We start from the raw sequence: 144,179 nt of genomic DNA, 5'->3' as shown, positions 1-144,179 counted from the left end.
CCTTCCAAGGGTAAAACTTTCTTAATTTTGAAACCTGATCAAGCTTTCTGTCATACTTGTGGAAGACTAGTTTCTGCTGTAACATAGTTACATTAGCCTGATGTTACATGTATAGTACTGAGTATGAAACACTGAAAGAAGTTTACAGAGGATCCCAAATTCTAACATCACAATTTTGAACATTCAAGCTCTTCCTGCAATGACCTGCAGTAGAAACACTGTATATCAACTCCAAGATGCATCAAAACAACCCCCCAGATCTCCATAGGCAGCTTTTTTCAAACCAATGAAATTTACCTTCTAAAATGCAAAATGCAAGAGATATATGAAACACCGTCACCTGCAAATTCCTCTCCAAGCCACATGCCATCCAGAAATGAAACTATACTGTCCCTCCTTCATTTTTACTGGGTCACAATCCTGGAAGTTTCTCCCTCACAGCACTCTGTGTGTGTATAACTTGAGACTGAGGATGATTTCATTCCACTTCAAATTGTGGGTCTCAAAGCGACTAAATCACACAAACCACAGTGGTTCAAGAAGGAAGGAACCACCAAGAACCACCACCTTCTTAAGGACAACTTGGGATGGACAATCAATGCTGCCCCAGCCAGTGATGCCCACATGCTACAAATGAATGTAAGTAAATAAAGTTAGTATGCTGTTTGAACAGTTGCGGGTTGCTCTTGGTTAATCTAGCCAATAGCTATTATCTAATATCTATGAACTAAACAATAAAATTCCCAACAGAATATTATCCAAGTCAAAAATAAGAGTCAAAATATTTTATTTTTAATTATTTATATCCTTCAACTGTTTGATAATATTATTCGTATAATATTATCATTTCATCATTTTTGTGAAAACAATTTTTTGAAAAACCTGCACTCAGGTGCCTGAAATTCTTTGGATCTAAATGGCCAAAAATAGCTCTGTAATAGCTGAAGAAAATTTGTTCAAGGAAGACTTAATGCCATGTGAATTGAAGAATCTCCAGAACATTACAGCAGTAAAAGTGGCTGTTTGGCCTGTTGTGACTGTTTGAAAAAGTTAATTTCACATCCCAACATTTCCCCTTAATCTTGTTCATTGATATTTTTAAAATTGTAAACAATTAAGCTACATTAATGAGCTTTTAATAAAAGTAAGTGATACAATTAATCCAGTTTTGTTTCTGTTTTCATATTACTGGCTTTATGGCAACCACAATTAAGTTTATACTGTTTTCAACTGAATTAGTAATTTCCTATGACTCACTCCTGCACCTGGTGTTGCAGAGACTCCTCAATTATGTGCCAAATTAAAATTACTTAACAGATTTATAATTAACAACTATTGCTTGTTATAATATAGCTCAAGTTTTGCAATTCTGCTATCTAAGCCCCTAATTGAGGTGGTATTTCATTGCGAACCATTGTCCTGCTAATTATAAGGATTTATTAAAGTACTCAATGTATTCTCTATACGTTTGAGTTTTCTTTGCTTCACTCATAATACATATCTTCACAGATAAAGGGTTGGACCTTATATGTCCAACTAAGTCCACCTCCACACAAAATAGCACAGGTGTCCAGCTTCCCAACTAGCTCTGAATTGACTCCTGATAGATGGTACAGAAATCAACATCCCACCAATCATAAGGTTATTTTGGCACATGCAAGCAGTCGGAGTGAGCAGCTTGATTTTTAGAAATACTTTTAATATGATGTGAAGGAAGGGGATGGTTACTACCTTTGGACAGAGATGCTCTTCACACATCACGGACACACTCCAGTGATGCTATGCCTCCCTTCCTTTCAATCTACCTATTCTCCAAAACCTACAGTTACCCTCCACACCCCGACCTAAGTTGGTCAAACCTGCCCTGCCAAGTAACTCCAAAGGAGCAGGTTGCATAGCTACTTTCCTTGTGGGTGTGCCTGAAGTACCTAGCTGCTTGTCAGCTCCAGAAGATGCGATTTCCTTCCTGCCAAAGGGCTGATGCCCTGGTTAAAGTTGCCCACAGTATGTAACTGCTGCCAGGCAAACTTTGTCTCATTACAGAAAAAAACTTTTTTATTTGGGGGTGAACAAGCAGACAGTCTTGTCATTTTTACCCCAAAGAGTCTGTCGAAATAAATACTGTCGACACATTGCTCAGATAAAACAGTAATAACTTGGATATTTGGTATACTATGGTGCAGACTAGATAGATTAGCTTGCCTTTTATTGTCCATTGATTTTCCGTGTTAATGAGTTTGTACTTCATCACCATTAATGTAATACGTAAGTCATTCAGTTTTCCTTTGCATGATTAATATTTTTATATTGCGTTACATTTCATTTGCCAGTGTTCTTCCCATCGATATATTTTTACAGAATCATAGAATCCCTACAGTGTGGAAACAGGCCATTTGGCCCAACAAGTCCACATTGATCCTCCAAAGAGTAACCCACCCAGACCCATTTCCCCTACCCTATTACTCTACATTTACCCTTGACTAATGCACCTAACCCACACATCCCTGAACACCATGGGCAACTTAGCACCGGCAATTCACCTAACCTGCACATCTTTGGATTGTGGGTGAAAACTAGAGCACCCGGAGGAAGTCCACGCAGTCACAGGGAAAATGTGTAAACTCCACACAGACAGTTGCCCAAGACTGGAATCGAACCTGGGTCCCTGGTGTTGTGAGGCAGAAATGCTAACTACTGAGGCACCGTGCCACCCATTTTGTCTAACTCATTCTATAATTTTTCTGCAGCATCTTCAGATTCCATTTCCTTTTACTGTTGGCATCATCTCCAAATTGACTCCAAGCCATTCATTCTTACCTCTCCTGAGTCTTTCTCAACACTCTGCAGACAATACCACCTACAATAGAGATTTCTTTATCATGAGTCCCTGCAATCAATCAACAACTTTTTACTTAATTGTCACTTAGCTAGTGATTTTCCTTGGGATATCCTTACATAGATATCTTGTTATTAGGATTTAAAGTAACCGGAGATTTTGCTATTTTGCAAACAACCTGAATTGCAAGCCTGCCTGCTCTGAATTATAAATAATTTCTTATCATTTATAATTATGTCAAGCTGAAAGTAAGACCTTATATTATTGTACCTGCTCTGGAAAATTTATGTAGTGAACTGCACAAACATGAAAATAAATGTAAAACTTTTTTTTAAAAAAAAGAAATTATGTACAAAACCCTGTCAGGGGTGTAGGTGTGTCAAGGAAGGTGATGGAGTATCATCATTGAAAACATACAGCCTGACATTGAGAGCTGTGTTTTAAACATATTGTCCAAATTGTCAACAAAAGTGAAATATAGCATTTTTTAATATATAGACTAAAAGCAGGAATCTTTTTTTTATTGAAAGCAGTTTCCATTGAACTTAAGGCTGCTCTTCAAGCACTTTGGCGTAAGTGAGCTTCAAACTCTCTGATGCTTTATTTTATTCTGCAAATTAATCACTATAAATCCTGATAGCAATGGAAAAAAGTACACATGTCAGCTTTACTATGTATACACAAAACATCAGCCATGATCTGTGTCATTAATAAAATTTAGATTTTGTTCCTACTGCAGCTTTGTAGGGAAACTGCTGTCAAAGTATACCCTGAGGATAAAATTAGAAATATAAAAACATTCTTAAAGCATTGATCAGTAGAGTTGAGTGATTCAGTCACAGTAATAGTGATATAACTGACTAGAATGAGAGTTAGAGTCCATTTCATAGACATTAATTTACAATAAGAAACTCAAACTGATTTAGAGGCTGATGCCATGTCAAATTGCTAGAGTTATACAAGATGCTGACTAACTAGAGGTAAGAAAACTGAACAATTCTTAACGTACCCTCACAACTATCGCACAAAGCAATTTTCACAATACTACAGCATGCCAAATGGCATAGCAACACAGGACATAGGAGAACTAGTCATTTCAAATCAGCTCCATCATTCAATAAAACAATGGCTGATCTGGTCATAATTTCAGCTTTACTTTTCTGCCTGCACCCATAACACTTGATTCTTTTGTCAACCAAAACTCTATTTGACTCATCCTTGAATTAATTCACAGACCCAGCCTCTATTACTATCTGGGGAGAGAATTCCACACTCCAGTCTCTGTCTGGGACAGGAAAAACCCTCCTTATCTCTGTCTTAAAAGAATCTCCTATTCTTAAACAATGTTCCTCAGTTTTAGACTCCCCTCCCAACAGATGAAACAACGTCCCAGATCCACCCATTATTCTTAAATAAAAACAAAAACAAAGTATAGCGGATGCTGGAGATCTGAAATAAAAACTGAAAGTACTGGAGGAACTGAGCATATGTGCCAGCATCTGTGGATACAGAAACAGAGTTATAATTTTTGAGTCCATAATGACTCTTTTTTGGAAGTGAAAGGGATTAGAAAATGGTGATTTTCAAGCTCTCACCCACCCTCTTCAGTTGGGTAGAAGATACAAAAAATTTGAAAACACTTATCCACAGTTCAAGAGCAGTTTTTTTCCATCAGACTTTTGAATGGACCTCTCATATTCTAAAGTTGACCTTTCTCTGCACCTTCTTTATTTATAACACTATGTTCTGCGTTGTGTCCTAGTACTCTATTGTGCTTATGTAGTTACAAGTTGTCTGGCTAGCACGGAAAACAATGTTTTTCACTGTATATTGGTATACGTGACAATAATAAAGCAAATTAAATCTTCCTACTAAGTGCATAACCTCGCACTTTCCCACATTGCATCCCATCTGCCACTTATTTCCCACTCTTATAGCCTGGCAAAGTCCTTCAGCAGCTTTCCTCAACACTACCTGTCCCTCCACTTACCTTTGTGTCATCTGCAAACGTAGCAACAATGCCCTCAGTTCCTTCATCCAAATCATTAATGCATAATGTGAATAGTTACGTTCCCAGCATAGATTCATGGGGAGCTTCACTAGATTCCAGCTGAAAAGGACCCCTTTATCTGCCTTCTGCCAATTAGCCAATCTTCTATCCATGCCAGTACTTGTCCTCCTTCGACTGACTGAACTGGTCCTCACCCTGAATAACTTCTCTTTTCAATCCTCCCACTTCCTCCAAACTAAAGGAGTTGCCATGGGCACCCGCATGGGCCCCAGCTATGCCTGCCTCTTCGTAGGATATGTGGAACAGTCCATCTTCCGCAACTACACTGGCACCACCCCCCACCTTTTCCTCCGCTACATCGATGACTGTATCGGCGCTGCCTCGTGCTCCCACGAGGAGGTTGAACAGTTCATCAACTTTACTAACACCTTCCATCCCGACCTGAAATTCACCTGGACTGTCTCAGACTCCTCCCTCCCCTTCCTAGACCTTTCCATTTCTATCTCGGGCGACCGACTCAACACAGACATCTATTATAAACCGACTGACTCCCACAGCTACCTGGACTACTCCTCCTCCCACCCTGCCCCCTGTAAAAACGCCATCCCATATTCCCAATTCCTTCGTCTCCGCCGCATCTGCTCCCAGGAGGACCAATTCCAACACCGCACAACCCAGATGGCCTCCTTCTTCAAGGACCGCAGATTCCCCCCAGACGTGATCGACGATGCCCTCCACCGCATCTCCTCCACTTCCCGCTCCTCCGCCCTTGAGCCCCGCTCCTCCAACCGCCACCAAGACAGAACCCCACTGGTTCTCACCTACCACCCCACCAACCTGCGCATACAACGTATTATCCGCCGCCATTTCCGCCACCTCCAAACGGACCCCACCACCAAGGATATATTTCCCTCCCCTCCCCTATCAGCGTTCCGCAAGGACCACTCCCTTCGTGACTCCCTTGTCAGATCCACCCCCCCCACCAACCCAACCGCCACCCCCGGCACCTTCCCCTGCAACCGCAGGAAATGTAAAACTTGCGCCCACACCTCCACACTCACTTCCCTCCAAGGCCCCAAGGGATCCTTCCATATCCGCCACAAGTTCACCTGTACCTCCACACACATCATCTATTGCATCCGCTGCACCCGATGTGGCCTCCTCTATATTGGTGAGACAGGCCGCTTACTTGCGGAATGCTTCAGAGAACACCTCTGGGCCGCCCGAACCAACCAACCCAATCACCCCGTGGCTCAACACTTTAACTCCCCCTCCCACTCCACCGAGGACATGCAGGTCCTTGGACTCCTCCACCGGCAGAACACAACTACACGACGGCTGGAGGAGGAGCGCCTCATCTTCCGCCTGGGAACCCTCCAACCACAAGGTATGAATTCAGATTTCTCCAGCTTCCTCATTTCCCCTCCCCCCACCTTGTCTCAGTCGGTTCCCTCAACTCAGCACCGCCCTCCTAACCTGCAATCCTCTTCCTGACCTCTCCGCCCCCACCCCACTCCGGCCTATCACCCTCACCTTGACCTCCTTCCACCTATCCCACCTCCATCGCCCCTCCCCCTAGTCCCTCCTCCCTACCTTTTATCTCAGCCGGCTTGGCTCTCTCTCTCTTATTCCTGATGAAGGGCTTATGCTCGAAACGTCGAATTCTCTATTCCTGAGATGCTGCCTAACCTGCTGTGCTTTGACCAGCAACACATTTGCAGCAGTACTTGTCCCTAACAGCATGGGCTCTTGTCTTATTAAGCAGACTTTTGTGCAGTACTTTGTCAAAGGCCTTCTGGAAATCCAAATAAATCATGTCCACTGGCTCTCTTTTGTCTAATTCTCATTACTTCCTCAAAGAATTCTAACAGATTTGTCAGGCATGGCCTTCCCTTGATGAAACCATACTGACTCAGCTCTATTTGACCATACACTTATGGGCACTCTGCAATCTCATCCATAATAATGGACTTGCAAATCTTTCTAGCCACCAAGGTCAGGCTGATCGGCCTATAGTTTGTTGTCTCCTGCCAACCTCCCTTCAGTGTCTGGAATTAATTATTCACAAAATCTGGAACTGATCATTCAAAAGACTTGTTAGGAACTATTGGAGTAACTATTAAGGGTCTTCAAAGGTTTTAATTTGATTATATTGTGAATACAATGGTAGAAAGTGATTTAGTTCAGCTGTCTGCCTCCGTGGCATTATAATAACGATAAAGTCAGACTACTCGAGTTGAGCTGAGTTGAGTTTATTGTCACGTGTATCAAGGACAGTGGAAAGCTTTGTCTTGTGAGCAATACAAGCAGATCACAAAGTAGCATAGATAGTAAATAATAGGTAAACAGCGGCAAAAGCAAAAACACAGGTACAGGCGAATGTTAAGAGTTTGTGGGTCCATTCAGTATTCTAACAACAGTTGGGTAGAAACCATTTCGAAACCAGCTGGTGTGTGTGTTCAGGCTTCTGTACCTTCTCCCCAAAGGTAGAGGTTGTAGAAAAACATTGCCAGGGTGGGATGGATCTTTGAGAATGCTAGCAGCCTTTCCTTGACAGCGGGCCTGGTAGATGGATTCTATAGATGGGAGGTTGGCCTTTGTGATTGTCCAGGCAGAGCTCACCACTCTCTGTAACCATCTCCAATCTTGAATGATACAGTTGCCATACCAGGTAGTGATGCATCCAGACAGAATGCTCTCAATAGTGCAACTATAAAGGTTGGCAAGGGTATTCGCCGTCATGCCAAATTTCCACAGCTGCCTGAGGAAGAAGAGATGTTGTTGGGCCTTTGTAACCAGTGCTTCCACATGAAGGGTCCAAGAAAGCTTGTTGTGGATGACCACTCCCAGGAGCTTGACACTCTCCACTCATTCCCCCACTGTGCTGTTAAAGTAGAGCCAATGATAGGTGCATTATTTCGTAAAGAGACAAGCAACTTTGATATATCTTGTGTGAGAATGGTTCCTTGGATTTTATGCTTGGTTAGGATAGCTTAGTTAAAAGCTCATCACTTCAGAATGTTCCAAACAACCTTATAGTCAATGAAGTACTTTTGAAGAGTTGTCACAGTTGTAACTTAGAAGACATGGCAGTCAATTTGCTCACAGTAAGGACTCGCAAACAGTGGTGAGACAGTTGCCTTTATTTTGTTAATGAGTATAGAATAAATATTGTCCAGAATGCCATAGCAAATTCTCCCCTTTGACAGGATAACAAAGAGACCCACTTTAAAAATGTTTAGGAACAAGCAAAGAATTTTGGCCCAAAATTTCATCTTGGTTCAAATAGAATTCGCTATTATTAGAAATGCAGTTAGATGACTGGTGTTGATGGTGTGAAGCCATTATTATGAGTGCCACTTTCTGCTCCCATGAGTGGCATGGGCAATGCTGAGAAAGGGAAAAAAAGATTCTCAATGTTAAGAAAAAAGTCAGATCTTCCTCTTAAGATTTAAACTGACAATTCTGGACCTTATTAATGACTTGCAACTATCTTATTTCCATACATTTCCATCTCATTACTCATCCAAATCACCACATCTCCATGCAGCTCACAATTCACTTCTACTTCCATGAGAAATTAAGACAGGGTCAATTCCTAACTATTAAGTCAGAGCAGTTATGGTGGTAGCAGCTCAATGCTAGCTTCTCTGAGCCATCAGACAATTCAACCTTCACCTCCATTTTCCTACAAGCTCAATAGACACTGATTTCATTCATGGAAGTGGCCAAAACTAGCAACCTCACCATCATCAAACTAGCAGCCTCAACATCATCAAACCAGCAGCCTTACCATCATCATGACTGCTTTTGAATCAATTCATTTGTCACTTCAGGACTTCATCTTGGACTTTATCTAATGTGCATGTTTATACCAGATCGCTTTGCCTACAAGAACACATATGCTCTCATGCATCTGCACAGAATGCACCTGATGGTTCTCAGCTTAGTTTCTTGGTGCTAACTCACTTAACATCTCACTGACAAACAATGTTTTTTTAGCACAGAAGGAGAAGCAGGTAGCTTGTCACAGTTTCAAGTATTAGACATTCTAGGAATTGGACATGTCTCTGTCTGGTATCAATCTATATCAATGTCACACTTACAGCATGTGCCAGCAGTTAAGCAGTAAACATGGGAGTCGGTTTAGCTCAGTTGGCTAAATGTTGGTTTGTGAATCAGAATGATGCCAACATCATGAGTTCAATTCCCACATCAGCTGAGGTTACTATGAAAGACTCTCCTTCTCAACCTCTCCTCTTGCCTGAAGTGTGGTGGACCTCAGGTTAAATCATCACTGATTGTCTCTTTCTAATGAGAATGCAGCCCTATGGTTTGGTAAGATAGTGGAAACTTGACCTTGCAGTAAACACACTTCACATCCTTCAACCAGCTTTGGGGAGCTTGGTGCATAGTGGTAGTGTCACTGGACTAGTAATCCTGAACCCCAAGCTAATGTTCTGTGGACATTGGTTCAAATCTCACTATGGCAGATGGTGAGGGTAATAGACATCAATAAAAATCCAGAATTTTTTTAAAAAGTCCAATAATTATCAATTCTCATTTAGAAAAACACTTGGTTCACTAATGCTTTTTAGAGAAGGAAACCTGCTGTCCTTACCCAGTCTGGCCTACATGTTGCTCCAGACTCTCAGTAATGTGGCTGACTCTTAACTGCCCTCCAAGTAGTTTTCGGATGAAGGGAAGCATGCCAAATACCTCCTTTACAACATTATCTCCTTGCAACTTTCCTTTCAAGGAACTTGCACCCCCTACATCTCTTTTTTCGGCAACAAGCCCAAGGGCCTGAATATTAACTGTATAAGTCCTGCCCTGGTTTGCCTTACCAAATGCAATACCTCACATTTATCTAAATTAAACTCCATCTGCCACTCAGATAATTGCATTTACATTTGTGGAACCCAGACAATCATTAACCTCTCAGTACCACTGTGCATTGCATTTCACCGAGGACACAGTTCTCTCTTGGATCAATTTTCTAGTAAAAAGTGAGGTCTGCAGATGCTGGAGATCAGAGCTGAAAATGTGTTGCTGGTTAAAGCACAGCAGGTCAGGCAGCATCCAAGGAACAGGAAATTCGACGTTTCGGGCCAGAGCCCTTCATCAGGAATGAGGAAAGTGTGTCCAGCAGGCTAAGATAAAAAGTAGGGAGGAGGAACTTGGGGGAGGAGCGATGGAGATGTGATAGGTGGAAGGAGGTCAAGGTGAGGGTGATAGGCCGGAGTGGGGTGGGGGCGGAGAGGTCAGGAAGAAAATTGCAGGTCAATTTTCTGTCAACTTTAATGACTTTCCTTTGAAATGTATTGTATAATTATTCTACAATATAATACTCTTCAAATAAAGAAAAAATAAAGTTATCTTGCCTCCCACTCATTCCTAATGTTTTCATTTTTAACTTGGGTCTCTGGATAATCCTTTGACACTATGGATTATCCAGCCCCTTAATGCATTGGAAATTTCAGTTGGCTTACCTCAAAATTCTTTTTCCCAATGAGTAAACAAATTATTTATTTAAATTCTTCTTCCAATTTAAGTTCCTGAAATCTGGATTCATTTTTGTTCTTGGCTTTCTCAAGCCCAAGGTATTCCTTAGAAGCCAAACTGCTGCTTTCTCTGTGAAATTCTTGTTAATATAATGTTGCACTCATTGTCAAAGTCTACCCTCAGGACACAACCAGCAATACCTGAGACTATAATTAGCCCTGAAGAAAATCTCTTAATTTGCAAAGAATGTTTGCACCAACTTGTAATAAAGGTGAGATTTAATTTAATCTCAGGCTTTCTCATTGTTCTGTGGTTGTGAAATCATGAGATTCACAGACAGTAAGTGATGTAAACTTATCATTAGAAAAAGATACTCATAATCCTATGTTAGGTTAGGAATGTGTGATCTCGTTTGATGCAAAGAATCATCATTGATAAGCATAGGCCTACATTTTCTTCCAACAACATACCGTAAGCAACAGGATAGTTGAAGACGTTACAAGTAAACAGAGCAAAAAGGATATTTTCTTCATTTTTGACAAGCAAACAGCAGAGCCATGATGCAGCTCAGTTGAGACCTCAGGATTAGCCTGGGGCACCCAGTGATAACGATCTGTTCGAACCAACAATAGAGAAAAATCCATATTTCTGTGAAGATTGGAGCACCGAGAAGGATAAAGAAAGGAGAAGCTAATGCTTCAAAATGTGGGGTTTAAGAAGTGTCTGAAGGTAAGCTGGTAGGAGAAAAGCACTAATAAAGAGGTACCGATTGAGACTGGAAGAACAGGAGAACTCTTAACAGAAGAAGTTGAATGAAGTTCGTCAGACACGATATCCATGCTGCAGGGTTAGAGCATAATCATCACAGAAGGGATTAATAGAAAAGGAGCAAGAGGCTGACAGCAAAGGAAGCATCTGAACAACATAAAAAATTTGCTTAAACAGAAGTCCATAATCAAGATCATCCAAGGTTACCTTCTGGCAAATTTGGAAGACTGTGATCACCTACAGCCCTGTCATGGCACTTAGACAACAACAACCTCTGATTAGCCTCTTCAGTTTATCCAAAGAGCTGTTGGAATGTTCTTGCATAAGTACATTACGTGCTCACTGATACATTTCACAATTGCACACTTCTGACATCTCTCATTTTGAAATTGTTGATTCTCTTTTCTTTATCCTTCCCAATGCTCCATACTTCACAATAATGTGGATATTTTTCTGTTGTGGGTCCTAGAAGTCCTTATCAGTGGGCTAATTCTGAAGCCTCAATCTAATGAGGTGCATCTGATGCCCCACTGTTTGTTTGTTAAAAGTACTGCTTCATGTGTACACTGGTATATTGTACAGATACTATACTCATGGATAATGCAACACTGCTTCATTTATCCAGTTGCATGATGCTTTCCTCAAAGTCAGCATACTTTTAGCAAAGTTAAAAATCACACAACACCAGGTTATAGTCCAACAGGTTTAATTGGAAGCACTAACTTTCGGGGCGCCGCTGTTTCATCAGGTGGCTGATGCCCGATGAAGGAGAGGTGGTCCGAAAGCCTGTGCTTCCAAATAAACCTGTTGGACTATAACCTGGTGTTGTGTGATTTTTAACTATGTCCAACACTGGCACCTCCAAGTCATAACTTCAGCAAGTAATGACCCAACTCCACTCTCTAATCCTGTCCCCAGACCCAGATTATAAGCAATTTCATGCCAGCAATAGAGGGAAAATTGGAAGTTTGTTGCTGAGATGACATCAATAGATTCTATTTTTATTCTCACATCATGTCCTGTACAGACCAAGCTGCATAGATTTGCTGTGTTGACACATGCTATGTGACCCTTTTAATTGCCTGAATTTTGAACGTCTCAGTCAATATTCTTCACTGAATTGTCTTATTTAATATCTTTCCTTCAATCAATATCAGAAAAACAGATATGTAGGCATTACCATGCTGATAGTCGAGGGACTTTGCTGTATACACATTTATTACTGCATTTCCTACATCACAACAGTGTCTACACTTGAGGGTAATACTTTGTTGACTGTGAAATGCCTTCAAATATCTTCAGATTGCGAGAAGTGCTAAGGAAATGTAATTCTTGAGTTTTAATCGAACACTTCCCATTTCAGTCTGTTCACATTAAAAATGTTCCTGATATTGGTTAAATGCTCACTCAATCTGCAGTATAGATAACAGATTAAAAGATATTGTTCCATCTACCTAATGCAGAGCACCACAGGTTCGTAACCTGCACAAGCAATCATGAATGCTATGTGCCCTCAGGATGGTTTTGTTCTTCCTTTGCTAAACAACATCACCTGATTACGTGACTTCAAGACAAAAATATGTTTTACAATCATGTTGCTCACACTTTCCCCACCCCTTTTTCTTATGTCATCCAGAAAAATTAAAGAGGATTGCTGTGGTTTCAAGGAGCTTTGTGAGAAGTCTCAGTCACGATCTGTCCGTACAAAAAAGAAAAAAAATTCCAAAAGGATGTCATCATTTCCTCTGTAGGTCTCAATGCCAATCATGCTGTTTAGCATCAGTCCTGGGTCAATGGTAGCAGTCTCATCTCTGAATCAGAAAGCTGTAGTTTCAAATCCATTTGAGGAACTTGAGCATATATCATAGGTTGAAAGATTATTAGAGATGCTGTTTTCAGGTGAGATGTTTAATGCCTGCCTTTTGAGATGAATTCAAATATCCCATGGCAACAATTCCAAGCAAACAGAACTGCAACCCAAGATCTCATCCAAAGGCTATTTCAGGGAGACTAAACATTATCCATGTACTAAATCTATCTCCAGGCAATTCTTATGAAAGAAAATGTAATATATAAGTAAATCCACTACACCCTGCAAGTTTTTTTTTATGTTGCAGTCCTCTACTATGACTTTTTAATATTTTGTGGAGTTGTAAAATGGTGTAAAGCACTGTAATATTAAATTATATATACATGATAAAAATGTAAGTCATAATTCTCAAAAAATGTCAAGAAATACTCACAGGTAATAGGAGACTCTATTTTGTTTCTCAGAAATATCTCAAGGCAGAATCAAATTCTTTTCTCATAATTTGTATAATCATGTTTATAGGTCTATTTTAACTTATGTATTATCTCCAGCTAATAGGTTCTTAAGGATGTTAGGAATATGCAATTTATTCCTCTGAGTCTGGTTTGTCATTCAATTCAATTATCAATGGTAGAGCCCTGAGGAGTGGTGTCAAACAGAGAGATGGAGTGCAGGTACATTGGTCCTTGAAAATGGCATCACAGGTAAACAGGGTGATGAAAAAGACATTTGGCAAACTTGCCTTCATAGGTGCAGAGCATTGAGTCCAGAAGATGGTACATCATCTTCTGGCTGTACAAGACATTGGTCTGGCCACATTTGGGGTACTCCAGATCTGACTGGGAAGCTGTCTGATTCCCACCTATTGATTGAGACTGCACTGACAATGTTGGTGTAGAGCAGTCAGATCCAATTGCAGATTCCCTCCCCAAAGCCCATTCTGGAGAGAACATCTCTCATGTATGTGTGCGATATCCTGTCAAAGGCTTTCTCCTGGTCCAGGCTGATGAGGCAGGTGTCCACCATCCCTGTCCTGTATGTAGGTGATCGTATCCCTGAGGAATGCAAGATTCTCCATGATCTTCCTGTCCGGTACAGCACAGGTTTGGTCAGGGTGAATCACCGACCCCAGAGCAGGCCTGACCTAGTTGGCGATGACCTTTGACAGGATTTTGTAATCTACATTTAACAGTGAGATTGGTCACCAATTTCTAATTTTGCTCCCTCTCCCTTTTCTCCTTGTAGTTGAGGGTGATGATGCCTTTCCTCATGGATTCGCTCGTAGTACCTACCAGAAGCACACTGACGTAGACCTCCAGCAGGTCCTGGCCAATGAAGTCCCAAAGAGCAGAATAGAGCTCGACCGGTAAGCCGTCACTTCCGGGAGTTTTATTCTTTTTGAAGGACCCTATAAATTCCTCTGGCTGCTCTTTTCATTTTCGAGGGCCATGGTCAGCTCATCCAGAGATAGCGGCTGGTTCCAGCCTCTCCCGTGTTCTGCCGTCCAAGATCTCCGTGATAGAGGACAGGAACAATTGGGAGGTCGCGCTGTGAGTTGGATTTGAGTCATACAGACTGGCATAGAAGGATTTGCTGATCCTCATGATGTCAGCCTGAGATGGCATTATCAAGCCATCTTCTTCCTTCACGCCAAGGCCCCAAGGGACCCTTCCATATCTGCCAAGGCCCCAAGGGATCCTTCCATATCCGCCACAAATTCACCTGCACCTCCACACACATCATTTACTGCATCCGCTGCACCCGATGTGGCCTCCTCTATATTGGGGAGACAGGCCATCTACTTGCGGAATGTTTCAGAGAACACCTCTGCGACACCTGGACCAACCAACCCAACCACCCCCTGGCTCAACACTAATTCCCCCTCCCACTCCACCAAGGACATGCAGGTCCTTGGACTCCTCCATCGCCAGACTATAGCAACACGATGGCTGGAGGAAGAGCACCTCATCTTCCGCCTAGGAACCCTCAAACCACAAGGGATGAACTCCGATTTCTCCAGTTTCCTCATTTCCCCGCCCCCCCCACCTTGTCTCAGTCCTAACACTTGAACTCAGCACCACCTTCCTAACCTGCAATTGTCTTCCTGACCTCTCCGCTCCCCCACACCCACTCCAGCCTATCACCCTCACCTTAACCTCCTTCCACCTATCGCATTTCCAACACCCCTCCCCTAAGTGCCTCCTCCCTACCTTTTATCTAAGCCTGCTTGGCACACTTTCCTCATTCCTGAAGAAGGGCACATGCCTGAAACGTCGATTCTCCTGCTCCTTGGATGCTGCCTGACCTGTTGCGCTTTTCCAGCAACACATTTTCAGCTCTGATCTCCAGCATCTGCAGTCCTCACTTTCTCCTATTTTCTTCCTTCAGGCTGCTGAGTACAGAGCTCTCTTTGTTTACCTTCTGGAAGAGGAAACATGAGCACGACTCATTCTGCTCTACAGAGCAGACCTTGGACCAAAAGATTATCTTGGAGCCCTCCAAGGCAAACAGCAAGGCTTGCTGGCCCTTCACCTCCTGGAGGTCCTCCTTAGTGGAGGAAAATAGAACTAAAACACTACAGTGCTTAGGCATTAAGAACTGATGCAAATCCTCACACTAACAACCAATCCCTGTTGTTACACTTTTACTCAGCGGGTTAATTGCTTAGGTCCTCCTTTTGGTAGTGGTGACTGTGCTGATGCAAATCTTCACCATGACAGCCAATCCGTGTTGTCACAGTTTGTAAATCATGGTTAAAAATCACAAAACATCAGGTTATAGTTCAACAGGTTTAATTGGAAGCACACGAGCTTTCGGAGCGATGCTTCTTCATCAGGTGGTAGTGGAGGGCTCAATCCTAACACAGAATTTATAGCAAAAATTTGCAGTGTGATGTAACTGAAATTATACATTGAAAGATTGATTGTCTGTTAAACCTTTTATCTGTTAGAATACAGTGATAGTTTCACTTCTTTCATGTGTAAATCACAAAATCTTTTTTTTAAAAGTTGCATTCTCGGGTTAGCTGGTAACAACGATGATAGCCAGTTGGACGATAACCTGGTGTTGTGGGATTTTTAACTTTGTACACCCCAGTCCAACACCGGCATCTCCAAATTATAAAATCACGATCAGTATAAATAAGATCTTTTCTGCAGGATAGGAGAGTTAAAAACTCGGGCACTGGTTTAAGGCAAGAGAGCAAAGATATAACGGGTCCTGAGGGGCAACTTTTTCACACAGAAGGTGGTGAATATATGGAACGAGCAGCCAGAGGAATTTATAGAGTCAAGTACAATTACAGCATTTAAAAGACATTTGGACAGACACATGGATAGGAAAGGCTTAGAGGGATATGGGCCTAAAGTAGGAAAATGGGACTAGTTCAGTTTGGAAAGCCAGGTCGGCACGGATGAATTGGGCTGAAGGGTCTGTTTCCATGCTGTATAACTCTATGACTATTTAACAACAACATGCATTTGCATAGAAATTGTGCACATTAAAATTTCAAAGAGTGTTGTGCTGGAAAAGCACAGCCAGTTAGGCAGCATCTCAGGAGCAGGACATTTGACATTTCGAGCATAAGATCTTCAGCAAGAATGAGGGCAGTAGACCAACGGGCTGAGAGATAAATGGGTAGTGTGGGAAGATAGCAGGGAATGCAATAGGTAGATGAAGGGGGGAGGGGTTGATGAAGGTGATAGGTTGGAGAGGAGGGTGGAGTGGATAGGTAGGAAGGAAAATGAACAGGTAGGACAGCCAAGAGGCCGGTACTGAGTTGGAAGTTTGGATCCAGGATAAGGTGGGGGGAGGGGAAATGGGGAAACTGGTGAAATCTATGTCGATCCCGTGTGGTTAGAGGGTCCCAAGGTGGAAGATGAGGCATTCTTCCTCCAGGTGTCGGGCGGCTGGAGTTTGGCAGTGGAGGCGGCCCAGGACTTGCATGACCTTGGTGGAGTGGGTGGGGCAGTTAAAATGTTCGGCCACAGACCTGTCCATCATGACTCTCTTGAACTATCCAACCTATCCATCTTCCTTCCCACCTATCCGCTCCACCCTCATGTAGGTATAAGAGGCATTTGAGGCCTCGTGAATGGCTGTGCTCCTCACTGGCTAGATTGAGAATGCTCTCCTTATAGCAAGCGTGAAGCGTGATGTCTGCCAATATTGTCTCTTTGCAAAATAAATGGACCAAAGGTGGTTATTAGACTCTTAATTCCAGATTTTTATTGAATTCAAATTCCATCATCTGCCATAACAAATTATTTGTCATTTAACCTTATTGAATTTCAGGGCAATAATTTAAATGCTCTACACCTCTAACTCATGACCAGTTTGTACATCAGACTTTGTGGATTGTGCATGTTCTGTGGATGAATTATCATTTCTCATGGTATCAAGTAGTCTGGCCAGATTAGGATCAGTTTTTCTTTTCACTTTGTTCTTTGACTAACTAGTAATTACTGTTATTTCTCTGGAGACATAGAGTAGATAGTGTCAGAATAAAAATAAACACAACTTCCTTCTTCCTCAATTGCAATGGAAGAGTTCGTCTGGCAAGGAAATAGTGTGGAAGACAAGAGATTGCAAGTCCATCAATGTATGGAATACAACTTAACTGATCATTGCACCTGTCAACCACCTTCTCAAAACCAAGTGGGGCGGCACAGTGGCTGAGGTAGAACTGCTGCCTCACAGCACCAGAGACCCCGGTTCAATTCCAACCTTGAGTGACTGTGTGGAGTTTACACATTCTCCCCGTGTCTGCATGGGTTTCCTCTAGGTGCTCCAGTTTCCTCCCACAATCACATAGATGTGCAGGTCAGGTGAATTGGCCATGCTAAATTGCCCATAGTGTTAGGTGTGTTAGGCAGGAGTAATTATATGGTGTGGCAAGGGTCTGGGCGGGTTTGTCTTCAGAGGGTCAGTGTGGGCTTGAGCTGAAGGGCATGATTTCATACTTTAGAGAATCTAAATCTAATCCAAGTCAAGGTTAACATTGAACCCCACATTACAGGAACTAATATCTCTTTTCCTAAATTAAATCTTTGGGTAGTCACTTGGAAATTAATTCGCAATTTTTTTATAATGGAGCCCCTGTTACTGGCAGAGGGCAAGAGTTTCATAACAAACTGCATTGGACTAGATCAGTGATTCTTTTTTTAATAAAGAACCCCTTCATAGTCACAAACACCCCATCATAAATAAGTAACATCCTAGATGAACTTGCATTTTTGCAACCTTACCTTGAGTTAAACCTTGTAGTACTATCAATAATACATAGTACTCTAAATTATTTTGGAATTTGTATTTTAAAATAGTAGCATATGAGGTTAGTTACTTTTTGTAAAGGCTTTGGAGATGGAGTAAACATTGAGGGCCATTAGTTTGTCTTTGGTTCAGCAGAGTCAATAATGATTTTAGTTTAGAAAACTTTAAAATTAAAGGTTTGGGGCAGTTTGGAGGAGACCTGACTGAGTCAGGATCAAATATAGTTCCTCTTCTTAGAAAGGTTAAAGCAGTTCAGGGAAGGCACAATAACCTCATTTAAAAGTTTATTTTCTGCAACTTCCAAACTTTGAATGTTTGGTTAGAAATCTGCAGATTGTTTAAAAGCTGAGAAAGTCTAAGCTCTCAGTTTTGAGAATATTAATGAAATACATTCTAGAAGGTAATTTCTCTGTGTTGAGAACTAGACTGAAGTTTTGTTTCATTGGATGTTTCATTTTTTTTTCCTAACTGTTCTATATCTTGATAACTTGGTATTTCATTTTGTTTTCACCTTTCAGGTAATAAACTTGTGTTCCGTTGTCAAAGATACTCTGCAGTATTGTGTGACTATTCTTCAGTGAAGGTCATCACATTAACTAAAATCAATTATTTTGCCAGATTAAAATTTGCAATCTGATTTGTTCAATAGTAATATCAGCTCGAAACATAGCTATACTTAAATAGGTTATTTGGGGATTGTTATTATATACTGCAAAAGAATTCAATCTCTTCCTTTCATTCTCAATAAGATTCTCTGCTGTTGCATTAAGTTCTTGGCCACGTCCATATTTATAGTTCAGCCTTGTTCTTTAAACAAATCTTGGTGTTGCAAGAAAAAGGGTTTTGATTATCAACAATTGAGAGATATCAGATTTTATTTTTACAAAAGGTAATAGAAGACAATTTCTGTCAGTTAAATTTTGTCAAACATAGAAGTGTCAAACTTCTTCAGGGACTGAATAGAGATAATTATATCTTAAGGTGACAAAGTAAATAAGCAATACTGAGTTGATTGTCATTTGTATATTTCACCTCACCATCCTTTGAGTCCAATTGAGAAAAAAATCTGACAGATGCTTAATTCAATTTATAATGTACACCAAAGTGAAAATGATCCCCAATGCACTGTATGAAGTAATGAGGAATCTAAGATTCCAAAATCAATTTTTTTTAACCTTCCTCTTTGTTCCTGAAAGATGTTGACACCTTCCTAGAATAGATTATCTCTTGGCTCTTTCATTAGATCAAAGATACCTAAAGGTGAGAGTTTATAGAGATATTGCGTAAGATGAATTCACTTCGACCAATGTTCAGAATGTTTGGGCTCATGTCGATTAGATTAGATTTCCTACAGTATGGAAACAGGCCCTTCAGCCCAACAAGTCCACACCAACTCTCCAGACCCATTTCCCTCTCACTAATGCACCTAACACTATGGGCAATTTAGCATGGCCAATTCACCTGACCTGCACATTTTTGGACTGTGGGAGGAAACCCATGCAGACATGGGGAGAATGTGCAAACTCCACACAGACAGTCGTCCAAGGCTGGAATTGAACCTGGGTCCCTGGTGCTGTGAGGCAGCAGTGCTAACCACCGAGCCACCGTGCCACCCAGTTGGTTGGTGAAGTGGAAGTTGGGCAGGATTCCTGCTTCTGCATGTTATCCAACATCCTTATTGGAAGTGACTATGTGAGGAGCCCAAGTAAAGACAGAACAGAGTTTGGTACAGTCTGTGAAATTCAAAACACATGTATGAAGGGTAAAGGCTCCATCAAATAATGGAATTTCATGGTATAAGAAAGTTATTTTGCCCTACTATACTTGCAGTGCCTCACTAAAACCTTTGATCACTGGTTTTAACTTAATTTTTTGGTCATTATTTATTCACATTATTTATTCACTTCCTTTTGAAAAGCTAGATAGATTCTGCTTCCACTACTAATTCAAAAATTGGGAATTTCATAACATAACAATAAAAACTACTCACCTTTCTGTCAATTTAGGAAATGATTTTAAATTCATGCAGAAACGAAATCAATTCATTGACCGGAGAACATTTTTATGAGTTGATTTATCAAAATCTATCGTAATTTTGAGCAGCTCGATTAGATCTACACTCACCTGGTTTAGACTGATGAATGAAGCCCAGCAACAATGGAGTCCTATCACAGCAATGAGTCAGAACTGCATCTCAGGTCAGAAAAGGAGAACATTTACAAGGCAATGATCACAGAACTGTGTGCAGGAAAGTGAAGTCAAAAGCTTGGATTTTGCTGCACTGCCCCACAAGCCCATAGGAAAATGTGCCAGTCTCTCAGGGAGATTAAAAACACATTTTGATTTTGAGTCTCTGGGTGTTAAAACAGTTAAAACATAAAGTATTTAGTTACAAATGATGAAAATAGAGTTTGTATTGAATACTCATAGACTTTTCAAATGTGTGGAAATAATATAGTTTCAGCTTGAAAGGCAGGACATGACCCTGCCCTAAACGACATGATCCTTTAGCTGACAATGTCACAGCCAGAATAAAAATACATTTCAGTTGAGCCAGACAGGATTGACGAACCTGGAAATAATTTAGAGTGTACAAAATGCAACTCCGTTTTTCATTTTACTACTAATATGAAAAATTTAAAAACAAGATACAAGTGTCCTCTTGCTCTGAGATGTCATTGCATTTCTCTTTAATGTTTGACCTTTGCAGACCAACACACACTGTATTAAACAGGAAATGTGCAAATGCTTAAGCACAAAAACTGGGGCAAAACTTTAAGGTAATGCTGAGGAAGTACTATGTTATACTGTTACTGTTAGATGGGATATTAAACTGAGACATCATCTGCCCTTTCAGGTAGACATAAAATATTACACTATCTGCCCGAAGAGCAGAGGAAGGCATCCTGGTCAACATTTATCCCTTAATTAGCATCATTAAAACATTGGTCATTGTCACATTGCTGTGCAACCTTGCTGTATGCAAAAAAGACCACTATTGATCCCACAATATAACAGTGACAATACTCCCCAAATATTTTTGATTGCAGAACATTTTTGGATATCCTAAGATCCTTAAAGGTACTATGTAAATGTAATTTTTTTATTAGTTTTGTACTGAAAGAAACCTCTGCTTTATTGCAATTTCCTGCATATATGAGCATTAACATGAGTTTGAATGCATACCTCTAACTAAAGGTTTTGTCTGACTCAGGATCATTTCTTGGACTAGTTTGTCCCTTATGTCTCTTTCCCAAGTTTAAATACCTTGCAGTGGAGTTTATTTGGGTCAGTCAAGGGTAACCCTTTTTTAGTTTGAAATGTATTCAAACAAAGTCTGCCTCTTTTGTTTGCAGTGGTAAAAGCGGTTCTGATCCAAGTACTACCAGAAGCCTAGCTTGCAGGAATTTCTCATCAGCAGGACATGCTTTTGTAACTGAAATGTCAGCCAATTCAGTGTTTTTCCTAAAACTAATTATTACCACAGTTTTAACCAATAACCTGTCAACTCAAAAGCGAAATGTCACATTAATGAGCACAGATATACAGGTTTGTTTCATTAAAAAAAAAAGGCCCTTAATAAAAGGCGTGCTGATTGGCACACCCGCAGAAACGCTCTCTGTCTGACGGGCAGTCACCGAGCCGTAGCCAACAGCCCATGAAGGCGTCGTCCATCCCTATGTCTGACATTGCAAGGGCATTTTCAGTGAAAGACCATGCCTGTCCAAATTGTTCTCTGCGGGCAGATTTGTTAAATCGCGGAAATGGAGCAGTCAGTTTCGATTTGCTCAGCGGTATGAGGGTTGTTCGCCTCATACGTGCCATCCCGCATGACTGCGCTTCTGCTGGTGAAAACAGTCGCCTGCCTGCGTGGAGCCAAGCAACGTTTTATTTTTGCAAGCGCCATGAAGATAAAGTGAAAGACGAAAAGCAATACAGGCGAGAATTACCCTGCTAATAAACAACGTGAAATAAGTCTTCAGGAGCTGTTCATAGATATCCTCCTATTTCCAGTAAACGTGGACTAAAAGAACATAAAATTCAAATGCACTATTCAGAAATTGATGTAAATAATTTTTCTTGTGAAGAAACTGCCTGGATTTATTTTCCTGACAAAAAGTAAATCAGTAAAATAATTCATAAAATACATCCAATTTGAGTAAGGATGTGAAATGGACATTTTTGGATAATTTTATCAACATAACCACGAATATTTTACAAAATCACAAGTAAATATTGCTTTTGTGGAAAATGAAGTGAAATTGTAAAAATAGAAAGGATTTCTTTGAAGTGGCCTAAATACTTTTAGGAATATGGTTTCAATTTTTTAATAATTTCTAAGTCAGGTTAGTGAGTGAATAATTCTCTCCGGTTTTCTTTGATAGAACAAGTCAAGTTTCTAACAAGTTTCAATCTTCCATACTATTGAAATAGGCAGAACAAAAGTATCATTGCATCAGTTCTTAAAGTAGGTCACACTTTTCCGCAAGTGTGAAGTTGTGGCGTGAGAGGAATGGTGGAGGAGGCACAAAAGCATCCAACAGTAAGTATCTCAAGAATCATATTGAACCATTGTCATCATAATTTAAAGTAAACTTTGACAGGCTTAAATGTGAGTCTGCCCTTTGATGCTCATTTCTCGTAATAAAGAAGGAGCGAGTGAGGGACGAGACATTACAAAGTGGATCACAAGGTCAACTAAAGTACTGATAGCTTGGCTATTCCTTTGGAGATCAAGCAGGCGTAGCAAGCTATTGAGGGAGAAAACAAGTGATAGAAAGTCTAACAAGAAGGCAGGCTTTTGGGGAGCACAGCTGATGTGCTCTAATAAGATCTAATCATTGTGTGACAACAATGTTTCTTTTTTAATCCTAACAGATTCTGTCATTAAAAGTTACTGAGGCTTAGCCTTTCGATTTTGCTCTATCATTCATCCTTGACATAGGCTTGAGCACATTTTATTTTCTGTCCATAAACAGCTCCTGTTCTTTTCCTTTTGCTTAAACCAACTAATTATGGCAGACAGTGTTTTGTTTTCTCTCAGTTTGAATGCAATCCCATTACATGGGATATTCTTGTCACAATAGTTCTTCACTTCTGGACCCTCTTCTACCAGTCACTAGCAATAGCTCAGAATCTATCTTGGCACCAAACGATGATAATTTGCTTAAAAACAAATTGGCAATTGTCATAGTGAATATCAAGCTATGCAAATCACCATTTAGTTTCCCTGCTTATGTTGAATAAACAGGTCTGTCTGGGGATACTGGTGTCTCACTATCAGTTATTCTTGTGTTAAAACTTGATTATATTTCCTTAAAGTTTTTGTATTAAATCTTTCTTTGCAGTTCCAGCATGTCTGCATGATAACAGAAAAGTAAGATTCACCTCACTGTTGACTGGTTAATTTGAAGGGAAATGCTTAAGGATCTTGTATGGTGCACAGTATCAAGCCACCAATGGATTTCTGAAAGTTACAAGAATCTCTCAAGCCCGCATTCCAAAAGAGTCCTTTGTAGTTATCCAGACATACAAATTAGGAACAGAAGTAGCTTATTCAGCCCTTCCAGCCTGTTTTGTCATTAATAAGATTAGAGCAGCCCTGATTTTGTTCCAAATTCCACATTCCCATCTATCCCCATTGAGCTTTGTTTCTTCCTACTAACAAGGATCTATCTTCCTTCATCTTACAAAAACTCAGTGATCTCGCTTCCACCACCTTTTCAAGCAGACTTCCAATGCTGTGCAATCCTCAAAGAGAAAAAAAAATCCTCGTCTCTATTCTAAAAGGGCAACTCCTAACTTTTAAACAGTTTCTGCCAGTTTTGGACTCAACCACAAAAATTAAAATCCTTTCCATATTAAAATTATTTCCTTCTCAAAATCATTCAGGATCTTATAAAATTCAATTAAATTACAATCTAGTGAAAATTCCAGTGAAAGTAAGTCCAAGTTTATCCTATATTTCCTCATAAAAGTACTCACTCATTCTGGGTAGTAATCTCGTAAACCTCCTCTGTTCTGTCTCCAATACATTTATCCTTAAGCATTCTTCCTTAAGTAAGGGAGATAAAAACAGCACACATTATTGAAATCTCACTAATGCCATGTAAATCCAATGCTTATTTGTAAGAATAGCATTCCCATAGCCTTCCTAATCGCTTGCTGTATCTACATATTAGCTTTTTGTGACTCTTGCACTAGAACATCGAGAACCCTCTACACCTCAAAATTCTGCAATCGTCTTTTTTTAAAGTAATATCCTACTTTTTAATTCCTCCTGCCAAAGTGAACAATTTCACATCTTCCCACAACTCGCTTTGAACATTCCCGAATTTGTTTCTGAGGAACAATTGATTAAGATGCTGATATTCTTTGCGTTAGTACTTTACTTTAGATATAACTATAAATAACCCCTTCCTGCAAAAAAGGTATTTAAACTAATTCTTAACATAAATAGATATTTTCAAGAGTGGGAATTATTGGGAGTTTTCAATGCTCTCAGTTCACCAGCTGTTAGAAACATTGAAGGATTGCCAAGCAACAAAGACTAAGGTTCACTAGTTCATGGATAATCTATTCACTGCTGGTAATTTATGAAGAACAGTAATGGAGAATTTTAAAGTAACTTACACCATAGCTTAACAGGACTTAACCAAGTATCAGATGTAACTTGAAAACAAAAAGTTGCTGGAGATCACAATGGGTCAGGCAGCATCCAGCATCTGATGAAGAGTCATCTCAACTCAAAACGTGAGCTTGCTTTCTCTCCATGGATGTTGCCTGACCTGCTGTGATCTCCAGCATTTTTTAATTTTCAGTTCAGATTCCAGCATTTGCAGTCATTTGCTCCTATCGGCAATAACCTGCTCACTGGTGCTCAGTTTGGGTTCCACGAGGCCACTCAGCTCCTGACTTCATTACAGCCTTCATTTAAACATGGACAAAAAAGCTGAATTCCAGAGGTGAGAGGAGAGTGACTGCCCTTGACATCAAGGCCACATTTGACTGAGTGCAGCGTTTAACAGCTCTAGCAAAACAGGAATCAATGGGAATCAAAAGAGAAAACATTTCACTGGTTGGAGTCATACCTAGCACAAAGCAAGCCAATTGCGGTTGCTGGACAGCAATTACCACTGTGCAAGGACATCATATAGAAATTCCTCAAGATAGTGTCCTAGGCCCAATTATCTTTCCTTCATCAATGACCTTCTGTCCATCAGAAGATCAAACATATGGATGTTTATTGATGACTGCACAATGTTCAACATTATTCATGACTTCTCAGATACTGAAGAAGGCCATGTTCAAATGCATGAAGACCTGGACAGTATCCAAGTTTTGTTTGAGCTGGCAAGTGGCAAATAACATTTGCACCACAGAGGTCATCCCATGAATGAACATACTAGATTCATACACTGCACCACTGTTAGGGCTGTGAGGGATCTGTGATAACTGTTGGCCCAATCTGCAATACTCAAATGCTATGAAAGAATAAATTTTAAAATCCTTGTTGTTACATACTGCTTTTATTAAGGGTGGACAAGACTAGCTTTACCAGGATCTGCAATGTCCAAATTCGTAAATCTGGCATCAAACTTGTGTGACATCAAGGCAGTATCAATTCAGTGTATTCAGGCACTCCCAGGGTGTGCCCATATTTCTGGAGAAAACCATGGAGATAGTACATTTAGCAGACAATGACACAATGTGTCCCAGAATAAGTCATGAGAAATAGCTCTACACAGCTGAATGTCACTGCCTTTAGCTTTTTGTTCTGTCCCTGTTCTCCCCACCCCATTTTACCCTGTCGCCATATTTGTTTAAGCAGCTTTTATCTCTAACATCCTCTAGATCTGACAAAAGGTCATCGATCTGAAGCAATCTTTCTGTTTTCTTTCTCCATTCATCCTGTCTGACCTGCTGAGTATTTCCAGTATTTATTGTTTTTATTTCACTTCAAAAGCATGCCTGGATTGTCTGCGGTTCAACTTTCATCAGATTCATACACTCCCCCTTCTCCAATTCACAAGAATGTCTGTGAACGTGACCAGCTGACATAGGCTGAAGTTGAAATGTATTTCAGATTTTGACGGAAGGGGAAAAACAACTTGTCTCTATACAGCACCTTTAACAGAGTATAACATCTCAAGGCACATCATGGAATAGTTAGCCAAAAACAAAGGCATTTAGCCTCATAAGGAAATATTGGGTCGAATTTTCAGGTTGGCTGAGGCTTGGAACAGAGGTGAACCCAGCCCAAGAACTTCAGCACCAGTTTGCAGGCCAATTGCCCACTCCACTCCCATTGCTGGCAAGCTTAGAGAGGGCGTACAATTAGGTTCACGAAAAGTCCCATTGAAGGCAGTTTAAAAAAAGGCAAAATAGAAAGCATGGACTCAATAGCAGGCCTGGTGGTGTACATTCAATGGCAGATCAGGAGCACCTCAAGGAGGTCCACTGTCTGCCAGTGGAGCAAAAGGCCACTCTGGAGAAGAACTGCACACTGTGGTAGTCTAGCTCTTCTTTTCTATTTTTCAGTTGAATTGTTTAACAGGTTGATGATAGGGCACTCTAAAGTGCCTCTCAGTAACTTATCCTGCTGCTGTTCTATTAAACTAAGCCTCTAATTGGCCCTAGAAGCCCACCAGCCTTTTAGAGCCTGCCTGCCACCCTGAGTTAAATAGGGGAGTTGTTGCTGTGCCATTTATATGGACATCCCAGAGAAAATCTTACAGAATGATTGCTTTCCTCAAGAGTATTTTTGAGACCTACGGATGGTCTCAGCTATTGTTTCTTGCTTCCAAAGTAGGAATTCAGCATTTCAGAGTTGATGAACAAAGCTTGGTCAAACATGCAAGTTTGAGCTACATCTCCACTGAGAGGGTGGTAAATCTTTGGAATGCTGTACCCCTGAGGGCTCTGAAAGCTCAATCATTGAGCATGTTCGAGACTGAAATTGATAGATGTCTGGATACTAGTGGCATCAATGGAATGATACAGGAAAATGGCATTGAGGGCGTTGATCAGCCATGACCTTTTGGAATGGTGGAGCAGACTCAGCAGGCTGCATGGCCCATTCCTGTTACTGATTCCGACAGCCTTATGTTAATGATTAAAAGAAGTTGAAATCTGCAATTGCATTCTGCAGTTCCTGATCTGTGGGGGAGAATTTGGCATTGTGGCAATGTCACTGGAGTAATATCTTGCACCCCAGGCAAAAATCCTGCTGTTCAAAATCTCATCATAGCAGCTGGAAAAATTAAATCTATTTAATAAATTTGCAACATAATTTCAGTATTGGTATTGGAGACCATGTCAATTGTTATTGATTATTGTAGAAACCCATATCCTTTAGGAAAGAAAATCTATTACCCTCTCCAGATTTTGCTTATGTGTGATCGAAAACCCACAGTAATGGTGTTGACTCCTAACTGCCCTCTGAAATGGTCTAGCAAGTCATTCTGTTGAAGACAATTATGTATTTGCAATAAATGCTGGCCTTGCCAATAACACAGATATATCCTGTAAAAAAACAAAGAAAAAAGCTTGACGATGATAGACAACACAATGAAAACTTGAAGTGAGCTTGAGATAAATTCTACTATTTTAAACTAGGAACAGAAAACACATATGTCATAATATAATATTTATAGCTTGCAAACTTGGAATCAGGAAGCAATCATTTTGCATAACCTTCAATATATTTTTGATCAAAAGGTGTGGAGAGCTAGATGTTTGACATTCTTCGAAGCATTCTCTGATTATTGCATCACTGATAATTTTACTCACATTGATCTGGCAGATGAGATTGATATAAAAGGGAATCATCCAATAAACTAAGGTAGAGGCAATGCTCTAGATAACTCTAAAATCATCATAGTCTTACCAGACGACAGGACAGCTCTCTTACTGGAGAGAGACAATGGGTCACTATGTCTCAGGCAGGAGGAGAGGATGAGAAGGAGAGTTCTTTCTGATAAACTCAGATGGTATAGGAATTGAATGCATGCCGTTGGCGTCACTCTTCATTGCACACCAACCATCCAGCCAACTGAGCTGGCCTAATTGTATTTAGCGCTCGACTATTAAGCGAACAACCTAGGTTACATTCCAGAGACAAGGGTTTGAATCACAACACAGCAGATTTGAATTCAATATTTTTTTTTAAATTATGGAATTGAAGAGTCTAATGATGTTGATTGTCAGGAAAACCCAAGGAGAAAGTGAGGTCTGCAGATGCTGAAGTATCAGAGCTGAAAATGTGTTGCTGGAAAAGCGCAGCAGGTCAGGCAGCATCCAAGGAAATTCGACATTTTGGGCACAAGCTCTTCACAGAGATGTCCAGCATGGAAACAGACCCTTCCTGATGAAGGGCTTATGCCCGAAACAACGAATTTCCTGTTCCTTGGATGCTGCCTGACCTGCTGCGCTTTTCCAGCAACACATTTTCAGCTCTGTCAGGAAAACCCATCTTGTTCACTAATGTCCTGTTTGGGAAGGAAATCTCCTATCCTTACCTGGTCTGGCTCCATAATCACAGTAATTGGGTTGACTCTGAACTGCCATCAGGGAAATTAGAGATGGACAATAAATGTTGGCCTAGCCGGCAATGCCTATATCTGTGAAAACATGAAATACAATATCATAAAATGGCATGGGACAGAAGGAAACCATTCAGTTCATTGTACCTCTGCTGGCTTTTTCGTCTTTAATTAAAGCCCCACAATTTTTTTTCCCTTCAAGTATTCATCCAGCTTTCTTTAAAAGTTATCACTGAATCTGCTTTCACCATTCTTTCAAGTGGCACTTTCCAAATCACAATCACACAATAGCTCACTACCAACACTATGTTTTCCACATGTCATTTCTTGTTATAGAGTCACATAGATGTACAGCATGGAAACAGACCCTTCCTGAAGAAGGGCTTATGCCCAAAACGTCGAATTTCCTGTTCCTTGGATGCTGCCTGACCTGCTGCGCTTTTCCAGCAACACATTTTCAGCTCTGATCTCCAGCATCTGCAGTCCTCACTTTCTCCTTCCTATTCATATACCCATCCAAATGCCTGCAATTGGAACAGCCTCCACCACTTCCTCTGGCAGCTCATTCCATACATGTATCATCCTCTGCATGAAAACGTTGCCCCTTAGGTCTCTTTTATATCTTTCCCACCTCATCCTAAACCTATGCCCTCTAGTTCTGGAATCCCCCACCTCAAGGAAAAGACTTGGTCTACTTATCCTATCCATACCCCTCATGATTTTAAAAACGTCTATAAAGGTTACCCCTCAGCCTCTGACGCTCCAGGGAAAACAGCCCTAGCCTATTCAACCTCTCCCAAAAGTTCAAATCCTCCAACCCTGGCAACACCCTTGTAAATCTTTTCTGAACCCTTGCAGGTTTCACAACATCTTTCCGACAGGAAGGATAGCAGAATTGCAAACAACATTCCAACATTGACCTAACCAATGTCCTGTACAGTGCAACATGATTTCCGAACTCCTGTACTCAATACTCTGACCAATAAAGGAAAGCATACCAAACGTCTTCTTCACTATCCTGTCTCCCTGCGACTCCATTTTCAAGGAGCTATGAACCTGTTCTCCAAAGTCTGTTCAACGGCATTTTCGAGGACCATACTATTAAGTGTATAAGTCCGGCTGAGATTTGCTTTCCTAAAATGCAGCACCTCGCCTTTATTTAAATTAAACTCATTTGCCACTTCTCAGCCCATTGGCCCATCTGAGGTAACCTTCTTCGCTGTCCACTTCACCTCCAATTTTGGTGTCATTTGCAAACTTACTAACTATACCTCATGCTCACATCCAAATCATTTATATAAATGATGAAAAGCAGTGGACCCAGCATCGATCCTTGTGGTACTCCAATGGTCACAGGCCTCCAGTCTGAAAAACGACCCTGCACCATCACCTTCTGTCTTCTACCTTTAAACCAGTTCTGTATCCAAATGGCTAGCTCACCCTGTATTCCATTAGATCTAACCTTGCTAACCAGTCTCCCATGGAGAATCTTGTCAAACGCCTTACTGAAGTCTGTATAGATCACATCTGCTGCTCTGCCTCATCAATTTTCTTTGTAATTTCTTCAAAAAACTTAATCAAGTTTGTGAGATATGATTTCCCATGCACAAAGCCATGTTGACTATCCCTAATCAGTCCTTGCCTTTGCAAATATATGTACATCCTGTCCCTTAGGATTCCTTCCAACAACTTGTCCACCACCGACGTCAGGCTCACTGGTCTATAGTTCCCTGGCTTGTCCTTACCACCCCTTCCTAAAGAGTGGCATCACGTTAGCCAACCTCCAGTCTTCCAACACCACATTTGTGACTATTGATGATACAAATATCTCAGCAAGAGACCCAGCAATCACTTCCTAAGCTTTCCACAGTGTTCTAGGGTACACCAAATCAGGTCCTGGTGATTTTTCCACTTTTATCCATTTCAAGACATCCAGCACTTCCTCCTCTGTAATATGGACGTTTTTCAAGATGTCACCATCTATTTCCCTATTTTCTATATCTTCCATGTCCTTCTCCACAGCAAATACTGATGCAAAATACTCGTTTAGTATCTCCCCCATCTCCTGCGGCTCCACACAAATGCAGTCTTGCTGATCTTTGAGGGGCCCTATTCTCAGCCTAGTTATCCTTTAGTCCTTAACGTATTTGTAAAACCCTTTGGATTCTCCTTAACTCTTTTTGCAAAAGCTATCTCATATCACCTTTTTTCCCTCCTGATTTCCCTCTTAAATATACTCCTACAGCCTTTATACTCTTATAAGGATTTACTCGATCGATCCTATCGATACCTGACATATGCTTCCTTCTTTTTCTTAATCAAACCATCAATTTCTTTAGTCATCCAGCATTCTCTATACCTACCAATCTTTTCCTTTCACCCTGACAGGAATATACAGTCTCTGGACCCTCGGTATCTCATTTCTGAAGGCTTCCCATTTTCCAGCCGCCCCTTTACCTGCGAACATCTGCCTTCTATCAGCTTTTGACAGTTATTGCCTAATACCAATAAAATTGGCCTTTCACCAACTTAGAACTTCAACTTTTAGATCTGGCCTATCCTTTTCCACAACTATTTTAGAATAGAATTATGGTCACTGGCCCCAAAGTGCTCCCCCACTGACACCTCAGTCACCTGTCCTGCCTTATTTCCCAAGAGCAGGTCAAGTTTTGCACCTTCTCTAGTAGGTACATCCACATACTGACTCAGAAAATTTTCTTGTACAAACTTAACAAATTCCTCTCCATCTAAACCCTTAACACTATGGCAGTCCCAGTCTCTGTTTGGAAAGTTAAAATCCCCTACCATAACTATCCTATTATTCTTACAGATAACTGATATCTCCTTATAAATTTGTTTCTCAATTTCTCTCTGACCGTTAGGGGGTCCAAAATACAATCCCAATAAAGTGATTATCCCTTCCTTATTTTTCAGTTCCACCCAAATAACTTCCCTGGATGTATTTCTGGGAATATTCTCCCTCAGTATAGCTGTAATGGTATCCCTTATCAAAAACGCTACTCCCCATCCTCTCTCACCTCCCCGTCTGTCCTTCCTATAGTATTTTTACATTAAGCTGCCAGTCCTGCCCATCCCTGAGCCATGTTTCTGTAATCATTGCTATGATATCCCAGTCCCATGTTCCTGACAATACCTGGAGTTCATCTGTCTTCCCAGTTAGGCCCCTTGCATTGAAATAAATGCAGTTTAATTTATTAGTCCTACCTTGTTGTCTGCTTTGTCCCTGCCTACCCTGACTGTTTAACTTGCTTCTGTTCGCAACTGTACCAGTCTCAGATTAATTTTTTTCCTGTCTATCTCCCTGGGCCCCATCCCCCCATCATCCCCACCTTGCTAGCTTAAATCCTCCTGAATAGCTCTAGCAAATCTCCTTGCCAGTATATTAGTCCCCTTCCAATTTAGGTGCAATCTGTCCTTCTTGGACAGGTCACTTCTACCCCAAAAGAGATTCTAGTGATTCAAAACTGTGAACCCTTGTCCCATACACCAGCTCCTCAGCCATGCATTCATCTGCTCTATCCTCCTATTCCTGCCCTCACTAGCTCGTAGTACTGGGAGCAATCCAGATACTACTACCCTCAAGGACCTCCTTTTTAAATTCCTGCCTAACTCTCTGTAATCTCCGTACAGAATCTCAACCTTTTTCCTTCCTATGTCATCGGTTCCGATGTGTACAATGACTTCCTGCTGGCACCCCTCCCCCGTGAGAACATTCTGCACCCTCTCTGAGACATCCTTGATCCTGGCACCAGGGAAGCAACACAGCATTCTGCTTTTTCACTGATGGCCACAGAAAATTCTGTCTGTACCTTGGACTAGAGAGTCCCCAACACAATCGATCTCTAGGAACCCGATGTACCCCTCATTGCATTACAGCCAGTCTCAATACCAGAAACATGGCTGTTCATGCTATGTTCCCTTGAGAATCCATCACCACCTACATTTTCAAAAACAGCATAGTTGTTTGAAATGGGGATAACCACAGAAAACTCCTGTAATACCTGCCTACCTTTCTTACTTTTCCTGGAGTTAACACATTTAAGTGACTGTAACTGCAACTTTTCCCCCTTCCTGTAACTGCCATCCATCACATCCCGTTGCTCTTGTAAATTCCTCATTGCCTCTAACTGTCTCTCCAACCGATCCATACGATCTGATAGGACTCGCAACCAACGGCATTTATTGCAGATATAATCCTCAGTAACCCGTAAACTCTCTCAAAACTCCCCCATCCAACATGAAGAGCATATCACTCTACTAAGGGCCATTTTTGCTTCTTTCAATCTACAGACCCAGAAAATAGCACAGTCTTATTCCTCTATAAAACACTGCTCCCGCTAACTTAATACTTATGGCTTATACTTTTAAGTTTAATCAAGAAAGAACTCACTCTACTCACTACTGCAAACTTACTATAACGCCACGCTTAAAATATTCAGATATCTGTTTCTGTGCTGTGACCTCTCCCAAACAGATTCCTCCAAGACTAGTTGTGAATTTCACTGTTTATTAATTTTCCCAGAAGCACTCCGATGTCCAGCAATACATGAATTCAAACAACAAAGGCAGTAACTGTGCAGGTTCACAGCTGCATCAGTCAGCGGCATGGGCTTCTTTTACAAACTGCCTCAGATTAGTGTCCTTCAGTTACCTATCCCACTGTCACTGAAAAATAATTACCCTAGCTTATTCTATCAACATTGGTCATGATGAAAGAGAGGGGTCTATGGGTAAAGAATACAATAAATGGGCTGAGGAGGAGATGGCAGAATTACAAGAATGAATCATTTTATTGTCACATATGTTTTACAGTGAGAAAAACAGTAAAATACAATGGAAAGCTTTTCCACATTTCCAGGATCAGACAACATTTTGAATATTTTTAAGAATAGGAAAGAAAAGAAGATATAGCTTAGTGAGAGTCTATCAGTCCTAAGTCAGCTCATCATCAATGGTACCTCGCCGTAGTCTACACCAGATCCAACCAACATTAAAGTCACCACTGTTCAGGGACCATGTTTTGCCATGGGGCTGCCACTGTCCTCTGCCAAAACGTTACCACCACCTGCACCAGATTGCCAGTGTCAGAATCACATCTCTCACTGCTTGGGCCCACCTCGATGTTGCTGTAGTGCCCTTCCACCACCACCTCGCCACCACCAACATCGGATGCAACCAGTGACAAAGTCGCCAATCCTCAGGCAGCATCTTTTGCCACTGGGCCAACCTCACCTCAGCTGATGTAGCAGCCGCCAATTCCAATGCCAGGTCCTGTACCAGAAAAGTAAGTAGGGGTTCACTCTCTGCCATCAAGAGATCCGCATTGACACAGTGCTGGGCCTACCCAGGTCTACACTGAGGCTTGTCACCATCCAGGACAAGAGATAAGTAAGAAGAAAAAGACAAAAAAAGAAAAATGGTATGGGCAGATGGAGGATGCAAGAGAAACATGGAAAAACTGGCAAACTGAGAAGACATTAGGAGGGCATTGGATCACCAGAGAGGTTAATAGGATTGTTTGTTGGACTGGGGAAAGCATTTCTGACACACAAGCAGTGCAGAAAAAGCACTTGTTCTTCCTGGAACCTTCGACACCTTCGACATTTTGAGAAGCCTGGGAAATTAACTGGCCAATACTGAACATAAATAGAAGGTGAGGCATGTGGCTTCATTATAAAATTTAAATAAGAATCTTCTTGCATGGCCTTGGGTTCCCCAATTACCTTCTGTTCCCCCTTCTATTAAAAGCATATAAAGCAAGTGAGGTTTGAAGTTGATTATTTTTATATTTTAAGTCATCATCAAATCCAACCACATCCTTTTTGGGATTTTAAAAATATTTATTTGACATTACCGGTAAGTCAAGGTTTCTTCTTAAGCTTTTCTTAATTTGTCCTCCAAACTTTAAAAGAATTACATACATGAACCTGCTGCTATCCTTGCTTCTGCTGTTTTCAGAATTGTACTAAAATAAATGCAAAACTGCAGATGCTGGAAATCTGAAAGAAAAACAGAAAATGCTGGAGAAATTCAGCAGGTCTGGAAGCATCTATGGATGGAGAAACAGAGTGAACTTTGGTATTCTAAGACAGGGTAGGTGATGCAGGCCTGGCTTTTTGGTAAGGGGATGTTTATGTCAATGAAAACTCATTCAGGGTGACATTAAGGATGGGTGTCACTGTGTATGTGATTGAAGAAACACTGTTTACTTTCTGCAGCAGTGTAAGCAAATAGCCCAGGAGGCACAGCACATAAAGTAATGACAGAAGCAATCCTGCAATCAATGCAATATCAGATAGTGGAGAATTTCTCTGTACTCCATAATCAAGAATCTTCCATCGAGCATCATATAGTTTGAGCTGTATCTTCTTCAAATGGCAGAAAGAACTCAACTTAGTTAATTCAGGAATAGCCGATTATTAAACAACTGGTCAAGGAACAGACAGACAGTTCGGGAATAATAGTCAAAGAAATCTTGGCTATTGAAAATCTTATCAAGAAAGAAACAAACAGGTAGAATATTTCATAGGATTTCCTAGACTTGTGACAGAACCTAAATAGAAGGCAGAATCCATTAAGATTAACTATGCTGGTAAATTGTCAATTCCATTCCTATAACAATTTCAAACAAGTCCAGCTATTGAATTCAAATCGACTGAAGTTATTCCTCATCTCAGGAAAATGCCACGAATCTTCAGATAGAATGACAACCAAACCGTCTTCCGAAAGTTCCTTCTAGGAATTCTTTTAACATTGAAATCAATACCGCAGCAATTGTTGATGGCTGTAGAAACTCCTTCAATTCGATCCATAATATGCCCTGGAGCACTGCTTAAAGTAAGACATTACATTGAATCAAAGAGAGGCTTAAGATATCCTTCAAATGAAAAGCCTTTCTGTCTACAAATGCAAACTATTCCAGTGCAAAGTTAAAAATCACACAACACCAGGTTATAGTCCAACAGGTTTAATTGGAAGCACACTAGCTTTCGGTGCACTGCTCCTTCACCAGGTAGTTGCATGCATTTTATATCATGCTTTCCTTCATACACACCTTGGAAGAAGTTGCTTCCAGTCACCATCTAAAAAGTATAACATGACAACTATAATGGGATATGATATTGAACAAAGTTCCCTTTGCCCTCAAGCAGATGCAAAAGAAGTCAGGTCATTAGTTCGCCCGTGTCCTGAACAATGTTTATCCCTGAATTCTGTGCCTAGGTATCTTTCTACCTAAGATGGCACCATAAGTGATGACTTGTTAGCTTCTCACTGTATTAATTGCGTACTTGACATTAAACTTAATGCAATTTAATTCAACCAGATAATCTGAACATTCATTTCCTCGCTGTTTTTTGAACTATGTTGCGTGTAAATTGGCTGCTGAATTTCCCACATAGTAATACTGACACACTTCAAAAGTACATTTTGGCTGGAAAATTCTCATGTATGCCCTGAGGTCATGAAAGACAGTGTACAAAATGCATGACTTACTTTCAGTTCAAAATATTTAGGTTAGCTGGGTCATAACGGATGGCACATTGCCTGTATACTGTTTGATGATTGTGTCTTTTAGTAGTCTGTACTTCAGATTGAAATACATACTGGGCAGTTCAATCAAATGATCAAAGACCGAAGAGAAACTGTGAGCAGTTGAGTTAGACGCCAGCTTGTCACCCCTGCACTGGATCAAACTATCCTAGACATTATCAGACATTAGTCATGAGATTTCCTGGCTCAGATAGTCAATAGATACCAGGGAAATTCCAGAATTAGTCTTTATTCTGAGAAACATTTGTAAAGTTTGGGAAACACCAACAAGACTAAATAAAGGCAAAATACTGCAGATGCTGGAAATCTGAAACACACACAGACTGCTGGAGAAACTGGTGCATCCTGGAGAGAGAAACAGAGAAAATATTTCCAATCCAATATGACTCTTCTTCACCCATTGGCCTTTACTTGCACTTAATCTCTTCATTGTTAAAGAGACATTGTCCACCTTAATTTCTCTGGTCCTCTAACCTTCTCCCTCTGAACTTTATTTCCCTCGGGTCCAATTCCAATATAATTATCATACTTGCTGATAAGGGTGATTCTGTTGTCACCTGGAAATGATTTCTACCTGGCAGAGGCTAAGCACAAACTCTCAGATACTTTGTCTTCGCTTCCCTAGATCATGACACCATTGTTGAACTTCAGGCTGAACTTTCAGAATTGTCATAGATCTCATCACATCTAGAGACCTCTCTTCCACAGCTTCCTACCTTAAAGTCCTCCAACAACATACAACTCACTTCTACCTCCTTTCCAAAATTCACAAACAGGACCGGCCTGGCAGATCCATCATTTCAATCCATTCCTGCTCAGCTGGACCTATTTCTTCCTATTGAGTCTATTTTCTCCCCTCTTGATCAGTCTCTTGCCAATGATTCTTCTGACACTTCACATCAATTCCATAATTTCCAGTTTATGGTCTTAGCTTCTTCCTCCTCACTGTGGATGTCCAATCACATAACATGTCCATTTTCTATCAGGATGGTCGAAAGGCTCTTCACTACTTCCTTTAAAAAAGAAGAGGCCTGGAAAGAGTCTTTGTTCACTACCCGCTCTTTCACCTAACTGAGGTTGTACTCACTTTGAACAATTTCTCCTTTAACTCATCTTATTTTTTCCAAGTCAAGTATGTGACCATGGGTACCTGCATGGGTTGCAACTATGCCTGAGTCTTTGTGAGGTATATGAAATATTCCTTGTTCCAATCTTAATCAAGCCTCCACCCATAACTCTCTCTGGTGCCTTGATGGTGTCATCAGTGCTGCTTCAGAATTGGAAAGATTCATCAGTTTTGCTCCCAATTTCCATCCTTTTGCCATCTTCACCTGGGCATTCTCTGGCTCTTCTCTTCATTTCCTTGACTTCACAGCAATTAGAATTCTGACTTTATATTGCAGTACTGGTGCAGAGCTGCTTTGTTAGAAGCCCCAGCCATTGGTGCCTCTGATTTCCTTACACTATGTGGTGGCTGTCTGCTGTGAGACAGTCCCTTTGAGATTGACTTGTGCTCACACATTTACATAACTGAAACAGATCTCATTCTTGATTACTGTTTCCATTTCTGAGGATAGGTTATCCACCAGCATGCATGACATAGACACCAACTCGACAGTTACCTTGGTGACACCTGCTCACACCATTTGACCTGGAAAGATTCCATTCCACTTTCCCAGTTTCTCCATCTCCAGGCGTCTGCTGTGTTGGGGCTACCTGCAATATGATCTCCTTTTTTCTCAACCAAAGTTTCCATCCCATTGTAGTTGACAGGGCCTTTAGCCATGTCTGCACCATCTCCCATCATTCTGCACACACCCTTACCCCTCGTTCCCAGAAAAATGATAGGGTTTCGCTTGTAAAAAATGAGGTCTGCAGGTGCTGGAGATCACAGTTGAAAATGTGTTGCTGGTTAAAGCACAGCAGGTTAGGCAGCATCCAAGGAATGATGCTGCCTAACCTGCTGTGCTTTAACCAGCAACACATTTTCAACCAGGGTTTCGCTTGTCCTCACTTTCCACCCCACCAGTCACCACATTCAAAGATCATCCTAGGCCATTTGTGCCACATCCAGCCGGTTGCCACCACCTACTGCATCTTCCCTTCTGTTCCACTATCAGCATTCCATACAGACCATTCCCTCCACAACACTCAGGAAGTTTAAAATCAGAAAATGTTGCCAAACAGGAATAAACATAAGCAGGAAGCACAGAGATAACAGAACAGTGGGAGATTATTTTGTGTTTGTACATGGTAGCAAAGTTTAAAATGGCTTTAAATTTAGGAAGGGTAGAACTTGTGATGTCAGTGTAAGACAGCGCCAGCATTTCCTGCAATTGTGCAGTGTGTGGCTGCACTGTAGTCTGGAATTTACAACCATCAGAACAGATGCCTGGAGATGGAGAAACAGAGAACAGAATGGAATCTTTGCAGGTCGAAGAGTGTGAGTAGGTGTCACCAAGGTAACTGTTAACTTGGTGACTATGTCATGGATGTTGGTGGACAGCCTATCCTCAGAAATGGAAACAGTGGTCAAGATTGAAATCTGTTCAGCTGTGTAAATTTGTGGGCAGAAGTCAATCTCAAAGGGACTGTCTCATAACAGACAGATACCACATAGTGTAACAAAATCAGAGGGAGTATTGGAGGGACCTTCTAACAAAGCAGCTCTGCACCAGTATTGCAATATAAAACAGAAATTCTGATTGCTGTATTGTATGAGAACTTATCATGTTCATCCTTAAAATCCATTGCACGTTTTAGCACAAAATATTAATTCATTTAGTGTGCTTTAAGAGGGTTACTGTTGTAATTGAAAACAAGTCTGTGCCTATCAGCTGAATATGTGGCTACGAGGATGGTGCAGGAGAGAGGTTTTCAGGTACTTGGATAATTGGGGCTCATTTTAGGGAAGGTGGGATATCTACAAACAGGATGGTCTTCACTTGAACCAGAGGGGTACTAATATCCTGGGTGAGCAATTTTCTGGTGTTATTCGGGCAGGTTTAAACTGGCTCAGCAGGGGGGTGGGAACCTGAGGTGTAGTTGCAGTGCACAGGGGAATGAGAGTGGGGAGGACAGGGACAGGATTTCAGGTTCACAGGAGTGTGCTGGCAGACAACAAGCTGGTTTGAAGTGTGTCTACTTCAACATGAGAAGTATCCGAAACAAGGTAGGTGAGCTTGCAGCATGGATAGGTAGCTGGGACTTCGATGTTGTGGCCATTTCGGAGACATGGATCGAGCCGGGTGAGGTTCCAGGTTCCAGGGTTTAGATCTTCCATTAAGAACAGGCAAGGTGGTAAAAAAAGGGGAGGTGTGGCCTTGTTAGTCAAGGATCATACAACAGTAGCTAAAAGAACTTTTGACGAGAACTCGTCTAGTGAGGTAGTGTGGGCTGAGGTTCGAAACAGGACAGGTTTAGGTCACACTGCTTGGAGTTTTTTTATAGCCCTCCACAGAGTTTCAGGGAAGTGGAAGAGAGGATTTACAAAATTATTCTGGACAGGAATGAAAGGAACAGGGTGGTCATTATGGGGGACTTTAATTTCCCCAACGTTGACTGGAAATGCTATAACTCTAGCACGTCAGATGGATCAGTCTTTGTCCAATGGGTACAGGAGGGTTTTCTGACACAGTATATCAAAGGGCTGACAAGAGGGGAGGCCACACTGAATCTGGTGCTTGGTAATGAACCAGGCCAGGTGTTTGATTTAGTTGTAGGCGAGCACTTTGGAAAGAGTGACCATCATTCAGTTACGTTTAGTTTAGTGATGGAAAGGGATAGGTACATGCCACAGGTCAAGAGTTACAGATGGGGCAAGGGCAATTATAATGCGGTTTAGCAAGAATTAGGATGCACAGAATGGGGTAGCAAAATGCAGGGGATACAGACAATGGAAATGTAGAGCTGGTTTAAGGAACAGATATTGCGTGTCCTTGATAGGTATGTTCCTGTCAGGCAGGGAGGAAGCGATAAGGTAAGGGAATCGTGGTTTACTACAGAAGTTGCATCTGTTGTTAAGCAGAAGAAGAAGGCTTATGTGATGATGAGGCAAGATGGTTCAGATGAGGCGATGGAGAGTTATAGACCAGCAAGGAAGAATTTAAAGAGAGAGTTAAGAGCAAAGAGAGAACACGAGCAGTTTAGCAAATAGAATAAAGGAGAACCCTAAAGCTTTCTACAGATATGTCAGGAATAAGAGGATGACCAGGGTAGGAATAGGGCCAGTCAAAGACAGAAGTGGGAAGTTGTGTGTGGACCCTGTGGAGATCGCGGTACGAAATATTAGACTAAAAAGGATCAAGGTGAGTTACAGACAGGTGTTATCAATTCTAGAAGGAGTGAAAGTAGACAAGTCCCCTGGGCTGGATGGGATTTATCCAAGGATTCTCTGGAAAGGTTGGGAGGAAATGGCGGAGCCTTTGGCTTTGATATTTGAGTCATCATTGTCTACAGGTTTAGTACTAGAGGACTGGAGGATTGCAAATGTTGTGCCCTTGTTCAAGAAGGGCAGCAAAGATGATCCAGGTAATTATAGACCAGTGAGCCTTACTTCTGTTGTAGGAAAGGTTTTGGAAAGGAATATAAGAGATGAGATTTATAATCATCTAGCAAGCAACAATTTGATTTCAGATAGTCAACATGGTTTCATCAAAGGCAGGTCATGTCTTGCAAACCTCATTGAGTTTTTTGAGAAGGTGATCATGCATGTGGATGAAGGTCGGGCAGTTAACATGGTATACATGGGCTTCAATAAAGCCTTTGATAATGTCCCACATGGCAGGCTGTTGGAGAAAATGCAGAGGCAAGGGATTGAAGGTAATTTAGCAGTTTGGATTAGAAACTGACTTTCTGAAAGAAAGCAGTGAGTGGTGGTTAATGGAAAATATTCAGCCTGGAGTCCGGTTGCTAGTGGTGTGGCACACTACTGTTTTGGGACCACTACTGTTTGTCGTTTTTATAAATGACTTAGATGCAGGCATAGATGGATGGATTAGTAAATTTGCAGATGACACTAAAGTCGGTGGAGTGGTGGACAGTTTAGAAGAATGTTACAGGTTGCAGGGGGACTTGGATAAACTGCAGAATTGGGCTGAGAAGTGGCAAATGGAGTTCAATGCAGCTAAATGTGAGGTGATGCACTTTGGGAAGAATAACAGGAAGGCAGAGCACTGGGTCAATGGAAAGATTCTTGGTGTGTGGATGTGCAGAAGGATCTTGGAGTCCATGTACATAGATCCCTGAAAGTTGTCACTCAGGTTGATAGTGCTGTTAAGAAGGCATACAGTGTGTTAGGTTTCATTTGTAGAGAGATTGAGTTTCGGAGCCGCAATATTATGCTGCAACTATACAAAACTTTACTCCAGCCACACTTGGAATATTGTGGACAGTTCTGGTCACCATATTTCGGGAAGGATGTGGAAGCATTGGAAAAGGTGCAGAGGAGATTTACCACGATGTTGCCTGACTGGGAGGGAAGGAGAGAGTGAGGTCTGCAGATGCTGGAGATCAGAGCTGAAAATGTGTTACTGGAAAAGCGCAGCTGGTCAGGCAACATCCAAGGAACAGGAGATTCGACGTTTCGGGCATAAGCCCTTCTTCAGGAAGCCTTTCCTGAAGAAGGGCTTATGCCTGAAACATTGAATCTCCTGTTCCTTGAATGCTGCCTGACCTGATTTGGAGGGAAGGTCTTATGAGGAAAGGCTGAGACATTTGGGTCTGTTCTCATTGCAAAGAAGAAGGCTAAGAGGGGATTTGATAGAGACATACAAGATTATCAGAGGATTAGATAGGGTAGACAGTGAAAGTCTTTTTCCTAGGATGATGAAGTCAACTTGTATGAGGGGGCACAAGTACAAATTGAGGGGTGATAGATTTAAGACAGATGTCTAAGGTAGGCTCTTTACTCAGAGAGTGGTAAGGGCGTGGAAAGCCCTACCTGCCAATGTAGTTAACTCAGTCACATTAGGGAGATTTAAACAATACTTGGATGAGCACATAGATGATGATGGGATAGGGTAGGGGGACGAGCTGAGAATAGTTCACAGGTCGGTGCAACATCGAGGGCTGAAGGGCCTGTTCTGCATTGTATTATTCTATGTTCTATCGCAGGTACAGCTTTGTTACCCTTACATGAAAAAGCCCTCAATCCCAGGGAAGAAAAGACTTAATTCAAGGGTGTAAACCTTTATTCCAGAAAAAGCACTACTAATTATCATATTTATCTTCTTTCTTAACCAAAATCCATCTTACATCTGTGATAATATTAAATTAAACAGTGAAATAATGTATTGATGTTTATGAGTATTCATCTTTCTGATTTCATTCGGGTGACATGAACTGTTGCAGCCTGTAGTGAGACAATAGGGCTGAATCTTACATTTCCTAGGGTAAATACAAGTTGAACAAAGTATTTTGGAGGGATTTATGCCACAGGTCCAAGGGAGATTTGTTGCCATATTTTACCAAACCTGTCTCAGTAACTACTCCACCCCTATAGTGTCCATCATGTCAGATTCTAACCCCATTTTATCACCGTGAGCTGTTTCCAGAACAACTTGCCAGTACCGGGATATCTTGGAATTATCCAGCATCCCTGACACTGGCAACATCTTTAAAAGATGGTTTATGCACCTGGACAAGTCCTGAAGAAGGGACCTGCATGAAACGTTGACTTTCTTGCTCCTCAGATCTGCCTGACCAGATGTGCTTTTTCCAGCACCACTCTTAATCACATCTGGACAAGCATGGTCAGTCTGGAGCTGCTCTGTATGGACACTGACATTTGGGTAGGGTCCTGGGGTTCTGCTAGATGGGTACCCTCTTTCTGCAGAACCAGTTAGCTGGATAGATGACTTGCAAAGTAGAGTAATATCAATGTCATGGTCTACTATGTTAGTTACAAATGAGCCATTTGGCAAAGAAGTCAATTATGTTGATGTCTTTTTCTGTTTCTTGCTCTCCCAGAAATTTGGACTTCTCTCACCTTTAGAAGGAGCCATTGTGTTATCCAAGGGTTAATTGCATTCTAAGTGTCATCATTTGAGATAAATGCTGCGATAACTCAGTGCTACAGACGTTAAAACAGCCCAATACAACATCTGCTGTAGCTACCATCTTGAAAGAATTTTTTCAAAACTTAGTTTCCTTTTAACTAAGATGTAGATTTTAAAGCAGAAATATCCATTTAACAGTCCTTAATAAATCTGTGATTTCAGAACTGTACAGTGTGATAAAGATTTATAAAATATTATCTTTAATTGGCAATTTGGAATATAGAGTCGAGGTAAATGGATTTCTGGCTTTCAGTTCTGTGATGGTGGCAGCTTCTTCTAAAACTAAAGGTCCAAAATTCATTTTTTAAGTAAGTTAGTTTGAGCAGCGTTTCTAAGAAAACAAACATTTCCAAGAAGTTAGGTGACTAGACAAGCAATCTTCTGAGATAACGGCTGAAATTTCTCCTAATTTGAGATTTATGACCCAGAGAGAAATAGATGGAGACGATCCACCAACAGGTCCAAGTCAGAAGAAAAGAAGCTTGGCACACTTGCCTTTATTACTCAGGCCTTTGCTTTTTGGAGTTGGGAAGTCATGTTGAGTCTGTACAGGATATTGGTGAGGCCTCTTCTGGAATAATGTATCCAGTTCTGGTCACCCAGTTATAGGAAGGATATTATTAAGCTGGAGAGGGGTCAGAAGATATTTACCAGATGTTGCTGGGTTTGAGTTATAATGAAAGGCTGGATTGCTGGGACTTATTCCACTGGAGCGTAGGAGGTTGAGAGGCAACCTTAAAGAAGTTTATAAAGTAATGAGAGGTATAGATAGAGTTAATAGTAGCTGTCTTTTCTCAAGGGTGGGGATTCCAAGAGTAGGGGACACATTTCTAAGGTAAGAGGAGAGAGATTTATAAAAGACACAAGTGGCAATTTATTTTACACAGAAGGTAGCTCACATGTGGAATAAACTTTCTGAGGAAGTGGTGGATGTGGGTATAATTACAACACTCAAAAGATATTTGGATAAGTACATGAATAGGAAGTGTTTGGAGGGATGTGGGCCAGGAGCAGGCAAGTGGGGCTAGCTTAGTTTGGGATTATGTTCAGCGTGGACAGGTTGGACTGAAGGGTCTGTTTCCATGCTGTATGACTCTATAACAATACATGTGCTGTTTAGCACCCTAAAAGTAGTCAAAGTTGCTGGAGAAAGCCTTGGAATTTCTCTTGAGATCAGCAAGCCTGTGTCTTTGGGTCTCAGAGAGACACAACACTGGAGAGAATCAAATCTGATGAATGTGGAGAAACTTGCCAAAGGAAACATCAGCAGCTGAGTAAGAAATTAATGAGTGAAGATAGGTCTGGTGTTGAATGTCTTAAAGCATATTACTGGTAAAATGGAGGTCATGTTTCTTCTTTCACTGTTGATAATAAGATGCTTCCATATTGGTCATTTTGTTGTTTCTTTTCTTTTGTGTAATAAACCTGTTTTCATTTTCAAAAGTACTTTGGCAGCCTTTTGTGAGCATATTCAGTGTTTGACATGAAATTGCAACCAAATTAAAAAATAAAACTCGGATCTATTAAGCCACATTTTGTTCTGGGAGCTTTCATGCTTCAATATCACAATGAGCTGCAATTATAACATACTGGGCGCCCATCTGGGAGAGAGAATAATTAAATTTACCAGGGATACGTGAATCTTTGAAGTAGTATGTGGAGGTACTAGTGTTATGTTCAAGACCAAACCCACTGAGAATATTCAGAAGATAGTCTAAGCCTTAACTTTTTCTTATTTTAAAGGTAAATGTAAGATGTTGCATTCCAGATGCAATTCAATTGGTCAAACTACTGGATTTAAAGTAAAACACACATTATTCATCCACTAAAGTTAAAATACAACAAAAGAAGGAAGGAATTAGAATAACTTAACTCTTTTGGGAAAACATAACCAAATAATCGACTTACTAATTAACTGTTTGAATTGAATGCATTCCTATAAACACATCCTCGGCAAAAGGCAAATTCAGAAAACAGATTGTCTCACAGACAACTCCCATAGCAGGCAGAGAACCTGAAAACAACAGAGGGAAAAATAGCTTCCACCCATTCAAGACCCCAACAGCAATTACTGAAAGCTAAACTAAAGATCCTGGTTCTGTGGGAGTTTGACCACACATATTCAGGCTGTTTCTATTGTTCCACCTTAAAAAAGGTGCCCAAGGCCTCACAAGCTACTTGTTGTAGTGGTTATGGTAAACTGCTCGGTACCTCTGCCATAAAGCCTCTCTTCAAAGAGAAACAGGACAAAATAATCACTTAAACCCATTGCATTGTTACACTAGATATAAAACAAGAGATACGTTGGCAATTATATTACAAATATTAAAATATCAAATGTTGCAAAGACTCCTGAGAGTAGAAAATACTGTAGTGAATTACTTGAAGCAAGTCCTTGACCAAATATCAGCTATTATAACATGGGGTGGACTTTATTGATATAAAATCAGCCTATTTTGAATGAAAAATGCACCAGCAACCTTTCAACAATTAAACAAGGTCATTGAAGGATTATGCAACAGTGTTAAGTCAAATCTGAGAGAAGTATTTCAAATATTTGAATTAATCGCTTGACCTATTACAAAGAGCCAATTTAGCTGAAGGTAAGTTGGCAAAGCCAAAGTACGTTATGTGGGCAACACTAAGACAAAACCAGGTTGCACATAGACAACCAAACATTTAAGCTATCTTGCAATTTCCTGCGCCTAAAGCCAACACAACATTTTGCAAAATATTGATGTTTGTGAAATTTTATCAGAGCTTTGTTTTAAAATTCAGTGTTCTGTTAGCTCCTTTATCAGTATTTTTAAGGAACGACAAAAAGTTTGAATTGACAGGAGAATGTCAGATTGCCTTTGACAACTTGAAGGTTGTACTGACCTCCACTGATTTTCACATGCTAAGCAATTTAAACCGACTACCAATGCCAGTTTCAATGAAGTTGGTGCTGTGTTGTTCAGTAAAATAAGATGGGGAATCAACAACCAGTCGCTGTTTTAGGAAGTTGAGCTTAGGCTAACAGAAGTTCCAATAGCGGAGAAAGGCACCCTAAGCCTGATGTTGACTCTACAATATTTTGATAACTACTCTGCAAAGATTGTTTTTCCACAATCATACCCTTCTCACTTTCCTGAAATGTTCCATTGAAAATGTTTCAGGTTGTTTCATTGGAAATTGATGCTACAACCAAATAGTTTGAAATCATTCATGTGGCATGAAAAAACAATATTAGAGTCTGCGAGTCAAGCAGCAATGAATTTGCCAACAAACAAACAAACACCAAACTATATTCCCATTCACTTCCACTTGTGCAAAGCCTACTATGCCTGCACATTAAGTGCTCATCCAGATATTGTGAAAGTACTTGCCTCTACCATATTCTCAGGCAGCACTTTCTATATTTAAACAATCCTCTGTTTGAAAGAATTTTTTTCTCAGATCTCTGTGTTATAGCCAATGCTTCATCAAGAACAAATATGGAGAAAAATAAATATTGTGAGCAAAATTGGTTTGTGTAAAATGTAATTGCTATGAAATTCTTGCATGCTTAATATGAAAACTTTAAAGCAGAAATAGCAATAAAAGGAAGCCTTGGTAGAAGATGAAAATACCTCTTCAAGATACCTTCCCATTTTTATTGGCAGCAAGGTATGAAAAAAGTTTATATTATTATTTGAGTACTTGTGCTCTAAAATACAGGTAAACGAGCTCATGGATTTCAGAAACACAGAATTGTTATGGTGCGAAGGAAGCCATTCAGTCCATCATGTCTGCACTGAGCAGAGAGCCAGTCCTGTGCCTTTTCCCCCAAACCTTGCATATTGCATATTTAAATAATTACCCAATGCTGTCTTGGATGCATCCAATAAACCTACTGCACCTTTAAGCATGGCATTCCAGGTCCTAACTACTCGTTGTGTGAAAATGTTTTTTGCTTCTTCTGAATTATTTTTTAAAATCTGTCTTGATCAATTTAGAGCAGGAAGAGTTTCAACCTACCTATCCTGTCCACGCCACTCATGATTTTGAAAACTTCTGTCAAATCTCTATTTAGCCTTGTCCTCACAAAGAAAAGCAGTCCAGACTTCTCCAATCTTTCTGCATCATCACTGCAACCAATGGAGTTAGGCCACAGATTAGCCATGATCTCATTGAATGATGGAACAGTCTCAATGATCTGAACAGCCTACTCCTGGTTCTGTTTTCCTATGCTCCTCAACATCAACTGCACTCTCTCAAATGCCTTCAAATCTTTCCTATAATGTAGCACCCAGAAGTGTATACAATTCTCCAGCTGAGATCTAACCAATATCTTACATAAGTTCATTATAACTTCCCTGATCTTGTAGGCAGAAGTGGGTTCTGCAGATGCTGGAGATGAGAGTCAAGATTAGAGTGATGCTGGAAAATCAACGGGAAAACCCAGCATCTGAGGAGCAGGAAAATCAATGTTTCAGGCAAAAGTCCTTCAATCATCTCATTCCTGATGAAGAGCTTTTGCCCAAACCATCAATTTTCCTGATTCTCGGATGCTGCCTGACCTGCTGTGCTTTCCCAGCACCACTCTAATCTTGACTCTTCCCTGCTTTTGTACTCTATGCCCTTATTTATGAAACCTAGATTATTGCATGTTTTATTAACAGCTCTATCAACTTGTCCTTTCACCTTTAATGACTTAAATACAGAGACACCCAGATCTTTCTGCACTTGCACACCCTATAGAATATCAGGAGAACAAGATGGTGGCACTGGCATTGTAGGGAGCATTAGGGCTCCAGAACCCAAATGCTGCACACTAGCCACGTTCTTCTCTCTCTCTCTCTCTCTCCTTTTCCTTTATCTTTTTCTTTGTCTTTTCTTTCATCTTCTGATGTAATAGGAAGCCGGAGTTGTGTTAGAGAATCAAAGTCAGCAGCAGTGGTAGTGCCCAAATCAAGGGCTCTCGGCTTTGGTAGGCCCAAAGCCTGGACTCAGGGACTCAGTGAGCCACTGGCTATGGCGAAGCATGGTGCCTGAAGCAAGGTACAGTGGGCCCATAGCGGTAGTATTTAATGCCCAGCACGTTGTCTGTGATGGAGTCTGGTGCCCGGAAGAGGGCTGAATCCTTTGTGCAGTAGAAGGTTGAGTTTAGCACGGACTGGAGGTGAGGCCTGGCGTGGTCTGCTTGAAGGACTGTAACGCTTAACTTTTTATTTCTTTTATTTTTCTAATTTATTCCTAAGACTTTGCACCTAGATACCTTACACCTAAGATGACCCGAAGGACTGCAATACAGACATTTTTATTTCTTTATTTCTGTAATTTACTCTGAAGAAACTATACCTAGGTACCTTTCTACTCGATGACACTGTAAATGGTGATTTTCTAAACTTTTCACTGCATTCAAGTGAGTACATGTGACAATTAATCTAATTAAGTCTAATTCCAATTCTAAAAGCAAGAAACCAATACTGGGGTGCTCCACTTTAAACTTTCTTCCAGTGTGAAAAATACTATCCCACAACCAATTTTGTACCCATGTTGCTACTGTCCCTTTTATTCCACAATTTATAACTTTGATCAAATCTGCTGTATGGCACTGTATCTAATGCCTTTAGAATGTCCAACAGTCTTCCTCACTTCTCCATTATCTCTTCAAAATCTCCAGGAAGTTAATTAGGTGCAATTTTCCCTTTTTACCTCTTCCTAATCTATCCACATTTTTCCAGCTTCTCATTAATTATATCCTGAATAATTTGAGCACTCCTGTGGTGAAATGGCCATGTCCCTAACCATGGACCAAGAGACCCAGGTTCAAGTCTCACCAACTCCAGAGCTGTGCAAATAACATCTCTGAACAGGTTGATTAGGTAAGTAGGTGAAAGCTGAGAAATCATGAGGAGCTGTATCTCATAACTCATATAAGAATTGAAAAGGTTCTCTTGTGGTGTAGTGATAGTGTCTTTACTGCTGGATGAAGGAGATACAGGTTCAAGTCCCACCTACTCCAAATATATATGATGACAGCTCTGATCACATTGATTAGAGGGGAAAAATTCTGAATAATTTCTTCTTGTTGCTTCCCCATCACAAAGTTAACCTGTCTGGTTTCTAATTGTTGGGACAATACTCACAACCTTTTTTGAGCAAGGGTGTAATGTTTGATGCTCTCCAATCATTTGACACTGTTAGGGCTGCCCATATTTGAAAGATAATGGCTGGCAAGGGGATAAACCCAATTAAAAGCCTGCTCCAGCATTTAAACACAAAATGGCTGACAAGTGAGTTAACAGAGTTGGAAGCCTGCTCCAGCATTTAAGTGAGACACAATGGTACCTTTGAACAGTGGTTATTCCAAGGTGAAAGGGGGCCCTGCACAAACAACGACCAGAGACAATTTGATAAGAAAATGTCCAAGGACCTTCAGTTTGAAGATTTGTAACAAACTTTGAAGAAGGTAAACTTCAGCAATAGCAAACACAGATGACTAATGGGATTATAGTTTGTAAGTGTTTAAAGGATTAAACAAGTTCATTAAACTACAATAAGTGATTGATTTGAGTCTCATTAATGAAAGGATATTGTCCCATTAGGTGAATAGCATTAATTAGGACAAGGGGTATAAATCTCATTCTAGAAGACAGCCAAATGGTACAGCCTAATTCATCAGGCAGCTGTGAAAACAGCAACTAAAGTTATTTTGCTGTTTCTTTGAAACTATTCACGATATAAGAAATAGGTTCTAGTTAGAGAGTCTTCAGATAACCATAGAGATAGATTTTAACATAATTATAGTTGAATGTATGTAACAAGATACAGAGATCGATTAAAAAGCATCAGGAGGAAAGATTCAAACATATATGAGAAAGTTAATTAATCTCAGGAAACTTTTTCTTTGTCACTAAAGGGATGCCCAGTGTATTCTGTAAGAAACAAATTGCTCACAACTCATTAGTTAAAGTGTGTTAACAGTAGGGGTAGCCATAAAACTTTACATATAACTAACTTTATAACAGAAATTAACATTATGAATCTTATAGCAGTTAGTTAGAACCAACTGTCTTTTTTAAACGTGTGTGTGTGTGTGTGTGTGTGAAAATAAAAGAGAAGTAACAGTATTTGGTAGAGTTGGCAGAGGAATACAAAGGGCAACAGAATTCAGGCAGTCCTTAGAGATAAACAAGTCTGGAACATGTACAAAGAATACAGCCAGTAACTTTGGAATGCAAATGAATACAATGCATAGAAAGATGCCAAGGCCTGGAAATTGTAATGTCTGTTAAACATCCTGAGATCATGGGAACCTAGGGCTGTCCAGAGGAGTGCCCGTCATTGATTGGGTGTTTTGTTGGATTGTATGTATAGAATAAGGGAAAGGGCACAGTAACCATGTTGGTCTGATTATTGTAACATTTATAAAAATATTGTCTCTCAATGTGAAAAGCAGAGCATCGTTGATCTCTCTTCCAAACTGAGCTAAAGATAACAAGGAAAACTGAGTCATCACATCAAGGACCGATTTGGGAGTGGGGGGGGAGAATGTGGGGAGGAGTGGGGTTGGAGAAGTGGGGGGAGGGGGGTGATGGAGTGGAGAGGGGGTGTGTGGGTGAGGGAGAGAAGGGGGTGGGAGAAGTGGGGGGAGGAGGGGAGAAGGATGGGGGAGGGGTGGATGGGGGAGGGGTGGAGGGGGGAGGGGGAGGGGTGGAGGGGGGAGGGGGAGGGGTGGAGTGGGGACGGGGAGGGAGGGAGTGGAAGTGGGGGAGGGGGAAGGGGTGGAAGGGGCGGGGGGAGAGGAGGGGATGAGGAGAGGAGGGGATGAGGAGAGGAGGGGATGAGGAGAGGGAGGGGGAGGGTGGAGGTGGGGAGAGTGGTGGGAGAGTGGTGGGAGAGTGGGTGGGGATCAAGGTGGGGGGAGTGGGTGGGGATCAAGGTGGGGGGAGTGGGTGGGGAGCAAGGTGAGGGGGAGTGAGTTGGGGAGAGAGTTGAGGGGGAGTGGGGGGAGAGAGTTGAGGGGGAGTAGGGGGAGAGAGTTGCAGGGAATGGGGAGAGTGGGGGGAATGGGGGTGAGAGGTGGGGGGAGAGTGGGGGGTGGAGTAGGGGGAGTGTGGGGGGGGAGTGTGGGGGAGGAGTGAGGGTTGGAGTGGAGGGGTGGAGAGTGGGAGGGGGAGGGTGGAGAGTGGGGTGGTGGTGAGTGGGGTGGGGTGGCGAGTGGGGGGTGGTGAGTGGGGTGGGGAGAGCGGGTGGGAGAGGGAGAGGGGAGGAAGGGGGAGTTGTGGGGGGAGTGGGAGGGGGGTGGGAGAGTGGGGGAGAGTGGGTGGGGAGCAAGGTGGGGGCGAGTGGGTGGGGAGCAAGGTGAGGGGGAGTGGGTGGGGAGTGAGTTGGGGGGAGAGAGTTGAGGGGGAGTAGGGCGGGGGGAGTAGGGGGAGAGAGTTGAGGGGGAGTAGGGGGGAGAGAGTTGAGGGGGAAGTGAAGGGGAGAGAGGTGAGGGGGAGAGAGTAGGGGGAGAGAGTTGTGGGGAATGGGGAGACGGGGAGAATGGGGGCGAGAGGTGGGGGGACAGTGGGGGGTGGAGTAGGGAGAGTGAGGTGGAGTGGAGTGGGGGGAGTGTGGGGGAGGGGAGGGGGAGGGTGGGGAGGGGAGGGGGAGGGTGGAGAGTGGGGTGGTGGTGAGTGGGATGGGGTGGAGAGTGGGGGGAGGGGAGAGAGTGAGGGGGTGGAGAGGGGGTGGAGAGTGGGGGGGAGAGGGAGGGAGAAGAGGGGGAGGGGGAGGAAGGGGGGAGTGGTGGGGGGAGTGGGTGGGGAGCAAGGTGGGGGGGAGTGGGTGGGGAGCAAGGTGAGGGGGAGTGGGTGGGGAGTGAGTTGGGGGGAGAGAGTTGAGGGGGAGTAGGGGGGAGAGAGTTGAGGGGGAGAGAGTTGAGGGGGAGTGAAGGGGAGAGAGTTGAGGGGGAGAGAGTAAGGGGGAGAGAGTTGCGGGGAATGGGGAGAGTGGGGGGAAATGGGGGTGAGAGGTGGGGGGAGAGTGGGGGTGGAGTAGAGGGAGTGAGGTGGAGTGGAGTGGAGTGGTGGGAGTGTGGGAGGAGTGAGGGTTGGAGTGGGGGGGGTGTGTGGAGAGTGGGGTGTGTGGAGAGTGGGGGGTGTGGAGAGTGGGGGTGGTGGTGAGTGGGGTGGGGTGGAGAGTGGGGGGGTTTGGAGAGTGGAGGGGGTTTGGAGAGTGGGGGGTTTGGAGAGTGAGGGAGGTGGACAGTGGGGATGGGGGGTGGACAGTGGGAAGGGAGTGGGGGGTGGACAGTGGGGAGGGAGTGGGGGTGGAGAGTTATTGGGTTGGAGTGGGGGGTGGAGAGTGCAGGGAATGGGGGGGTGGAATGTGGGGGGAAGTGGGGGGAAATGGGGGGAATGTGGAGTGGAGGGTGGTGGGGTGGGGAGTTTGGGGGTGGGAAGTGGGGGGTGAGGAGTTGGGGGGTGAGGAGTGGGGGTGTGGGGGAGGTGGGAGTGGGGGTGTGTGGGGGAGGTGGGGAGTGGGAGTGAGTGGGGGGTTGGGGAGTGGAGCTGAGTGGGGGGGTGGGGAGTGGGGGTGTGGTGAGTGGGAGGGTGATGAGTGGGGGTGAGTGAGGGGTGGAGAGTGGGGGGTGGAGACTGGGGTGGGTTTAGTGGGGGGTGGGGGTGGGGGTTGGGGAGTGGGGCTGAGTGGGGGGGTGGGGAGTGGCGGTGAGTGTGGGGTGGGGAGTGGCGGGGAGTGGGGGTTGGGGAGTGGGGGGTGGAGAGTGGGGTGAGTTGAGTGGGAGTGGGGGGTGGACAGTGGGGAGGGAGTGGGGGGTGGAGAGTGGGGTGGGGTGAGTGGGGAGTGGGGAGTGGGGGGAGAGAGAGTTGGGGGTATGGGGGAGAGTGCGAGGGGAATGAGGTGAGTTGGGGGGAGAGTGGGTGGAGTGTGGGAGAATGGGGATGGAGGGTGGGGGAGTGGAGAGTGGGGGTGTGAGTGGAGGGGCGGTGGGGGGGTGAGTGGGGGGGTGTTGGGGGTGTGGTGAGGGGGGATGAGTGGGGGGGTGTTGAGGAGAGGGATGAGTGGCGGGGGGGTGGAGAGTGGGGGGGAGAGTGGAGGATATGTGGGCCTGGGGGTTGGGGGGGAATGGGTGGGGAGAGTGGGGGGTGGAGAGTGGGGAGTGTGTGGTTGGAGAGTTGGGGGTGAGTGGGGGGTGAGTGGAGAGTTGGGGGTGAGTGGGGGGTGAGTGGAGAGTTGGGGGTGAGTGGGGGGAGTGGAGTGAGGGGAGGGGAGTGGGGGTGTGTTGGGGGGAGGAGAGTGAGGGGAGTGGGAGCGAGGGGAGTGGGGGCGGAGGGGAGGGAGAGGGAAGGGGGAGTGGGAGGAATGGAAGTGGGTGGGGGGTGGGGAGTGGGAATGGGGTGTGCGTGGGAGGGGTGGGGGTGGTTGTGGGGGCAGTGGGTGGGGGAGTGGGGGAGAGAGAGTGGGGGAGTTGGGGGGGAGAAGAGTTGGCGGGGGGGAGAGTTGGGGGGAGAGTTGTGGGGAAGAGTTGAGTGGGGAAGAGTTGAGGGGGGAGGGTTGAGAGGGGAGGGGAGTGGGGTGGAAGAGTTGGGAGGGGAGTTGGGGGAGAGAGTTGGGGGGCAGTGGGGGAGTGGAGTGGAGTGGAGTGGGTGGCTGGAGTGTGGGGGGGTGGAGAGTGGAGGGAATGGGGGGTGGAGAGTGGTGGAGAGTGGGAAGGAGGGGGGTGGAGAGTGGAGGGGGGAGTGGGGGGGGTGAGTGGGGGGGATGAGTGGAGGGGTGGAGAGAGGGTGAGTTGGGGGGAGAGTTGCGGGTTGTGGGGGGGGGAGTTGGGCGGCGTGGGCCGGAGAGTTGGGTGGAGTGGGGGAGCGGGGGGAGTGGGGGGTGGAGACTCGGGGGAGTGGGGGGGTGGAAAGTGGGGGGAATGGGTGGGTGGAGAGTGGTGTTTGGAGAGTAGGATTTGGAGAGTGGGGGGAGTGGGTGGTTGGAGAGTGGGGGGAGTGGGTGGGGGGTGGAGTGTGGTGGAGAGTGGGAAGGAGGGGGGTGCAGAGTGGAGGGGGGAGTGGAGGGGTGAGTGGGGGGGATGAGTGGAGGGGTGGAGAGATGGTGAGTTGGGGGGAGAGTTGGGGGTTGTGGGGGGGAGAGTTGGGTGGCGTGGGCCGGAGAGTTGGGCGGAGTGGGGGGTGGAGACTCGGGGGAGTGGGGGGGGTGGAAAGTGGGGGGAATGGGTGGGTGGAGAGTGGTGTTTGGAGAGTAGGATTTGGAGAGTGGGGGGAGTGGGTGGTTGGAGAGTGGGGGGAGTGGGTGGTTGGAGAGTGGGGGGAGTGGGTGGTGGAGAGTGGGGGGAGTGTGTGGTTGGAGAGTGGGGGGAGTGGGTGGGGGGTGGAGTGTGGGGGGAGTGGAGTGAGGGGAGTGGGGGTAGTGAGCGGATTGAGGGGAGGGGAGTCGGGGGTAGTGGGGGGAGGGGAGTGGTGTGAGGGGAGTAGGGGCGAGGGGAGTGGGGGCGGAGGGGGAGGGAAGGGGGAGTGGAGGGGTGGGGATGGGGTGTGCGAGGGAGGGGTGTGGGGGCAGTGCGTGGGAGAGTGGGGGTTGAATGGGGGAGGAGAGTTGAAGGGGAGTGGGGGGTTGAGTTGGAGGGAGAGTTGAGGGGGGAGAGTTGAGAGGGAGAGTGGGGGGGAAGAGTTGGGAGGGGAGTTGGGGGAGAGAGGTGGGGGGAGAGTTGGGGGGGCAGTGGGGGAGTGGAGTAGGGGTTGGATTGGGGGGGTGGAGTGTGGGAGTGTGGGGGGCTGGAGAGCTGGGAGAATGAGGAGTGGGGGAGTGGGGGGGACAGTGGGAGGGTGGAGAGTGGGGGGGAGTGGGGGGGAGTGTGTGGGGGGGAGTGGGGGGGCTGGAGAGTGGGGGTATGGAGAGGGGTGGGTGAGTGGGAGGGTGGAGAGTGAGGGTGAGTGGGCGGGAGAGTTGGGCGTTGTGGGGGGGAGATTTGGGGGTGTGGGGGCAGAGTTGTGAGGTGGGGGAGAGTTGGGGGGAGAGTTGGGGGGAGTGTTGGGGGATGGAGAGTGGGGGGGAGTGGAGTAAGGGAAGTGGAATGAGGAGAGTGGGAGGTAGTCAGTGGAGTGAGGGGAGGGGGTTCGGGGGTAGTGGAGGGGAGGGGAGTGAGCAGAGTGGGTGGTGAGGGGAGTGGGGGCGGAGGGGAGGGGGTTTGGGGGTAGTGGAGGGGAGGGGAGTGAGCAGAGTGGGGGGTGAGGGGAGTGGGGGTGGAGGGAAGTGGGGGCAGAGGGGAGGGGGAGTGGAGGGGATGAAAGTGGGTGGAGGGTGGGGAGTGGGAGGGAGGGGATGTGGTGTCCGTGAGAGGGGTGGGGTGGCAGTGGGTGGGGGAGTGGGGGGAGAGAGTGGGGAGTAAGTGGGGGGGGGGAGAGAGTGGGGGGGCGAGAGTGGGGGGGGGAAGAGTGGGGGGGTAGAGAGATGGGGGAGTGGGGGGGAGAGAGATGTGGGGAGGAGAGAGATGAGGGGGAGTGGGGAGGAGAGAGATGAGGGGGAGTGGGGGGGAGAGAGATGGGGGAGAGAGATGAGGGGGAGTGGGGGGAGAGAGATGAGGGGGAGTGGGGGGAGAGAGATGAGGGGGAGTCGGGGGGAGAGAGATGAGGGGGAGTGGGGGGAGAGAGATGAGGGGGAGTGGGGGGGAGAGAGATGAGGGGGAGTGGGGGGGAGAGAGATGAGGGGGAGTGGGGGGGAGAGAGATGAGGGGGAGTGGGGGGGAGAGAGATGAGGGGGAGTGGGGGGGAGAGAGATGAGGGGGAGTGGGGGGGAGAGAGATGAGGGGGAGTGGGGGGGAGAGAGATGAGGGGGAGTGGGGGGGAGAGAGATGAGGGGGAGTTGGGGGAGAGAGATGAGGGGGAGTTGGGGGAGAGAGATGAGGGGGAGTGGGGGGAGAGAGATGAGGGGGAGTGGGGGGAGAGAGATGAGGGGGAGTGGGGGGAGAGAGATGAGGGGGAGTGGGGGGAGAGAGATGAGGGGGAGTGGGGGGGAGAGAGATGGGGGAGTGGGGGGGAGAGAGATGAGGGGGAGGGGGAGAGAGATGAGGGGGAGTGGGGGGGAGAGAGATGGGGGAGTGGGGGGGAGAGAGATGGGGGAGTGGGGGGGAGAGAGATGAGGGGGAGGGGGAGAGAGATGAGGGGGAGGGGGGAGAGAGATGAGGGGCAGTGGGGGGGAGAGAGATGGGGGAGTGGGGGTGAGAGAGAGTTGGGAGGAGTTGGGGAGAGAGTTGGGGGGAAGAGTTGAGAGGGGGAGGGAGAGTTGTGGGGAAAGTTGGGTGGGGAGGGGAGTGGGGGAAGAGTTGGGAGAGAGTTTGGGGGCAGTGGGGGAGTGGGGGGTTGGAGTGGGGTGGTGGAGTGTGGGGTGGTGGAGAGTGGGGGGAATGAGGGGTGAAGAGTGGGGGGGACGTGGGGGGAGTGGGGGGGTGGGGAGTGGGGGAAGAGTGTGGGGTGAGTGGGGGAGAGTTGGGGGGTGTGCGGGGGGAGAGTTGGGGGGAATGGGGGGAGAGTTGTGGGGAGTGGGGAGTGTGGAGAGTGGGGGGGTGGGGGGGTGGAGGGTGTAGGGCAGGGGGAGTGGTCTTTTGCCCTCTCCCTGCATGCTCCAGTGACTGCTTGAATAAGAATAAAGGCTTCCACATGCCTGAATTCTGCCTGCTCCTGAGTCTTTGTCCCTGTTCAGGGGGGTTCACTCCTACAAACACCAATCCTCCAAACCCAAGGAGGATTGAAAGATTTTCAGTACTGTGAAGGTGACTTGTTCCCTTAATTTAAATATAGTGGTTTCAAAAGCAAATCAGACCCTGGGAACTCTGCATTAATCAACTCCCCTCTGGATCCTCTTAAGCCTGTGCCCCATCTCCAAACCATCAGGCAGCAGTCTAATTGTTTACTCTCTGTTTGTCCAGATGGAGGCAACTCCAACATTCAAAAAGCCTGATATCATTCAGAACAAAGTAGCTCACTTGATCAACAACCCATCCGTAACATAAGCATCCACTACCTCCAAAACCAGTGTATAATGACAACATTGTACATCATCTACAATATGCACTGCAGTAACTTGCCCCATGATCCCTTCAAAACAACCGTCCAAATTTATAACCTCTACCAACTAGAATAACAAGGGCAACAGATACGTAGGAATGTCACATTTATAAGTTTCCCTCAAAAGTACACATCATTTTAAATTGAAACTCTATCACCATTCCACAGTGGCACTGGGAATCACGGAACACCCTGCCTAACAGTATCATGGTTAACACTGACACTATATGGAGTACAGCCGAAGAACAAATTATAATAAAAATAAACAACACTAAGCCCTCAATCTATTACCTGAGGCTGACAATACTGGTTGCAAACTTGGTGTTGCGTTTGGCCCCAAGATATGCTTCTAACCATATAGGTTCATCCATCATCCCTGCACACATTTCATCCAAAGTCCTGTTAATCAATAAGTTAAATAAAAACTGGTAATGCTGAAGAAACTCAGCAGGTGTAACAGCATCTTTGAAGACAGAAACAGGGTTAACATTTCAAAAATGATTTGGATGTGAGCATAAGAAGTGTAGTTAATAAGTTTGCAGGTGACACCAAAATTGGAGGCGTAGTGGACAGCGAAGAAGGTTACCTCAGATTACGAGATCTTGACTAAATGGGCCAATGGTCTGAGAAATGACAGATGGAGTTTAATTTAGATAAATGTGAGGTGCTGCATTTTGGGAAAGCAAATCTTAGCAGGACTTACACATGTAATGGTAAGGTCCAAGGGAGTGTTGATGAGCAAAGAGCCCTTGGAGCGCAGGTTCCTAGCTCCTTGAAAGTGGTGTCATAGGTAGATAGGATAGTGAAGAAGGCATTTGGTATGCTTTCCTTTATTGGTCAGAGTATTGAGTACAGCAGTTGGGAGGTTATGTTGTGGCTGTACAGAACATTGGTTAGGCCACTGTTGGAATACTGCATGCAGTTCTGGTCTCCTTCCTATTGGAAAGATGTTGTGAAACTTGAAAGGGTTCAGAAAAGATTTACAAGGATTGAAGGATTTGAGCTAATAGGAGAGGTTGAACAGGCTGGGGCTGTTTTCCTTGGAGCGTCGGAGGCTGAGGGGTGACCTCATAGAGGTTTATAAACCAACAGCCACTTTCAGACAACAACTCACCAGAACGAAGGACCCGATACCCAGCATGAGCAAAACCAATGTAGTGTACAAACTCCCATGCAAGGACTGCACAAAACACTACATAGGACAAACAGGAAGACGGCTAATGACCCGCATCCATGAACACCAACTAGCCACGAAACGACATGACCAGCTATCCTTAGTAGCCACGCACGCAGATGACAAGCAACACGAATTCGACTGGAACAACACTACTATTATGGGGCAAGCCAAACAGAGAACAGCCAGGGAATTCCTAGAGGCATGGCACTCATCCACAGATTCTATCAACATACACATCGACCTGGACCCAATATACCGGCCACTGCAGCGGACAGCAAGAACTGACAACCGGAAGCGGCAGAGACAAGCCACTATAAATGCCGGAGGAAACATCACAGAAGCACTTCACAGGAGGCTTCCAAGCACTGAGGATATCACCTAGACAGGGGACAAAACGTTTGCAACACAAACTCCCAGCTCGGCGAACAGAACCACAACAGAGGTTTATAAAATCATGAGGGGCATGGATAACATAAATAGACAAAGTCTCTTCCCTGAGGTGTGGGAGTCCAGAACTAGAGAGCATAGGTTTAGGGAGAGGGGAAAGATATAAAAAAAGACCTAAGGGACAACTTTTTCAAACAGAGTGTGGTACGTTTATGGAATGAGCTGCCAGAGGAAGTGGTGGAGGCTGGTACAATTGCAACATTTAAAACGAATCTGGATGGGTATAGGAATAGGAAGGGTTTGGAGAGATATGGGCCGGGTGCTGGCAGGTGGGACTAGATTGGGTTGGGATATCTGGTTGGCATGGACAAGTAGGACCAAAAGGTCTGTTTCAGTGTTGTATATCTCTATGACTCTATGACCAGTATGTCTCAGCTTTGAAAGCAATTACTTAATTTTAAATTCCCTTCCTTGCTTCTGAATGTTTCCATGACCTCACCCCCTTTCAATCCCTATGGCCTTCCCTAATCCATAAATGGCTGATATATCTGTCCTCCTCCAATTCTGGTATCTTGCAAATTCTTGACTTTAATTTCCAACTTTGACAACTGAAAACCTAAGATCTAAAATTCATTCTCTTACCATTTCCAACTCCCTAACCCACCTTCCTCCTTTAAGACAGACAATAAAACATAACTTTTTTACCCAGCTATGTATTATCTATCATGTTATATCCTTATATCCTCCCGAGTCAAATTTTATTTGATAATATTTCTGTGATGTGCCAAGGGATATTTCACTGCACTAATGGAGGTGAATGCAACTGGTAAATCTATTTCATCTGGACAGGGGAATGAGTCTGCTTAAAGATGGTGATGGATGGGTAAATTGGAATTAAATTATGTAATTTGATGTGGCAAAACTTGAATAATCTGGAGGGCAGAGAGCAGATAAAAAAGGATATGTAGAAGTGATGTCTGTAGATGATGGAAACATTGGTAAATATCAGAAGCAATGAGTTGGTAGACATTAGAAAGATTTTGATGACAAAAGTATCTTTTTGTTGTGATTGATAATAAATGTGTTTGAAGTTCAGCTCAGAATTGAACCAAATGTGGAGAATAATGTATAGCTTCAATCAATCTGAACACGACATCAGGGAGAGGAATGGAGAGCACCAAGTTAAAGACCACAGTTTTCATCTTCTCAATGCCTAATTTCAGGAAGCTTAAGTACCTCCATAACTACTACCAGACCAGAAGGCTGATAAAATGAACCATCACTGGAGGGAAATAGTAGCAAGCTGAGTTAGGTGACCTCTGTGTATTTATGGATGTTAATGCCATGTCTGCAGACAATGCCTCTGAGGAGAACATGTAAATGAGGAGAGGTGTAGGTGTTGCAGGAGAGAAAATGGCAGGATATACTTGGGAGCGTGAAGGATACAAGTGAAAGACCTATCCTCATGGCTGCATTGGGACTTTTAGGAATTTAAGCTTTGAAAGCCACTTCCAGAGGTTGATCATGAAGAAGATGCAGTTGGAGAGAATGATGTGACTGGGCATATTGAAAGTTGCAGATAGGTTTAGGACATGGCAGTATATTGGTAATGTCATTCACCTCAAAACCCCAAGGTCCAGACTAATGCTCTGAGAACACAGATTCAAATCCCACTGTGGTGGCTGGTGGAATTTAAATGAATAATTCTGGATGTGAAAACAGCTGTCATTAATGTAGACAATGAAGTTATCATTGATTCTTATAAAAATCTATCTGGCTCCTTCGTGCCCTTTGGAGAAAGATATTTACAAGCTTTAATCTGATCTGGTCCACATGAGACTTCAGATCCACAATAATTTGGTTAACTCTTTGACTGCCCCATTATGCAATTCAAGGGCAATTAGGGATGGGTGACAAATGATGGTAATGTTGAGATCCCATGAAAGAACACAATCAAAGAGATCTCGATGGTCCCAAACATAAAGAGTGTCCTTAGTTTTGATAGACCACAAACTAGACTGAGGGAAGAAGAAATGAGAAAACTGAATGAAAAATCTAAACTTGCTCCTTGTGTTGTGTTTACTAATCCCTACAGACCCCTCAATAATTCAGCTGCTGATCACCTCCTGTATCAATTTGGTGATTTTTGTTTTCTCTCTAGGTGGTAGAATTATGGTTCTTGAATAAGATTTGATTTTATGATCGAGATACACATCTCAGTGCAGGGTGAGTGAGTGCTTCAATGTTGGAGCTTTCATTTTTTGGAGGAAACAATGAGGGGAGACCTGGAACCTATTCCAGATGGACTTGACACGAGTCAAGAAAGTAGGGGTGCTCCCCCAGTCTCCTGTCAACATTTCTCACTCAATCAAGAACACTATTAAGGGGACAAGTAGTTATATGTTATTGCATCATTTCACTGTTGTTGTGGGAGGCTGTCACATTTGCTTATATAAAAATGCCCTAGAAAGGAATAATTGTGCAAAATGCTTCAAAACATTTTGATGACCTGACCAAGTATTCTGAGTTTTAGTACAGGAATGGTATAAATTGCTGCAAATGCAGTCAAGAGGACAACTTCCTCAACACGATACATAAGTACCACAAAATAATATTAAAATACAGTTCTCACATGTGTCAGTTATAAAACAGAAGGAAAAATAAAGTCAAATTGCAGTGATTTATGAATGTTCGGCAGGAAGGAACATTGCTTTAAGCTATAGCATATCAAAACATTCTGTTCCTCAGAAGCAGGAAATGGTCTTTAATAAGCAGTTACCTGGATTACTTCATAAACTTATCCACTCTGCGTGCTGTGAAGGGCAAAGCAAACTAGTATATGTGGAAACAAAGTCCCAGCCTCAACCCAAGTGGCTAACACATTATTAAGTGATCAGCTTTGTAGCTCCCAGTTCATTACAAGAAAAGGAGATACTCAGGTTTCAGCATATTAATTTTCTGTACCGCCAGCTTATTGTGTCTCTATTCACTGTGTTGTTGTGAAACGTAAACACTATCAGGGTGATTTACATAGTGGCTTCAAACAAGGGGAGGTAAATTTATTTCTCTCAAAGATTTCTAAACTGGTTTCTGAGAGACTTCAGTCATATTACTCAGGCAATTTTATAAACTTCTTACTCTTCCTATGTGACTAACCATAGCAGGAGCAAGTCAATCAGTTGGAATTTATAAATCAGTTTAATCCCTCTAATAAAAGCAAAGTACAGCACCTGAAATAAAAACAGAGGAGGCTGGAGAAACTAACAGGTCTGACAGCAAATGTAGAATGGGAAACAGAGTCCAGTACAACCCTTCTGGGTTCTGAAATCAAGTTCAATCCCTGGTCTGTGTTGAGCTGGCTAATCTTAGGCAAGGTGGTGGGAGGGGTGGAATGATTTGTTTCAACATAGAATAACATAGCACAAACAGATATCATTCAGCCCCTGCCAAGCCTTTACTAAATTAGTGAAGGTTTCAGCTCCAAAGAACTGTCTAGTGCAGTCTGCTTAAAATTGCATGAAATCTGAATTTCCTTCAAGTCATTGCTAAGTGATTATGAAAAAAGTAGAAATCCTGCTCAGAAGTGAAAGTAATATTATTGTCTGCCACTTTAAGACTCAGGTCCGTAAAGTAAAGCACAGTGACAATGGGAATGAAATTTTAAAGGAGTAATGGTTTCTTGGGTGCCTTTCTCAGGAAGCAGAGGAGCTGGAGACCTGAAGGGTCAATGCTGGGGTCTTTTGACATTCAAGCAGCTAGTGCCATCTTTAAATCCCAGCTTTAAACCCAAATTTAAAGAATCAGAGCAAATGAAAATGGAGTGTCTCTTTGATACAATGCTTAAAAAGTGAGCCCTTATCTGCCTACAAAGGCAGATGCAAAAAAATCTGATGACACTACTTGAAGAAGAGGAGGGTATTATCAATGGTCCTAGCCAACTTTTATCCTTCAGTCAACATTTCAAAAATCTGCCACTATTACATTGTTGTGAGAATTTGCTGAGTTTTCTACATTACATAAGTAATGACACTCAGTGTTTCCCTCTAAGCTATGTCGGTACACAGCCTCCCAGTGAGGTTCTCATCTGGGGATCAGCATGCTGACACATTCACTTCCAGTTCAAAAAGCTCTTACCACACACCTCAGAAGAACACAACTGGAGAAATTAGAGGGAACTTGGATGACATGTACCTTATTGGCCGTAAAGTGCTTTGAGATGTCAGATGGTCACGAGAAGCAACATATAAATGCAATCCTTCCTCCATTTATCTTCATTTTTCTAGAACACTCAACACTGCTGAATTTCACATAACGCTTTACTGCGCCTTCATTTATTTTGCTCAGAGGATAGAAGAACATCTGATGAGGGCAAGAGCTTGTCAATCTGCACTTTCATTGCTGAACACATTTTTTGCCTGTAATAATTACAGTGATGCAATGTGATTAATCATGTATCAATGCAGTGAAGAGAAAAGAAGGTTAGGGAGAATGGACACAGAATTTCACAGCGTGTAGGATGGAGAGCTTCCAACAGTCACAAATGATATCCTGTGTGACTTTCACAGCAAGACTATCCCTCCTCATTCTTCATGTCTGCAACTTTTGACATGTGCGACCACACTATCTGCCTTGGTCACTTCTTCACTGTCAGTCAGTAAGCTGTGACTGTTCTCACCTTGATCCATCCTGATCTATCCAATCAGAGCCCAAGTATCTCTTGCCACATGGTTTCTTTCCCTCTTCCCACTCCCAGACCAGTACCTCAGAATACTTCCCAAGATCTACTCTTGCCTTTTATTTTATTCTTGTCTACATGGTGCCACTCAGCAACTTCATCCAAAAGCAAAATCATTCATTTTCAAAGATATGCTGATGACTCCCAGCTCTATCTCAGCATCACTTCTCTCAATTTCCACGTAGCTGCAAAACTATTAGACTGTGCAAGTGATATCCAATGTCACATGAGCAAAATATTCTTCATTTACACATTGGGAGAACTGAAGTTATTGTTTCCAGTTCCTGCTCCCAACCCCATTCCCTAACCTACCTACCCTCTACAAGTTCCAGATTCTCCAAAACTCAGCTATCTGTGTGCTAACTCTCACCTGGATCTTTTCATCCATCAGCTTTGTACTTAGAGTCATAAAGGTGTACAGCATGGAAACAGACCCTTCTGTCCAACCCGTCCATGCCAACCAGATATCCCAACCCAATCTCATCCCACCTGCCAGCACCCGGCCCATATCCCTCCAAATCCTTCCTATTCTTATACCCATCCAAATGCCTTTGTAGACATTTTCCAAACAAACCTGTTGAGAGATGTTATAACACACTTTTGGAGGAGGTAGGATTTTGAATCCAGGAGTCCTGGTGCAGAAATGGGGCCATCACCATGAGACCACCCTTAGCTTTGAATCTGTATAGTTATATTGGCTTCCTGTCAAACAAAGTTTTGATTTTCATAGTCTCACGTTTTATTCCTCCAAACCCGTCCAGGGTATTATGCCTCTGATTCTTCGATATTTCCTCCAACCCCACAATCCTCTGAGCTTTCACACTCTCGGCTTATTTCTCGTCTCTTGTGCATCTATAATTCTAACCATTTTACTGTTATTGAGCTGACCTTCACTGCTTGCAAGTGCACAAACTCTGGAACATTCTCCCCATGTCGGTCCACCTCGCTTTTCAGAACGCTTTTGGAATTTTGACCGAATATCTGATGTGGGTCAGTGTCATTTCACATAGTCCTATGGACTATGTAACTTTCAGGTGTCGGTGACGAGGAAGCAGATCGGGAGACTCAGCTGACCTCTACTTGACCTTCATGTAACTGAAATGATCATGTTAAGCTGAACGAGGGAGTCAGAAAGGGACGAAATGTTGTTGAATAGGCTGGAGCTGACGGCCAAGGGGAAAGTCAAAATGGAGTGAGACAGAGCCAAAGCTCACCGTATAGCAGGTGAATTACTCACTGCTCTAAACTTCCTGTTTTCCAGCTGTTTACCATGTCTGGGACAAATTATGTGGCATTATACAGTTACATAACAGGAATCTGAACCCGTGGGAGATCCATGACAGAACAGGGATCTGAAACTGTAGGAGTCTGTGAACAAAAGTCTGCAGTGTTTGACTGATGACGGACTCTGTTAACTGCCTGTAGCTGTGGGTGAGGATTTGCCTATTAACATTCGCTCAATAAGTGAAGTGCTTTCAGATGTCGTGCGGCCGTGTTATAAATCACTGTTTGATTTATTACGTCTCTCGGTAATTTATTTCTCCCTCTCGACATCGCTGTTTTCAGCATCAAAAACGGGACGGTGCTGGTCAGAGTATTTTGTGTCACTTGTTAGCACCAAGTACCACTCCCCTCTGTCTAAAACATTGAGCTTTTCACCCTGCCCTGCAGGGGGGAGTCTGTAATGCTCTGGGTTGAGGGATTATCCAGTATGTCATACTCACGAAAGGGACCCTAGCTGTCAAATAAAACAAAGAAAAAGCTATAACTGGAATAGCTTCAGGAGGACTAATGTCCTCAAAAGAATGCCTGCCTTTATGGAATTTGGTGGGAAATTTCTTCACCAGTTTGCATATCAATACTTTAAAGGAATTTTTGTCCCTTGTAAGGAGAGTTGTCTGGTAACGTCAAAGCAGTCTCCAAGTGTTGTGTGTGGTTGCTCGGGTGAATGAACAGGGTCAGAGAGATTCAATGATGCTCCTGAAAATCACGTGATCAGTCCCTCCTAATGGTCACTAACTCCAGCACCTTACCCCAAAACGTCCTCCCGGAAACAAGGAGGAGGAGGGGGGGGGGCGGTGCTGAAATACCAACCACCGGAACTTGTTAACGTGATCTGGGCTCACGCTCGAGGGTAGAATTAAACGAACATCTGGGGATAATGTGTTCCTCCCTGGCTACCAACCTGCCCAAGTAAAGAACTGCGGCTCATCTTCCACAAGCTGCTGTTGACTACCAGCGACACCCCAAGATAAATGAGCTCGACCCAGTGGGGGTTCTCAACACTTTTACAGCTTTTTATTTTAATAGCAGTGGCATTTAATTCAAGCCTCCTCTCAGTTTAAAGAGCGTCGAAAACTCCTTTCTTTGACCCCAGCATGAGTGTGTGGGTGCTGTACGGATGATGTAAATTGCATAGAGCCCTTGGGTACAATGATTCTCCTTGATTCGTTTCGTTTTTAAAGATTGAATTATTCCTGTCTGACACTCACAGCAAGGATGTGCTCTTCAGCATCTCAAACCCGCTTCATCATTCACTTTATCTCAACCCCATTTCCTTACATTAGCTTCATTTCTCCTTGTAAATGCATTTGCCAAATATAACTTTGAAGTCGGCAAATCTTTAAATTTAAAAAGAAACATTGGAAATACTCAAAAGACCTGACAGCATCTATGGAGAAAGAATGTTAATGTTTCAGATCAATGGTCTTTATCAGGACTGGATAAAAGGTAGAAACCTAATGGAGCTACATAGTCCAAATTAGGGTAAAGAATAGAGGGGAAGGTCTGTGATAGATCGATAGGCAGAAAAAAGTCTTGATCTTTCTACCATCAAAGGATTAATACAATATATTTGCGCTAGTCTGCTACGACACTTAACCACCTATTCGAGCATTGCAGATGCTGTCTTTTTTTTTATCTCCCAGTTGCCTTATTGTTACAACTCCCTTGGAAACCGTGTTGACGCTTGAGCCCCAAGTTGTCATAAAATCCCCATCGAAGTACTGACCACCCTTAATCAGCTACAATGGGCTGGCCATATTGTCCGCATGAACAACACGAGATTCCCCAAGCAGGTGCTTTCCTCCCAGTTTCAAAATGGCAGGTCAGCCCCAGGTGGAGAGAGGAAGCACTTCAACAATATCCTAAGGCCTCACTGGCAAAGTGAGGCATTCCCATAGACACCTGGGAATCACTGGCCCAAGAACCATCCAAAGTAGAGGAGGAGCACCCTAGAAGGCAGCGGGTACCTCGAGACCTGCCAGCTGGGAAAAGCAAAAGCCGGGCAAAAATAGCAAAAGTGGCATACTGCCACACCAGTGCCCTGCCTCTTCCCGTATCAGAGCCTGTGGTGGCTTCATTGGTCTGTACAGCTATCTGCAGGCTCACCCTGAGAGCACAAGAGAGTCATCTGTGAGGGACCACCAATGAATGAATGTCACAAAATTTAAAGATTTAATCAAAGTACACATAGACCCTAATGATGGACTCAGGTTAATAGGAAACACTGATCAGATTTCTATACTCAATGTGAACTATTATTTATTACAAATAAGTATATTCTAACCACCAGTTAACAGCAATAAATGATCAATTATCCATTAGTTAAAAATCCAAATGCTCTTTTAAAACCCTACTCACATATACAGATAGACAAAAATTGTTATGGTTGGAGGACAGAACTATTGGGGAATTACAGTTCATAGCACATATTTCTGTTATCTCCCCAACAACTTCTGTCCTCCGAAATTCTTCCTTCCTGATTCACAGTTCGTTTCCAAAGACATAGGGGATTTACACATTACTTGTTTCATAGTCACTTTTCCAGTAAACTGCTCACAGCTAGTGATGGGAGAGAAGAATCAATTGTTTCCAAGGTTGAGTTTCTTTGCTACAGAGAGATTACAGACACATACCATACTTCTTCCAGTCTGGAAAACTTTCTGACCCTCCAGTGCTCACATACACAAGCTGTTAAGCTGCACAGGAACCAGTCAGAAAGTTGATGACCTTTGCCTTTCACAACTGTGGGCGGCACGGTGGCACAGTGGTTAGCACTGCTGCCTCACAGCGCCTGAGACCCGGGTTCAATTCCCGACTCAGGCGACTGACTGTGTGGAGTTTGCATGTTCTCCCCGTGTCTGCGTGGGTTTCCTCCGGGTGCTCCGGTTTCCTCCCACAGTCCAAAGATGTGCAGGTCAGGTGAATTGGCCATGCTAAATTGCCCGTAGTGTTAGGTAAGGGGTAAATGTAGGGGTGTGGGTGGGTTGCGCTTCGGCTGGTCGGTGTGGACTTGTTGGGCCGAAGGGCCTGTTTCCACACTGTAAGTAATCTAATCTAATCTAAACTGGGTACAATTGCACAACCAACCAGCTATACATTACTGGCTGCATCTCACTTTGTACGCGCACCCCGGTGTCCCCAAGTCTTATCGTACTTCCTGGACTACTAATAAAGCATCAAAGTAAATATAACTCACCATCAGTCAGCTGTGAGGCTACATTGAAGAAGTTGGGACTGTTTTTCCCTGGAGAGAGGAGACCCAATTAACATTTTCAAAATCATGAGTGAACAGTGTAGAAAGAGATAAATTTATTCTGTTTGTAAAAGAAACAAGAATAAAGGGGTATAAATTTAAAGTGAGGTGAAATGATGCCTGGATGATGTGGAATAAAACTCTTTTGGTTGTTAGGGTATGGAATGCACTGCCTGGAAATGTGATGGAGGTAAGTTCAAATGAGCCATTCAAGAGAACATTGGCTGTTTTCTTTTGGACAATAATGGTGTGCAGGGATAGAGGAGGAGCAGGAAAAGACCATACCATCAAATATCGTAATGCAGCAGGCAAGAACATTATGCACTCAGTAACCCACACAAGCTCGTGGACCAGGCCAAACTGAATCTCTGGGCTCTCCACTTGCTGTCACAGTGCTCACACATTCTGAGTTAACCTTGCTTGCAGCATTCCTGTCTTGTGCTGCCTTGCTTTGAATGTTTGCACATTTCCCTCAGCCAGAGACTTCAAGCTAATATTACTTTGTGTTGCTCTGCCATTTAGCATAGATACAAGGCCAGGAAGCTTGTCATAATCATCATGAGGACTCAGTCTGTTTAAGGGGGATAACCTTCACTCAGGGATCCTGGCACAGTAAGTTAGGGGCAGCCTCTGATACCAATCCAGGACCTGCCCCAAGTGATTAGAATCAGATTCTCCCCTCAGAACGGACATAGAGATGAATGACAGGGAGCACACCACTCATTTTGATTCTGTCTTATTGTGGGCTGTTTTGTTCCTGGAATGAGTGAGAGACAGGTACTACAGAAGGTGCAAGTTGGTAGCATAGTTACTATTTCTGTTGGTGCAGGTGGTGGTGCTTTTCCAAGCAATTATGTAGGCAGTACCAAGGGCATGCAGGAGACAGTAAATGGTGCCATAGGTTGTGATAGATGAGAACAAATGTGGAAGCCACACACTTAGTTAGAGTGGTAGAGCATGAACCTTTTGAAGATGATATAGTGGCAGAGATAGTATGAAGAATCAGAGTGAAGATGGTGGCACTTACACTGGCACAGTGAAAAGGATTTGGAGATGCTGGTGTTGGACTGGGGTGTACAAAGTTACAAATCACACAACACCAGGTTATAGCCCAACAGGTTTAATTGGAAGCACACTAGCTTTCAGAGCGCTGCTCCTTCATCAGGTGGTTGTGGAGGACACAGTTGTAAGACACAGAATTTATAGCAAAAGTTTAGTGTGATGTAACTGAAATTATATATTGAAAAATACCTTGATTGTTTGTTAAGTCTCTCATCTGTTAGAATGACTATGATAGTTTCACTTCTTTCATATATAAATCACAAAACTTTTCAAAAAAAGTAATGTAAGATTCTGTTAACTCACTTTTTAGATTAGAATCAGTCTAAACATCATGGCACAGACAGGGAGCAGAGGGGGATAACACCTTCAATATCTCAACATCTTATTTGCGCTGACACCAATTGTTATCCTGAGAATGTAACTTTTAAAAAAGTTTTGATTATTAGAAGATTGAGTACAAGGATAAACAAATTATGCTGCAGCTTTATAGAACGATAGTTAGGCCACACTTGGAATATTGCATACACTTCTGGTCACCACACTACCAGAAGAATGTGGATGCTTTGGAGAGGGTACCGAAAAAGTTTACAGGATGTTGCCTGGTATGGGGGGATTTTACCGATGAAGAAAGGTTTGCTAGGCTCGGTTTGTTTTCACTGGAACGCAGGAAGTTGAAGGGTGAGGGGATAGAAGTTTATAAGATTGTGAATGGCATGGATACAGTGGAAAGTATGAGGCTTTTTTCCAAGGGGGGAGGGGTCAATTACTAGGGGACACAGGTTCAAGGTGCAAAGAGGGAAGTTTAAAAAAGATGTGCGAGGCAGGTTTTTCATACAAAGGGTGGTGAGTGCCTGGAACACATTGCCAGAGGTGGTGGTGGAAGCAGACACAATAGCAGCATTCAAGAAGCACCTGGATGAACACATGAATACGAAGGAAATAAAGGGGTATGGATCCTGTAAGTGAAGACAGTTTTAGTATGGAAGGGCAAAATGCAGCAGCACAGGCTTGGAGGGCTGTTCTTTGTTCTTTGAGAGAGTGGAATTGAAGGAAATATGAAACAGCTGCTGGGGAAATCAATGGAGTGAAAGGCCAACAAATCATCAGAAATTGCAGTGCTTGGGTCAGGGTGAGGGAATCATGTGCTGACAACTCAAAACGGGGCAAGATTGTGAATTGTGAGGAGGAGGGAAGAAGACTACAAGGTGATTGAGACTGCGAAGTGTTAACAAACAGAAAGATCTGGGGGTGCAGGTACAACATTCCTTGAAACTGGTGTCACAGGTAGACTGGGTGGTGAAGAAGGCATTTAGCATGCTTGCCTTCATTAATCAGGATGTGGAGGTGCTGGTGTTGGACTGGGGTGGACAAAGTTAAAAATCACACTATACCAGGTTGTAGTCCAAAGGTTTATTTGGATGTACAAGTTTTTGGAGTGCTGCTCCTTTGTCAGGTAGCTACTGGGGCAGGCCCCACTGGCTAGCTGATGAAGAAGCAGCGCTCCAAAAGCTATTATCCTGGACACTGGGAATTACACACACACACACACACACAATCCATGCCCCTCATGATTTTATCAACCTCCTTAAGGTCACCCCTCAGACTTCAATGCTCCAGGCCAAAAGCCTTGGCCTATTCAGTCTCTATAGCTCCAGCACTATAACCTCGGCAACATCCTTGTGGATCTTTTCTAAACCGTTTCAAATTTAACAAAGCCTTTCCTGTAGCTGGGAGACCAGAGTTGAACGCAGTATTCCAAAAGTGGCCTCACCAATGTTCTGTATAGCCACAACATGGCATCCTACCTCCTATACTCAAGGCACTGACCAATAAAGGCGAGTGTACCAAACACCTTCTTCACTATCTTGTCCACTTGCGACTCCACTTTCAAGGAATTATGAACCTGTACCCCTAGGTTTCTTTGTTCGACAACACTCCCCAGGACCCTACCATTAATTGCATTAGTCCTGCCCTGTTTTGCCTTACCAAAGTGCAACATTTATCTAAATTAAACTCCGTCTGCCATTCCTTGGCCTATCAGCCCATCTGATCAAGGTCTCATTGTCTCTGAGATGACCTTCTTCACTATTCAGTTTTAGTGTCATGTGCAAAGTTACAAACCATTCCTCTTATATTCACATCCAAATCATTTCTATAAATGACAAAAAGCAATGGACCAACCACTGAGCATTGGAAATGGCTGGTCGCAGGCCTCCAGTCTGAAAAGCAACCCTCCACCACTATCCTCTGTCTCCTACCTTCAAGCCAATTTTGTATCCAAATGGCTAGCTGTTCCTGGATTCCATGTTTAGATTAGATTACTTACAGTGTGGAAACAGGCCCTTCGGCCCAACAAGTCCACACCGACCCGCCAAAGCGCAACCCACCCATATCCCTAACCTAACACGATGGACAATTTAGCATGGTCATTTCACCTGACCCGCACATCTTTGGACTGTGGGAGGAAACCAGAGCACCCGGAGGAAACCCACGCAGACATGGGGAGAACATGCAAACTCCACACAGTCAGTCGCCTGAGGCGGGAAATGAACCCGGGTCTCTGGCGCTGTGAGGCAGCAGTGCTAACCACTGTGCCACCGTGCCGCCCTGTGATTCCATGAGATCTAACCTTGCTTACCAGTTTATCATGCAGAACATTGTCAAACGTCTTGTTGAAGCCATAAAGACAACATCCACCACTCTGCCTTCAACAATCTTCTTTGCTGCGAAAGAGAGAGAGAGAGAGAGAGCGAGGATTGAGTTCCACTGATAGAAATAGAAATGTCTCCAAATACTCAGCTGGAAAATATATCAAGGATTGTATGGCACTGTACTTGGATACAGTGCCTGCCATTGCTGAGTAGCTGGACTTGTATGGCGGCAGGGAGAAATGGGTTTGATGTTTGCAAAAGACTGATGTGGATATGGTAATTTGTGTGAAAGTTAGGTATGACTCTTGAGTGCCATAAAGCGCTGTTGGGTTATTCTATTGCACTGAGTATAGTGAGATGTCATTTGTAAAATAGGTGTGAAATATGTTGTGAGGATGCATTCATTCACCTTGATCATTAGGTGTCATTATATTTTCCTGCTGCCTCATCTACGATGCTAGATTTCATGCATTCAGATCCTGGGTGACATGTTCCCAGTTGCTCTTCAGTCTTATCTAAGGGCTTCTTTCCAACTCCCTTCTGGAGTCAATGTTGGTAACCAAAGCCTGTGATGCAGTAATACTAAAGCAGGAATTGGTCTCCCTTGTCTGTTGACACAATTTCCAGGCAAGTGTTTCTCTGTGCATATCCTTGCTTTCGCAATCGAATAGCTTTTAAGATGATCAGGCTGTCTAGATTACAAGATTGATAAACAATGCTACCAAGGCCTCTTGCTGTTCACAGAGACTACAAACAGCTTGAAAGACTGAGAATCAGGACCTGAACTGCTTGGCAGATGATGTTACTCAGAAATTGCATGGAACCTATGTCAATCTGCATAAGTGTGAGTATGTCCCAAGTTGCAATTCCTACACCCAAAATCAGCTTCAAACTACAAAACAGCTTGAAACATTGAGGCAAGGTGTTTGATCTTCAGTGTTCACATTGTTCCAAATCAGAAATGTCTTTTGGGTTTACCATTTCAACATCAAAGCTTAAAGATGATCTGAATTAGAAATGACAAACACATTTACACATAATATTCATAATTACAAAATTGGTTCAAAATCAGTAAAATGCACAGATTAGTGCAGAATGGATGAACAATGAATGGAATAAATTAAACTTTTTGAAGAGCCTTTCCAGAGTTTGAGCCACATTACTTACCCGTGAGACTGAAATGTGAAAAAAGTGAAACTGTTCCTTTCAATAATACTGGCATCCTAAGAAACAGAGGCAAAATTGAAGTCAATCAGTCAAATAATTAGTTAATTCAAAGACAAAATGAAAATCTTTGAAAATCAAACAAAACAAAAAGATTTATGAAATAAGAATAGAATGCATTTAAATTATAATATTTTAACATATCTTCATAATCTACTGGGGTCTGGAAATTCTGCATGAACATCTCTAGCTCAGTTTCAGTGTAATTCTGTCAGGATTTAGAATGCAGACACATCTGTTCTCATAGCCAGGGTTTCCTGTAGAGAGTGATGTTATCGAGCAGAACATTTGATATGTATTTTCTTTTGCAGATTGATTTTTTTGCACTTAGAACAAGCTTTCCACATAAATCTATAATTCCCAATTGATCTTCAGTGGGCTGGATTCCAAAGAACTTTACAGCAATTGAGTACTTTCTGAAATGTGGTCACTGCTGTAATGTAGGAAAATAATCAATGGCTTATCTCTATTAAGTTGTGATTTATAAGGTACCGATAAATGAATCTAACAGTAAATAGCTATAAAAGAAAAACATCCTGCATTATCCATTGTTATGGAAGTCCTGAGCTTGACTCAAACTAAAGCATTTCCCTCCTTTGAGTGAATGTTTAATGTTTATGTTGAATCTTTATGTATTTATGGGATATTGCTAGCGAGGCCAGTATTTGTTGTCCTTCCCTGGTAGCCCTTGAACCGAGTGGCTTGCTAGGCCATTTCACAGGGTAATTAATTGCTGTGGATTTAGAATACTTGTTTCAGCCAGAACAAGTAAGTATGTCAGATCTCATTCCCTAAAGGGCGTTAGATTTAGATTTTATTATCACGTACTCAAGTACAAGGACTGGAGTACAATGAAAGGTGTACAGTTTTGACACACATGGCATAAATTACCTTGGTGCAAAATCTTAGTTTTTTTCTTCCTCTACATACCTCGGTCATGGAAGCAGCAGCTGGGGACCTTTGATGGTCGGCCACGAGGTGACTGGTCGTAGTTGGCAGCATCGAGGTTTCATCAATGTCTGGAGTGGTAGCAGAGTGGGTCTCTGCAACGAGGCGGGTACTGTGGCAATGGAGTGTGGCAGCAGCAGCATAAGTTCGGACAATTGATTATAGTTTCATGGTTACCCTTGCTGAATCAAGCTTTTGATTCCACATTTTATGAACTGAATTCACATTGCACTATCAGCTGTAATGGGTTTTGAACTTGTCTTTCAGAGCATTAACCTGGGCCTTTGATTTAGTAGACCGTGATATTACCACTCAATTAGCACTGTACCATCTTGTCCACATTTTTTTCACAAGTATTGTCATGTTTACTTCTCTGAGAATTCCTTGGTACCTCAAAAGAATTATTTTATGCGTAAAATTAATTAATTTGTTTGTAAGGAACATATGCCAAATCTGAAAGTAGCATTTGTCAATAACTGATTAGTTGTGGTTTGTGCAAGGCGAGAGTTAGAATGATGAGCACAGTCATTCACAGTACAAATAAGTCGCAATTATCTTCTTTAAACATTTGTTCAGTAAAACGTCTCGTAAAGAACTCTTACAACTTTTTTAACTAACTTCAGAAATCTTATAAAATATTTGGAGTTGGAGCCAATTAAATAAAACTAAACTGAATTCACATTGACTATCATAACATTAAAATATTATTGCAAATTATTTGAAATTTAAGAAGCATTATTTAATTAAAAATGGGAAGGAGAGACCAGGTAATGACAGACCTGCCAGTTTAATATAAATTGTCAGGGAATTACTGGAATCTATCATCAGAGACAGAGAGCAGAATTATAACTTGGCTGATGAGGGCGATGTGGTGGTTGGTGTTTGTATGCATCATGAGGTAGGGGAGGGTTTTAAACAGCAGAGAATGCCTACATATTGGAAATTCACTATGGCTTCACTCACCTCTACATGGGAAAGCTGCGTTTTTAAATTGTAAAGGTCCCCAAGCAGGGACGGCAAGTCTTTAAATTAAATGTGCAAAAGGTAATTGCTAACAATTTTAATCCTACTTTCTGGCAAGACATGGTTTCCCAAAATCTCTGAAATATGCCAGAGCGATTAAGACAAAATTAACAATGCCGTAAAACTGGAATGTTGCAATATGCCTAAATACTGAAACATGATCGCTGATTCCTGACTGAAATGAAAATCTTTGTTCACGTAACATTTTCTGCTAGTGTGCTTTCACATCATTAGTGATAATATCCTACATTTTGGAGATAATTTCGGTGATCTAGTAATTCTTTTGAATTTGATCTGCATGTCATAGCTTTCTTCTGCTTCAACTTCAGTTATTTCAGCATCATCAACTCATAGCCATATTTTGTCTACGTTTATCTGGGTAGCACAAGCTAAATCAGGAAAGAGCTGCTGAACTGATAGTCCCAACAATGAACATTTTCAAAGGAAAGAATCTAAAAATGAGTTTGAAAATTTCAGTTGAGGGGATTCACTATGCAGCTCTATGGACCTATGATGAGGAACACAAGGAGCAGACACTAACACAGCAGTCAACTTCTCCTTAGGCATCTACCCCTCCACAACATTGAGGGGAAGTAGATAGAAATCCAGTTCAAAGGAGGCAATACCCATTGGGGATGGCCATAAACATCCAGTCAGCAGCAGCATTGTGTGCCATCTACAAAATGCACTGCAGAAATTCACCAAGACTCCTAAGACAGCACCTTCCAAACTCACAATCATAAAGGCAATAAATATGAGAACACCACCATCTGCAAGTTCCCCTCCAAGCCACTCACCATCCTGATTTGGAAATATGTCGTCATTCCTTCACTGCTGCTGGGTCAAAATCCTGAAGCTTATTCTTAACAGCATTGTGGATATACTTGCATTAAATGGACTGCAGAAGTTTGGGAAGGCAGTTCACTGCCACCTCCTCAAGTGATAGGTGATAAATGTTAATTTGCCAGCAAAGTCCATGAGAGACCAGGTAATGACAGACCTGCCAGTTTAATATAAATTGTCAGGGAATTACTGGAATCTATCATCAGAGACAGAGAGCAGAATTATAACTTGGCTGGTGAGGGCGATGTGGTGGTTGGTGAATTTGAAGACAAAGAATCAGCTTTCTCAACCCATCTGAGCCTCCGAAGACTCAAATGTTCACAGCAGGTTATTGCTAACATTTGCAATTTCCTGGAACACGACTTCCTTTTAAGAAGACCAGGTGGTCATATATATCAAATGAGCTTCATGATTTTCACAGTGAAATTGTTTGCCTCCAAGCCACTCACCATCCTGATTTGGAAATATGTCGTCATTCCTTCACTGCTGCTGGGTCAAAATCCTGAAGCTTATTCTTAACAGCATTGTGGATATACTTGCATTAAATGGACTGCAGAAGTTTGGGAAGGCAGTTCACTGCCACCTCCTCAAGTGATAGGTGATAAATGTTAATTTGCCAGCAAAGTCCATGAGAGACCAGGTAATGACAGACCTGCCAGTTTAATATAAATTGTCAGGGAATTACTGGAATCTATCATCAGAGACAGAGAGCAGAATTATAACTTGGCTGGTGAGGGCGATGTGGTGGTTGGTGAATTTGAAGACAAAGAATCAGCTTTCTCAACCCATCTGAGCCTCCGAAGACTCAAATGTTCACAGCAGGTTATTGCTAACATTTGCAATTTCCTGGAACACGACTTCCTTTTAAGAAGACCAGGTGGTCATATATATCAAATGAGCTTCATGATTTTCACAGTGAAATTGTTTGCCTCCTTCCAGGGATCTGCAGGTCTTCACAACTGACTGGGCAGAAGTACATCGCTTAAATGACTTATGATATGTTGGCCAATGCTCTTAATTAGGTCCACATTGCAATTGATAAGGCTGGTCATATGCAGGGGATTCTCAGATTTGCTACAATCACTGATTCCCAAATCTATGAAAAGGTTATGTTGACACAAATATGGCAAACAAAATTCCCAAAGATCGTCAGCTTATGAATCAATCGAAATAGATTCAACACAATTACAGGAGAGAAAACAATGTTTATGCTCCAGGTTTGTAATTCTTCATTGATTGCATGAGACTACTCATTTATGTTCAGCTGGCATGTGATGACTTGAAGAGTTTTGTGCATGTTTGCGCAAGTTATCCTGGAAATTGTTGTGATACCTTCATGATGCTTATTACCTCTCCCACAAATCTTTGCTCTTCCAAAGTTGTTTGGTGGTTTTTTTGAAGACAAGAGCTTTCCTCTCAGGATTTGGCTCAGTACCCTTGAAAGAGGTCGACTACTAGTGCAGAAGAATTGTGTAATCTAAACCACAAGATCGTAGGGCAAACCGTTAGGTTGCTGAAGATGCGATTTCAGTGCCTGGACATATCTGGGAACAAAGATATCCAGAATACTGGGTTTTTTTCAGTCTTTATGGGATGCAAGCATTTTGGTTCAGACAGTATTTATTGCCATCCCCAATTGCCCAGAGAACATACAAGAGTCAACTGCTGTATGGATTGTTGTGGATCTATGTGAGCCAGACCATGTAGAGGTGGCATATTATCTTTCCTAAAGGACAATAGTGAACCAGATGGATTTTTATGACAACAACAGAGATTCATGGTTGCCATTAGGATAGCTTTTTACTTCCAGGTTTTATTGAATTCAAATTTCATTATCTAACATGACAAACCATGCTAGGATTCAAATCCATGTCTCCAGAGCTTTAACTTGGGATTCCGAATTAATAGTCGAATGATATTATATGACAGCCTCCCCATTGGCTTTTATATCAAAGGAGATGGAGTATAAACATAGGTAAGTCTTGCTAAAACTATGAAACGCACTAATTAGACAACACCTAGAAAACTGAACAGTTTTGGTCCTCTTATCTAAGGAAGGATATAATGACATTGGAACATTCTACGTTGACTCTAAATTCACTTGGTTAATTCTGGGAATAGGGTGATTTTATTGAGGAGAGGTTGAGTAGGTTGGGCATGTCCTCACTGGAATTTAGAAGATTGAAAGGTGACCTCATTGAAACATAAAAGATTCTTAGAGTCTTGCTAGGCCAGAAACAAGAAATAGTTTCCTTTTCTGAGAGAGATTAGGACTACATGGTAGAATCTCAAAGAACGGATTGCCCATTTCAGACAGTTGGTTGTGAATCTGTGGAATTTCTTAGCGCAGAGGGCTGAAGAGGCTGGGTCATTACATGTATTCAATGCTGAGATAGATGGAGTTTTAAGCTATAACAGAATCAACGCTTACGAAAAAAAGGCAGGAAAATGGAGTTGAGGATTTTCAGATCAGCCACAGTTTCTTTAAAAGGAAGAACAGACTCAGTGGGCTGAGTAGCCTGCTTTTATTCCTGCATTCTATGGCTTTACATTCCAGGGCACATCATCTTTGCAGTATCCAGTGCCTTCAGTTGTTTCTTGAAATCACACAACATAAATTGAATTGACTGAAGACTAGCATCTGCATTACTCGGGACTTCACAATGAGGCTGATTTGGATTGTCTACTCAACACTTCTGGTTGAAGATGCTTTAAAATATTTCAGCTTTGGATTTTATAATTAGATCTACTCTATTTCTTCTTAATTCCAAGGAATATAAGTGCAACCATCCTAACATCTCCTCACACAGAGATCCCTCCATACCTGATATCAGCCTAGTGAGTTTTCTCTGAACTGTCTCCAATGTCAGTACATGTTTCCTTACTTATGGGGATGAAGAACTATTCGCAGTATTCCAGAAGAAATTCAGCAGATTTGGCAACATCTGTGGCAAGAAAGCAAAGTTAACATTTCAAGCCCAGTGACCTTTCTTCAGAACGCAGAAGAATCACCAGAATCAAAATATTAGTCTGCTTTCTCTCCTCAGCTGCTGCCAGACCTGCTGAGTTTCTCCAGCAATTTCTAATCTTTTTACAGACCTTAGTGTCCATAATGCTTTGTTTTAGATTATCACAGTATTCCAGGTTTGATCTAAGTAGTGTGTTGTATATTTTTCACAAGACATTCCTATTGTTACACTCAATTCCTCGGAAATAAAAGCCAATATTCAATTTGCCTTCCCTATTACCTATTGAATTTATAAGCTAACATTTTTTGATCCATGCATGAGGACTCTCAAATCTGTCTATGCTGTAGCTTTGTGCAGTCTTTCCCATTTGAAAAATATTTGGCTCTTCTTGCTTTCTTGTCAAAATGCGTGACCTCACCTTTTCCGATATTAGACTCTTAATTCCAGGCTTTTTTATCATCGAATTCCAATTCCACTGTCTCACCATAGTGAGATTCAAAGCCTGATCCCCAGAACATTACCTGAGTCACTAGGTTAATAAACTAGCACAAACACCCCTACAGACTGTCACCTCCACACTCAGATCCAGTCTCTTATAAGTTCTGACTTTAAGTAACCACAGTTTCATCATGTCCACTAGCCTCAATTACAATATTATTAAATTATTATATTGTTATATATTTGTATTTACCCATCTTCCACTAAGTCTTGACTGTGTTCAGGTGGTGTGAGGCAATTTTAATAAATTTAGATGCCTTACACTTACATTGTCTGTCACTACATAGACTCTGGAGTGGTGTTAAAGGTGTAGCTGCCACTTCTTTGTTTACACTTCATCTCAAGCTTTGTTACTATAGACTCTCTTCAATTTTGATATCATTGACAAAACTATTTGGCAGTTGTCTTTAAACTATAACAAATCTGACAAGGACTCCAGTATTTTTTTTAAATTTACTCACTGGGTATGGAAATTGCTGAGTAGATCAGCATTTATTGCCCATTCCTAATTAATCTGAGGGTAGTGAAGAGTCAGTTGCACAAGGCTCTGGGTCTCTAGACCAAACCAAGTAAGGTCAGTAGTTTCTTCCCCTGAAAAATATTAATGTACCAGATACCTTTTTTCTAACCCCAACAATAGTTTCATCACTTTTTGCAGCTTTTTTTTATTTGAATTCAAATTCCACCATCTACCACAGCAGGATTTGAACCTGGACCCCATAACATTATCTGGATCACTGAATTAATGGCAATAACACCAGGCCATTACCTCCCTATCAGGATCTGGTCTGTTAAGAATTCTGACTTTAATTTGCCATAAATGCATCATAAACACTAGCCCGTAGTGACCATTAAGAACATCACCCATGGATTAACCTGAATGCAGCACTGTTTCATCAAATCCTGTCCTTTCAAGAATTTTACAAATTCTACAGTTGAAATAGTCATCAAATGCTTTTAACATATCTTCAAATGTGGCTGATATATCATTTATCGCTTGCTGAGCAATAACACCAACTACAATATTCCGAACAGTGTATGAAAGTGTTTTTTATTAGAGGAACAAGAAATGGGAAAACCTCTCTGAAAGCCATGAATGACGGATAAAACTCCTCTAGAGCTGAAAATGGTGAGAAACCCAAAAGTGTTTCATTTTGCCTGAAGTCGTCAATTTGGAAGCTATTCTTCACCTTAAGGATTGTCTTCTCCAGGTGACCACTTTGTGTTCTATCTTGGCCCATATCTGAAATTGAATCTTTCTCGCAACACCATTTCTGATATCTTAGCTTCCTAATGTGATTGGCTATTTTACCTACTTTAAAGATTTTTAAATGATGGCACTGCTGTGTTTTGTTGCTGTACTGGAGGATGTTCCCACTGTTTGCTGCTAGAGTGGAGGTTTTCCCACCGTTCATAGTGAAAAAAAATGTGTTTTCCCAACTATTTACAGCTCATGATAGAAGCTTTCCTACACATTGCTCCTGCAATAGAGGTGTTCCTACTTCTTATTTGGTTTGTAATAGAGCTTTTCTGCTATTCACAACTATAATGGTGATTTTATTTTCCTGCCACTCAAGGCTATAAGGGAGGTTTTTCCAAATTTTGTTCCTGTAATAGAGATTTTCATGGTCATAATGAAGACTTCCCACTACTTATGGCTATAATGATGGTTTTCCCATGTTTTGTTCCTGTAATGAAGGCTTTCTCGCCATTTGCGGCTGTTATGGTGATTTTACTGAAATTTGCTGCAGTGGAGTTTTGCTGTGCGTCAGAGTTTCTCTGTGACACCTTACACTCTCCTTATATCAGAATCTTGTACTTATTTACATTACCTAATGCCTAACTGCTTCAAGACACTTGACTAGCAATTTTTCTGGCTCTCCATGACTGAAAAATTACAAGTTTTCTTTCACGACCCTCTTAGTTTCGCTTTTCTAGACCTGTCTCATATCTGTACACTATGGCATTGTGCCCAACTGAGGCTGCAATCTTTTAAAAATTACGGCCCTTTTGGTCTGAACTACTGTGTTGTTTGTGAGACTTCTGTCAAGTCTGAAATACTTTGTAACATGAAATAAAATGTGTCATTCTCATAAGTATTCTTCTGTGATGAATGTTGCAGTATGTGGGTGTACCTACGAGAGAAAGTGCAAAACCTGACCTACTCTTGGGAAATAAGGCGGGGCAGGTGACTGAGGTGTCAGTGGGGGACTCTCTGGGGCCAGCGACCATAATTCTATTAGTTTTAAAATAGTGATGGAAAAGGATAGACCAGATTTAAAAGTTGAAATTGGAGGAAAGGCTTATTTTGACAGTATTAGGCAAGAACTTTCGGCACCGTGGGGCGGCACGGTGGCACAGTGGTTAGCACTGCTGCCTCACAGCGCCTGAGACCCGGGTTCATTTCCCGACTCAGGCGACTGACTGTGTGGAGTTTGCACGTTCTCCCCGTGTCTGCGTGGGTTTCCTCTGGGTGCTCCGGTTTCCTCCCACAGTCCAAAGATGTGCGTGTCAGGTGAATTGGCCAGGATAAATTGCCCATAGTGTTAGATAAGGGGTAAATGTAGGGGTATGGGTGGGTTGCGCTTCGGCGGGTCGGTGTGGACTTGTTGGGCCGAAGGGCCTGTTTCCACACTGTAAGCAATCTAAAACTTTCAAAAGCTGATTGTGGAGCAGATGTTCACAGGTAAAGGGATGGCTGGAAAATGTGAAGCCTTCAGAAATGAAATAACTAGAGTTCAGAGACAGTATATTTCTGTTAGGGTGAAAGGAAAGGCCGGTAGGTGTAGGGGTGACTAAAGAAATTGAGGGTTTGGTTAAGAAAAAAGAAGGAAGCATATGTCAGGTATAGACAGGATCGATCGAGTGAATCCTTAGAAGAGTATCAAAGAAGTAGGAGTATACTTAAGAGGGCAAAAAGGGGACATGAGATAACCTTGCAAATAGAGTTAAGAAGAATCCAAAGGATATTTACAAGGACACAAGAGTAACTAGGGAGAGAATAGGGCACCCTAATTATCAGCAAGGCGGCCTTTGTGTGAAGCTGGAGGAGATGGGGGAGATACTAAACGAGTATTTTGCATCAGTATTCTCCACGGATACATTGATGCTCCATGTCCCAGCCTGTTCCGCCTGTCTCTGTAGCTCAAATTCTCCAACCTTGGCAACCTCCTTGTAAATCTTTTCTAAATCCTTTCAAGTTTCACAACATAGAAGGGGACCAAAACTGCATGCAATATTCCAAAAGTGGCCTCACCAATGCAAGATATAAAAGAGACCTAAGTGGCAACCTTTTCACACAGAGGGTGGTACATGTATGGAATGAGCTGCCAGAGGAAGTGGTGGAGGCTAGTACAATTGCAACATTTAAAAGGCATCTGGATGGGTAAATGAATGGGGAGGGTTTAGAGTGATATGGGCTGGGTGCTGACAGATGGGGTTAGATTGGTTTGGATTATCTAGTTGGCATGGACGAGTTGGACCAAAGGGTCTGTTTCTGTGCTATACATCTCAATAACTCTACGACTCTATTGTTTGTTTTTCGATTTCCTGCTGACTATTGGGGGGTATATAGTACAACCCCAATAAGGTGATCATCCCTTTCTTATTTCTCAGTTCCACCCAAATAACTTCCCTGGACGTATTCCCAGGAATATCCTCCCTAAGCACAACTATAATGTTATCCCTTATCAAAAATGCCATTCTCCCTCCCCCTTGACCCCCTTTTGGTCCTTCTGACACCATTTGTATCCTGAAACAATAAGCTGCCAATCCTATCCATCCCTGAGCCACTTCCCTGTATTGCTAGGATATCCCACTCTCATGTTGCTAACCATGACCTGAGTTCCTCTGCCTTCCCTGTTAGGCATCTTGCGTTGAAATAAATGCAGTTTATTTTATCAGTCCTACCTTATTAGAATCAGGGAGTCATAGAGATGTACAGCACAGAAACAGACCCTTCAGTCCAACTCATCCATGCTAATCAGATATCCCAACCTAATCTAGTCCCATTTGCCAGCACTTGGCCAATATCTCTCTAAACACTTCCTATTCATATACCCATCCAGAAGTCTTTTAAATTGTACTGGACTCCATCACTTCCTCTGGCAGCTCATTCCGTACATGCATCACCCTCTGTGTGAAAAAGTTGCCCCTTAGGTCCCTTTTATATCTTCCCTCTCTCACCCTAAACCTATGCCCACCCCCACCCTAGGGAAAAGGGTCTATTTATCCTCTCCATGCCCCTCATGATTTTATAAACCTGTATGAGGTCACCCCTCAGCCTTCAACGCTCCAGGGAAAACAGTCCCAGCCTGTTCAGCCTCTCCCTGTAGCTCAAATCCTCCAACCCTGGCAACATCCTTGTAAATCTTTTATGAACCCTTTCAAGTCTCACAACATCTTTCTGATAAGAAGGAGACCAGAATTGCATGCAATATTCCAAAAGTGGCCTAACCAACATCCTGTACAGCTGCAACATGACCTCCCAACTCCTGTATTCAATGCTCTGACCAATAAAGGAAAGCATACCAAACGCCTTCTTCACTATCCTATCCACTTTCAAGGAGCTATGAACCTGCACTCCAAGGTCACTTTGTTCAGCAACACTCCCTAGGACCTTACCATTAAATATATATGTCCTGCTAAGATTTGCTTTCCCAAAACACAGCACCTCACATTTACCTAAATTAAACTCCATCTGCCACTTCTCAGCCGATTGGCCCATCTGATCAAGATTCCGTGGTAATTTGTGGTAACCTACTTCGCTGTCCACTACACCTCCAATTTTGTTGTCATCTGCAAACTTACTAACTATACTTCTTATGCCGACATCCAAATCATTTATATAAATGATGGAAAGTAGTGGACCCAACACCGACCCTTGTGGCATATCACTGATCACAGGTTTCCAGTGTGAGAAAACCCTCCACCACCATCCTCTGTCTTCTATCTTTCAGCCAGTTCTGTATCCCTGTATTCCATGAGATCTAGCCTTGCTAACCAGTCTCCCATGGGGAACCTTATCAAACGCCTTACTGAAGTCCATATAGATCACGACCACCGCTCAGCCCTCATAAATCCACTTTGTCACTTTTTCAAAAAACTCAATCAACTTCGTGAGACATGATTTCCCAGCACAAAGCCAAGTTGACTATCTCTAATCATCCTTACCTTTCCAAATACATGTAAATCTTGTCCCTCAGGAGTCCCACCAAAACCTGTCCACGACCGACGTCAGGCTCACTGGTCTATAGTTCCCTGGCTTGTCCTTACCACCTTTCTTAAATAATGGTACCACGTTAGCCAATCTCTACCTTCTGGCACTTCACCTGTGACCACTGATGATACAAATATCTCAGCAAAGGGCCCAGCAATCACTTCCCTAGTTTCCCACAGAGTGCAAGTGTACACCTGATCAGGTCTTGTGGATTTATCCACCTTTGTGCATTTCAGAACATCCAGCACTTCCTCCTCTGTAATATGGACATTTTTCAAGATGTCACCATCTATTTCCCCACATTCTATATCTTCCATTTCCGATGCAAAATACTCATTTAGTATCTCCCACGTCTCTTGCAGCTCCACACAAAAGCTGCCTTGGTGATCTTTGAGGGGCTCTATTCTCTCCCTAGTTACCCTTTTACCCTTAATGCATTTGCAAAAAACCCGCTGGATTCTCCTTAACCCTATTTGCCAAAGCTATCTCCTGTGTCCTTTTTGTCCTCCTGATATCTTTGCTTGGTTCCTGTCTGCCCTGACTGTTTGGCTCCCTGCATTTCTCAACTGGACCAGTCTCAGACTGTTCTCTTTCCTCACTATCTCCCTTGGCTCCACCACCCCAACCCCTCCCCCCAAACTTACTTTTTTTTAATCCTCCCAAGCAGGTCAAGCAAATCTACCTGCCAGTATATTGGTTCCTTTCCAATTCAGATCACTTCTACCCCAGAAGAGATTCCAATGATCCAAAAATGTGAATCCTTCTCCCTTACACCAGCTCCTCAGCCATGTATTCATCTACTCTATCCTCCTATTCCATCCTCACTAACTCATAGCACCAGGAGTAATCCAGATATTACTACCCCCGAGGACCTCCTGTTTAAATTCCTGCCTAACTTTCTATATTGTCCCTTCAGAATCTTATCCTTCTCTCTTCCTATATCGTTCGTTCCAATGTGTGCAACGACCTCCTGAAGGTCCCCCACCCCTTTGAGAATAATCTGCACTTTCTCCGAGATAACCTCAATCCTGGCACCAGGGAGGCAACACACCATTCTGATTTCTTGCCATCGGCCACAGAAATGATGCTAGCTCTTTTATCGGTGTAATTGCAACGGTTTGTAAAATAGGTGTGGATCAGATGAGCATTAATGCTATTGCTTCTGGTGAAAGACCTTGACTATTTCCTTCGTTTCTTCAAAGTCAGGAGCAGGGACCTCAAAGCAAAGGTTCAGACAAGTTGTCTCAGTAAACATCCAATTATGGAAAACCCATGAAACACCTTAGGAATAGCTGACAAATCAACGACAGCATTAACATTTCCCAAGACTAGATAAATGACTTAAATGTTCCAATTAGCCAAATTTCACAATAGCTCCGTTTCAAATTTGCGTAATTAGTGTATCCTTCAACAACAGTCCTTTTCCGTAACATAGAATTATTGAGCTTATTACCTTCTTGCACAATGACTGCACCTTGCTCCCAGGCTGAAACTGATCAACTTAATTACACATCGGGACACTGTTGGCAGCAACAATTGAACACACATTCTAAACAGCATCAACCCAAAGCATGACCCAACTCCACCACAAATAAGTGCACACCAAATATCAAAATGAGCATTTTAACCATGTTGGAGAGGAAAAGTATTGGCATTTGAAGAGTTGATTTAGAAGCAAAAATAATTATTGTGGTAAACCTGATCACTCTTCAAATATCAATAGATGCTAGTACAGTTCACCTTGTCAAATATAACATGAAAATAAAATCAACAAAGGGAAAGTAGAACTAAGAACAATATAAAGCAGAACAGGCCATTCGGCCCTCGATGTTGCACCGATCTGTGAACTATTCTCAGCTCGTCCCCCTACACTATCCCAAAATCATCCATGTGCTTATCCAAGGATTGTTTAAATCTCCCTAATGTGGCTGAGTTGACTATATTAGCAGGTAGGGCATTCGATACCCTTACCACTCTCTCTGTAAAGAACCTGCCTCTGACATCTGTCTTAAATCCATCACCCCTCAATTTGTAGTTGTGCCCCCTCGTACAAGCTGACGTCATCATCCTAGGAAAAAGACTTTCACTGTCTACCCTATCTAATCCTCTGATCATCTTGTAAGTCTCTATCAAATCCCCTCTTAGCCTTCATCTTTCCAATGAGAACAGACCCAAGTCTCTCAGCCTTTCCTCATAAGATCTTCCCTCCAGACCAGACAACATCCTGGTAAATCTCCTCTGCACCTTTTCCAATGCTTCCACATCCTTCCCGAAATATGGGAACCAGAACTATACACAATATTCCATGTGTGGCCGCACCAGCGTTTTGTATAGTTGCAGCATGATATTGCGGCTCTGGAACTCAATCCCTCTATGAATGAAACCTAACCCACCGTATGCCTTCTTTACAGCACTATCAACCTGGGTGGCAAGTACTTTTATAAACTCCACAGAAGAAAGGTAACCTACTCCTAAGAATGAAAATTTTTCTACTTTATTTTGGATCCAGAAATCATTTGAATTTCATGTCATTCTATGACTAAATAAAGCCTGGGATCATGTCTCCCTCCTTCTGGGAATCACTTCCCTGCATGGAAAATAAATATTGGCATACTTGCTTCTTTTTCCTGAACTACTTTGTGAATGAAATGATCCCTTGTTGAATTGTAAAACATGAGCGAGGCAGTTTGGTACATTGAGAGTTAACAGTTTGTTATTAAAGTTTTCAGAATGTGAGAGGAAGATATTTTACTCTTGCTTCCCACAAGCAGATTGTTTCTGCATTCACCAGCATGTTGAATGTTACAACTCTCAGAATCATTTGCCTGGAGATATAACCATGAGTCAAAATGATTCACTCACAACTGGAATGCAGCAGATACATCGCAAGTCTTTCAAATTCTCCTGCATTCTGACATTAGAAGGGTACTGAGAAAGACACTTATTCATTCTTCTATGCAATGCTTCAAACCTGGCATTGAGTACATCGCCCATTTTCATCGCTCCACCACTAGCCGTTGTGCTTTCAGCCACTATGCCCTAAATTCTGGAATTGCCTTCCTAAAATCTTCTACCTTTAAGCACTCTTTGAGTCCAATTCTTTGCTCACCAGTCCTAATATCTCTTTAAGAGGGTTTGTGTCAAATTTGGTTTGCTGACTCTCCTGTAAAATGCCGTGGGACATTTTTTTCAACATTGCAGGTATTACTTAAATGCAAATGGTTGGAAAGAATGCTGTGGATTTACAGTGCTGTGTTCTGCTGATTCTGTGTTATTGCTATCCATTGCTAGTGACACAGGAAAGTCTCCTCTGAACTAACTCCAAAAGACGTACGCAGACAATGTGAAACTTAAAGGAACAGTGCAATTGGTGATCAATATCCATGCTGATTATCCAATCCTTTATACTGAGCGTGCATTGTTTCAATGAACAAATTCCTGATCCCTGACTAGCAGCAACCCCTCTTTAAAGTGAGTACAAAAGATAAACGTTCTCATCATTTCTCTCACGGATGTTTGAGTTGGATAGTAAAGTTAGCCTGAGAGGGCTTTCTGTGTGACAAGTTGTTGACATCCAGTAGTGGGAATGATCCAGTAGTGGTGAAAACCCAACTCTGAAATAGCATTAGACAGAACACATAGCAGAAAGATAGGCAGATATACCTGGTCTAGATATTTTTAATCAACTTGTTCAGCAATGTTGCAACAACATAACCCAGTATTGGAGCAGGTAGAACTTGATTAGATTAGATTACATTCCCTACAGTCTGGAAACAGGTCCTTCAGCCTAACAAATCCACACCGACCCTCCGAAGAGTAACCCACCCAGACCCATATCCCTCTGACTAATGAACCTTACACTATGGGCAATTTAGCATGGCCAATTCACCTGAGCTGCACAGATGCGGGAGGAAACTGGAGCACCCAGAGGAAACCCACGCAGACATGGGGAGAATGTGCAAACTCCACACAGACAGTCAGCCGAGGCTGGGATTGAACCTGGGACTCTGGTGCTGTGAGGCAGCAGTGTTAACCACTGAGCCACTGTGCCGCCCTAAACTTGAACCCAAGTCTGCTAGCCCAGAAGCAGGGACACTACCACTGTTCCACAATAACCCCTTTACCTACTCCTCTCTGTTGGTATTTATGCTTCACATGAACCTCCTCTGACCCTGTATTATCATCCTGTCAGCATAACCCTCCAGTCCTTGCGCTGGTTTACTTGCTTAGATTCCCTGATAACACTGACAGGTTAAAACACATTTAAGATTGAACTGGCACAATTTAGAATGTCAATTACTTTCCTAAACAGACATAGTACAGAGTTAAAAAGAGGTGAAATTAATTTGAGGTCATCAACTACTACTTTAGTAATTATGACATATGAGACACTTCAGAAACTGGAGTCTGCAGGCTCCAGATCTCAAAATTGAATTATCTTCTCAAAAGGTAGGATATTAATCTTTTAACCTGACCTGCATCTGGAAACTGTAATTTACTTTTTTAAAATTATTTTGCAAATATGATGGCATTGGTCTGCAATAGTCACAATAAATGATGTTGTATACTGAGCAACATGCTACAGTGGTGCGAACAGTGCGCAGGGCAGTTTCAAGTAATCATGCAATCATTCAGCAGAGGGAGCCTCATTCAAGAAAGTTCAATCGTGGGAAGAAGACCTTTTGTGGTGTAATGGTAGTGTTCCTCCCTCAGAGCCAGAAGACCTAGATTCCTGTCCCACCGGCTCCAGAGGTGTGTCTTAAAATGCCTGATCAGTTTGATAAAAATAATACTTAACATTGGGTGATTGGATAGCTGGTTTACAGTGTGGAATGACACCAACAGTATGGGTTGTAATTCCCACACTGTCTGAGGTTACCGTGAGGACCCTCCTCAAGCAAGGGGAAGTGACCCTTAGGTTAAACCACTATCAGTCATCACTCTCTCTCTCGCTCTCTCTCTCTCTGTAATGAGAGAGTAGCCTATGGCCTGATAGGACTATGGTGACTTTATCTTACATTATTTGATAAAGAATATTTACAGAGTCTGCTGAGGTAAGAAACACATTAAATTTGTTTGAGATTCATTTTCCTGTGCTTGATCTTAGCATGAAGCTGCAAGGGAGAGCAGGATAGAGTGATATTTCATGTCAAATAGAAGGCATAGAGTTGAGATAAGGAAACAATTTCAGGACGCAACCTGTAACTAGTGGAATAACACAGGAATCAACGTTGGGTCGCAACGTCACAATATGACTTGGATGACAAAAGTGAATGTACGAAAGCCAGGTTTGTGGGAGACACAAAAATGGCAGGAAAGCAAGTGGTGAGGATGGCATGAAGAGTCAGCAGAGGGATATCAACAGGTCAGGCAAGTTTGTAGATAGGATAAATGTGGGGGAATGTGAGATTATGCACTTTGGAGGAGAAATAGAGAAACTGAATATCATTTAAATGGAAAAACTCAACAGAAAGCGTACAGAGGGATTTGGGAGTCTTTGTAAATATTTCACAAAAAACTAGTATCATGTTCAACAGGTAATCGGGAATACAAATGGAATGTTGATATTTATTCCAAAAAAAAGGTGTATAAAATTAGAGAGGTGAAAGTGAGTACTGCAGATGCTGGGATTAGAATCTAGATTAGAGTGGTGCTGGAGAAACACAGCAGGTCAAGCAGTATCCGAGGAGCAAGAAAATTGATGTTTCAGGCAAAAGCCCTTCATCAGGAATGAGGCTGGGAGCCTTGGAAGTGGAGAAATAAATGGCTGGGGGGAAGGTAGCTGGGAGTGTAATAGGTGGATGGAGGTGAGGGTATAAGTGATAATCAGACGGGAGGGTAGAGCAGATAGGTGGGAAGGAAGACTGACAGGTGGGACAGGACACAAGGACGGTGCTGAGCTGGAAGGTTGGAACCAGGGAGAGGGGAAATGAAGAAACTGGTGAAGTCCACAATGATGTCATGAGGTTGAAGGGTCACGAGGTGGAAGGGGAGACGCTCTTCCTCCAGGCGTCAGGTGGTAAGGGAGTGGCAAAGGAAGAGGCTCAGAACCTGTATGTCCTCGGCAGAGTGGGTTGATTGGTGTGGGTGTCCTGGAGATGTTCTCTGAAGCGTTCTATGAGAAGACGTCCGGTCTCCCCAATGTTGAGGAGACCATATTGGGAGCAACAGATGCAATAAATGACCATGTGTGGAAGTGCAGGTTAAACTTTGATGGATGTGGAAGGCTCCTTTCTGGCCTTGGACAGGGGTGAGGAGGAAGGTGTGGGCACAGGCTTTGTAATTCCTGCAGTGGCAGGGGAAGGTGCCAGGAAGGGAAAGTGAGTTGTTAGAGGGCATGGACCTGACCAGGTAGTTATGAAAGGAACGGTCTTTACAGAAAGTGGATAGTGGTGGGGAGGGAAATATATCTTTGGTGGTAGGGTCTATTTGTAGGTGGCAGAAATGGCGGAGGATGATGCAATGTATATGGAGGTTAATGAGGTGGAAGGTGAGGACTGGGAGGTTTTGTTCTTGTTACGGTTGGAGGGTGGGGTTCGAGGGCAGAGGTGCGGGCCATGGATGAGATGCACTGGAGGGTATCATCAACTACGTGGGAGGGAAAATTGCGGTCTTTAAAAATGTAGGCCATTTGGTGTGTTCTGCTGTGGGACTGGTCCTCCAGGGAGCAGATACGGCAGAGGAATTGGGAATAAGGGATAGCATTTTTGCAGGAGGCAGAGTGGGAGGCGATGTAATCCAGGTAGCTGTGGGAGTGAACTGGTTGAACTGGCCCTCCCCCCTCCCCACCTCCGGTTCTCCCCTTCCACCCCCACCAACCTCTGTATACAATGCATCATCCCACCTACAAACGGACCCCACCACCAGAGGTTTATTTCCATCCCCACCCCTATCCACTTTCCGTAAATACCGTTCCCTCCATGACTATCAGGTCAGGTCCACACCCCCTAACAACCCACCCTCTCCTCCTGGCACCTTCCCCTGCCACTACAGGAATTGCAAAAGCAGGAAGTATAGATGGAATCAATAGATGGAACGCTGGTTTGTGTGAGAGACTGGGCTGTGTTCACAATTCTCTGTAGTTTCTTGGTTCAGGATCAGAGGCATCCTCTCCGAATAAGGGGTCACCCATTTAATATAAAGAAGAGGAGGAATTTCTTCTCTCAGAGGATAGTGATTCTGTAGAACTAATCATTTGTTGGTAGTTAAATATATTCAAGGCTGAGATAAACAAAGTTTTAATTAATAAAGGATCAAGGATTGTTGGGAAAAGGCAGGAAAGTGCAGTTGAGGATTAGCAGATCAGCCATAATCTCATTGACTGAGCAGATGCAGTGGGCCGAATGGTTAACCTCTGCTGCTTCATGCTTTGGTCTCTTTGTTCAGACCTTGGCATAGAAGTATGGGACATCCACTGTAATAGAGTCATTGAGTCAAATAGCATGGAAACAGACCCTTCAGTCCAACCAGTCTGTACCAACTAAATTCCAAAGTAAACTAGTCCCATCTGCCTGCACTTAAGACCATAAGAAATAGAGTGGAAGTAAGACCATTCAGCCCATCGAGTACACTCCATCATTCAATCATGGCTGATGGGCATTTCAACGCCACTTACTCGCACTCCGTATCCCTTAATTCCTTGCGAGATTAAGAATTTATCAATGTCTGCCTTGAAGACATTTAATGTCATGACCTCCAGTGCGCACTGTGGCAATGAATTCCACAGGCCCACAACTCTCTGGCTGAAGAAACATTTACTCATATCTGTTCTATATTGACCCCCTCTAATTCTAAGGCTGTGTCCAAGGGTCCTAATATCCTCGCCTGACGGAAACAATGTCCCAGCGTCCACCCTTTCTAAGCCATGAATTATCTTGTAAGTTTCTATTAGATCTCCCTGCAATCTTCTAAATTCTAATGAATACAATCCCAGGATCCTCAGCCGTTCATTGTATGTTAGGCCTACCATTCCGTGTGAATCTCCACTGGACATGCTTCAGTGCCAGTATGTCCTCCCTGAGGTGTGGGACCCAAAACTGGACACAGTATTCCAAATGGGGCCTAACCAGAGCTTTATAAAGTCTCAGTAGCACATCGCTGCTTTTATATTCCAACCCTCTTGAGATAAATGATAACATTACATTTGCTTTCTTAATGGTGGACTCACCCTGCAAGTCAACCTTTAGAGAATCCTGTACTAACACTCCCAGATCCCTTTGGTACTTTGGCTTTATGAATTTTCTCACTGTTTAGAAAATAGTTCATGCCTGTGTTCTTTTTTCCAAAGTGCAAGATCTCGTATTTGCTCACATTGAACTTCATCAGCCATTTCTTGGACCACTCTCCTAAACTGTCTAAATCTTTCTGCAGGAGAAAGTGAGGACTGCAGATGCTGGAGATCAGAGCTGAAAAATGTGGTGCTGGAAAAGCACAGCAGGTCAGGCAGCATCCAAGGAGCAGGAGAATCGACGTTTCGGGCATAAGCCCTTCTTTAGGAAAGGCTTATGCACGAAATGTTGATTCTCCTGTTCCTTGGATGCTGCCTGACCTGCTAAATCTTTCTGCAGCCTCCCCACCTCCTCAGAACTACCTGCCTAACTTTATATCATCGTCGAACTTCACCAGAATGCCCCCAGTTCCTTCATCCAGATCATTAATATATAAAGTGAACAGCTGCAGCCCCAACACTGAACCCTGCGGGACACCACATGTCACTAGCTGCCATTCCGAAAAAGAACCTTTTATCCCAACTCTCTGCTTTCTGTCAGACAGCCAATCCTCAATCCATGCCAGTAGCTCACCTCAAACACCACGGGCCCTCACTTTACTCAGCAGCCTCCTGTGAGGCACCTTATCAAAGGCCTTTTGAAAGTCTAGATAGATAACATCCACTGGCTTTCTCTGGTCTAACCTACTTGTTACCTCTTCAAAGAATTCTAACAGGTTTGTCAGGCATGACCTTCCCTTACGACATCCATGCAGACTTGTCTAATCTGACCCTGCACTTCTGAGAATTTAGAAATCTCATCCTTAATGATGGATTTTAGAATTTTACCAACAATCGAGGTTAGGCTAATCGGTCTATAATTTTCCATCTTTTGTCTTAACCCTTTTTTGAACAAGGCGATTATAGCAGCAATTTTCCAGTCATCCGGGATTTTCCCTGACTCCAGTGATTTTTGAAAGATTACAACCAGCACCTCCATTATTTCTTCAGCCCCCTCTCTCAGAACTCTAGGATATACCCCATCCGGACCAGGAGATTTATCAATTTTTAGACCTTTTAGCTTTTCAAATACTTTCTCTTTTGTAGTGGCTACCATACTCAACTCAGCCCCTTTACTTTCCTTAATTGTTGGGATATTACTCAGGTCTTCCACTGTGAAGACTGACACACGGTATTCATTAAGTTCTTCAGCTATTTCCTTATCTCCCATCACTGGCCTTCCTGCATCAATTTGGAATGGCCAATCTTTAGTTTTGTCTCTCGTTTGTTTCTTCTGTGTTGAAAGAAACTTTTACTATCATTTCTAATATGATTGACTAGCTTACCTTCATATTTGATCCTCTTCTTCCTTATTTCTCTCTTTGTTATCCTCTGTTTGTTTTTGTCATCTTCCCAATCTTCTGATTTCCCAGTGCTCTTGGCCACTTTATAGGCTCTCTCTTTTTCTATGATACATTTCCTAACTTCCTTTGTCAGCCATGGTTGTCTATCCCCACTCCCCGGGAAATCTTTCTTTTCTTTGGAATGAACCTCTGTACTGTGTCCTCAATTACACCCAGAATCTCCTGCCATTGTTGCTCTACTGTCTTCCCCACTAGGTTCTACTTTCAGTTGATTTTTGTCAGTTCCTCTTTCATGCCCCCGTAATTACCTTTGTTTAACCTGTAACAAAATGACATCCGATTTTGCCTTCTCTCTTTCAAACTGCAGACTGAACACTACCATATTGTGATAACTGCCCCCTAAGTGTTCCCTGACTTTAAGATCTTTTGTTAAGTCTGGCTCGTTACATCGCATTAAGTCCAGAATAGCCGGCTGCTTTGTGGGCTCCATCACAAGCTGTTCCAAAAAGCCATCCTGAAAGCATTCCATGAATTCACTTTGTTTGGATCCACTGGCAACATTATTCACCCAGTTCATTTGCATATTGAAGTCCCCCATGATCACCGTGACCTTACCTTTCTGACATACCCTATCTATTTCGTGGTACATATTGTGCCCCTGGTCCTGACCACTGCTGGGAGGTCTGTACATAACTCCCATTATGTTTTTTTTTTGCCTTTGTGGTTCCTCAACTCCACCCACACAGACTCCACATTATCTGACCCTATGTCATTCAGTGCCATAGATTTAATTTCATTCTTAACTAACAAGGCAACCCCGCCCCTTCTGCCCACCTCCCTGTCTTTACAATAAGTTGTAAATCCTTGGATATTTAACTGCCAGTCCTGAACCCTCTACAACCGTGTCTTTGTGATGCCTCCCACATCTTAATAATTTACGATGATTTGTGCTGTTAATTCATCTACTTTGTTCCGAATACTATGAGCATCCAGGTAAGGTACCTTAATGCTAATTTTCTTATCCTCATGATTTCCGCCATCTTTAGTAATATGTCCTAAGTTATCTTGCCTTTTTGCTTCATTCCTAGTCTGCCTTGAACTTAAACCCTGCACACATGTTAACCTGCTGCTTATCTTTCTACTTGACTCCATACTCCCTGTTGTTTTCGCTGTTCCTCCCTCCTGACTCACAAGTTTAAAGTCCTAGTAACCAACCAATTTATCCTTTTTGCCAGAACACTGGTTTCAGATTGGTTCAGGTGGAGGCTGTCCCATATTCCTCCAAATATTTCCTATTCATGTACTCATCTCAATGTTTTTTAAATCTTGTAACTGTAGCCTCATCCACCACTTCCTCTGAAAGATCATTCCACACATGAATCACTCTCTGTCTAAAAAAAATTGTCTCATGTATTTTTTTAATCTTTCTCCTCTCACCTTCAAATATGCCCATAGATTTGAAATCCCCAATCCTACAGGAAAGACACGTGCCATCCACCTTAACTATACTGTTCATTGTTTTATGAACTTCTATAGGGTAATCTCTCAACCTGCTATGCTCCAGTGAAAAAAGCCATAGCCTATCCAGCCTCTCCTTATAATTCAAACCCTCCATTCCTAGCAACACCCTGATAAATCGCTTTTTGAACCCTTTCCAGCTTAAAAATATCTTTCTGATAACAGGGAGACCAGACCTGGACACAGTACTCCAGCAGAAGAAGCCTCACCAATGTTCTGCACAACCTCAATATAACATCCCAACTCCTGTATTCAAAGTTCCGATCAATGACGGCAAGCATGCTAAATGCCTTCTTAACCACCTTATCTATATGTGATGCAAACTTGAAAAAAATTATGTACCTGAACCCCTAGGTCTCTCTGTTCTAGAACACTTCCCAAGGCCCTACTTTTAATTGTATAAAGCTTGTCTTTGTATTATCAAAATGCAATATCTCTCATTTGTCCAAACTAAAATCAATTTGCCACTCTTCTGCCAATTGACTGTTTATTTTTTTTCCTAACTGCAAATGTGTTGCTGGTCAAAGCACAGCAGGTTAGGCAGCATCTCAGGAATAGAGAATTCTCCTTGTAGAGGGAGGAAGAGAGCTTCTTCAAGGAAGGCATCCTTGTAAGAGGATTCGCAGTAGGTTAGAAAAACATGCTTTGTATTTATACCAAACATCATCATTCTCAATTTGAATCACTGGACTCTTGAACACATTTTTGCTAACTTTTTAGAACAAAGAGTGTTGTTGAGGCTTTCATTTACAGGATGTAGATGTTGCTAACCCATACCTAACTGCATGTAAGCTGGACCAGCACATTTCTATTCCTAAAAGGCATTAATTGAACAAGATGGGTTTGTCATCATGATCACTGCTACTGCAAACAGCTTTATGAACATAATTCAAATCTCACTAGCTGCCTTTGAAACCACCTCCCTAGTGTATTATCCTAAACTTCTCCGATTACTAATCTCATGATGTCACCACTGTACCACCAATTCCACCAACTAGTCTGTCCATATCTTAAAATGAAGACCAAGAACATAATCTGCAAATTTCCATAAGCCATATAGTGGCTAGTGCTAGAATCCCTAGCAAGACTGGAGTCAGTAGAGTCAATAGATACTCTCTGCTAGTTAGAGAAATACACAAAGGAAGATAGTTATGGTTATTGGGGGCCAGTCATCTCAGCTCTAGGGCATCTCTGCAGGAAGGGTAGGTGCAAGCCCATATGGAGCGTATGTGTTAGAATGGATTCATTTGGTTAATTGATTGGTTTGTCAGCTGTAAATATTTTGTAGTACTTCATAATAAGCATTTCTTCTTAAAAGTACCAAATAATGTTGGTAATTTTACAATCCAGAGTTTCAAAAGTTTTTTAAAAATCATACAAGAAGATTTTTGGTATTTTGAATCCACTGGAAAAGAGTTATTCGTTCTGTTTTCTGGAGGGTGTGTCTTGATCAGAAATGGAAATGATGGAATTTTGAAGTACATGGAGAGGCCAGTGTGCCTGCGTGAGCACTCTGAAAGAGCTTTCCAATAACCTCCATTCAATATCCTGTCTGAAATTCTTATCTGTTAAAGGTATTTATCCACTTCCTTTTTAAATATGCTGCTGCCACTGTTGTTTCTGCTCCGGCTTCCTCCCACAGTCCAAAAATGTGCAGGTTAGGTCAACTGGCCGTGCTAAATTGCCCGTAGTGTTAGGTGAAGGGGTAAATGTAGGAGAATGGGTCTGGGTGGGTTGCGCTTCGGTGGAGCAGTGTAGACTTGTTGGGCCGAAGGGCCTGTTTCCACACTGTAAGCGATCTAACCCTTTGCAATATAGTTTTACTGATCTTAGATATACACCCACCCTTCAACAACCGGTAAAATTGCTTTTACCTGTTTAGTTTATCAAACTCATCATTATCTATTTTTGTTTCCATTTACTGACAAGGAAAAAATTGTTTCTAATGAAAAATATTTAGTATTTAAAGCTTAACAATCTAATGTGAAAATTTATTAATGTTACTGTACTTATAGATAGAACAAAATCTCTGCAATTTACAGTCTTGCTTAAAATCTAAAGAAATACTTAAATCTACATTTTTTTAAATTTGTATAATCACAAGAAGAAATTTGCACACATTAAAATGATTCTCAAGAAATTTGAGTATTCATTTTATTAAACAGCACCAAACAGAAGTTCAGAATGACAGAACAATCTTAAATTGATTGGGCTGACCTTTCAGTGCATGTGTTTTTCAAGGGAATAGACAGCACTACACTCTTGGTCTATGTCATATGCCTGAAAACATTGGAGTGATTGAGAAGAAAAAAAAGAAGTAGCTCATAGGATGATTCTTAATCCACTGAAGGATTTTGATAAATTGAAAACCTCTGTTTAATGCCTAAAATTACTAAGGTTGAAATCAATGAAGATTTCACTGATGTGAAATTTCACCTGGATATTTGATGTGACATAAGCAGACTAGAGGTTTCAGTCATAGGAAGATGCTGAATAGGTTGGTGCCTATTTCCCTAGAGCATTAAGGCTGAGGGGTGACTTTAAAGAGGGCATGTTTAGGGTGAATAGCCAAGGGTAGGGGTGTTCAAAATCAGAGGCCAGAGGTTTAAGGTGAAAGGGGAAAGATTTAAAAAGACCTGAGGGGTAATATTTTCACGCAAAGGTGATGTGTGTATAGAATGAACTACAAGAGGACGTGCTGGAGACAGACACAATTACAACTTTAAAAGACTTCTGGGTGAGTATATGAACAGGAAGGGTTCAGAGAGATTTGGGCCAAATGCTGGCAAAAGGGACGAGGTCAAATTGAGGTATCTGGTCGGTGCAGATGAGTTGGACCAAAGGGTCTGTTTCTGTGTTGTATGACTCGATGACTGTATGACTGGGTTTCCTGCTGGCCTAATTATAATGGACACTTTTGGAATGCACTCCACTCAGCACAGAGATGGACAATCAAGATCATAAAAATGTTTGCCATGGGTCAGCCAGTAAGAGTCTTCTCTCTGAATCACAGGTGATTGACTTAAACCCCACTCTGATGATTGAATATGGCATCTAAGTTGAGATTCCAGAGCAGATGTAAGGAAGCACTGAACTGTCAGGGTGCCAATTTTTAAATGAGGCATCAAACCAAGGTCTTAATTATACCCTAAAAAAGTACCATGATGCAACTGTGAAGGACTTGTAACTTCTACAGTGTCCTGATAATAATGATTCTATAACCAACACCAGTATAAGAAATTATTTTGACTTTTTAGCATTACTCTTTGAAGGCATTGCTGTATGGAAATTGGCTACTGTATTTCCGACAATAAAGAATGACTACAATTCAGAAATTATTAAATTAACTACAAAGTATTTTGGAATGTGCTCTAGGTAGTGAAATGCACTGTATTATTTCAAATCTCTCTTTCTTTTAAAGGCAGTAGTTTCTTAAAAAAGATACACTCAAAGCCTTATGAGAGAGCCAGAAGATCTTTGCTGAATTATACTGAACACAGCTCCTAGCAATAAACTTAAAACAATGAATGTATATGAGGTGGTAGCTGATGTATTCATGATCTGCCACTATCACACTGTAATACTTATGTTAATTTCCATAACATGAGTATTTGCTTAATGCCTCTGTGTCCGTCTCTAATTTCTTCGTTTAACAAATTGTGAAAGCTTTTAAAGTTTATAAAAAAAATCTTTCTTGCCAGTTTACTCCACTTTCTCACTCTTAGGTAAGGAAAGAAATCAAATCGAAGGAAATTGGAAAACTCGAGTATCTTAGGGAGACAGGTGTTATATATTTTTTGTGCGGATGACATTACTTTATACAAGTGGATTCTTAAATTCTGAAGTACAAGCTCTGTGGCAGGTATGGACGTGAATGACACTCCCACCTGTTAGTTGTCTCTCATATGATCAAATGGTTGTCAGCTGTGCGTTCTGCAGAAAGATCACGGGGAACCTCGTGGTGGTAGGTTGTAGTTAACAGCCCCACTGTTACCTCACCGTATAGAAAATCCTGGCGCTATATTTCATCAGGCATGAACAGACATTCATTCACTGCAGACCAAGAGCTGCACGCATGCTCTTGAGTTTGACTCCTGCAGCTAAAAATGCTGACCTTCCACTCTTCCTTGAACCCTCTGCTTCCCTCGCCCAAACAAACTTCCACATGTGGTCATTTCTTCATCCATACCCACAATGCTCCTGCAGCAGGCAGTTCCTTTGCTGCCTCTAGGAGTGAAAAACAAGGCAGGTGGGGGAACTTAATTTGGTGAAAGACCAAAAACTTCAGATTCACAAAGGAGGAATGAAATTTTGCAAATAGCTTCTTAGAACCTTAAGGCAGGCTGAGTTTCCTGTCAGCCATTGGAAGACTGATTCACCAGAATTGAGATCCCCTTCCCAACTAAGTACAGAACAAGTAAGCAACACATACTTCATATTCATAACTGCATAGAAATGGTGTACAATAAATGAGGAGTCATCTTCCTTGAAGTTGGAATGAGTACCAGTTGCTTTGTCTTCTTTTGGGGAGAGTCCATCTATGACACACCATGATTAAGAATGGGTGGCAGTAGACTGTGCATGGGGCATGGAGAATGATTGAGTGAAATTGGTGGAGTATAGTGGATAAAGGCCAAGGAGGTTGATGAAGGATGGCAGTCTGTCTGGAGAAAAGAGGCAGGGTGACTAGTAACGGGTGGACGAGCCAGAGCTTTAGCTGCAGGCCTCCACTATGATGGCCCAAGAGGTAAAAGGAATAAATGGTTTTCAGCTGTCCCTTAAAAATGACACCAGGAACTTCAATCACAGAAGGTAACAGCTTCTGGCCCATTCTAGCCACAAAATGTACTGTGTTCCTCAAACATGCACATGTAATGAACTAATTACTGCATAATCTTGAATAAGAGGGCATAGATATAGAGTGAGAGGAGGTAGGTTCAAAACTGAGATGAGGAGAAACTACTTCTCTCAGAGGGTTGTGAATCTGTGGAACTCACTGACCCAGAGTGCAGTGGAGGCAGAATCAATCAACAAATTCATGAAAGAAATAGGTAGGTTTTTAATGGAAAGGCAGCATAAAGGGCTATGGGGAATCGGCTGGAAAGTGTGGTCGAGACCAGGTTCAGATCAATCATGATCATGTTAAATGGCAGAATGGGCTTGAAGAAGGGCTGAATTGCCTACTCCCACTCCTAATTCCTATGTTCCTATAACTGTGCCCCCAACACCCTGAGGGGAAGTGACATTCACTTCCACCTTGCTGCTGAACTTGTATTCCAGAATGCAATATTCTGCCTAGTGGCTTAAAATGCCTACACCATACTTGTAGCTTTAGCTTACAAATCTCTGGACAGTTTATTTTTTTTCACTGAATCTACACCCAAGCTTAATTAATCAATCATAGTGAATATCATCAATAAACAGATATACATAATTTATCAGAATTGGAAGCTTGGGTCAGAGGAAGCCCAGGTATACTTTTGTGCATCAAGAGAAACATTGCTATTTGTGGCTCACAAATGCCTGTGTCTCCAGTGGCCAGGACCCTAATTGAGATTTGAGACTTTAAAGTCCTCAGTCAAACCCTCATTTAAAATGACATATGTCCTAATGACATTGCCAGACCACGACGTACCATCTAAATTTGGACTGTTCTGTGTGAGGCCTGAGAAAATCAAACAAATTAACATGTCAATGAAGGAGTTTGTTGATTGTAGCACAAGTTTCTCTGCTCACATTGATCCATCCAAGCTGCAGAGTGAAGTTAAAATCAAATTATATTGTTGCTTCTAGATGTGAACCAGGAAAGTTCTTTCACCTTATTTTATATTAGTGGCAATTGACAGCTAAACCACAGAGGTTCCCCATACTCCATTCCTAAATTTAAAAAAAAATCAACTCTGTTTCTAGCCTCAAATTGCATGAATGTTTTGAAGAAGTAAGCAATAAATACCCAGTGACAAGGAAAGGTTATTGCAAACTTAACTCTGACGTCCTTTGTGTTGTTTTGCCATTCCTGAGCCACTGTCTGATTTTATGTTTGAGATGTCCCTGCAATTACTGAGAGTTTTACAATAATTTTTTTTATTACATTGTCAATGGCCATAATTAAATTGCTTAACATTTAATCTGCTTTCAGACCTTCATTACAGCAGGTATTCTGTGTCACTCTGAAAAGCAAAATAATCATTCCTTAAAAAGAGAATAAGATCATTCATGCATTCAGAAAGTTCAGAAAGGGACAGGAGGGATGATACTGGTACTCAAACCATTAGATTAAGAGATGAATTTCAGATGTGTTCTATTTGATTAACGATTGAGTGGAAACAAAATACACATCTCAAAAACATCCAGAGGCATGCAGTAATATTGGTGCACACGGGCTCTTTAACTTGAATTGTGATTAAAGGGGAAACTCAATAAGCCTCACACAAGGTGTTACAAGGTGTTCCCCACAGAACAAAGGGTGAAAGAAGCCACATCTGATATTATAATGCCTTGAGTTTAAAATTCTCTTTTATTTAAATCTCTCTGTATCTTATCCCTGGAACCTCCTCCAGTGCTACATCTTCTGATTTCTGCATTCTTCTAAATTTGAACTTTTACTCATATCCAGTTTTAATCACACCAACATTGGATGCTATGGCTTCAGTTGCTTTGACCCTAAGCTGTAGAGTCTGTCTAAACCTTCACACCCTTCCCCCGCCCCACCCCTTTCCATCTTTAACTTATTCCTTTAAACATACCTCTATGACCAAGTTTTTACTCACTGCGCTAATACTTCCTGACATAATTGTCTGTCAACATTTTTGATAATTGTTCCAAATTGCCTTGAGAGGATTTGTTATATCAGTGAAAGTTATTGTAAGTTGGTGAATGAATCAGATGGTCCTTTTTCATTTCATCAGTTAACATTATTGCTCAAAAACCCTTTATCAAACAATACCTCTTTCTCCTCAACCAGTGGCTACATGTGAGGACAGTGTGATTGTCCTTAATATGAAGGGGGCTTTTGATTGAACAATGCATCAAGAATTACAAATAAAGTTGAAGTCAATGGGGGTCAGTGACAAAGACTCTCCAATGATTGAATTCCTAGGTCAATGGAAAATGGTTATGGTTGTTGGAGACCTATCAATGTGGCCGTAAGGACATCACTGTAGCAGTTCTTCAACCACATTTGGCTGCTTCACCAATGACCTTCTCTCCATCAGAAGTTTGGTTTCATTTGCAACTCCTTAGACACCGAAACCGTTGGTGTCGGGATGCAGAAAGACAACATTGGCCAACATTTAGGATTGGGCTGATAAGTGGCACAGACCATTTACACAACATTAGTGCTAGGCAATGGCCATCTCCAACAAAGAGAGAGAATCTAATTCCTTTCCTTGATGTCTAATGATATTGTCATAACTGAATATTCACTGTCAAGTTCTGGGGCTGGAGAGGAGTGTGTCACCTTTGATCAATACTGAATTACTGTGAGAAGTAACTGAGCAACTCATCCTGACTCACCAAAACATTTATACCTTAACAAGGCATTAGTCAGAAGTATGGTGGAATACTCTCCACTTGCAAGGATAAGTGCATAAATTCAGGAAGTTCAACATCACACAGAATAATTTGGCTCTCTTAATAAACATTCCATCCATCACCAACTTAGACATTCACTCCCCTCCATATGTGATGCACAATAGCAGCAGTGTCAACCGTCTATAAAATTCACAGCAGCAACTCTCCAAGTCTCCTTTGACAACGTCTTCAAAACACATGGCTTCTATCATCCAAACAAATGATGGTGGCAGATGCTTGGGGACACCACCACTTGCAAGTTTTATTCCAAGGCACAAACCATCCTGACAGAAATATTATATTATCTACCGCCAATGGATCAAAATCATGGATCTCCCTTCTTGACGGTACTGTAACCTGTGACAATTCACTTTCATGTTTTGGAGAAGACTGCATCTCATTGCCATGGAACCATAGTCTAGTAAGGAATCAACACTATCCAAATAGGAGAAAAAATGTATAAGTCTTCTTAGCATTTTCACCATTCTGATTGGAAACTAATGCAAACCTTAAACCATGGTATCATGGATTTGCAAAGTTCCCATCACCAACACAGGACACAAGTCAATACCTGCCAGAACTACAGGTATTTTCTCACCAACAGTCTAGACCTTTGAGGAATCTCATGGAATTGGACAATGCATTTTAATTCAACTTTATTCTCATTATCTTTCAATTGATTTATTCATCTACAAATACTGACAAAGCTATTTTGATCATTCATTTTTTTCTTTTTGATTATTTCCCATTCCTTTATTTCCTAACCCTGTTGACATAGAATCACTGAGTCACAGGGATGTACAGCACGGAAACAGACCCTTCGGTCCAACTTGTTCATGCCGACCAGATATCCCAAACTAATCTAGTCATTTGCCAGCACTTGGCCCATATCCCTCTAAACCCTTCCTATTCATATACCCATCCAGATGCCTTTTAAATGTTGCAATTGTACTAGCCATCACCATTTCCTTTGGCAGCTCATTACATACACGCACCACCCTCTGCATGAAAAAGTTGACCCTTAGGTCCCCATTATATCTTTCCCCTCAAATGCCCTAAACCTATGCCTTCTAATTCTGGTCTCCCCCACCCAGGGAAAAGACCTTATCTATTTATCCTATTCATTCCCCTCATGATTTTATAAACCTCTGTAAGGTCAGCCTAGTCATCCTCTCCCAATAGCTCAAATCCTCCAACCCTGGCAACATCCCTGTAAGTTTTTTCTGAATCCTTTCAAGTTTCACAACAGGACATCACAACCAAACAAATGGGATGACAGGCACCAGTTTTCCACTAGCACTTGATCAAATGGTCAATACATGGGCGGAGGCATTGACAAAAAGTCTCAAGAGAATATTTAACCACTAGAAAGCACAGGAAATTCAGACAAGCCCAGTCCTGTCCAACAGACATTGGACTCTGAAGGGGGAAGTCCTCTCCATTGTGAAGCTTTCACGAAATCAGGCAGCGTCTTTGAAAAGAGGGCTAATATTTCAGATCATTTGGCTTACAATTGCCATCATTTTCTATTCCACATTGTATGGTATCAATCAAATAGAATATGGAGTTAGGGATTGAATCCAGAACTGCCTTGGGCTGGGCTACTGAAAGACCTAGGACTGTTGAACACGTGGATTACAAAGAGTTGTTCTCTTACCTCACCTCTTCCATTGATACAAAATCTTTCTCTTGGTATAAATCTCAAATTGTGTTAGTCCTGTATTTGTTTTTCCACAGCAAAGTTCCACCTTGGACATTGAAATGATTACTTGCTCATATCTAGATGTCATGGCGGAGGGTGGGAGCACAATTTAAATGGTATGTAACTTCCTGGAAACATTGTATATTATTTTAAGAATTGGGTTAGATTTTGCTGAAGTAATGTTCAGAATCACTTAGTAATGTTGCACTCAATTAGCTAAATTAGTTACCACTTAAAAGACACATTTTCCTAGAAAATGAGTCATAAAAGAAGAGACAATATTTAGTATCCATTCTTTGAATGTGGGCGTTGCTAGCATGGCAGCATATAAGTCTAATGATTAAGATAGAGATTGCTGGATAAGCTCAGCAGATCTGACAGCATCTGTGGAGTGAAATCAAAGTTAACGCCTTAGGTCAAGTGACTCTTCCTCAGAACATCACACATTTTTGTCTTTGATTTACAGCATTCGCATTCTTTCTTTTTTTTATTACTCATGACTAGTTGTCCTTGCACAGATAATAGTGAGACTTCTCCTTGAATACTGCAGTCCATAGAGAGAAACTGTTCTGAATTGTAATTTTATTTTAGGTAAATGTGAGTTGCGTCACGTTTTTTGGAGATTTTTCACCCTGCGGCCTGATGAGTTTTCTCACAGTATCTGAACAAATTGTCTCATTAATTGTATACCCCGCTTTATGGCACGCCTCTCAGCCAATCTTAGCCCCATCTTGGCAAGAGCTGTTCCTGAGACAACAAACCACTCATCAGATATCCCAGGATTGACTGACATCCCTGGCACAGGTGCCAATTTTAAAAGTCCATTGTGCACTTGGACAATCATAGTCAGTCTGGAGCTATCCTGCACAGTTCCTGGCATTTGCTCTGGGCATAGAAGACAAGGGAAAACTAGTCTGCCACTTTGCAGGCAAGGAGCTAGGGGTCCTGCTGGATAGGGTGATGTGGAGTCCTCTTCCTCCAGGGCCAACAGTGAGGGCATGAAATTAGACTAGACAATCTTTGTATGAGGTTGCCACTTGGTCTCAGCAGTCTGGAGGAATCCTTATCACCATAGGAACAAGTTTATTTACCTTCTTCATTCTGCCAGTGTGAATGGCACCACGTCCTCTCTCATCTGCACATTCACCCTATTTGCTGCTACTGTTCCCACCTCTAACCAAGGATCAAGCACTCTCCTCTGCAACACCTTCCCTCACCTGCTCTCGCCCAGCAACCCACGACATCACTAACCTTACCTGCTCTCTGCACTACCAACTCACTCACTCATGGCACCTCCTTAATTGCAGCAAAAATAACTTTCATCTCCTGTCATATTTCCTAATCAGAAGTGGGGACGTTCCTCAATGATCGCAAAATGTTCAGCACTATTAATGGTTCCTTAGATACTGAAGTAGTCTATGTTCAAATACAACAAGATTTGGACAATTGTTACTATCAGCAAATTTTGATTTTTCCCACATAAATTTAACTTTTTTCCAGAACTAAATCATTTTTATATATTGAGAGGAGTCTTGGATCGAGCACCAATCAGAGCAGTACCCCACTATGAATAGTTGCCATCCTGAAAACGAGCAGTTTATTCCAACACTTCACTTTCTGTCTGTTAACCAATTCTCGATCCACATGTGCATTGTGTATATTAGTTAGGAGATTATGTTGTGGCTTATAGCACATTGGTCCGACCAGTTTTGAATGCTGTATTCAATTCTGGTCTCCCTGCTGTAAGAAAGATGTTGTTAAACTTGAAAGGGTTCAGAAAAGATTTAAAAGAACGTTGCTAGAGATGGAGTGTTTGAGTTATAGAGACAGGATAAATAGGCCGGGGCTAGTTTCCCAGGGACATTGGAGACTGACGGACAACCTTATAGAGTTTAATGGAATCATAAGGGGCGTGGATAGGGTAAATAGCCAAAGGTAGGGGAATCCAAAACTAGAGGGCATAGGTTTAGGTTGAGGGGGAAAGATTTAAAACGGACTTAAGGGCAAATTTTTCACAACGAGAGTGATGCATGTATGGAATGAGCTACCAGTGGAAATGGTGGAGGCTGGTAAAATTACAATACTTAAAAGGCATCTGGATGGGTAAATGAAAGAAAGGATTGAGACAGACGTGGACCAAATGCTGGCAAATGAGACGAGATTTATTTAGGATATCTGGTCAACATGGACAAATTGCACCGAAGATTCTGTTTCTGTGCTGTAAATCTTTATGACTCTATGACTAATTCCATGTCATCAAATTTTATTTACTAACCTTCTGTGTGAGACAGTGCCCAAAAGCATTCTGAAAATCCAAATAAGCGACATGCACTGGTTCTCCTTTATCAATGCTATTCTCAAAAAGTTCCAGAAGTTTGTCAAATATGATTTCTATTTTATAAATCCATATTGGCTCTGACCACTTTTACGATATTTTTTTCTAAATTCTCATTTACTACATGCTTTAAAAATAGTTTAACCTTTTCCCTATTACTGACGCATGACCCCCTCCTGAAAAAGGATGACATTTGCTACATCTGAATTTGCAGGATCGTTCCAGAGTCCATTGAAGCTTGTAAGATAATCACCAATGCACCAACACTCTTTATAGTCACCTGCTTCAACAATCCAGGATGGCGATTAGCAGGTCCTAGGAATTTATCAACTTCCAGCGCTATCAATTTCTCCAGTATAATCTTTTTATTTATGCTAATTTCCTTCAAAATTCTCATTTTCACCATTCATTTAGATCTCTAGTTCTGAGAGTTTCAGTCAAAGCAGGCACAAAGTAATCATTTAGCTTCTCTGCCATTTCTCTAGTCTCCACTATAAATTTTCCTGACTCTGGAATGGACCTGCATTAATTTTCTCCAAACGTTTCCTTTTCACATACCTGGAGAAGCTTTTACAGTCCATTTTATGTTTTTTTGCTAGACTACACTCATATTTCATTTTCACTTTCCTTGTCAGTTTATTTGTCTTCCTTTGTTGTATTCTATAAACCTCCCAATCCTCAGAGTGACTACTATTTTTGGTAACTACTTTGGTTGTGTTTTTAACCTCATGTAATTCTGAGCATCCCTTTGTTAGTCCTTATTGACTGTCCTTTTTTGGATTTTTTTCACTTTGGAGGAATGTATAGCTGCTATAGGACATGCAATAAGTCTTTATAGACTATCCATTGCCTACGTATAGTAATGCTGTTTCATGTGTTTTCCCAATCCACTTCAGCTAATTTGTGCCTCATGCCTTTATAATTTCCCTTTTCAAACTTAACACTCTTCCTTCAGAATGAATTGCCTCATTTGCAATCATAACATCAAATACTATCATATTGTGCTCACTCACCCCTAAAGGTTCTTTTACAATAAGATTGTTGATTAACCCTTTCCAATTGCATAATACTTGGTCTAAAATAACACATTCACCAGTTGGCTCTTCAGCATACTGCTCAAGAAGGGGCTAATTAGCTCAGTTGGCTGGATAGCTGGTTTGTGATGCTAACAGCGTGGGTCCAATTCTCACATTTCTTAACTTCTCCCCTTACCTGAGGTGTGGTGAACTTTAAGTTAAACCACCACTAGTTATGTCCCTCCAATGAGAGAGTAGGACTATGGAGTTGTTACATTAAACAGCTGCAGTCCCAGCACTGATTCCTGTGAAACCCCACTGATCACAGGTTGCCAACCTGAAAAAGAACCTCTTATCGCTGATTGCTATTTCCTGCCCATTCGTTATCCATACCAATATACCACCTCCAACATCATGAACTCTTACCTTATGACTTAACTTTCTGTGAGGAACCTTGTTGATGCATTCTGGAACACATTTACTGGTCCTCTCTATCTGTTCTGTTTGAGACTTCTTTGAAAATCTCTCATAAATTAGACAACATTTCCCTTTCATGAAGTCATGCTGATTCTGCTTGATGAGATTATGATTTTCCAAGAGAGACCTTACCCTTAGCTATAACTTTTACACATCAATCCACTTTCAAAGCATTGTCTGTAATGATTGTAATGAGGTCAGCCAGGTGGGCCTCACTGAATGAGTTCCCTGATTGGGCTGTTAATTGGTCCAATCAGGGAGCACTGGCTGACAGATATAAACAGGAGTGTTATCGCTTCTCGGTCTTTTGGCTTGGAATGTGTGTAGTTTCTGTTCTTATCAGTTTAATCGCTGATATCTCCCGAAGGTGGGAGTGTTTGTATTAAATGGATTTTTGGAGCAGGGAGATGGCTAAGAAGAAAAGAAAAAATAAACAGGAGTGTTATCGCTTCTCGGCCTTTTGGCTTGGAATGTGTGTAGTTTCTGTTCTTATCGGTTTGGTCGCTGGTGTCTCCCGAAGGTGGGAGTGTTTGTACTGGGTGGATTTTTGGAGCTTAAGGGCTTGCAAAAAAATAAAAAATAAAAAAAAAATAAACAGGAGTGTCTCAGGGAGTGGAGTGCATTATTTCCCCCTCCAACTCTATTTTGATTTAATCCCTGCCCTCCCTTTCACTGTTTTATTACAAGCATTACCCTTTGATGTGAAGGGCATTGCTTGTCACTGGCCACTCGGGTGTTTTTCTATCTTCCTGGTGGTGGAAATTGTCTCACACCTGCACACACACAACATGGGTGCTGGGGGAAAAAAAAATAAACAGGAGTGTTAGCCGGCAGGTGGGTAGGCCATCCCAATGCTGGTCGCCCCGAGAGCCAGAAGGTGGGTAGGCCGTTCTGAGTGCTGTCATCCTGAGAAGGGATGATCGGGACGGGCTGTCCTAGAGGTGGCTGGAAGGTGTGTCAGAGCCGCCGAGAGCCAAAAAGCGCGTAGGGGCAGGCTGAGATCTGGAAGGCTTTAGGCTGCTCTGCATGCTGTCGTCTCAGGGGAAAGGGGACGGACTGTCCTAGAGGTGGCCGGAAATTTTCAGGGCAGTCCATGGGCCAGGCGGCGCATCGGGGTGGGTGAGAGTTCAATGGTACGTAGGGGTAGACCGAGACCAGGAAGGTGGGTAGCCATCCTCAGCGCTGTCACCCCGGGCAGGTACCGGGGCGGGCTGTCCTAGAGGTGGTCGGAAGGTGCTGAGGGTGGTTAGTGAATCCAGAAGATGGGTAGGCTGTCCTAGAGGTGGTCGAAAGGTGTGTCAGGGTGGATGGAGAACTGGAAGGTACGTAGGGGCAGGCTGCCTTAGAGTGGCTGGAAGGTGGGAGGGACGGGGGCTTGCTGGGTCTGTATTGTATGCACTGTTTTTTATGTAACTGGATTGACTTTTTATGTACAAATGTCATTGTTGCTGTCTTGTCATGCTTGAAACTGGAATTTGGGGCTTGTCCTCATTTCCCTGTAAACTGGGTGAATGGTAGGGTTTAGGGCCTGGCTTTGCTGCTCCTCTCCCTTGTAAAATTGCTGTCTCTTGTATACAGCTGTAAATGTTAACTGTTTTTGTAAACTGTTTTGTAATTGTTTAACAAAATAAAAAAAAGATAAACAGGAGTATTAGACATCCTGACACTTTGAGAGGTAGCTCTGAGGGAGCTGGATCAGTGTTAAGGACGTTCCATGGGTATGTAGAAGGTGACTTGTGATGGCTTCTGGAGTTATTTCATACTCAAAACTTGGTTTTATTTCTCCTGTCTTCTAGTCTCCCCAGCAGCTGCTCAATTTCCTGTTACTAATTTTACTTCCCTCCAATTCGGGTTAGCCCTGAGGCACCCATCCCTCTAACAAGTGAGTTTAATCCACCTCAACATCGCTAGCAAATCTCACAGTTGTGGATTTCAGTTTCAGTCCCATTAAGGTGTAACCCATCCAGCTTCCATAGGTCCCATCTGCCCCACTTCTGGTCTTAGTTCCTCAGAAGGTTCAGTACATAGTTCTTTAAAAGTTGCATTATGGGTAGACAGGGTGGTTAAGAAAATGTTCAGCACACTTGCCTTCATTGCTCAGACCATTCAGTATAGGAGTTGGGATATCATGTTGAGGTTGTACAGGATGTTGGTGAGGCCCCTTTTGGAGTACTGTGTATAATTCTGGTCACCTTGCTATAGGAAGGATATTGTTAATTTGGAGAGGGTTCAGGAAAGATTAACCAGGATGTTGCTGGAACTGGAGGTTTTGGGTTATAAGAGAGGCTGGATAGGCTGGGACATTTTTAACTGGAGGTTGAAGGGTAGCGTTATAGAGGTTTACAAAATCTTGAGGGCACAGATAAGGTGAGTAGCAAAGGTGGGGCAGTTTAAACCCAGAGAGTACAATTTAAAGATGACAGGAGAAAAATTTAAAAGGAATCTGAGGGGCAACATTTTCACACAGGGGCTGGTGTGTATATGGAATGAACTGCCAGAGGAAACAGTAGATGTAAGTACAGATACAACATTTAAAAAACGTTTGCACAAGCACATGAATAGGAAATGTTTAGAAGAATATGGGACTAGTTTCATTTGGGAAACTAGATCAGCATGGGCAAGTTGGATCAAAGAGTCTATTTCTTTGTTGTGTTACTCTATGGCTCTATGCCTTACCTCCTGCACCAGTTCTTTAGCCACGTATTCAATCACTCAATTTTCCTGCTCTTATGCTCACTAGCATACGGCACTAGAAGTACTCCTGAGATTGCTCTTGAGATCCTGCTTCTTCACTTCCATCCTCAATCAGCCTTCAAGATTTGATCCCTCTTCCTATCTGTGACACAGTATTAATGTGGCCCACTACTTCGGACTGATTCACCTCCCCCAGAAAGATGTCCTGCAGCCATGTCATAGTGTCCTTGATCCTACCACCAGGGAGGCAGCACACCATCCTGGAGACATATTTACTACCATAGAGACAGCTAGCTGAACCCCTGACAATGGAATTCCTGATAACTATTGCAATTCCACTCTTCTCCCTCACTCCACTGTACAGCTGAGTCACCCTTGTAAAACTGCACTCCCAGGAGAACCATTACCCTCACCAGTTTCCAAAACGGAATAATGATTTGAAAGCACAATAGACTCAAGGGGCTCCTGTACTACTTGGCTGGTTCACTTAACTGCCTGTTCGTCATCTATTCCTTGCCTGCCTTTATGATTCTAAACTGCAGTGTGACCACCTCTCTGAACCTGCTCTCCATGTAATCCTGTGCTTCGTGTATGTACAGCAGTAAGCGCAGTCACTGATCAAGTTCCAAACCCTGGGGGTCAAGCTTGTGCAACAATGACACATCCAGCAGATGTGTTTGTCTGGCTCATAAGGCATGCGATGGCTTCACGCAGACTTCGGGACATACACTGCACTTGGCTCTTCTGACACCTGCCATCCCTTCATTCAAAAAACTATTTATTAGACTTGGAATTATGGACTTAGTATGGACTTACTATTCAAATTTAACAAGCTATTTCTCCAAAAAAGAATAAAGTTTAGAGACTTAGACACAAACCAAGTATCGGTCTGTTTCCACACTGTAGGGATTCTATGATTCTATAATGACCTAGCTTTCACTTTAAAGATCAGAAATATTGACCAAACCTCCTCACCAATAAGCTGCTTTCCCTGCACTCATGATACCTTGCTGTCATTGATCTCAGTATAAGTCGGCTTCTTGTTCGATGTCTTATTTCATCTCCTGCTCACTGCTTACTCTGGAGACTTCATTTCATGAAATAAACCTTAATTTAAACACTCTTTTTCTGTCTGCCACAAATTCCCAATTTGACCCAAATTCAGTTACTCATGCTGTGACAATTTCACTTCAGCAAAGTCTCCCTCACTCTAATTATTAGGCTTACTCCAGCCTTCACTTGGTATCTATGATTAATTGAAAATCACCATAAATAATTCTGAACTTGAAATAGAGACACATCAGTCAACTGGTTAAAATAGAGAGAGCGAGACTTCATTGGTCAACTATATGATCAAGACTTAAGTTTCACTAGTAAGCTAGCTCTGAGCAGATTATTGATTTGTATTATGATTATGATTCTTGTATTGCAAGAATATCAAAACTTATGACATGTTTTATTCCCTGGATTCACTTCCATTCCTTAAATTCCAGATTGGCATCAATTCAAAGTATTGGGATGTTTGTAGAAAGTGTCTTTTTGATGCATGTGTCAATGACATGTTAAATAGTGACAGTTTATTGAAAATTTGTGGTTGATTAACATGGTATTGTACAAATTTGTTATGAGATCAACTAACCACATCTCAGCTTCCAGAATACCTGAGAAAAAAACTTCTTTCATTCAAGGAACAATGACGGTTGCAATGTTATTTCATCATGAATGAGATGCTTTTAGCAATAAAATGTATCTGAGTTTCAAAATAAAGGGAGGCACAGGACCCATTAGTTTTCAAACGTGTCCGTGTGTGCAACATTCCTGTTTCTGATAGTTGTAGGTTCAAGTCCCATTCCAGAAATGTGTAAACAAAAAAAAAGCTGGGCTGAAACTCCAGTGCAGTATAAAGGGTGAGCTGCATGGTCAGCAGTGCTATTTTTTGGATGTGATGTTGAACAAAGTCCTTTCTGCCAACATCATACACTCAGCTGGATGAAAAAGATTCCATGGCATTATTTTAAATAAGGATAGAGGAATTCTCCCCAGTGTGACATTCAATATTTGTGCCTTAACCAAAAGCAAAAATCAAATGATTTGCTCATTATACCTTGCTAATTTTTGGATTTAGCTGTGTGTAAATTATATGCCATATTTCTCTACGTTGCAGGGGACCCAAAGTCTCCATTCGGCCAAGTGGCTGCATCTTGTGGAGGTGTATTGCTGGTGGCAAGTGCCAAGTGCCCATTCAGAGAGCTGGCAGGTTAGTAACCTCAGAAGTGCCAATCCAAACCATGGTGAATGCTAAGGCTGCAGCTCTGGGATGAACACATCTCAATGGCAACATGTCCTCAAAGACCAGGTAAGTATTTCTGGGAAAGTGGGAGCCAGACCGTTAAGTTTCAGCAATTGAAAATGCATCACTATGTCAAGGTGACAGGAAGACGTCACACTCTCCCCCAATGTCTTCCCCCTCCTGGTTACCAGCATGCTTCAATCAGCCAGGAAAATTCAGCCCTATAATTCTACAATAGATCAGTTGTTGTGAAAAAAAGAGTATCCTAAGGCCATGAGAGGCCCTCTGTAAACAAAGTTTTATTTTCTCATCTGTATGGAACCATTCAAGTCTTGTACCTAACATCACAACTATGCCTTACAAGAACTTCATAAGAACATCAAGTAGATCACTGAGGTATATTTAATGGATCAGTACACTTTAGTGAAGTTTAGAAGAGTGAAAGATGACATTACTGTCACATATAAGATACTTAGGGGCTTGACAGGGTAGTTCTTCTTGTGGGAGGGTCTAGGCCAGACAACATAATCTCAGATGAGGGTTAGCTCATTTAAGACAGAGATGAAGAAGAATTTCTCCTTTGACAGTAATTAATTTGTGGAATCTCTTACCACAACGTGCTGTTGAACCTAGTCATTAAATATATTTAAGGCTGAAAGTGATGGATATTTTATTAATAAGGAAATCAAGGGTTATGTGGAAAAGGCAGGAAAGTGGAGCTGTGGATTATCAGATCAGCCACCACGGAGAAATCATTTTGGTATGAATGGCCTACTTCAGCTCCAATGTTTTATGGGGTAGCACAGTAAGTTGTTTCAGGATGGCACAGACACTGTACTGAGGTCATGCTGGAAGATGTCAAGAAAGTAGGACTATATTCTGTACGTGCAGTGGGGAACCAATCCACCTTACTCTCATGTCCCACTCTCTGCAGCAGTTGGTATTGTTCTGCCCACTCTCATATATTCCTTCCATTCCTCTGACTGAAAGAACGGTCCTTAGCAAAATGTCAGTAATCAAACATCCCACTTCTCCTGGTAATTCCTAAAAGTTATCAAGTACAGTAACACAGCACTGACTCTTTTCAAAGGAAATAAAATTGACGGAATAAATATTCAAAGCACAGTCTTAACGAAATGTCTCAGAAAGTCTCCCATATGTTTAGAAAGTTCTCTTCAAATAAACAAAAACACGTGAACTGTAGAAGATGATATAAATTTAAGTAGCATTTTCAATTTGTCTATCACTGTTAGATCAAGTCCCAAAAATGCCACATAATCTTCTTAACAAACACTCAGTCAATTTAGAAACATAGAAAATAGAAACAAAAGTAGACCATTCAGCCTGCTCCACCATTCAGCTTGTTCCCACTTTTTCTCCATACCCTTTGATCCCTTTAGCCCTGAGAACTATATCCTTCTCTTTCTTGAAAACATTCAATGTTTTGGTCTCAACCACCTTCTGTGGCAGAGAATTCCATAGGTTCACCATTCTCAGGCTGAAGAAAATTCTCCTCATCTCAGACCTAAAGGGTCTACCCTATATTCATAGACTGTGATCCCTGATTCTGGACACACCGGTCATCAGGATCATCTCGGTTGCATTTATCCTGTCCAGTCCTGTTAGAATTTTCAGGTTTCTATGAGAATCCTCTCATGCTTCTAAGAACAAAGAACAAAGAAAATTTACAGCCCAGAAACAGGCCCTTTGGCCCTTCAAGCCTGAGCCGATCTAAATGTACTGTCTAAACCTGTCGGTCAATTCCTAAGCATCTGCATCCCTCTGCTCCCCACCTACTCATGCATCTGTCCAGATGCATCTTAAATGAATCTCCCATGCCTGCCTCTACCATCTCTGCCGGTAACACGTTCCAAACGCCCACCACCCTCTGTGTGAAGTACTTGCTGTGTGTATCCCCCTTAAACTTTCCACACCTCACCTTGAAAGCATGACCTCTGGTTATTGAATCCGTCACCCTGGGAAAAAAGCTTGTCTCTATTCACCCTGTCTATACCCTTCATGATTTTGTAAACCTCAAACAGGTCCCCCCTCAAACTCCTTTTTTCTAGTGAAAATAAACCTAACCTACTCAACCTCTCTTCATAGCTAGCACCTTCCATACCAGGCAACATCCTCATAAACCTTCTCTGCAACCTCTCCAAAGTGTCCACATCCTTTTGGTAATGTGACGACCAGAACTGTACACATTCTGAATGTGGCCAAACCAATGTCTTGTACAATTTTAACATGACCTGCCAGCTTTATAGTCAATACCCCATCCAATGAATGCAAGCATACCATATGACTTCTTGACTACTCTATGCACCTATGCAGAAACCTTCAGGGTACAATGGACCTGCACTCTCAGATCTCTCTGCCCATCAACACTATGGACAATTTAGCATGGCCAATTCACCTAACCTGCACATCTTTGGATTGTGGGAGCAAACCGGAGCGCTTGGAGAAAACCCACACAGACACGGGGAGAATGTGCAAAATTCACACAGACAGAGGCTAGAATCAAACCCTGGTCCCTGGTGTTGTGAGGCAGCAGGCCATCCCTGTTTTAAAAAATGGTTTGCCAAAGCATTCCCATCAACTTCATCCCCGTTTCAAGATCTGGTCTCATCTGCAATTGCTTGTAGTCATTCTTATCAAAATCTATCTGTCAATCTTTGGCCTTCCCCTTTGATGTCTTGAAAGTAATCTTTGCCAAACCATACAACACCAGGTTATAGTCCAACAGGTTTAATTGGAAGCACACTAGCTTTCAGAGCATCGCTCCTTCATCGGGTGATAATGGAGGGCTCAATCCTTACACACAGAATTTATAGCAAAAATTTACAATGTGATGTAACTGAAATTGTACATTGAAAAATTGATTGTCTGTTAAGTCTTTCATCTGTTTGAATACCATGATAGTTTCATTTCTTACATGTGTAAATCAAAAAACCTTTTTGAAAAAGTTACATTCTCAGGTTAGCTGTTAACAATGGTGATAGCTAGACAATACGTTGAAGGTGTTAGCCCCCTGTGTTCTCTGTCTATGCCATGATGTTTAGATTGATTTTAATCTAAAAAGTGAGATAACTGAGTTTTACATGAATTCATGCAGTTTTTGAGCTCAGAGTTCGACATGAACGTTATTGTTTATGACTGGAAAGGAGCCAGCCGTTTCCATCATATGAAAGTTACATAATCACATTGTTTATTTTTTACACTATAACTGAGATTATACTGTTAAAGTACTTCAGAGGCACCACAATGCTCTGGAACATCCTGAGGTCATAAAGAACTGAAAGACATTGGAAATTTAAACAGGAATCATCAATATGGCCCCTCCTCTCCGATTGTCTGCACGATTGCGATAGGATCGAAAGGTGCTTAACAATCAAGTTCTTTCCTTGTGTTTCATTATGACTCAGTGCAGTACAGAAGGTGTTTTTAAAACAAATTTCATAGCTTTAGAAAAAACTAAAGTATAAAAATGGCAACGTTTAATTTGTCTAGATCATTCTATTATATACAGTTTACAGCACACTTATACAATGAGATGCATTTATGGTGTGCTATTTTCATTGAATGTTCCAGAGAACATCAATCTCTTAACGAGTAACACAAAAAAACAGGCCAGCCAGTGATTCAGCTCCATGTTGCCTCCGCATTCAAATAATTATCCTCCACCACCACTAAACACATATTCCCCTCACTCATCCATCTGCATTTCTCAGGGACTGTTTCCTCCAGGATACCCTAGTCCATTCCTCGATGACCACCAACACTACCACCCCTGCCTTCCCACTCTACCTTCCCATGTAACCACTGAAGATACAACAGCTGCCCTTTCACTTTTTCCTTGCTCGCCATTCAAGGGTATAAACAGGTGAAGCAGCACTTTACCAGTACCACCTCCAATCTGTCAATTGCATTTGCTGCACCCAGTGTGGCCCACTCTACCTTGGAGAAACGCAGACTGTGTGACCGCTTTGCAGAACACCTCTGGTCCATACACCAGCATGACCCTGACCTTCCCATAGTCGGTCATTTAACATGATATCCTGCTCGCATACCCACTTGGCTGTCTTCGGCATGTTACAATGCTCTAGTGAATCACAGCAAACAACTGGAGGAACAACATCTTATCTTCAGGCAGGGCACTTTACAACCTTCTGGACTTAATATTGAGTTAAACACCTTCAAATTATGAATGCACACCCATTTCTTCCCTCTTCTTTAGCTTTACTTGTTGCATTCTCTATCATCATGTTTTCTCTCTCCTCACCCAACTCCAGTGGGACTGTCTGTTTTTTTCCAGTTTGGCAATTGGACACACTATTGTTCTGCCATTCTCACATTCTGATCATCGAATCTGCATTAGCAGCACCTTTTCTCCCCCACCACTCCATACCCATACTGTTTCATTAACGCTGCCACCTCCATAGTCCTGATGATGAATCATCTGGACTCGAAATATTAGCTTGCTCTTTCTTGTTATGATATTGAAGGCATGTACTGTATCTTTAAGACAGAGTGAATGCTGTTCTGCACTGAGAGCTTATAAACACCTGTGACATGACTAGATGAGACGATTTGATGTTGGGGATATAAAAAAGGCAGGCATTTTGAAAATCTGAGAGTAACTGCCATCAACACAGGTCAAAGAAATTAGGAAACACTCTTTATCAAAGGTACCTTTTCATATGAAACATTTTCGCTGTAAATGAAAGAAGATGACCCAGGGAGATCTTCAGCCAGAAGAAGAAAGACATCCAAGATGGCAGCCGCTGAGCAGTTTTTGAGTTTAAAGTGTTGTAATTTTAGTAAGTGTTTTATTGGAACAGCATATTGTTACAGAGTTGTAGGCAGGTAATAAGCAGTTAAGAGAAAGGAGGGTTTTGAGTTGTGAAGAGTTGTTGCTTAATGATAACTTTTAGAGTTAAAGAGATCTCATGGAATACAGAGAGAACCAGCCATTTGGATACAGAACTGGCTCAAAGGTAGAAGACAGAGGGTGGTGGTGGAGGGTTGTTTTTCAGACTGGAGGCCTGTGACCAGTGAAGTGCCACAAGGATCAGTGCTGGGGCCTCTACTTTTTGTCATTTACATAAATGATTTGGATGCAAACATAAGAGGTACAGTTAGTAAGTTTGCAGATTACACCAAAATTGGAGGTGTAGTGGACAGCGAAGAGGGTTACTTCAGATTACAACAAGATCTTGACCAGGTGAGCTAATGGGCTGAGAAGTGGCAGATGGAGTTTAATTCAGATAAATGCAAGGTGCTGCATTTTGGGGAAGCAAATCTTACCAGGACTTATACACTTAATGGTAAGGTCCGAGGGAGTGTTGCTGAACAAAGAGACCTTGGAGTGCAGGTTCATAGCTCCTTGAAAGTGGAGTCGTAGGTAGATAGGATAGTGAAGAAGGCGTTTGGTATGCTTTCTTTTATTGGTCAGAGTATTGAGTACAGGAGCTGGGACGTCATGTTGCGCCTGTACAGGACATTGGTTAGGCCACTGTTGGACTACTGCGTGCAATTCTGGTCTCCTTCCTATCAGAAAAATGTTGTGAAACTTGAAAGGCTCAGAAAACATTTAAGAGGAAGTTGCCAGGGTGAGAGGATTTGAGCTATGGGGAGAGGCTGAACAGGCTGGGGCTGTTTTCCTTGGAGCGTCGGAGGCTGAGGGGTGACATTATAGAGGTTTACAAAATTATGAGGGTCATGGATAGAATAAATAGGCAAAGTCTTTTCCCTGGGGTGGAGGAGTCCAGAACTAGAGGGCATAGGTTTAGGGTGAGGGGGGAAAGATATAAAAGAAATCTAAGGGGCAACTCTTTCACACAGAGGGTGGTACATGTATGGAATGAGCTGCCAGAGGAAGTGGTGGAGGCTGGTACAATTACAACATTTAAAAGGCATTTGGATGGGTATATGAATAGGAAGGGTTTGGAGGGATATGGGCCAGGTGCTGGCAGGTGGGACTAAATTGGGTTGGGATATCTGGTCGGCATGGACATGTTGGACCGAAGGGTCTATTTCCATGCTGTACATCTCTATCACTCTATGACTCTATAATACAGCCATGATCTAATGTGCTTGCACTTACTCAAGAGAACAATCACACTAGGGATCCCTGCACATTGGTCACTTCAATATGAGGCCCTGTCTTGTCAAAATATACCCAATATTCATCTGAGGGAATGAAGGTGCAAACTGTTCACCTGCGTTCTTTATTTTGCTTAAACTGTCTATACTTTGCTACTGGAATGGAGTCTGATGAGTGTACAAACCTGGTACACAGAGGACCCTGTACTCCCTATTAGTCTATTGTTGGGCCACATTCAACCTTCTCAATTTAGGCACGGAGTTTTGGCTTTGTCAAACATGCTGCTGATTTCAGCATCAGGTACAATTTGCTGGTTACTGTTGACCCATGGTGTGTGAAGCCACCAACAACCCAAGAGTAAGGTTATCAATATAGATGAAAGGTAGATTTCATCATTCTGGTCCACAACTTTTGCATTCCTAATACTGATTGTCGATCGAAAATCGTTGCAGGCCTGGGAGAGCATTGCTGCAAGTGACCTTAAGTTGGGATGCCAGTGCAAGGTTATTAGACACCAATTTGCAGACTAGGGCATCATACACTTTGCTCTTGATGCTCAGTATTGCCAAGTTGACCAGTTCGTCCTCAGCTCTGGCATGCAAGTAAACACTCTAATTTGAGTTGACGAAAGTGTACAATGTCAACATGGGAAGAAATTTGCCAAAGTGAGTTGTCACCAGGATGCAGCCTTGCTTTACCCTCTGCTAAGCTTAAAAGTCTCAGATGATACCCCATTGTAACTGACAGGACTGTTCATGTTCTGGTAAAGGAAGAAATTAACTCTCAGAAGTCCAGGCATGTTCAAAGTGTCCATTTCTGCTGACAAGATGAAAGACCTTGATCAGGTTTATGAAGGCAATGAAAGGTCTGCACTGGTTGAAGATATTTCTGTAACTATGAAAGCAATAAAATTATGTCGACTGTCAGTCTGTCGGCTTTGAAGATATATTGAAACTCAGAACAGATTTGTAATGTCAGGGTCTATGATTTTCTCTGAACAACAGGAGCAAAACCCTTCCTCACAATACTTAACAAAGGCTTCTAGCAGTAATTATTGCGATCACTAGGTCCCTTTCAGTTTTTGTACAAGTGGCTGCACATCCCATTGCACAGATCACTGTTTCCAGCAAAAATACAAAATAACATGCAGCAGGGCTAGATTTCCATTACTGACAAATTCAGTATTCAACATTCCAGGAGTCTGGTATTTTGCAACCAGGGAAATCATCAATTGTCTTGTTGAGCTTGAATATGGTAGATGCACTGTCCAGCTCCTCCAAGACAATAATGTGGGGAATGGAGATGGAACAAGGGTTTGCTCCATTTCTCCACACATGGACCTCATATTGAAATACCACTAGGAATGTGCACTATTCCTGTGTAAAATTTTAACAAAAAATGCTTTATTCAAAACAAAAACAAACCACTGAATCTGCCAAAAATGTCAAATAATCTCTGTCTTCATGTTTCCTTTATCTTTGCAGCTTTCACTTTTCCTCTCCTTTTCATCTTGCTATTGCATAGCAGCTGATTATTATTCTGCAATTGTCACCTCCTCCAGACACGTCTTTTATTTCTTTCCTCTTCCTATGACCACTCCCTTTGGCCATTAGCCAACAACGTTTTTACCTTTTAATCTCCCCTGCTGTCAGCACTATCACAGACTTCCTCGCTTGTTCATTTTTCTTCCTCTCAATGTCTGGAACCCAGGTAAACTCCCTCAGATGATTTGCACCAGAGAATGTTTGATATGAAACATCAGTCTCAATTGTTAATTAATTTGTAATGTTAGGTGTCGTGACAGACCTCAAAGTGCCACATACTATATGGAAGGAAGTAGAAGTACGTTGTTGTTTATGAAATTTTATATCTGAAGTTTAATGCCATTTACTTCTATAAATGTTATGAATGAAACGTTATATGGTCTCCTACTCCAAAATATTATTTATCAATGATTTAAAGTGACAGGGTTCTTTAGCCCTCTCAGCCATTCCTTTCTCTTTAATTCCATATGCGCTTGTAAAAACACAAATTTGCCATCACCCGAAGATCACAACCTCATTTACCAATCATATGAGTTATGAATAAATACCTTTCATTTGTGCAGCATCTTTTACATCAGGTTGTCCCAAAGCACACTCAAAATAATTAAGTATTTTGGAAATGTAGTCAATGAAGCGGTGTAGGAACTATGGCACAGTTCAATTTGTACATAAACAGCAACATTGAAATGATCGCATAATTTATTTCTGTATGATTTTGATTGAGGGCTAAGTATTGTTCAGGACACAAGAGGGATCTCCTCTGCTCTTCTTCAAAATAGTGGTACAGGATTGGTTATGCCCACAGAAGAGGGCAGAAGCACTTATTGATTCATCTGTCACAAGAGCAATGATATTTTATATATATTTCAGTACAAAATACTGCAACATTAAATCAAGAACTGTTTTATCTGTATTTACTTGTGGTGTGTAGGCATTGCTGGCTGGCCAGCATTTATTCCCCATTCCTATTTGCCCATGAGAAGTGAGTGAGCAGTCTTCTTGAACCATCACTGTCCATATGCAGGAGGTAGATCTACAATGCCATTCAGAAAGAAATCCAGAATTTTGACCTGATGCCATTGAAGGAACATGGCAAATATATTTGCAAGTCAAGGAGGTGTAAGTCTTGGAAAGAAACTTGCAGGTGACAGTTTTGTCTTTGTAGGTACTGTCTGGGATCTTTGGTGAATTTCTGCAGTGCATCTTGTAGATCGTACAATGTGCTGCGACTGAACATCACTGTGGAGACACTGGATGTTTGTGGATGTCATGGGAATCAAGAGGGCTGCTGTGGACTAGATTTGTCAAACTTTTGAGTGTTGTCAGAGCTGCACCCATACAGGCAAGTGGGGAGTATTCCATCACAGGGGGGAAAGTGAGGACTGTAGATGCTGGAGAGTTAGAGTAAAAAAGCGTGACCTTAGATAAAGCATAGAGGTCAGGTAGTACCCAAGAAGAAGGAGAGTCGACATTTCGGACGTTAGCCTTTCATCAGGAATATGGAGGGGGAACGGGGCGGAGAGAGAAATAGGGGGGTGGAAGTGGGACTGGGGAAAGCTGGGATGGTGATAGATGGATCCAGGTAGGATCTGATTGTGATAGGTTAGTGGGGAGAGTGGAGTGGATAGGTGGGAAGATGGACAGGTAGGTCAGGTCAACCACTAGCATCAACTTCACCAGTTTCCAAATTTCCACACACCCTACCTCATCCCAGATCCAATCCTGCAACTGGGCATCACCCTGATCTACTTGTCCATCTTCCTTCCCACTAATCTGCTGTACCCTCCCCGCCAACCTATCACAATCACCTCCTACCTGCATTCATCTATCACCGTCCCACTAACCTTTCTCTCACGCCCAACCCCATCCCCCACTCCCATTTATCTCTTATCTCCTTTCCCTCTCCACATTTCTGCTGAAGGGCAAATCCCAAAACACCGACTTTCCTGCTGCTGACCTGCTGTGCTTTTTCCAACGCCACACTGTTCGACTCTAGTACTCCATCACACTCTTGACTTTTGATTTATACATGATGGACAGGCTTTGCGGAGTCAGATGGTGAGTTACTTGCTGTAGTATTCCTGGCTTCTGACTTGCTGTTGAAGTCACTATTTATTTGGTGAGGCCAGTTGAATTTCTGATAGTAGTGGATTCAGTGATGGCAGCACCATTGAATGCCAAGAGGTGCTGATTAGATTATCTCTTATTGGAGGTGGCCATTTGTATGACACAATGTAACTTGTCACTTGTCAACCCAAGCCTAGATATTGTTCAGGTCATGTTGCATTTGAACATGGACATCCTCAGTATCTGAAGAGTTATGAATGTTGCTGAACCCCATTGTGCAGTGATTGGTGAACATACTAACTTCTGACCTTATGATGGAAGGAAGGTCATTGATGAAGCGGCTATAGATGGTTGAGCCTGGGCCAAGAATACTACACTGAGGAACTCCTGCAGATACATCCTGGAGCTGAGGTGATTCGCCTCCAATAATGACAACAATTTTCCTACATGCCAAGTATGACTCCCACCAGTGGAAATTTTGCCCCTGATTCCTATTAATTCCAGTTTTGCTAGGGTTCCTTCATACCATACTCGGTCAAATGTAACCTTGTTGTCAAGAACTGTTACTCTCACATATCCACTGGAATTCAGTACTTTTGTATATGTTTGAACCAAGGCTGTAATGAGGTCAGGGGTTGACTGATCCCAGCAGAACCCAAACTGTCTGTCACTGAACAGGTTATTACTGAGCAGGTGCTGCTTGATATTACTGTTGTTGACAGCTTCCATCATTTTGCTGATGATCAAGAGTAGATAGATGGGAGGTAATTAGCCAGATTGGATTTGTCCTGCTTTTTTGTGGAAAGGACCTACTTGGGAAATATATTATATTGTCGGGTAGATGCCAGCATTGTTCCTATACTGCAACATCTTGACTAGAGGAGAGGCAAATTCTGGAGAATAAGTCTTCAGTACTATTGCCAGAATGTTATCAGGGCTCATTGCCTTTGCAGTATCTAATGCCCCCAGCCATTTTTTGGTATCACGTAGAATGAATAGAATCAGTCGACATTTATGATGCTGGGGACCAGTGGAAGATGCCAAAACAGTTCATCCACTTACACTTCTAGTTGAGGATTGCTGCAGAGCTTCCAGCATGACCTTTTTAACTGCCTCTTCCATCATTGAAGATGGGGATATTTGTGGAGACTCCTTCTCGAGTGAGTTATTTAATTGTCCTCCATCATTCACAACTGGATGTGGCAGTTTTGCAGAGCTTAGATCTAATCCATAGGTTGTGGAATCACTTAGCTCTATCTATCATTTGTTGCTTAAAAACTGTTTGTAAATATCTTTATATATCAGCCTCTTGGCTCTGCTCAACTTATTAGTCAAACCACAAAATGGTTTGGGGTTTCTGATGAACAACAACTTCTAGTTGATTGAAGAAAGCAGAACTGTGTCAACTTGCTGATACAAGTTGATCTTTGTTTTAAATTTCAGTTGTGTCTCCTGATGTGACCTAACAATCAATATCATGAAGAATAAATTGATAGTTTTAAAGTACAAAACAGTTGGTAAATATAGCTGTTTCTTATTTAGAATATGTTTATAAAATAAAAAGGTAACGTTGCTGTTTTTCAAATTTCTAGACAATTATGTAAATGAAGATAATAGTACCTGATTTTGCAATCTTCTCATTATTACAACAGACATTTTCTTAATATTATCATCTATCTCCAGACACCCCTCTGGCTACATTACTAACCTGAAACCTGTCTGAAGTATTTATTGAGGCAGAACTTACATTAGAGGTTGTGTGACAAGTGGATAAGCATTCTGCTTTCAATTACATGTAAATTTCACCGTAATTATGTCTAAATGGGCAATGGTCAAGAGTAAATCAGACAATAATTGCAATTCCTAGGATAAAAGCAAATTGCTGCGGATGCTGGAATCTGAAACCAAAAGAGAAAATGCTGGAAAATCTCAGCAGGTCTGGCAGCATCTGTAAGGAGAGAAAAGAGCTGACATCAGCTGGTTGCTCAGATGAAGAGGCAGTGAAAACATCATTAGTTCAGAAAAGAAAAACATGTGTATTGGAAGATATGTTCAATGGAAAAAACTTCTCAAGACTATAATTTCAAGACAATATCAATGGAGTTGTCCTCCATTTCCATGCTGGTAAAGCCGAGACAAAGTCAAGTGTAAAATTCTTCTGGATTCCTCCATGCAGCTTGATGTTGGCTTCAGGCTTTCTCTCAGGCTCCAGATATTTCATCGTTATATACCCATCATATTCTGTTGTGATTCACATTATCAAAATTCTCACCTGTGTCTTCTCCAGCAGAACTCACTGGTGATCTAGTTCTCTGATGAGTAATCAACTGAGCCAACTTACTCCTAGTCTTGCTTTAAATCATTCATTCCCAAAGTATCACCACTTGGAAGTTCTAAACCACCCTTTAAAATGCATGCAGTTTCAGTATCTATGTGAGATCAAGTGATAGTTGTTTCTTAATCAGCCGTCTCGTCTTCCACTTCTTGCCACTGCTTGGCCAAATTGTAACTATTGTGTTTTTATCATTCGTTCAGATAATATGGGGTTTGCTGATGATATATTTCAAGTTACAATTGTTAGTTGTGATGGGTTTGAAGGTGATGCCTAAGGGTCTTTGGTGAATATTTGCACTGCATCTTGGAGATAGGACACGTTGCTATTACAGAGCTTGGTAATGGAGAAAATGATATTTGTGAATGGGCCAACAAAACTGCTTTGTCCTGGATGGTGTCAAGCTTCTTGAAGTTTGTTAGAGCTACATTCATCCAGGCAAGTGAGGAGTATTCCATCAAACTCTGTTACTAGGAAAACAAAATCCAGATTGGGACAGGAAGGGAAAGGATGCACAAACATAGATAAAATGGTCACAAATAGAGTCAAAGAGCGGGGGTGGGGGGAATGGTAAAAGGTGAAATTAATGGCTTCTTTTCTTGAAAATGAACAGAGTATTTGGATCAAAGTAAACAAGTAGCTAATAATTAATTAGTCTTCAGGGATCAATACTTGTCCACTTTTATTTTTCATTTACATAAATGATTTGGATGTGAATATAGGAGGCATGGTTAGTAAGTTTGCAGATGACACCAAAATTGGTGGTATAGTGGACAGTGAAGAAGGGTTATCTAAAATTACAAAGAGAGGGCCAATGGGCTGAGAAGTAGCAGATGGAGTTTAATTTAGATAAATGTGAGGTAATGCATTTTGGAAAAGCAAATCTTAGCAGAACCTCTACACTTAATGGTAAGGTCCTAGGGAGTGTTGCTGAACAAAGAGACCTTGGAGTGCAGGTTTATAGCTCCTTGAAAGTGGAGTCGCAGGTAGATGTTTGGTATGCTTTCCTTTCTTGGTCAGAGTATTGAGTACAGGAGTTGGGAGGTCATGTTGCAGCTGTACAGGACATTGGTTAGGCCACTGCTGGAATATTGCATGCAATTCTGGTCTCCTTCCTACCGGAAAGATGTTGTGAAACTTGAAATGGTTCAGAAAAGATTTACAAGGATGTTGCCAAGGTTGGGGGATTTGAGCTACAGGGAGAGGCTGAATAGGCTATGGCTATTTTCCCTGGAGCATTGGAGGCTGAGGTAAACACCTTATAGAGGTTTTTTAAATCATGAGGGGCATGGGATAGGATAAATAGACAAAGTCTTTTCCTTGGAGTGGGGGAGTCCAGAACTAGAAGGCATAGGTTTAGGATGAGAGGGGAAAGATATAAAAGAGACCTAAGAGGCAACTTTTGCACTTGGAGAATGGTACGTGTTTGGAATGAACTGCCAGAGGAAGTGGTAGAGGTTGGTATAATTTCAATATTTAAAAGGCATCTGGATGGGTATATGAATAGGAAGGATTTGGAGGGATATGGGCCAGGTGCTGGCAGGTGGGACAGGATTGGGTTGGATATCTGGTTGGCATGGATGAGTTGGACCGATGGGTCTGTTTCCATGCTGTACATCTCTATGACTCTATGACTGTAAACTGCACACTGCAAAACTGTTTGTTTATGTTATGAATCTGCTGACCCAAGATCTGTTATTTGCAAAGTCTTGTTCGGAAATAATTGAGCAGTTCTGAGGGTCATTGAATATTTTAATCTTCACTGTGTTGTGAATCCAATGATAGGGAGGCTGAATTGGTTGGACCTGTTGTCCCTGTGTCATAACACTTGTCCTAACTGGGTAACCCCTTGTTCTGAGATTCTGCCCTCTGGCCCAAGACCATGTCACAAGGGAAAACAACCTTTCTACCTCTACCCTATTAAGTTCTGTCATTTCTTTGTAAGTACCCTTATTTAAGTCTAGCACAATTGTTTCGGAGCTAAGTTTCTCTTTCTCAAGCTGATTGCACTGGAGGGGATGCAGAGGAGATTCACCAGGATGTTGCCTGGGATGGAGCCTTTCAGCTATGAAGACAGGCTAGATCAGCTGAGGTTGTTTTCTTTGGAGCAGAAAAGTTTGAGGGGGGACCTGAATGAACTGTGTAAGATTAATAGGGACTTGGACAGGGTGGATAGAAAGCAGCTGTTCCCCTTAGTTGAAGAATCAAAGATAACAGGATATAATTTTAAGGTGAAAGGCAAGAGGTTTAGAGCAGATGTGAGGAAAACTTCTTTTGCCCAGAGGGTGGTGGAGTTCTGGAATGCAATACCTTGGAGGATGATAGAGACAGAAAACCTCACAAATTTTAAAAAGTGTTTGAAATGTTACAACGTCAAAGGCTGTGGGCCAAGTGTACCATGTGTAGATTTACAATGTGTAGATTTATTTTTGTCATTGCAGACTCAATGAACCAAAGGGTCTCTCCTGACCTATATGATTCTATGAATTATTTGCAAAAGAAGTCTATACAGATAGTAATGGTAGCAGCAAAACTCTATTTGTAATCTTTTTTAATGGTCAAGAAACAAAACACCTTGAGTTTGTGGGGGTGAATTGAGTTATACCTTTAAATATAATTAGTGATGTGCAAAATGTGCCATGTCAAAGTAACAACAAATCACATGGAATTGGAAGGTGGGCATGTTGTTCTCCAACTAAGATGTCCTCTCTGACTATCCTCTCTGTATAATTATGTTCAATAAAGCCTGTTGTTGGTCAATCAGCAAACTGTAGGTCTCACGTTACTACATGGTGGCAAATGGTAGCCAAAGTCATAAAACCAGAGGCAGATAAAAGAGCTTGAATTGAAGCCCAGTGATGACAAACCTCAAAGCCCAGTTTCCAAACCCAGAAGTGCAGAAAACACCTGATGAAGCTCAGCGGTAGTAGAAACAGGTTAGTGATGGACTTTGAGGCATACCTAGGCACAGAAGAGGAAAACCCATACTGAAGAAGAAAATGCAAGAGATAGCCCATGGTTGGCAACAGGAAGAAAGCATTTGGCGACACTAAGTAAAGTATTGCAGAAATGAAAATACTTAGAGATGAGGAAGAAACAGGCAGTCAGAAAAAATACATAAAGGAATGGGGCATGATCCAAACCACATAGTATTCACACCGTCGGGAACCTTACCAAGTCAGTCACAGCAAAAGTCACAAATGCATGAAGAGAATCTGAGGAAAGGCTGCAGCAATAGCACAGAAAATTAAGCAGGTTGTAGGAGTCCCAACAGTCAGAGATGTCGAAGCAAAATATTGCAGGTGCTGAAGACTTTGAAAAATGGTATTGGAGAAACACAGCAGGTCTGACAACACCAGGATATAGTCCAACAGGTTTATTTCGAAGTACTAGCTTGATCTTCCATATAAACCTGCTGGACTATATGCTGGTGTCATGTGATTTTTAGCTTTGTCCACCCCAGTCCAACACCAGCACCTCCTCTTCACAGTATCTACAGAGACAGAGAAGCAGAGCTAACATTTCAATTCCGGTGACTTCTTCGGAACTGAGGAGGATGTAGAGTGCAAGGATTAATTCTTCCTGGGTTAATATGATTGGCTCACAACAAGAATTTGATTCCCTTGATGTTACAGACCTATGGGACAAATTTTGGTCCACAAGAGATTAAAATAAGTGCAAGAGACACATGTTTTAAATTAATAAGAGCAGACTGATCTATCTTCTCAGATGCTTTACTATGGTTGGGGTCAAGAATCCTCAGAGCATCCTCAAAGTACTACACTTTGCTACAACAGAAAAGAGATCATGGAGAACTTATGCATACTTCCTAATCAACATGGTTTTTCATTAAAGCAGAACTTAAAGAACTTGTGGCATTTTATGGTTAACAAGCATCAAATATATTGAAATCTTGGTTAGCAGACATCAAAAACACTTCAGTCCTAGCACTTAAAGAGAGTGCTGTAGACCTCCATTTATCTCAAAGTAGAAACTAAAAATGGTGGGAAAAGAAAGTGATTGGCATTCATCAAAAAACATTCTGGACAGTGAATTGTTCTGAGAGAGAAGGAAGCCAACACCCAAGTCATTCATGTACTTGAATCTGTAATTTTGGATGTTCTTGTATTTCTAAATTCAGGGTCACTGTTCTTGATCACCAGCTATCTCTTCCAAAAGGAATCAATCATTTATTGAAGAAGTAAAGCTGTCTTGTTATTCCAAAGAATCTACAAAGAGACGCAGCAACAACAAATGCACTCACAGTTCGATGAAAAGGTTCCTCCCAGGGTAGACTGAATTGAATTGAGTTAAATTTATTGTCACATGTAGTGAAAAGCTTTGTCTTGCAAGCATACAGGCAGATCACAGAGTTAAATAGCATAGATAAGTAAATAATGGTAAACAGTGGCAAAAACAAAAATACAGGTATAGGTGAATGTTAAGAGTTTGAGAGTCCATTCAGTATTCTACCCATGGGGTAGAAACTATTTCGAAACTGGCTGGTGCATGTGTTCAGGCTTCTGTACCTTCTCCCCAATGGTCGAGGTTGTAGAAAAACATTGCCAGGGTGGGATGGATCTTTGAGAATGCTGGCAGCCTTTCCTTGACAGCAGCTGAAAATGTGTTGCTGGAAAAGCGCAGCAGGTCAGGCAGCATCCAAGGAGTAGGAGAGTTGACGTTTCGGGCTTGAGCCCTTCTTCAGCCCTTCTTCTCCTGCTCTTTGGATGCTGCCTGACCTGCTGTGCTATTCCAGCAACACATTTTCAGCTCTGATCTCCAGCATCTGCAGTCCTCACTTTCTCCTTTCCATGTCAGCAGCCCTGGTAGATGGATTCTATAGATGGGAGGTTGGCCTTTGTGATTGTCCAGGCCGAGCTCACCACTCTCTGTAACCGTCTCCAATCTTGAATGGTACAGTTGCCACACCAGGTAGTGATACATCCAGACAGAATGCTCTCAATGGCACACCTATAAAAGTTGCCAAGGGTATTTGCCGCCATGCCAAATTTCCTCAGCTACCTGAGGAAGAAGAAACATTGTTGGGCCTTTGTAACCAGTGGGCCCACATGAAGAGTCCAAGAAAGCTTGTTTGGATGACCACTCCCAGGAGCCTGACACTCTCCACTTGTTCCACCTCTGTGCTGTTAATGTGTAGGTGGGCGGGGGGGGAGGAGGGGCATGAGTAACATCCCACCGAAAGTCAGTAATGAGTTATTTGATTTTGCTGGCATTGAGAGCTAGGTTGTTCTCAGTGAACTATTTTTCCAGGTCTTCCACCTCCCATCTGTAGTCTGTTTCATCGCCATCTGAGATTCGATTGACTATGGTGGTGTCATCAGCGAACTTGTAAATGGCATTCATCTAGTATTTGGCGGCACAGTCATGGGTATACAGTGAGTACAGTAGGGGGCTGAGTATGCCCCTCTGGGGGGGCTTCAGTGTTGAGTGTTAGTGAGAATGAAATATTGTCCCCAATCTTCACTGATTGTGGCCTGTGGGTCAGGAAACTGAGGATCTAGTTGCAGAGAGTGGGGTTTAATCTGAAATCATTAAGTTTAATAATCAGTCTTGAAGGGATAGTAGTGTTGAAGGCTGAACTGTACTCAATGAGTATGATTCTCACGTAGCTGTTCTTAATGTCAAGATGATCTAGGGAGGAGTGAAGGGCAAGTGATATGGCATCTGACGTGGATTTGTTGGTCTGATAGGCAAATTAGAGTTGGTCAAGAGTAGTGGGGAGGCTGGATTAATTAATGCCTTGACCTTTCAAAGCACTTCATGACCACTGAAGTTAGGGCCACTAGGCAGTCATCATTGAGCCGTGCTGCATGAGCCTTCTTAGGCACAGGGATGACCCTCTTGAAACAGGCAGGGACAGTGGCCTGCTGCGGGGAGAGGTTGAAGATGTCCGAGAAGACCTCTGCCAGCTGATCTGCACACGGTCTGGTATTCCATCTGGCCCCATTGCTTTCCTTGGAATCACACTGAGGAAAACTGATCTGAACTCTGATGGAGTGACTGTTGGGATAGGTTCATCAGGACTTGTCGGAATAGATGTTACCTCGCCACCAAAATTCTGCTCAAAGCGAGCATAGGAGGCGTTGAGACAATCTGGGAGGGATATGTCATCGACTGCTATCTTGTATTGTCTCTTTTTAGAACCTGTGATGTCATTCAGTCCTTGCCATAGTCGCCGGGTGTCTGTCTGGGTCTCTAGTTTGGATTAGTATTGGTCCTTGGCTGCCCTAATGACTCTGCGAAGGTCATACTTGGATTCCTTATAGTTGAGTGGGTCGCCTGGTCTGAAGTCTTCACGCCTGGTTTTAGCAGGTTCTGTATGTCCTGATTCATCCAGTGTAGCCAGATAACCAGATCACTGGTGAGAAGCAGAATGTAATTTTGTGGTCGTTCAAATAATAATGAAAACAAGTGAAGATTTACAGCCAGTATATCAGTATATGTGTGCTCTCCAGAATTATAGAGTTAGAAAGAAATATTCAACTGTACAATACAGGCGTCAGAGCTTTAAAACAGACTTACAACAATGAACAAAAGCAAGGTGAATTCGTTCATGAAGTGCAAGCAAAGAACATAGAATAGGGAACATAGAATAGTATAGTATGTACAGGCCCTTCAGCCCTCAATGTTGTGCTGATTTTTTATCCTACTCTAAGATCAGACTAACCTACATACCTTTCATTGTATTATCTTCCATGTGCCTACCCAAGAGTCGCTTAAATATCCCTAATGTATCTGACTCTACTATCACTGTTGGCAGTGCATTCCATGCACCCACCACCTCTGTGTAAAGAACCTAACTTTGATATCCCCCCCTAAACCTTCTTCCAATCCCCTTAAAATTATGCCCCCCGTCATGATAGCCATTTCCACCCCAGGAAAAAGTCTCTGGCTATCCACTCTATCTATGCCTCTCATCATCTTGTATACCTCTATCAAGTCACCTGTCATCCTTCTTTGCTCCAACAAGAAAAGCCCTAGCTCCCTCAGCCTTTCTTAATATGACACGCCCTCCAGTCCAGGCAGCATCCTGGTAAACCTCCTCTGCACTCTCTAAAGCTTCAATGTCTTTCCAATAATGAGATGACCAGAACTGTATGCAATATTCCAAGTGTGGTCTTACCAGGGCTCTATAGAACTGCAGCATAACCTCACGCCCTTAAACTCAATCCCCTTGCTAATGAAAACCAACACACCAGGCACCTTCTTAATAAGCCTATCAACTTGGGTGGCAACTTTGAGGGATATATGGACATGGACCCCAAGATCCTTCTGTTCCTCCACACTGCCAAGAATCCTGCCTTTAACCCTGTATTCTGTATTCAAATTCGACATTACGAAGTGAATCACGCTTTCTCAGGTTGAAGTCCATCTGCCACTCATCAGCCCAGTTCTGCATCCTGTCAATGTCCCATTACAATTTACAAAAGCCCTCCACCTATACACAACTCCACCAACCTTTGTGTCATTGGCAAACGTACTAACCCACTCTTCCACTTCCTCATCCAAGTCATTTATAAAAATCACAAAGAGCAGAGGTCCCAGAACCGATCCCTATGGAACATCACTGGTCACCGAGCTCCAGGCTGAATACTTTCCATCTATCACCATCCTCTCTCTTCTATGGGCCAGCCAATTGTGTATCCAGACAGCCAGATTTCCCTGTCTGCCATGTCTCCCTACTTTCTGAATGAGCCTACCATGGGGAACAGGCTCTGGCCCGAAACGTCGAATTTCCTGTTCCTTGGATGCTGCCTAACCTGCTGTGCTTTAACCAGCAACACATTTTCAGCTCGAACCTTATCAAATGCCTTGCTAAAATCCATTTACACAACAACTGGTCTACCTTCATCAATGTGTTTGGTCACATCTTCAAAGAATTCAATAAGGTTAGTGAGACAGGACCTGCCCCTAACATATCCATGCTGCCTATTTCTAATTAAACTATGGTTTTACAAGTAATCATAAATCCTGTCTCTCAGAATCCCCTCCAATATTTTGCCCACCACAGACATAAGACTGACTGGTCTGTAATTCTCAGGATTATCCCTATTTTCTTTCTTGAACAAGAGAATAGCATTTGCCACCCTCCAATTATGTGGCACTACTCTAGTGGACAGTGAGGATGCAAAGAAGATCGCCAAAGGTACAGTAATCTCTTCCCTCACTTCCTGTAGAAATCGAGGGTATATCTCATCTGGCCCAGGGGATTTATCTATCCTTATGTCTTTCAATATTTTCAGCACATCCTCCTTCTTAACATCAACCTGTTCGAGCATATCAGTCTGTTATACACTGAGCTCACAAACAACAAGGTCCCTCTCACCAGTGAGCCTGACATCGGTGGTGGGAAAGTTGCTGGAGAGAGTACTGAGGGATAGGATCTTTTTATATTTAGAAAAGAATGGGCTTATCAATGATAGGCAACATGGTTTTGTGCAGGGGGAGATCGTGCCTTACCAACTTAATAGAGTTCTTTGAGGAAGTGACCAAGTTGATTGATGAAGGAAGGGCTGTTGATATCATACACGTGGACTTTAGAAAGGCGTTTGATAAGGTTCTCCATGGTAGACTAATGGAGAAAGTGAAGTCATATGGTGTGCAGGGTGTTCTAGCTAGGTGGATAAAGAACTGGAGACAGTAGTTGAAGGGAGTTTCTTGAAATGGAGAAAGGTGACCAGTGGTGTTCCACAGGGGTCAATGTTGGGGCCACTGTTGTTAATAATATACATAAATGATCTGGAATGATCAGCAAGTTTTCAGATGACACGAAGATTGGTGGAGTAGCAGGAACCATAAGGGACTGTCAGAGAATACAGGAGGATATAGATAGACTGGAGAGTTGGGTGGAAATGTGGCAGATGGATTTCAATCCAGACAAATGTAAGGTGATGCATTTGGGCAAGACTAATTCTAGAGCAAATTATACAATGAACAGAAGAGCCTTGGGAAACGTTAATGGGCAGAGAGATCTGGGAGTGCAGGTCCATTGTACCCTGAAGGTTGCTGCACCAATGGATAGAGTGGTCAAGAAGGCATATAGTACGCTTGCCTTCATTGTACGGGGTATTGAGTATAAGAGCTGGCAAGTCATGTTAAAATTGTAAAACACATTGGTTCAGCCACATTTAGAATACTGTGTACAGTTCTGGACACAACATTAGCAAAAGGATGTGGATGCTTTGGTGAGGGTGCAGAGAAGGTTTACGAGGATTCTGCCTAGTATGGAAGGTACTAGCTATGAAGAAAGGTTGAGTAGGTTAGGTTTATTTTCATTAGAAAAAAGGAGATTGAGGAGGGACCCGATTGAGGTTTACAAAATCATGAAGGATATAGACAGGATAGACAAAGATAAGCTTTTTCCCAGGGTGAAGAATTCAATAACCAGAGGTCACACTTTCAAGGTGAGGGGTGAACTGTTTCAGGAGGATACACGCAGCAAGTACTTCACATAGAGGGTGGTGGGTGTTTGGAACACGTTACCAGCAGAGGTGGTAGAGGCAGGCAAGGTAGATTCATTTAAAATGCATCTGGACAGATGCATGAGTAGGTGGGGAGCAGAGGGATGCAGATGCTTAGGAATAGACCGACAGGTTTAGACAGTACTTTTGGATCGGCTCAGGCTTGGAGGGCCGAAGGGCCTATTCCTGGGCTGTAAATTTTCTTTGTTCTTTTTTCTTTGAATACTGAAGCAAAATATTCATTAAGGACCTCCCCTACCTCCTCCGACTCCAGGCACAACCCCCCTCTACTATTCCTGATCAGCCCTACCCTCATTCTGGCCATCTGCGTGTTCCTCACATAAGAGAAGAATGCCTTGGGGTTTTCCTTAATCCTGCCCACTTCATGCCCCTTTCTAACTCTAAGTCCATTCTTCAGTTCCTTCCTGGCTACCTTGTAACCCTCTAAAGCCCTGTCATTGCCTCCTCAACCTTAAGTAAGTTTCCTTCTTCCTTGTCACATCACTTGTCATCTAAGGTTCTTTCAACCTACCTTCCCTTCCTTACCTCTGTGGGACAAACCTGCCCAGCACTATCAGTATGTGCTTCCTAGACAACCCCCACATTTCTGTCATGCATTTCCCTGAGAACATCTGATCCCAACTTAGACGCTCCAGTTCCTGCCTAATAGTGTTGTAATTCCCCCTCCCACAATGAAATACTTTCCCATACCATCAGAGGGGAACAGCCACAGCGGGTCCCTGCACTGATTGCCTATTCCCTTTCCCTCTCCTGACGGTCACCCAGCTACATTTATCCTGTAACTTAGGTATGACTACCTCCCTATAACTCCTGTATACCACTCCCTCAGCCTCCCAAATGATCTGAAGTTCATCCAGCCCCAGCTCCAGTTCCCTAACGCCGTCTGTGAGGAGCTGGAGTTGGGTGTACTTCTCGCAGGCGAAGTCAGCAGAGACACCAGTGGTGACCTTTACCTCCCACATCCTGCAAGAGGAGCTTGTAACTGCCCTCACCTCCAATCCCTCTGCTCTAAACTGGCAAGAGAGTTTGAATAAATGGCATGGTGGCTCAGTGGTTAGCACTGCTGCCTTACAGCACCAGGGACCCAGATTCGATTCTAGCCTCGGGCAACTGTCTGTGTGGAATTTGCACATTCTCCCCGTGTCTGCGTGGATTTCTTCCGGGTGCCTTCAGAGGTATGCAGGTTAGGTGAATTGGCCATGTTAAATTGCCCATTGTGTTAGGTACATTAGTCAGGGACTGGGTGGTTGCTCTTCGGAGGGTCGGTGTGGACTTGTTGGGCCGAAAGGCCTGTTTCCACACTGTAGGGAATCTAATCTAAAACAAAATACATACCTTACCAACCCTCTACACATGGCCTTTTTTTTGGTTTGGGGAGGGGGCTGGGGTAGACACTACAACGTGTAGTGCCTCGGGTTTAGCCACAGGCCTCAATATATAAGTTCACGTGCCCAGCATTCCCCATGTCCGTGTCCACTCCTGTTGAGCCTTCGCTCCACCTATTCACAAGATAAGTATTTAACACAAAAATTTACCTTCCTGGCAGCCCCCAGGTCTGCGCTCTCACCAATCTTGCTGCTGCAAATACAGTTTAAGGAAACCTCCAAACTTTGAAAACAGTCCAACCAAAGGTAATTCAACATTTGCAAGCAGCTGGTAAAAAATTATTCAAGGAAAAGGAAACACTCAAGTCTTAATTGGATAAACCAATGGATTGAATGTTTAATAATGATTAATTTTCATAAAAGTCAGTTGAAATTTACATGTGAGTATCATGAGTAAGCCAGGGAGGCAATCAGGGATTTTTTTCAGTAAGGAATTAGAAACCCAAACTTAAGAGCTCCTAAAACTGAGCAGAATCTCAGAAAAACTTAAAATCTAGCATCAAATAGAATTTAACCATGTCAAATGCAAGCAAAATGTGGATAGGTGCACATTACTAAAAGAAACTGCTGAACAGCAATCCAAGCAGTTAGCAGTCTCAAAGCACTATCAAGCCTCAAAGAATGAAAAGGAACTGTTTCTGAGGGAAACCAAACAGCTACAGCAAAGTGAAAAAAGAAAATGAAGACCTTCAAGTCTAACACGCCGACATTACGCAACACCAGGTTATAGTCCAACAGGTCTATTTGCAAGTACCAGTTTTCAGAGCACTGCTCCTTAGTCAGGTAGCTAGTGGGCCAGGATCATTGGACACAGAATTTATAGTAAAAGATCAAAATACCATAAAACTGATGTGATGTATTGAACAAATCTAGATTGCTGTTAAGTCTTTAATCCCTTAGAATGGGAATGCAGGTTTCGATTGATTAATATAAATCCCAGAACTTTTTCAAGTGACAGGAGTCAAGGACATTCAGCCTCAGATCTTTGGGTAACCTTCCTCCAAGGTGGACTTCTGGATACACAACAATGCAGATTCGCTGAACAGAGACTGATAGCCAAGTTCAGTACCCATGAGGATGGCCTGAACCAGGATCTTTAGTTCATAGCACATTACTGGTGACCCCCACTACACTTCATGCTCTCACACGCACATTCACACACAAGCACACATACACCTACGCACATGATTACATTCACACAGACCCTCTCTCATACACATGCCCCCTCTCTCTCGCACACACTCAAACGCACACCCTCTCACAGGCATATACTCCATCACACACGTTCATACATTATCAAGTGCATACACATATCACGCGCACACACCCACACACACACACACACACGCACGCACACACTTTTACGTTTATGGGGTGAATTTGCATTTGCAGATTTGAATTTGCAGATACATTCTACTTTGTTCAAAAAGCAGTCAGTCAATGTAACATCTTATAAATTCCTACTTTGGAAATAGAACCAGTTTGACTCAAGTTTGGGATGCAGACAGACTTTAACTTCACACCTTGAATGCATTATCTGAGCTGAGATGTCACTTTTTTTATATACTGACAGAAGTTTAAGTTATCTCGGAACTGTCACTTGAAAGATGTTCTGGGATTTACACATCGAAACCTGCATCCCCATTCCAAGTGATTCTAAGTGTTGTGTGATTTTTAAGTTTGTCCACTCCAGCCCAACACCAGCACTCCCATCGATTTCAACATTAGTCATCAGCTAGCAGCAGTTCACAGGGACAGTATAAAGTTATACCATGTGAACAAACACAACTGCTTCATGAATATGTAGGGTTGTTAACAAGACACAGGAAAGAGCTTATAGATAAAAAGGAGCATGTACCAAAAAAAGCTTAAAGAAGAATTCCACAAATCCTGTGCAGAGACAACCCGGGTTCTTATACAATTGACACATCAAAGATATAACCTGATGCAAGAACAAGTCTCTCTTTTACTGACATATTCAGAAAACAAAGTTCACTGTCATTTATTAGCTGAAGAAAACGTTTTGTCCCAATCTGCAAGTAATGATCTTACCTCTGAAAAATAAACTCTCAAATCAACGTACAGAGATATTTAAAGCTTTGCAGAAGAATATCCTGGTAAAGCACTTGCTCATTAATTAAATGTGATAATATAAATATGAAGTTATCCATTTTGGTTGGAAAAATAGATGGGCAATTTACTATCAAAATGGAGAGAAATTTCTGCTGCAAAGGGATCTGGGTGTCTTCATGCATGAATCACAGAAAACTAGTATGAAGGCACAGTGAGTAATAAGGAAGGCAAATAGAATTGTGGTATTTAATGTGAAAGAAATAGCATATAAAAGCAGGGGGGTATTGCTACATCTGTATAAACATTAGTGAGACTGCATCTGGATGTTGTGTACAATTTTGGTCCCCTCACTTGAAAAGGGATGTAGTTCAGAGGAGTTTCATTAGGTTGATTCCAGAGAAGGGTTTGTTCTACGAAGACAGATTGAAAGTTTGGGTATATATTCTCTGGAGTTTAGGAGAATAGGAGGTAATCTAATTGAGTGTATATAATTTGCTGAAGGGAGTTGACAAAGCACATATAGAGAAGAAGTTTCCTCACGTTGGACAATCTAGTTTTAGGATAGGGGGTAGCAGATTTAAAACAAAGATGAGAAGTTACTTCGCTCAAAGAGTCATGAAGCTGAGGAATTCACTCCCCCAGAGTGGAGGAGATAGACAGTTTGTTAATTAATAATGGATTGAAGGGTATGAGGAGTGAGCAGGAAAGTGGAGTAGAGGCCGAGGTGGGATCAGCCATGGTCATATTAAATGGCAGCCAGGCTGAATTGTCTACTCCTGCTCCGAGTTCTTACGTTATGTTAAAGAGATCAACTTCAGAATGATTGAAGAAGGAATTGTTTAAGGAAGGAATTAGAAAATACTGTAATGGAAGATGCAAAACTTAAGCGTTCAACATCTAGCCAATACAGACTCTCAGATGAAATCAAAGTTTACTTAAGCCCCCTAGGGAAGGAAATCTGCCATCCTGAACTGATCTGGGTTTATGGTAATTCCATACCCACAGTAATGTGGTTAACTCTTTACTGAATGGTCCAAAACAACTGCTCACTTCAGGGACAATCACATATGGTCAACAAATGGATCTTGTGGCTCACCTAACTAGTGATACCCATGTCCCTGAAAGAATAAGGGGAAACATTTTCCCTGGTCCATTAACAGTGGGAGTCTATCCTCTCCCTGGTGCTGTACTTAATCTCGATGTAAAATCTAATTGAACTTTACATTAGTTATACAATTGGAATGTACACACAAGCTAAATTAGAATGAAAATTACTTTTGTAATTAAAGAGCTATTCACTTTGTTTAATGAGATGACCACTTAACTAGAAGGGATTTTTCAAATAGATATTCCTTTCAAACTATTAACTCAGCTGCAGTAATTAAACATGCTTCTTACATGTTTATAATGTAATCTTAATACCAGAGCCAAACATTTTTTTTTCTTATTTTCAAATTACCGGTTGCAAACAGAATAAGTCTTTATGCACACGGTTTTTTACATTTTTAAATGAAGCTTTGCAATTTCATTAAGAATAAAAAGCTCACCTTTAAGCAGGGAGGGGCAGACTTTGAAGAACTTTTCTGTGAATGGGTTTAATCTATGGCACCTTTAATTGCATTTCATGTCTTGGAGGAAGCCTTGAAAGAGGCTGAAGAGAAGTGGGGTGGGGTGTGGTGTTACATTAAAAATGTAGCGTGCAGAGGCTCCACCTCAGGCCTTGACACACCTGCTTCATCTCACGAAAACTTAGGGAGTCGATTCTGTAGAGACAGCACTCTGTGTGACTCTGTGCAAGGCAGGCTTGACTTTGCTCTTTTATTTTCTTTGCATGCTTTGAACTTGTTGTTCTTCAATGTTATGACATGCAGCCGTCATTTAATAATTAATTGAAATGGAAGCGGGGGGGGGGGGGGGGGGGGGGATATAAGAAAAGGTTGAACAGATTGCTTATGTTGTGTGTCCAAGTATGGCTGTTACAACTTTAACAGTGTCAGCCTTGATGGGAAATTTATGCTGATTTGGTATCTCAAAATCTCTCATAATTTGAAGATGATGAATTTACTATATCATTTACTGTGTGTTTACTTATAATTACAACATTCTCCACATACGTGTTTTCTGTGTCTTGAATTTCACCACAATTACTGTTTGAAGTATGCAGTTTGAATTCCAATGATATCAGATTTTTTAAAAAAAACACATTATATGCAGTCAACATTTAATGCCCTAATGTGACACTGGGGCATAAGGCATCACATCAAGCTTTGCCTGAACTTTTCACAGGAACTCCTGATTTATGTATCATTGCAACATCATGCACAGTCCATGAGGTCTAACATGTAAGATTGCCATTGGTCAATACTTCCCTACATCAATTAAGAAGTTATTTTTAAAAATTCTTAAGATTTGAGCACCATTAGACAAAATCAATATTATTGCTATGATGTGAAGATTTCCATAGTCTGACAGTCAGTCACTGTACTCACATTAAAGCTATCACCTTATACCAGCAATGTATCTTGTAGACACTTTTGTTGTTGTTATTCACATGCTTTCAGTGTTGCCAAAACTAATTGAATGGCCTGATCCTAATCCTTATTGTCCACTCATCGTCTTTGAGAAGGTGATAGTGAGATGCCTTCCTGAACCACTTAAGTAGTTTGGGTACGTCCATCGTGCCGTTAGGGAGAAATTTCCAATGTGGACTACTAAGGCCACTCTAGCCTGGATCCACAATTAGTCCTAAGAATTTAGACATTGCAGGTCAAATACAGCCTTTCTGAATTCATTAAAGATAAATCATAGTGAACAAATTTGAAGAGTCTTTGGAAGAAATAATTAATTTGGTATGTAAAGGAAATGCAGTAGATGTGATTCATAGTAAGGTGACAATTCTTCATGTGTCAATATTCAATGCCAGTTTGATATTCACTTTGGGTAAAGGATGGAATTACACAGTTGTTACAGCATAGAAACTCTATGCCCAGGATGATAAAACCCACATTGTTAATGAAGAATGAAACAAACAATCTCTCTATCTTCAATGATTTGTGTATGCATCATTCCAGGCTCCTGAACCCATTTTAAAATTGTACCTTTTAGATTTAATGCCGCTCTACATTCTGCACATTAAAATTCATCAGTTTGTTAACACATCTGCGGTTCATTTTATTTGCCCATTTGTCTTCTTAAAATCTATCACGAAGCTCCTCACAGTCCAAAATACTTTCAGTGTTTGTGTCATTCAAATTTTTGAAATTTAAAACCAATTCCAGGTCATTAATATAGTCATGGTCCAAATATGGGCCCCTAAGGAACCCCCACAATATATTTTTCTCCAGACTGAAAAGCAACTATACTTTCACTTTGAAACGCACAAAAACAGAAATTGTTGGAGGAACTCAGATGCCTGACAACTTGGAGAGAAAACAGAGTTAACTCAGCTAACCTCATCTGCCACAACTTAAACTTAGTCTTACTTGCTAACTTTTCTAATAACTTAACTTTAAATATACTACTTCTACCTTAATTTTAATCTCCTACTCTTTTCTCTGACTTTTACTTATCCCTGGTGCCCACCAGTTAATCCCTTAATGATCTCCCAACTCTGAGCCTTGGTTTGCTCTTGCCGCCACTGATCTGTGAAATTAAACAGGAAAGCAAGATAGCAGTAACAAAAAAGAAAAACCTACCTTTCACCTAACTCCTACACTTAAACTGTTCCACTCTCTACCAGTTGACCACTCGCTTTATATCCATGCACTTTTTTTTGTAAATGTATTTATTAGCAAATTTTTTAACTTACAAACATATAAAATTATTGAAAAATACATTCAATAACAAATATCAGTATAATAAAAAGAAAAAACACAAATTATAATATAACTACTGTCTACTAACTACAAAACAATATAGTACAAAACAAACCCTACCACTGTGCAAAGCAACACCAATAAATAAGTAAATAACTAATAGATCAAAAAAAAGAAAGAAACACTTAAAAAAAACAGAAAAACACAGAATACAGAACAGCCATGCTCGGTGCAAGGCTCCCAAACAAAGGAACGGGAGCATTGTATATATACCCATATTAACTCAGGAGACCCCCTCCAGGGCCCAGAGCTTGACAAACCTAACCATCCTGGGTAAACAAACGCCCTAGTTAAGATAACTGACAAATTTATATCCAAATAACTCAAGTAGGCTGCCATGTCTTATAAAAATGGTCTGTTGTGTGGTGCATCATGTTTGTAAAAAAGTCCAAGGGAATATGCTCCATAATTAATTCCTGCCATCCCAGCAAGCCCAGCGGGTTCTCAGACACCCAGTTCATCAGAATATTCTGTGCACAGTGTGCAAGAATATTAAATAGTGTTTTCCCATGCCCATCTAAAGATGGTAAATTCGGTAGACCTAAAGAGGAGATATATTGGGTCTACTTTGACTTCTGTCCTCAATACCTTCCCTATCTCTCCTGCCTCGGTACTCCAATAAACACGGAGCCTGTGGCATATCCAGAAGCAATGGGTAAGAGTACCTACACTTATTTTACATTTGGGGCACACTGAAGATGCCCCTTTTTTAAACTTTGCCAGACGGTCGGGTGCCAGATGAACCCATAGCTCATGTCCTGTTACAGGTTGAGATCTTTCGAGCATTCTCCCATATGTTCTCCCATGTTTCAGAAGAGATCTCCACTCCAAGCTCTTGCTCCCAGACCTCACATAACCGGTGAATATCCTGCCAGGCTCTGCCACCCAGCAGGTGATAGAGGGCACTAACCAAAAGGGTGCTTGTGAAACGTAGCAAGAACCTCTCTGTATCGGGCTTATAGGGCTCAGTGAGAAGCATAGTCTTCTTCTGGATGAAATCCCTAACCTGAAAAAAATGGAAAAGATCTCTGCTGGGCAACCTGTAATTGTGGTTCAGTTGCTCAAAAGACATCATAACCTCCCCCTCAAACAAGTCTCCCAAACTAGACACCCCTCTCGCTGCCCATAGTTTGAACCTGAGTCCATCATCCCTGGTCGGAACCCTGGTATATCAAATGTAGGTGTAAGTGGTGAAGTCTTGGATAAACAACCCTCACTCTGACGCAATACCCTCCATGCCTTGACTGTACTAATGACAATGGGATTCCAGCCGTGGGTCCATAACTGTCCTCATCTTATCCATGAACACCAGGTTAATAAAAGGGCACTTTGCCTGGGACGCCTCAATATCCAACCATACTGAGCTCGGATCATTACCTACCCAATCGCAGATAAAGGAGAGCAGAAAACTCAATTGATACCTCCTGA

The 144,179-nt window shown here is 42.3% G+C and overlaps 1 long non-coding RNA gene, 1 other non-coding gene and 1 pseudogene across 2 annotated transcripts; 2 read left to right on the top strand and 1 right to left on the bottom strand.

Moving 5' to 3' along the window:
- Nucleotides 1-24,191: 24,191 nt before the first annotated feature.
- Nucleotides 24,192-140,506, bottom strand: LOC132831052 (uncharacterized). Its single transcript, XR_009646472.1, has 5 exons — nucleotides 140,424-140,506; nucleotides 73,137-73,192; nucleotides 71,957-72,041; nucleotides 28,722-28,823; nucleotides 24,192-24,256 (listed from the first exon to the last, which is right to left on the bottom strand). It is a non-coding gene; the product is annotated as an uncharacterized LOC132831052 (long non-coding RNA).
- On the top strand, nucleotides 109,174-109,296 carry LOC132809369 (U2 spliceosomal RNA; annotated as a pseudogene).
- On the top strand, nucleotides 109,327-109,526 carry LOC132809396 (U2 spliceosomal RNA). The gene has a single exon (XR_009642289.1). It is a non-coding gene; the product is annotated as a U2 spliceosomal RNA (small nuclear RNA).
- Nucleotides 140,507-144,179: the final 3,673 nt, after the last annotated feature.

Source organism: Hemiscyllium ocellatum, chromosome 3, assembly GCF_020745735.1.
Source record: "Hemiscyllium ocellatum isolate sHemOce1 chromosome 3, sHemOce1.pat.X.cur, whole genome shotgun sequence".
NCBI lineage: Eukaryota > Metazoa > Chordata > Chondrichthyes > Orectolobiformes > Hemiscylliidae > Hemiscyllium > Hemiscyllium ocellatum.
This window is presented reverse-complemented; position numbering and strand designations above follow the sequence as displayed.